The sequence below is a fragment of the Engystomops pustulosus genome, chromosome 11 (genome assembly GCF_040894005.1).
Source record: "Engystomops pustulosus chromosome 11, aEngPut4.maternal, whole genome shotgun sequence".
Taxonomy (NCBI): Eukaryota; Metazoa; Chordata; class Amphibia; order Anura; family Leptodactylidae; genus Engystomops; species Engystomops pustulosus.
This window is the reverse complement of record NC_092421.1, coordinates 2323585-2467537: the sequence shown is the minus strand read 5'-3', so window position 1 is coordinate 2467537 and position 143953 is coordinate 2323585. Positions and strand designations below refer to the sequence as shown.

At 47.4% G+C, this 143953-nt stretch overlaps 6 protein-coding genes across 9 annotated transcripts in view; 3 read left to right on the top strand and 3 right to left on the bottom strand.

Moving 5' to 3' along the window:
- Positions 1 to 11994: 11994 nt before the first annotated feature.
- Positions 11995 to 24522, bottom strand: PRPF19 (pre-mRNA processing factor 19). The gene is made up of 16 exons (XM_072129383.1): positions 24321 to 24522; positions 22877 to 23026; positions 22582 to 22658; positions 22170 to 22311; positions 20517 to 20587; positions 20367 to 20429; positions 20239 to 20280; positions 19864 to 19938; positions 19638 to 19713; positions 18798 to 18907; positions 18513 to 18668; positions 17723 to 17792; positions 17562 to 17647; positions 14706 to 14876; positions 13982 to 14087; positions 11995 to 13103 (listed from the first exon to the last, which is right to left on the bottom strand). The coding sequence occupies exons 1-16, from the start codon at positions 24337 to 24339 to the stop codon at positions 13006 to 13008; spliced, it is 1512 nt and encodes a 503-aa protein (XP_071985484.1). The 5' UTR covers positions 24340 to 24522; the 3' UTR covers positions 11995 to 13005.
- Positions 24523 to 37787: 13265 nt separating this feature from the next.
- SERPING1 (serpin family G member 1) lies at positions 37788 to 58795 on the bottom strand. Its single transcript, XM_072129779.1, has 8 exons — positions 58636 to 58795; positions 58415 to 58542; positions 52123 to 52639; positions 50586 to 50726; positions 45673 to 45873; positions 40625 to 40767; positions 39633 to 39855; positions 37788 to 38137 (listed from the first exon to the last, which is right to left on the bottom strand). Exons 1-8 carry the CDS (start codon positions 58640 to 58642, stop codon positions 37881 to 37883), a joined length of 1617 nt encoding a protein of 538 aa, XP_071985880.1. The 5' UTR covers positions 58643 to 58795; the 3' UTR covers positions 37788 to 37880.
- Positions 58796 to 66006: 7211 nt separating this feature from the next.
- On the top strand, positions 66007 to 73783 carry LOC140106693 (uncharacterized). The gene is made up of 5 exons (XM_072131267.1): positions 66007 to 66151; positions 66967 to 67110; positions 67617 to 67772; positions 67904 to 67976; positions 69245 to 73783. Exons 2-5 carry the CDS (start codon positions 67033 to 67035, stop codon positions 71422 to 71424), a joined length of 2487 nt encoding a protein of 828 aa, XP_071987368.1. The 5' UTR covers positions 66007 to 66151; positions 66967 to 67032; the 3' UTR covers positions 71425 to 73783.
- Positions 73784 to 76163: 2380 nt separating this feature from the next.
- On the bottom strand, positions 76164 to 91903 carry LOC140106694 (gastrula zinc finger protein XlCGF66.1-like). The gene is made up of 5 exons (XM_072131268.1): positions 91757 to 91903; positions 85428 to 85545; positions 80937 to 81101; positions 80729 to 80852; positions 76164 to 79504 (listed from the first exon to the last, which is right to left on the bottom strand). Coding segments are annotated over exons 1-5 (1230 nt in total). The 5' UTR covers positions 91759 to 91903; the 3' UTR covers positions 76164 to 78683.
- A 6238-nt stretch (positions 91904 to 98141) lies between these two features.
- On the top strand, positions 98142 to 128661 carry LOC140106692 (uncharacterized). 3 transcript variants are annotated; one of them, XM_072131265.1, is made up of 5 exons: positions 98142 to 98270; positions 107103 to 107266; positions 110550 to 110676; positions 122487 to 122600; positions 125047 to 128661. In XM_072131265.1, the coding sequence occupies exons 2-5, from the start codon at positions 107198 to 107200 to the stop codon at positions 128469 to 128471; spliced, it is 3735 nt and encodes a 1244-aa protein (XP_071987366.1). In that variant the 5' UTR covers positions 98142 to 98270; positions 107103 to 107197; the 3' UTR covers positions 128472 to 128661. The 3 variants fall into 3 exon arrangements, with proteins under 3 accessions (XP_071987366.1, XP_071987365.1, XP_071987367.1); XM_072131264.1 differs by lacking the exon at positions 98142 to 98270 and adding an exon at positions 98286 to 98406; XM_072131266.1 differs by lacking the exons at positions 98142 to 98270; positions 110550 to 110676 and having other exon boundaries at positions 107105 to 107266.
- A 6436-nt stretch (positions 128662 to 135097) lies between these two features.
- The window catches only part of LOC140106302 (uncharacterized), a 24746-nt gene continuing 15890 nt past the window's right edge, over positions 135098 to 143953 (top strand). The window contains exon 1 of one of the 2 annotated variants that reach the window (XM_072130682.1): positions 135098 to 135252. The gene's annotated coding sequence lies outside the window, so the exon portion shown is untranslated. Of the gene's footprint in view, positions 135305 to 143953 lie in introns of both variants that reach the window. The other variant, XM_072130683.1, reaches the window with a different exon arrangement.

Here is a 143953-nt window from a genome sequence, read left to right as displayed (position 1 = left end):
GGCTGATGGGGACAGGGCTGGGGACAATGTGTCATGTGTAAGTAACAATCACCACTGGGCAGTATAATAGGAGCAGGTAACATGGTGTCAGTGATGTCTCCAGTAACACAGGTGCGGGGGCTGATGGGGACAGGGCTGGGGACAATGTGTCATGTGTAAGTAACAATCACCACTGGGCAGTATAATAGGAGCAGGTAACATGGTGTCAGTGATGTCTCCAGTAACACAGGTGCGGGGGCTGATGGGGACAGGGCTGGGGACAATGTGTCATGTGTAAGTAACAATCACCACTGGGCAGTATAATAGGAGCAGGTAACATGGTGTCAGTGATGTCCCCAGTAACACAGGTGCGGGGGCTGATGGGGACAGGGCTGGGGACAATGTGTCATGTGTAAGTAACAATCACCACTGGGCAGTATAATAGGAGCAGGTAACATGGTGTCAGTGATGTCCCCAGTAACACAGGTGCGGGGGCTGATGGGGACAGGGCTGGGGACAATGTGTCATGTGTAAGTAACAATCACCACTGGGCAGTATAATAGGAGCAGGTAACATGGTGTCAGTGATGTCCCCAGTAACACAGGTGCAGGGGCTGATGAGGACAGGGCTGGGGACAATGTGTCATGTGTAAGTAACAATCACCACTGGGCAGTATAATAGGAGCAGGTAACATGGTGTCAGTGATGTCTCCAGTAACACAGGTGCGGGGGCTGATGGGGACAGGGCTGGGGGACAATGTGTCATGTGTAAGTAACAATCACCACTGGGCAGTATAATAGGAGCAGGTAACATGGTGTCAGTGATGTCTCCAGTAACACAGGTGCGGGGGCTGATGGGGACAGGGCTGGGGACAATGTGTCATGTGTAAGTAACAATCACCACTGGGCAGTATAATAGGAGCAGGTAACATGGTGTCAGTGATGTCTCCAGTAACACAGGTGCGGGGGCTGATGGGGACAGGGCTGGGGACAATGTGTCATGTGTAAGTAACAATCACCACTGGGCAGTATAATAGGAGCAGGTAACATGGTGTCAGTGATGTCTCCAGTAACACAGGTGCGGGGGCTGATGGGGACAGGGCTGGGGACAATGTGTCATGTGTAAGTAACAATCACCACTGGGCAGTATAATAGGAGCAGGTAACATGGTGTCAGTGATGTCTCCAGTAACACAGGTGCGGGGGCTGATGGGGACAGGGCTGGGGACAATGTGTCATGTGTAAGTAACAATCACCACTGGGCAGTATAATAGGAGCAGGTAACATGGTGTCAGTGATGTCTCCAGTAACACAGGTGCGGGGGCTGATGGGGACAGGGCTGGGGACAATGTGTCATGTGTAAGTAACAATCACCACTGGGCAGTATAATAGGAGCAGGTAACATGGTGTCAGTGATGTCTCCAGTAACACAGGTGCGGGGGCTGATGGGGACAGGGCTGGGGACAATGTGTCATGTGTAAGTAACAATCACCACTGGGCAGTATAATAGGAGCAGGTAACATGGTGTTAGTGATTTCCCCAGTAACACAGGTGCGGGGGCTGATGGGGACAGGGCTTTACACAATGTGTCATGTGTAAGTAACAATCACCACTGGACAGTATAATAGGAGCAGGTAACATGGTGTCAGTGATGTCCCCAGCCCTGTCCCCATCAGCCCCCGCACCTGTGTTACTGGAGACATCACTGACACCATGTTACCTGCTCCTATTATACTGTCCAGTGGTGATTGTTACTTACACATGACACATTGTCCCCAGCCCTGTCCCCATCAGCCCCCGCACCTGTGTTACTGGAGACATCACTGACACCATGTTACCTGCTCCTATTATACTGTCCAGTGGTGATTGTTACTTACACATGACACATTGTCCCCAGCCCTGTCCCCATCAGCCCCCGCACCTGTGTTACTGGAGACAATGTGTCATGTGTAAGTAACAATCACCACTGGACAGTATAATAGGAGCAGGTAACATGGTGTCAGTGATGTCTCCAGTAACACAGGTGCGGGGGCTGATGGGGACAGGGCTGGGGACAATGTGTCATGTGTAAGTAACAATCACCACTGGGCAGTATAATAGGAGCAGGTAACATGGTGTCAGTGATGTCTCCAGTAACACAGGTGCGGGGGCTGATGAGGACAGGGCTGGGGACAATGTGTCATGTGTAAGTAACAATCACCACTGGGCAGTATAATAGGAGCAGGTAACATGGTGTCAGTGATGTCTCCAGTAACACAGGTGCGGGGGCTGATGGGGACAGGGCTGGGGACAATGTGTCATGTGTAAGTAACAATCACCACTGGGCAGTATAATAGGAGCAGGTAACATGGTGTCAGTGATGTCCCCAGTAACACAGGTGCGGGGGCTGATGGGGACAGGGCTGGGGACAATGTGTCATGTGTAAGTAACAATCACCACTGGACAGTATAATAGGAGCAGGTAACATGGTGTCAGTGATGTCTCCAGTAACACAGGTGCGGGGGCTGATGGGGACAGGGCTGGGGACAATGTGTCATGTGTAAGTAACAATCACCACTGGGCAGTATAATAGGAGCAGGTAACATGGTGTCAGTGATGTCTCCAGTAACACAGGTGCAGGGGCTGATGGGGACAGGGCTGGGGACAATGTGTCATGTGTAAGTAACAATTACCACTGGGCAGTATAATAGGAGCAGGTAACATGGTGTCAGTGATGTCCCCAGTAACACAGGTGCGGGGGCTGATGGGGACAGGGCTGGGGACAATGTGTCATGTGTAAGTAACAATCACCACTGGGCAGTATAATAGGAGCAGGTAACATGGTGTCAATGATGTCTCCAGTAACACAGGTGCGGGGGCTGATGGGGACAGGGCTGGGGACAATGTGTCATGTGTAAGTAACAATCACCACTGGGCAGTATAATAGGAGCAGGTAACATGGTGTCAGTGATGTCTCCAGTAACACAGGTGCAGGGGCTGATGGGGACAGGGCTGGGGACAATGTGTCATGTGTAAGTAACAATCACCACTGGGCAGTATAATAGGAGCAGGTAACATGGTGTCAGTGATGTCTCCAGTAACACAGGTGCAGGGGCTGATGGGGACAGGGCTGGGGACAATGTGTCATGTGTAAGTAACAATCACCACTGGGCAGTATAATAGGAGCAGGTAACATGGTGTCAGTGATGTCTCCAGTAACACAGGTGCAGGGGCTGATGGGGACAGGGCTGGGGACAATGTGTCATGTGTAAGTAACAATCACCACTGGGCAGTATAATAGGAGCAGGTAACATGGTGTCAGTGATGTCCCCAGTAACACAGGTGCGGGGGCTGATGGGGACAGGGCTGGGGACAATGTGTCATGTGTAAGTAACAATCACCACTGGGCAGTATAATAGGAGCAGGTAACATGGTGTCAATGATGTCTCCAGTAACACAGGTGCGGGGGCTGATGGGGACAGGGCTGGGGACAATGTGTCATGTGTAAGTAACAATCACCACTGGGCAGTATAATAGGAGCAGGTAACATGGTGTCAGTGATGTCTCCAGTAACACAGGTGCAGGGGCTGATGGGGACAGGGCTGGGGACAATGTGTCATGTGTAAGTAACAATCACCACTGGGCAGTATAATAGGAGCAGGTAACATGGTGTCAGTGATGTCTCCAGTAACACAGGTGCGGGGGCTGATGGGGACAGGGCTGGGGACAATGTGTCATGTGTAAGTAACAATCACCACTGGGCAGTATAATAGGAGCAGGTAACATGGTGTCAGTGATGTCTCCAGTAACACAGGTGCAGGGGCTGATGGGGACAGGACTGGGGACAATGTGTCATGTGTAAGTAACAATCACCACTGGGCAGTATAATAGGAGCAGGTAACATGGTGTCAGTGATGTCTCCAGTAACACAGGTGCAGGGGCTGATGGGGACAGGGCTGGGGACAATGTGTCATGTGTAAGTAACAATCACCACTGGGCAGTATAATAGGAGCAGGTAACATGGTGTCAGTGATGTCTCCAGTAACACAGGTGCGGGGGCTGATGGGGACAGGGCTGGGGACAATGTGTCATGTGTAAGTAACAATCACCACTGGGCAGTATAATAGGAGCAGGTAACATGGTGTCAGTGATGTCCCCAGTAACACAGGTGCGGGGGCTGATGGGGACAGGGCTGGGGACAATGTGTCATGTGTAAGTAACAATCACCACTGGGCAGTATAATAGGAGCAGGTAACATGGTGTCAGTGATGTCCCCAGTAACACAGGTGCAGGGGCTGATGAGGACAGGGCTGGGGACAATGTGTCATGTGTAAGTAACAATCACCACTGGGCAGTATAATAGGAGCAGGTAACATGGTGTCAGTGATGTCTCCAGTAACACAGGTGCGGGGGCTGATGGGGACAGGGCTGGGGGACAATGTGTCATGTGTAAGTAACAATCACCACTGGGCAGTATAATAGGAGCAGGTAACATGGTGTCAATGATGTCTCCAGTAACACAGGTGCAGGGGCTGATGGGGACAGGACTGGGGACAATGTGTCATGTGTAAGTAACAATCACCACTGGGCAGTATAATAGGAGCAGGTAACATGGTGTCAGTGATGTCCCCAGTAACACAGGTGCAGGGGCTGATGAGGACAGGGCTGGGGACAATGTGTCATGTGTAAGTAACAATCACCACTGGGCAGTATAATAGGAGCAGGTAACATGGTGTCAGTGATGTCTCCAGTAACACAGGTGCGGGGGCTGATGGGGACAGGGCTGGGGACAATGTGTCATGTGTAAGTAACAATCACCACTGGGCAGTATAATAGGAGCAGGTAACATGGTGTCAGTGATGTCCCCAGTAACACAGGTGCGGGGGCTGATGGGGACAGGGCTGGGGACAATGTGTCATGTGTAAGTAACAATCACCACTGGACAGTATAATAGGAGCAGGTAACATGGTGTCAGTGATGTCCCCAGCCCTGTCCCCATCAGCCCCCGCACCTGTGTTACTGGAGACATCACTGACACCATGTTACCTGCTCCTATTATACTGTCCAGTGGTGATTGTTACTTACACATGACACATTGTCCCCAGCCCTGTCCCCATCAGCCCCCGCACCTGTGTTACTGGAGACATCACTGACACCATGTTACCTGCTCCTATTATACTGTCCAGTGGTGATTGTTACTTACACATGACACATTGTCCCCAGCCCTGTCCCCATCAGCCCCCGCACCTGTGTTACTGGAGACAATGTGTCATGTGTAAGTAACAATCACCACTGGACAGTATAATAGGAGCAGGTAACATGGTGTCAGTGATGTCTCCAGTAACACAGGTGCGGGGGCTGATGGGGACAGGGCTGGGGACAATGTGTCATGTGTAAGTAACAATCACCACTGGGCAGTATAATAGGAGCAGGTAACATGGTGTCAGTGATGTCTCCAGTAACACAGGTGCAGGGGCTAATGGGGACAGAGCTGGGGACAATGTGTCATGTGTAAGTAACAATCACCACTGGGCAGTATAATAGGAGCAGGTAACATGGTGTCAATGATGTCTCCAGTAACACAGGTGCGGGGGCTGATGGGGACAGGGCTGGGGACAATGTGTCATGTGTAAGTAACAATCACCACTGGGCAGTATAATAGGAGCAGGTAACATGGTGTCAGTGATGTCCCCAGTAACACAGGTGCGGGGGCTGATGGGGACAGGGCTGGGGACAATGTGTCATGTGTAAGTAACAATCACCACTGGACAGTATAATAGGAGCAGGTAACATGGTGTCAGTGATGTCTCCAGTAACACAGGTGCGGGGGCTGATGGGGACAGGGCTGGGGACAATGTGTCATGTGTAAGTAACAATCACCACTGGGCAGTATAATAGGAGCAGGTAACATGGTGTCAGTGATGTCTCCAGTAACACAGGTGCAGGGGCTGATGGGGACAGGGCTGGGGACAATGTGTCATGTGTAAGTAACAATCACCACTGGGCAGTATAATAGGAGCAGGTAACATGGTGTCAGTGATGTCCCCAGTAACACAGGTGCGGGGGCTGATGGGGACAGGGCTGGGGACAATGTGTCATGTGTAAGTAACAATCACCACTGGGCAGTATAATAGGAGCAGGTAACATGGTGTCAATGATGTCTCCAGTAACACAGGTGCGGGGGCTGATGGGGACAGGGCTGGGGACAATGTGTCATGTGTAAGTAACAATCACCACTGGGCAGTATAATAGGAGCAGGTAACATGGTGTCAGTGATGTCTCCAGTAACACAGGTGCAGGGGCTGATGGGGACAGGGCTGGGGACAATGTGTCATGTGTAAGTAACAATCACCACTGGGCAGTATAATAGGAGCAAGTAACATGGTGTCAGTGATGTCCCCAGTAACACAGGTGCGGGGGCTGATGGGGACAGGGCTGGGGACAATGTGTCATGTGTAAGTAACAATCACCACTGGGCAGTATAATAGGAGCAGGTAACATGGTGTCAGTGATGTCCCCAGTAACACAGGTGCGGGGGCTGATGGGGACAGGGCTGGGGACAATGTGTCATGTGTAAGTAACAATCACCACTGGACAGTATAATAGGAGCAGGTAACATGGTGTCAGTGATGTCTCCAGTAACACAGGTGCAGGGGCTGATGGGGACAGGGCTGGGGACAATGTGTCATGTGTAAGTAACAATCACCACTGGGCAGTATAATAGGAGCAGGTAACATGGTGTCAGTGATGTCTCCAGTAACACAGGTGCAGGGGCTGATGGGGACAGGGCTGGGGACAATGTGTCATGTGTAAGTAACAATCACCACTGGGCAGTATAATAGGAGCAGGTAACATGGTGTCAGTGATGTCCCCAGTAACACAGGTGCGGGGGCTGATGGGGACAGGGCTGGGGACAATGTGTCATGTGTAAGTAACAATCACCACTGGGCAGTATAATAGGAGCAGGTAACATGGTGTCAATGATGTCTCCAGTAACACAGGTGCGGGGGCTGATGGGGACAGGGCTGGGGACAATGTGTCATGTGTAAGTAACAATCACCACTGGGCAGTATAATAGGAGCAGGTAACATGGTGTCAGTGATGTCTCCAGTAACACAGGTGCAGGGGCTGATGGGGACAGGGCTGGGGACAATGTGTCATGTGTAAGTAACAATCACCACTGGGCAGTATAATAGGAGCAGGTAACATGGTGTCAGTGATGTCTCCAGTAACACAGGTGCGGGGGCTGATGGGGACAGGGCTGGGGACAATGTGTCATGTGTAAGTAACAATCACCACTGGGCAGTATAATAGGAGCAGGTAACATGGTGTCAGTGATGTCTCCAGTAACACAGGTGCAGGGGCTGATGGGGACAGGACTGGGGACAATGTGTCATGTGTAAGTAACAATCACCACTGGGCAGTATAATAGGAGCAGGTAACATGGTGTCAGTGATGTCTCCAGTAACACAGGTGCAGGGGCTGATGGGGACAGGGCTGGGGACAATGTGTCATGTGTAAGTAACAATCACCACTGGGCAGTATAATAGGAGCAGGTAACATGGTGTCAGTGATGTCTCCAGTAACACAGGTGCGGGGGCTGATGGGGACAGGGCTGGGGACAATGTGTCATGTGTAAGTAACAATCACCACTGGGCAGTATAATAGGAGCAGGTAACATGGTGTCAGTGATGTCTCCAGTAACACAGGTGCGGGGGCTGATGGGGACAGGGCTGGGGACAATGTGTCATGTGTAAGTAACAATCACCACTGGGCAGTATAATAGGAGCAGGTAACATGGTGTCAGTGATGTCCCCAGTAACACAGGTGCGGGGGCTGATGGGGACAGGGCTGGGGACAATGTGTCATGTGTAAGTAACAATCACCACTGGGCAGTATAATAGGAGCAGGTAACATGGTGTCAGTGATGTCTCCAGTAACACAGGTGCAGGGGCTGATGGGGACAGGGCTGGGGACAATGTGTCATGTGTAAGTAACAATCACCACTGGGCAGTATAATAGGAGCAGGTAACATGGTGTCAGTGATGTCTCCAGTAACACAGGTGCAGGGGCTGATGGGGACAGGGCTGGGGACAATGTGTCATGTGTAAGTAACAATCACCACTGGGCAGTATAATAGGAGCAGGTAACATGGTGTCAGTGATGTCTCCAGTAACACAGGTGCAGGGGCTGATGGGGACAGGGCTGGGGACAATGTGTCATGTGTAAGTAACAATCACCACTGGGCAGTATAATAGGAGCAGGTAACATAGTGTCAGTGATGTCCCCAGTAACACCGGTGCGTGAGCTAGTGAGGACAGGGCTGGGGACAATGTGTCATGTGTAAGTAACAATCACCACTGGGCAGTATAATAGGAGCAGGTAACATGGTGTCAGTGATGTCCCCAGTAACACAGGTGCGGGGGCTGATGGGGACAGGGCTGGGGACAATGTGTCATGTGTAAGTAACAATCACCACTGGGCAGTATAATAGGAGCAGGTAACATGGTGTCAGTGATGTCCCCAGTAACACAGGTGCGGGGGCTGATGGGGACAGGGCTGGGGACAATGTGTCATGTGTAAGTAACAATCACCACTGGGCAGTATAATAGGAGCAGGTAACATGGTGTCAGTGATGTCCCCAGTAACACAGGTGCGGGGGCTGATGGGGACAGGGCTGGGGACAATGTGTCATGTGTAAGTAACAATCACCACTGGGCAGTATAATAGGAGCAGGTAACATGGTGTCAGTGATGTCCCCAGTAACACAGGTGCGGGGGCTAGTGAGGACAGGGCTGGGGACAATGTGTCCGGATTAGGTAACAATCACACCCCTGGACACTTTACAAGGAGGCTGGTGCTTGGCATCATTGTTTCTCTTCTGTTACCCATGGTTATCTCTAAAGAAACACGTGCAGTCATCATTGCACTGCAAAAAACTGTCCACAGGGAAGAGTATCGCAGCGAGAAAGATGTCACCTCAGTCACCGATCTATCGCATCATCAAGGAATCCAAGGAGAGAGGCTCCATTGTTACCAAAAAGGTTCCAGGAGCCAAAGAAGGAGCAGCAAGCGCCAGGAGCGTCTCTTACAAGTGTCTCAGCTTGGGGATGGGGCTCCCAGCATCGCAGAGCTCAGGAATGGCAGCAGCAGGTGTGAGGCATCTGCACGCACTGTGACACTGCGGAGACTCCTGGAGCAAGGCCTGGTGTCCAGGAGGGCAGCACAGAAGCCGCTTCTCTCCAGGAACCATCAGGGACAGACGGATATCCTGCAGGAGGTGCAGGGAGTGGACGCTGAGGACTGGGGGACAGACGGATATTCTGCAGGAGGTGCAGGGAGTGGACGCTAAGGACTGGGGGACAGACGGATATTCTGCAGGAGGTGCAGGGAGTGGACGCTGAGGACTGGGGGACAGACTGATATTCTGCAGGAGGTGCAGGGAGTGGACGCTGAGGACTGGGGGACAGACTGATATTCTGCAGGAGGTGCAGGGAGTGGACGCTGAGGACTGGGGGACAGACGGATATTCTGCAGGAGGTGCAGAGAGTGGACGCTGAGGACTGGGGGACAGACGGATATTCTGCAGGAGGTGCAGGGAGTGGACGCTGAGGACTGGGGGACAGACGGATATTCTGCAGGAGGTGCAGGGAGTGGACGCTGAGGACTGGGGGACAGACGGATATTCTGCAGGAGGTGAAGGGAGTGGACGCTGAGGACTGGGGGACAGACGGATATTCTGCAGGAGGTGCAGGGAGTGGACGCTGAGGACTGGGGGACAGACTGATATTCTGCAGGAGGTGCAGGGAGTGGACGCTGAGGACTGGGGGACAGACGGATATTCTGCAGGAGGTGCAGGGAGTGGACGCTGAGGACTGGGGGACAGAAGGATATTCTGCAGGAGGTGCAGGGAGCGGACGCTGAGGACTGGGGGACAGACAGATATTCTGCAGGAGGTGAAGGGAGTGGACGCTGAGGACTGGGGGAAAGGCATTGTCTCTGATGAATCCCCTTTCCGATTGTTGGGAGAAGACAAGGTGAGCGATGCCCCCAGTCCTGTCTCCTGCACCTGTAAAGCTCCTGCAGCCATTCATGTGGGGAGGGGTGGGGGCGGCTTCTCAGCCAAGGGAATCGCCTAAAAACACCTCCATGAATAAGGAATGGAGCAGAATGTCCTCCAGTAGCCGCTTCTCCCAACCCTCCAGGAGCAGATGGTGATGAGCAGAGCCTCCTCCAGCATGATGGAGCACCGGCCATAAAGGGGAGAACTAAATGGTGCAGGGAACAGAACACAGAGATTCTGGGTCCATGGCCCGGGAACAGAACATAGAGATTCTGGGTCCATGGCCCGGGAACAGAACACAGAGATTCTGGGTCCATGGCCCGGGAACAGAACGCAGAGATTCTGGGTCCATGGCCCGGGAACAGAACACAGAGATTCTGGGTCCATGGTCCGGGAACTCCCCAGATCTTATCCCATTGAGAACTTGTGGTCAATCATCAGGAGACGGGGGACAAACAAAAACCAACACATTGTGACAGAATGCAGCAGTGATAGTGCAGGAATGGACGGCGATCAGTCAGGATCTGGTGCAGGAGGTGAGTGAGAGCTGCCAGGGAGAATTGCAGAGGTCCTGAAGAAGAAGGAGAGGTCCTGCAGATACTGACTGGCTGCAGTAACTCCTCCCACCTGACAATAAAAGCTTCTGCTCCCCATAATATGATTGCACTTGTATCTCTGTATGTGATAAACATCTGACAGACCAGAGGGACACATCATGTGACAGGAGGAGATTTGTGTCATTCTCAAGACTTATGGCCAGGACTGTATATACTGTACCCTCCGTATCCAGGGCTGTATATAGTGTACCCTCCGTATCCAGGGCTGTATATACTGTACCCTCCGTATCCAGGGCTGTATATACTGTACCCTCCGTATCCAGGGCTGTATCCTCTGTATACAGGGCTGTATATACTGTACCCTCCGTATCCAGGGCTGTATATACTGTACCCTCCGTATCCAGGGCTGTATATACTGTACCCTCCGTATCCAGGGCTGTATATACTGTACCCTCCGTATCCAGGGCTGTATCCAGGGCTGCATATACTGTACCCTCTGTATCCTCTGTATACAGGGCTGCATCCTCTGTATACAGGGCTGCATATACTGTACCCTCTGTATACAGGGCTGCATATACTGTATCCTCTGTATACATGACTGTTCCATTTTTAAACATATTTTACTTTCTGCCTTTCCTGCACTTACATAGGTCTTGAGCAGACCGCGATCCCAAGCGCACGCGCCGTGCAGTAAGGAACTCAATATTACCGACTCATCAGGTAATCAGGAGAATAGTAATAAGAGAAAGCTCTTCATGATGGCAGGAGAACAACTTCCCCACTGCCTTCCTCTATGCACGATCTGAGACGCCATCGTAGTTTGTCACGTGTTATCCATAGATATTGATACTCCCTCACACGTTCCATTTCTACCCCATCTACAACTAACGGCGCCATCTGATCTCTCATATTTCTCGTGACCATTTCTTTCCTTTATGAGATTTAACTTCAAGCCATTTATCGAATACCAATCCCAAATCTCTGCCACAGAAGTCCTGGACTACATGTCTCCTCCACCTTTCATCAGTCCCACAAATATCATATTTTTGTAAAAAACACTGTCATTTCTGCGAAAGTCTTTGTATACCGAGAGCAAAAATGGTGAAAGTGCCCCCTGTGGGACTCCAACGCTGGACAAGACTTTGCCTGACCAGTGGGTCTAGAAGCGTGGAGACATAGTAACAGTGTCCGGATCTAGGAGTAAGGGCCCCGGGCTGATTTTCTCCCTTTACATATTCTTTGAATTGCAGATAAATTAATAATTGACCCGATTCCCCACTTTCTTATTACATTGATTTTTGCATTGAACCAAGGCAATAACTTAAGACCTCCGGGTTACAATCACCGCGCCCCCCCCCCAAAATAGTTTGTCAAGTGGTTAAATTAAAGAACAAAAAATTTTTTAAACGTTTTTATTACTAACTTAATAAAACATTACCAAACGCAGGAGAAAATAAATCCAGATGCCGCGTACGATCGCACAATGAAAGAACAATCAGCTCAGGAGAAGCTGCACACATGGATTAGGGTACAAGGGTGGGGGGGACAAATACCTATAAAAATAACTCCATTTAAAGTACATTCCCAGAAAGGACACGAGGACTATACACATCTGTTCCCAATGTTTGAGCTGTGAGAAGGGAGAATCCTAATCTGTTTTGTTTCTCTGTTCGGCCTATGGAGGCTCTAGAAACAAAGACTATGGCAAATCTGCCGCATGATAACGGTCATGGAGGTTCTAGAGGAAATATCAGAAGATTATTGTAACTAAATATTGTTAAATAGTTGATATTGATGGAGGGAGTTATTCTGGGAATAACTATGAAATACTATGATACATCGGCCAGAGCATCAGCCTTGCAGGGTTTTTACCCCCCAAGTGGCCCAAGCAAAATCAGATTCTGTGAATGGAGGGCCTGCCAATCACAAGCACTATATATATATATATATATATATATATATATATAAACGCCATCTGCCATGTGAACGCACTCTTAGCGCTCACACACCGTATAGGTGGCAATTCCAGAAAAACATTTTAAAGGAAATTCAAAATAAAAAATCCAGCAAATTGGGCGCAGCTACTCCTAGATCCAGGCATCGTGACAATCTTATATTTGTTATCCACCCCCCGAAGCCCTTCAGGTTTAATAGCATAATTTTAAAAGTTAATTTTAGAAGGAAGGAAGAAATGGTCACAGTGCCTGGATCTATGAGTAAATGCCCCTGTGCTGGATTTAGATGGTAGGAGAAGCCGGATCCAAACTGCAGCAGATACAATGTTACTAGAGAATCTTACAAGTCATGAGTTACACCTTCTGCAGAACATCACTCTATTGGCGTAGTTGGCAAATACACAGATGTTACAAATCATAAGCACGTTCAGAGATGTGGTTACAACAGAATTAGCAGATGTCCACACTGTCCAATCAAAGGCTGTAAAAGCGAAGACTCCTGTCCATCCCTGTAGACGCCAGAAACTTAGCATTTTGGCCAAAGGCCAGACCTGTGGTGAGAGCGCTGTGATCTGCGGAGCAGGAAAACATGAGGGGAAAGAAATGAGTATACGAGGAACCTACATGACATTCCTAACAGCTGCTAATGTTCCCATCAACGGTGTAACCCAAGACGGCAAGGACATTTATACCCATCACTTGTTACAACCAATAAGGGAACCTGAAGAGCCTCTCCCTCTACACTGGAGCCCTCCTACATTAGGCGGAAAGGAGATTGAAATGTTCTGCGGGGGTCAAAGTAATCAATAAATACAACTAGTGACAGGTTCCCCTAGAGCCGGATTAAAGGGGTTTTTCCCATAAACAAAAGTTAGGCCCTAACCACGGGATGGGGCCCAACTAGCTGAACACTGGGGTGATGACACCCCCCCCCCCACCACCACACAGATCACAAAAACGAGGGTCCCACATACCTCCACTGGACCCCTCGTCACTTGCTCGGACTAATGGAGCAGATGACCGTGCTGCTCCATTAATCTCTATGGAGCTGATGGAGATCGGTAAGTGCCGGAGATCACCGGACCCCTTGTTTTGGTGATCTGTGGTGGTCTCATCACTGAGACCCCCACTGTTCAGCAAGTTAGGCCCCGGTTATTTTTATAAACTGCTTATGCTCAGCACACTCTGCCGCCCAGCACTGCCAATCTCGGTAGGCCAAGGCCGACATTGATTGCAGCCAGAAAATCCTGCTGTAGGGAGGCTCTGGCCGGGCCTGGATATCAGCGCTGGTCTCCGTATACAGATGCCAGCAGTGACAGACGCTGCCCCGGCTGAAGGGGATTGTAATTAGTTAATACATTCTTAGAGCCCTCCAAAGCTATATTTATATCTATACATACACACAGATACATATTTTAACCTCTTTCCTTTTTAGCATCAAGATACAGACCTGTAAAGTGTAAGACCTCAGCCCACTGCTTGCAGATAAAGACCTGGATGTCAGTACCTCCCACTGCTAGGTATGTACCACTTTGATCAAATACCAAGGATCGCACCTGTAGATAAAGAGGATTGACATTTTTTAATTAATATTTTGCACAGACACTGGAGGCGTAATGAGGGGTAGAAGGTCATGGAGTGAATTCATGTGATCAGATACAAACATGGATAGATTTTGCAAAGGTAGAGGACCTTGGATACGATCACCCTGGTCACATGACATAAAGGTAAGGAATGGGGAGGAGCAAAAGTGAGCAAAGACAGGAAAGGCTGCTGGACCTGGCTGTATGCAAGGTAAGACAACAAAGTTGATTTTATGGGGATGAGGGAAAAATTCCTAACTAAAAGTAACAATTAATATGGCTCTATGGGTGTTGGTCTGTAGCCGGTCTCTGTCGGTACTTTGTTATCCTGAGTATATTTAAAAATCTTGTCTTTGTGGTAATACCCCTCTTACCCTTTAGTTATGTGGCCCTTCTCAGAGCTGTGTAACCAAACACTGTACAGGCTGCAATACACATCTCTATGGGAGGGAGGAGCTTTTTTTATTTTTTTAAAACGAAGCAGAATTTGTAACGGCGGTATATTAGAAAAATGTTCACCACATCCTCCGATACACACAATTTTGGGACCATATAAAACATCTTTTACCAGAATTCTTATAAGATTCTTACCTGGTATCCTTCCTCTAGTTGCAGGGTCTTAAAGTTCTTCAGTTTACGCAGATCCCACAGTTTGACACTAGAATCATCAGCGGCGGTCGCCAAGTAATAACCATTTTCTGAAAACGCCACACAGGATACAGGACCGGTGTGTCCCGGGAAATTCGCCACATTTGATCTTTCCTGATAAAAGTTAAGAATATTTCATTTTAATCTCACAACAGGATAAACAAAACATTCGAGATTTGGACTAAAACAGCAACATGTACTATAGCAGCATTGTAACTAGAGCAAAAATAAACTGCCCTACTACAAAACAAGTGTAATTTTAAGGTGTAGCTAAAATATGATCAAAAATTTGTCTTTTAGATGTGGTTCCATTTGAAGTAAACCGCTTGTTCCGGTAAATAAAGGTGTGGAGGTGTGAGCCGAATACACTGCGTCCATGAGAGGATGCACCGGAGATCTGTAAAATGTTCCTCTATACGGTAAGTGCACAGTAGCACTTGGGCCATTAAAGAGTTAACCACAACATAACTCACTAAGATTATGTGTGATCCATGTTTGTAGCGGATCACATTAAATCTGAGCCCGGCCCCCCAGGGACTTCTAATGCCCCACGCCCCCCAGGGACTTCTAATGCCCCACGCCCCCCAGGGACTTCTAATGCCCCACGCCCCCCAGGGACTTCTAATGCCCCACGCCCCCCAGGGACTTCTAATGCCCCACGCCCCCATGGAGTCACTGTGATTTTATGTGGTCAGCTACTTACACGAGGTAGAATTTTCAAAAACCTTAGGCGAGGAGGCGGCACTGATCAAAACAGGCAGGACGTGCCCCCTCGGACTCACAGCCGTATGCCAGGTAGCAAAGCAGATTTTATGGGGATGTGACAAAAACAACTTTTAGCTAAAATAAGGGAGTCATTTAATTAATAGAAATTGCAACAAGTTTATCGGCACTATGTATGGATATAATACTGAATGCAATAAATATATAAAAAATAAAGATACAAGTTTATTTACAATATCAATTTGTATCTAAATAAATCCCCTATTGCTCGGGCTCTGCGCATGCTGTCACACAGGTGGCCGAGTGGTCTGATATTATCCTGATTATGCACACCTCCAGCGCGCATGTCATAGCACGGCACGCCCCCCCGCTTCCCGAGCGCCGCGCTCCCCTCCCCCTTCCCGAGCGCCGCGCTCCCCTCCCCCTTCCCGAGCGCCGCGCTCCCCTCCCCCTTCCCGAGCGCCGCGCTCCCCTCCCCCTTCCCGAGCGCCGCGCTCCCCTCCCCCTTCCCGAGCGCCGCGCTCCCCTCCCCCTTCCCGAGCGCCGCGCTCCCCTCCCCCTTCCCGAGCGCCGCGCTCCCCTCCCCCTTCCCGAGCGCCGCGCTCCCCTCCCCCTTCCCGAGCGCCGCGCTCCCCTCCCCCTTCCCGAGCGCCGCGCTCCCCTCCCCCTTCCCGAGCGCCGCGCTCCCCTCCCCCTTCCCGAGCGCCGCGCTCCCCTCCCCCTTCCCGAGCGCCGCGCTCCCCTCCCCCTTCCCGAGCGCCGCGCTCCCCTCCCCCTTCCCGAGCGCCGCGCTCCCCTCCCCCTTCCCGAGCGCCGCGCTCCCCTCCCCCTTCCCGAGCGCCGCGCTCCCCTCCCCCTTCCCGAGCGCCGCGCTCCCCTCCCCCTTCCCGAGCGCCGCGCTCCCCTCCCCCTTCCCGAGCGCCGCGCTCCCCTCCCCCTTCCCGAGCGCCGCGCTCCCCTCCCCCTTCCCGAGCGCCGCGCTCCCCTCCCCCTTCCCGAGCGCCGCGCTCCCCTCCCCCTTCCCGAGCGCCGCGCTCCCCTCCCCCTTCCCGAGCGCCGCGCTCCCCTCCCCCTTCCCGAGCGCCGCGCTCCCCTCCCCCTTCCCGAGCGCCGCGCTCCCCTCCCCCTCCCCGAGCGCCGCGCTCCCCTCCCCCTCCCCGAGCGCCGCGCTCCCCTCCCCCTCCCCGAGCGCCGCGCTCCCCTCCCCCTCCCCGAGCGCCGCGCTCCCCTCCCCCTCCCCGAGCGCCGCGCTCCCCTCCCCCTTCCCGAGCGCCGCGCTCCCCTCCCCCTTCCCGAGCGCCGCGCTCCCCTCCCCCTTCCCGAGCGCCGCGCTCCCCTCCCCCTTCCCGAGAGCCGCGCTCCCCTCCCCCTTCCCGAGAGCCGCGCTCCCCTCCCCCTTCCCGAGAGCCGCGCTCCCCTCCCCCTTCCCGAGAGCCGCGCTCCCCTCCCCCTTCCCGAGAGCCGCGCTCCCCTCCCCCTTCCCGAGAGCCGCGCTCCCCTCCCCCTTCCCGAGAGCCGCGCTCCCCTCCCCCTTCCCGAGAGCCGCGCTCCCCTCCCCCTTCCCGAGAGCCGCGCTCCCCTCTAGCTCTTCCCCCCTTCCCGAGAGCCGCGCTCCCCTCTAGCTCTCTGCTCGCTCGGTTACAGCTGGGTGAGTGTAGATTTGGTGTAAGAGGGGCCTCACTCTGTTCCGCAGACACACGCTCCGGTCTATAATCTTGCAACCGTCACATTTGTAAAACCCTTTTTCATGCTTAAGTTTAACATGTATAGGACCCCATATGTTGGGAAATAATTTGAGAATACACAAGGGTTAAGTTAAGTTTTTTTTTGTATTCAGTATTCTATCTTTAGCCTTCGTGTACTTGTTGCAATTTTTACTTCCTATTTTTTGATAACAACCAGGAAGATCTCAGTAGAGCCATTTATTGTTAGTCAGATTTTGTGCTGCCCCCCCTATGCTTTGCTTTTTGCGATTAATTGAGCTCAATGGGAAACCATCACTAGCTGTGAATTTGTGAATCTTGTGAGGAGATTTATACAATCGTGTGTATCCGCTGAATGTGACCAATAAAATACCTTTAAATCCCAGATCTTAATTTGAGAATCCATGGTGCCGGTACCAAAAATGAGTCCATCAGGATGAAATTGAGCACAGGTTAGAGCTGGAGAGACAAACAGCAGAATTAGGCAAAAAGTTTACAAGATTCCTTGGACATTAGTCATGAAAATGACCTTACCGCAGCCAGAACTCTCGTCTGTCACTTTGGTCAGTACACGCCCTGCATGGATGTCAGAGAAGGCCCAGTACTAAGAGTACAGATGGAAAAGGTGGTCAGTAATGCTAAATATTATCTTATCACCATGAATGTCATTTATAACTGGTGACAAGTTCAAATAACCCATGAAATGCTAATCTAATTTTTTTTGCATTTCAGTACTTTATAAGTTGTAATTAACATTACCAGGCTCCCTGCCAGCAACATGTGTTGAGTCCCTGTGTTAGAACAAAGTCATATACAATGTATCAGGACGCGTTTCGGCTTACATCAAATCCTTTGTGAACTGTTGACAAAATCTTTGATGTAAGCCAAAACGTGTCCCGATACATTGTATATGGCTTTGTGCTAATATATTTCTTTTCAAGCAAGAAGACCTTGTTGTGTACCGGGATGTTTTATATTTGGATTCGTTTAGCGTTCACTTGCTCGTCCACGTGCCCCACGCCATCGGAGTGCTGTCCGTACAATTACAGTAAATGGTGTAAAGTAGACGAAAAATGCATAAAGAGTCACACACAGGCTGCAGATGCCCCTCCCCCAGGACTCACCGCATGCTGCTGGCAGGGAGCCCGATAATATAAGTGAAACTTTTACTAACTACTGCAATTATTCAGAATGCAGACAGGCATTTTTAAATCAGCATAACAGGGACCGTATAGGGACCAGTCACCAGCTAAAGTGATATCCCTGGTGACAGATTAACTTTTTTTTTTCTTTAAAAAAAAAAAGCATAATTTCAAGACATCACCTGGTCATCTGAGCAACTCAAAAGGTAGTCACCAGTTGCATGTAAACTTAAGCCGGTCACAGCTCCTTCATGAGCTCTTAAAACTTGCACACAAGAGGCTTCCGGCACAGACCAGACGCGTATAGTAGAATCAGGCGAGGCCGAGAACACCAACTCCTAAGAAATACAAAATGTTATGCACAACAATAACTTAGTAAATCAGTGAAAAGCTTTGAAATGTACAAGAAAATATTGTGAAAGCGAAATGAAAAAGTGATCCAGAGGAATCCAGAGGAAGCGCAGTACCTGGGACGGATGAAATACAACGTTGGTGACCTTCTTTGTGTGACCTTTAAGGGTTGCAAGGATCTGCTGAGACATCGCGTCAAACACCACAACGCTCTTGTCTGCCCCTCCTATGGAAAAAAAAAAAGCAAAAAAAAAAAAAGTAACCAACCCTTTTCTTTTTGAATAGCACAATATGATTTCTGGAAACCTCATAGTATTTACACTATTCTTTTAAAATCGTCGTTACAGAGTTATAAATAGTTACAATGTAGTTTCTTATTTAACCACACAGACTGCAAATGGCATCCACCACCAGGATGAAGCACTGTATGCAAATGAGCGTGAGGGGCTCCATAGGTGTTAATGGAGCCTGGAGTCCTTCAGGCTCATTTGCATACACAGTCTTTCATCCTGGTAGTAGCTGTCCTTCAAAAAAAAAAAATAAAAAAAAAAATTAAAACCTAAAAAACATTAAAAATGTTTTGGACCCATTAGAATTAAGAGGTTGAGTGCATGTACAGTATTGCCGTTTTTTGCCTATAGGGTGGATTAGACGTCCTTTACAGTCAACCTAAACATTGGACTTAAAAAGTCAACGCACCACCCATGACTGGTGCCAGTGACGTGAGTTCGTTCAATAAAACAGCTGCCATGCCCAATATAATACTACTATAACGATGCTCAATGTTAAAGGGATCCTGTCACTAGGATTGCTATTTTGGAACCTGTCAGCAGCTGAATAGCCTCTGCATTGAGGGGAAAAAAAAAACACTACAGTCAATAAAGCTTGATGTTGAACCATAAAAAACAACATTGGTCAGTGTCATGGTGCATGAAGGGGTTAAAAGGATTTTTCACCTGTAAGAGTTTTGTTGGTGTCTGTAGGACACAAGTCCAAAGCCAAGATGCCAGGAACACTTGCACTGTGCAATCCCTGAAAACAAAGCAAAAGGTTGTCTTTATTCTGCATATCACCGTCAGATTTACTGCACTTTATTGATTTTTAATGAATCTTTGGACGGTTTTCTTTCTTTTTTAAGCAGAAGCAGTGGCTGCAAACACCTAGATGAACAATGGCACTTACCACATGTGAAGACACTTGATGGTATTTGCTGAGCTCTTCAGGCTTGACCAGATCCTCTGGAACCGTCTTTCCTCGCTGCAAAGCAGAAAAAACAGCAAAGCAGTTAAAATACTCAGTAAAAACTGAAGGAGCAGCGTGACCTTAGTATAGAATCAGTGGATTTCTGCTTTTTATTTTTTTACGCCCCACCTTCACAGCTCCACAAGGCAGTTTGCTGCAGATCATGGCTTGGGCATTTGTGCCATCGCTCCCCCTCAATACACATATATATTTAATCAAAGTTAATCCAAACCCCACAGGTAAATATATAAAATAAAAGGCTATTTTGGAGGCAGCCACTAATTCATGTCACCCTCCGGTACACGCTCCCCTTACCTTCTTACGCTCCGTGGTGAGCACAGTTGCCTTGTCTTGAAGCTGTAGAAAAATAATGAAAAAAAAAAAAAATTAAAAACCAACAAACTTCGGAGAAAAGTCATTTTCAGAAAATGTTAGTAATTTACCTTCTGTATAATTTCTGATGACATTCCCAACAATTCTCCCAGATCCATGGCCTCGCCAGAACCCTGTAATAGAAAAGATACAAGCATCACTCACAGCCCAATCTACGAGATGCTGGAGAGAATCTGACAGAAGATCAGTGGGACACTTACTGCTGCCCCCGCTTGAGGGGTCGGGTTGGTCTGGACGGAAATACCAGCTTGGGGCTTCAATGTAGCCAGAGCTAAAAGGCAATAGAAAACACAAGAATTACCACAAAGCTGCACAATACGGGAATTTAAGCAAATACATCGTCTCCTCTAAACATCAGAATCTATAAACTATCTCCCTACCCAGCACATTCAAGAATAGATCGTTTTACATCTGAGCTGCAGATACAACAAGCTCCCAAAACAGGAAAGATGCCAAACACCGAGGACGTGTTCACACGCAGCGTTTTGTGAACACATTAACAAATGAAATACAAAACCCTGGATTCTTGTTGTCACCGGACAGGCAGATAAGATTGGGACCGAGCAGCACCCCCGGAGGTTTTGCATTTCTTTTGTAAACCCAATCCAGTGCACATTAATGGAAGAAAGAGATTGGAGTCAGACACCAACAATTCTTTAAAGGAAACCTACTACTTGTAGTGGCAGGTTTCCGATGGCAATACCGAGCACCAGCTCAGGGTGAGCTCAGGGTGCGCTGGTGCCGGAGCTTATTTTAGTTAGTGTTTTAAATCGCGGTATAAAACACTTTTTAAACTTTATAGCCGGCGCAGGCAGGTACGCGCGGCTACATAGGAAGTGAATGAGAGCCTCCATGCGCTGAGCGCGTACCTCCATGCGCCGGCTATAAAGTTTAAAAAGTGTTTTATACCGCGATTTAAAACACTAACTAAAATAAGCTCCGGCACCAGCGCACCCTGAGCTCACCCTGAGCTGGTGCTCGGTATTGCCATCGGAAACCTGCCACTTCAAGTGGTAGGTTTCCTTTAACAATCTTTATGTTACTATAAGGCTTTAAAGGGAATTAGTCAGCACATTTTCACAAATACAGCTAGTGACAGGTTCCCATAAAACCCTATTAGCTGATATCCTTTTAGCTGAAAACGGTTTCCCTCAAATCCCCATAAATCAGCCTTATCTTATTCTACCTGGCATCAGAAATGGCATGTCCTGCTCGCCCAACACCCCCGATCTACTCCACCCCCCATGTCGCATGCCTCTTCTCAGCATGTCATAACCAGGGTGATGTCATCTAAGGTCCGGTTACATTTGCATCATCTACCCCATGCATGCATCTGATCACATGAAATCACAGCATGACTCCTTGGACGATTTCTCCCCATCCTCAATGGCAGCAAGTAGACATTTCAAATTAATAAACGGGGTAGACGCTGCAAGTGTAACAGGACATTAGATGACATCAATCTGGTCAAATGGCATGAGGTGCCCAAAGATGTAGCAGAGCTCTCAATGTTTCATACAGCAGTGACACCTGTCAATCAGGAACACTGCAGGAAGTACTGAATATGCAGGGTGTCATTGGACTCGCATTAGGGGATTTGTATATAACTTTTTTAATATTGCAGCCAGGGGCGCATCAGTGACAACACAATTATTTCTCTGCCCCCTCCCCAGCTTCTGGCTGTGATCTGTGTATGCTTAGGCTGCCTTTGCTATATTGTATATTGTTTACATAAACGTAGTGTTAATGTGGTGGTAATACAATGTAAACAATATAAAAATGTAAATTCAACATTAACGGAACGTAAACACAACTCAAACACCGCGATTGAATGCGGTCACACAGGTAATTACCTTCACGTGCAGCTGTTACTTCTTTAGTGAGACGGGCGATGACACGACAAGCAGCATCGTGCTGGTAGAGAGCGTGGGACAGCTCCTGGCGGGTGGTCTGTAGCTGCTGCCGCAGAGTAAAGCTGTGAAGCATTACTGCATCCTAAAAAATATATAAATGCACACGGAAGGTTAAATTAATTACAAACATCACTTTTCCCAAGGGAAAACAAAAGACAATTGACCTTTTTCGCGCAGACTACAAACTTTTTCCCTCTGCATTGGTGGGTTTTACATATCAAACAAAAAACAAAACCACACGTGCAGATACAATAATGAACAACCACTAAACAACTGAAAATAGAGATAAAGTGACCCGAGGGCGATGGGGAAGTAAAGGGACTGAACCGTGGAGCGCCAGGATAACACTTACCCATTCATCCTGCAGAGACTTGAGGATGGCCGGGATACTCGTAGCTGAAGGGGGTTTTGGACGAATTGGGTGAGCGACTAGAAGAGGAACAATATGCAAGAGCCAGTCAGTTAAAGGATTCTGACAGAACGACCAAATGGTGAATCAATCTGCACTTATTTAGCTTCTATTCACATGCAGCAATAGCAGTCGCTCTCGTACAGTTTCCCTCAGTAGCAAAACAAGACAATTTACACAATGACATTTTTGAAACATTTCCAATTTACACAGAATTTTCAGGACACAGAAAACGGACCTTTAATGTCAATCAACTGTTCCTCACTCAGCGGTTGATTAGTTACTGGATCCGTCCCATTTTCAGCCAGATATTTTTCAATAAGGCGTCTATCAAATACGTGACCGGATACCGGAGACACACAGGGCCTGTCTGTGACCTCATTACTGACTGGAGAGAAAAGGAAAAAATTCAACAAAACAATGGTTTTTTTTGTATTCTCATTTTAAAAAAATAATATGTATTCTTATCTTGGCATTAACATATGATTTAATTAATGATATTTTTTAAAATTGCAGGTTATTAAAAAATGTGAAGATAATATCTCATAAATGTACCCATTTTATCCCTTAGGACGACAGCTGTACTTGGATACGACCACCACTGCTGGGGTGATCGCACAAAGAAATTGTTTTTTTAATATGAAATGTCTGGGAGTTACTGCACATCCCCCACCCATCCTGTGGTAACGATCTCAGAATCCAGTTAGTTGTGCAACTAACTAATGCGCCTCTAACAACTGCTGGAAGAGTGCAGTGGTGGTCATATCTAAGGATAACTGGCATGCTTCTAAGAGACAACATGACTATTTATACCCCTTTAGAGAGCCATAGGGGCCAGTGATTTAAAGGGGTTTTCCCACGAACCTCAGTAACAAGACCCTCACAGATCACAAAAGCGATGGGTACGATGGGGTCCCACACACCTCCATCGGACCCCTCAACACTCCATGAGTGTAATTAAGCAGCTGGACGTGCATGGCCGTTCTGCTCCATTCATGTCTATGGAGCTGACAGATCACTGAGCGCACCGCTTGGCAATTTCCATGGTGTGATGGGTGGTCCTGAGATCCCATCGGGCCCCTCGTTTTTTGTGATCTGTGGGGGTCTCATCACAGTCCCCCACTGATCAGCTACAGTAGAGACCTCTCACTCTTAGCCACAACAAATTATTCCAACGCCAACACGTCTTTTAAAAATTAATTCTATGAAAATTGTGTAACCACGGTAAAGGCTCTGCACACTATATGCGTGCACGACACTTGGGATGTATATACCGAGACTCTTTATTCTGTACATATCCAGCAGGTCAAGTAAAACTAAAAAAGGCTGAAGAAATAGGAGCGGGGGGCCCCCTGCATCTCCCAGCGGGGGGCCCCCTGCATCTCCCAGCGGGGGGCCCCCTGCATCTCCCAGCGGGGGGCCCCCTGCATCTCCCAGCCGGGGCGTTCCTCCGCCATGACAGCAGGGATTTGTGTTACGGACGTCGGGTGCATCACGGATCTACACGGAGGCCTATTCACACAACTACTGTTTCTACTAACGGCCTGCACATAGACAGCGCGCGCCCTTAGAAGCTGCAGGGCTCCGTGTCAGCCGCTGCGCAGGGCGCTGGTAAAACTAAGGACGAGGTCCTTGAACCGGCAATGACGCCGCAGCTACACGCAGACAGCAATGCGACTTACTGAAGCACGTGAGAGACATGCTGCGGTCCTGGCCCCCTTCCCGCTTGCAGTAGCGCGCTCCTTACGACGGTCGGAAAGAATAGGTAAACGTGCCGCCAAGTAGCGCGACGTGACCGTAGCCCGGGCTTCCGCTTCCGGTTACTTGTTTCTCCTCGTGGAGCGCAGTGACAGAGCGCATGCGCAATCCCTGGCTACCGCCGTGTGATTGGCTGGTAGACAGGAAGGGGCGGGAGCCGCGCAATTAAACGCTTCGATTCGATTGGACGAAGTTCTTAGACGTAGAACTTTCTGCAATCCCGGTTTTTCATACGAGAATCAGTAGTAGCGCATCAAAATGATAATATGTATTCAAATAAATATGTGTGGAAGATTTTAAAGGGAACCTGTCAGCAGGGACCTCATTTTTCACTAAAGACATATTGTAAAAGCCCATGACACCTGCAGTGCAAATCTGCCTCTCTGCCTTTTCTAAGCATTTGCATTACAATAATTGTGTGTTATAACTTACCTTGCATCCTGACAAAATCCTGGGGTAGTCACAGGGGTTGGGCTTTGGTTTGGATGCATTTCAAAAAACAACATGTGACTTGTCTGTGTTACTCACTCCTCAGAGCTTGGCCCCCACCTTTGTGCTCCTGTACAGCTCCTCCTCCTGCTCCTTCTCAGAGGTCACAGCCTGGTGAGATGACATCAGTGGGGGAGGGGCAAGCTATACAGAGCACAAACATGGAGACAGCCTGCAGCTCAGACAAGTCACATGTTGTTTTTTGAAATGCATCCAAACCAAAGCCCAGCCCCTGTGACTACCCCAGGATTCTGTCAGGGAGCAAGGTAAGTTATAACACACAATTATATTGTAATGCAAATGCTTAGGAAAGGCAGAGAGGCCGATGTGCACTGCAGGTGTGATGGGCTTCTGCAACCTGTCTGTAGTGAAAAATGAGGTCCCTGGTGACAGGTTCCCTTTAAGCCTCAGGGTGCGTTCACACCATGCGTTGCATTGCGTTTTTTGCTGCATTTTTGACGCACTCCAAAGGCTTCAGCCTTGATCACCTGATAAGGTTACACTGTTTCTACTACATAAAGCGCAATGTAACCTGAGCATGTGATTACCGCATGTGCTTCAAGCCACACCAGAAAACGTGACGCGACTCTCCGTGCGCGTTCACACGTTGCGTTTTGTCCTGCGTTTTCATTGCGTTTGAAATGCATTGCAACTGCTGAGGAGAGGTGATTTGCCTGCATTAACATCGCATTTACAACGGAAGCGTTAACAGTTAACAGAAAATCACCTCATCTCAGCTGTTGCAATGGGTTTCAAACGCAATGAAAACGCAGGACAAAGCGCAACGTGTCAATGCGCCCGCACGATCTATTCTATAAAGCGAACCTGTCAGCAGGAATGTCAATTTCAGCTGGTGGCGGGTTATAATAGCCTTTACTTTGCTGGTTTTATGCTGGTTTGGCTTTGCAGAGCCTGTGCCCAGGACCGCCACTAGGTATTTTGGGGCCCCTGACTGGAAAATTTTTGTGCCCCCTCCTGGCATTCGTTAACACCCTACTCTACTGCACGCCCACTCAGTATATGGACGGCCCCTGCACACCCCCAATCAGTATATGGACGGCCCCTGCACCTGCCCCCTCACTATATAGACAGCCCCTGCACACCCCCACTCAGTATATAGATGGCCCCTGCACACACCCCCCTCACTATATAGACAGCCCCTGCACACCCCCACTCAGTATATAGATGGCCCCTGCACACCCCCCCCTCACTATATAGACAGCCCCTGCACACCCCCACTCAGTATATGGACGGCCCCTGCACCTGCCCCCTCACTATATAGACAGCCCCTGCACACCCCCACTCAGTATATAGATGGCCCCTGCACACACCCCCCTCACTATATAGACAGCCCCTGCACACCCCCACTCAGTATATGGACGGCCCCTGCACCTGCCCCCTCACTATATAGACAGCCCCTGCACACCCCCACTCAGTATATGGACGGCCCCTGCACACCCCCACTCAGTATATGGACGGCCCCTGCACCTGCCCCCTCACTATATAGACAGCCCCTGCACACCCCCACTCAGTATATGGACGGCCCCTGCACACCCCCACTCAGTATATGGACGGCCCCTGCACCTGCCCCCTCACTATATAGACAGCCCCTGCACACCCCCACTCAGTATATGGACGGCCCCTGCACCTGCCCCCTCACTATATAGACAGCCCCTGCATGTCCAGAAGGAATCCCTCTGGCTCATCTTTTTGGCTAGATCTTCACCCCTCTAGTGTGGAGACACTTGTTCTAAACTAAAGAAAATAGTCCCCTTAGGGTTTTTTGGTGGTAAAGTGCAGAATGTGCAGAAAATGAATAACTTCCCTTTTATAATATTTCTGAAGTGTTCGCAAGTGGCAAAATGTTCATGTAGATAACGCGGCTTCTGTGGTGCGGTGCTGGTGGGGGCTCGGAGCCATGGGGGGCTGTGCCTTACAGTATGGGTGCTGGGGGACACCTTGTCCCTGCCGGTGCTGTGCTGCAGCAGCAGTGTATCGCTATGGAGGGGGGGGGACCCGGGCGGGCATATGTTCATGTAAATGTAGCCTTACCCTAAAACAATTAGAAAGATACATTGTATAAATATATTAACATAAATATGTATGTACAGTATATAAATAGTGTGTACAGATAAATCATATGTGTATGCTAATAAGCATTGGGCTTCTAAAATAATTTTAGGGTTATGGCATACATATATAAACCATATACAGAGCCATCTCATATAATGTATGGATGTATCATAATCTTCCTAGGTAATCTCATTCAAGCACCCTAATGTGGCTTTTACAATGGAAATTAGGTCATGACCTAATGACCTGTAGGTCTGCTGTGACGAATGATAGATGAGTCACATGACATGACTGTCACATGACCTGCAGGTCTGTAAGCCATCTGGCGGGGCCGGGCACCAGGAACATAGGTCACTGATGATGATGTCTCCACTGCTCTAGCGGAGGTCAGCTGGAGTAGGCGGGGCATCACTAAATGTCCCCGTATCATTGGCTCATGGATTTATAATACCCACCTCCTGACTGGAGGAATTAAAGGGTTTGTTTAGAACGGGCACAATATAAGAAAAGCTGCCCTGAGCGTGGCGGTGACAGATAGACACAGAGAGGGAGATTTATAATTCGGCAGGATTGTGAGCAGTTGTCTATGGGGCAGATTTACTTACCCGGTCCATTCGCGATCCAGAGGCGCATTCTCTGCGTTGGATTCGGGTCCGGCCGGGATTCACTAAGGCAGTTCCTCCGGCGTCCATCAGGTGGCGCTGCTGCAATGATGAGTATCGGAACCTGCTCAAGTTCACCGGCCTATTCCTAGTGAAGGTAAGTGCAAGCTCCGTGACATTTTTTATTTTAAATGCGGCGGTTTTTCCGAATCCGTCGGGTTTTCGTTAGGCCACGCCCCCTGATTTCCGTTGCATGCATGCCAGCGCCGATGCGTCACAATCCGATCGCGCGCGCCAAAATCCCGGGGCAATTCAGGGGAAATCGGCGCAAATCGGAAATATTCGGGTAACACGTCGGGAAAACACGAATCGGGCCCTTAGTAAATGACCCCCAATGTGTTAGACTGGTAGATTTCCAGCAGTCTGATTTATAGTCGGGTGTATGTGCAGTGTTACAGCTGTGTGTGCTCTATGCCAATAGACTGCACCAGTCGCACGTATGTGTAACATCTGCTCAATTTCTGCCTTAAAATTGAGCAAAAACTTTGAAATTGAGCAATTTTTGTTCCAAGAGCTTGGTTTCCTCCATTGCGCTGCATCTATCTTCCCGTCCGTTTTTTTCTTCCTTGTGTTCGCCGGATTTATTTTCAGCGTTTTTTTAAACTTGCGCTTATGCCGCCGCTAAAATCCACCTACTCTAAGAAGCTTAGAGAGCATGGGCTGCTGTCCGAGGCAGCAATTCTACCTGCATGCTGTTTGTGTTTGGGGGATGTGCAGGACGAGTCTGGAGACCTGGGCACACATTGGGGCACATTTACTAAGAAGAGTGCCCCTTACCTGCCGCAGACATGACCTACCGTAAGTAGGAACAGATACATTTGAGTGTACACACTTGTGGACTCGGAGATGAGCGGAGAGCGCAGGAGGAAGATTTAATGGAGGACGGATGAGGGGACAGGAAGCAGGAGATTACAGAGACAGATGATAAAAAACTCAACAACATGGCAGCCAGCGCCCAAAGATTCATGCAGAACGTGCGCCAGAAATCCTGAATCTGACGCCCTCTGCACACTACACAAGGCACTGCACCTAGTGCGAACTGCACGGTTCTTATTAAATGTTCCCCAATGGGGCTCATTTACTAAGGGTCTGCGGAGCGCATTTTCGTCGGGTTTCCTGACGATTTCATTTTTGTGCTGAATTGCCCGGGATTTTGGCGCACGCGATCGGATTTGGGCACATCGGCGCCGGCTTGTACGCAACAGAAATCGGGGGGCGGGGCCGTCGGACAACGCGCGGAATTTAAGAATTGTGTTGCAAGACACGCACTTACATGCACCGGGAAGAAGAAGGTGAACTCCGGCGGACCTTGGCGCAGAGGCGACACCTGCAGGAACTCGGGTGCACAATCTTAGTGAATCCCAGCAGACCCGAATCCTCGTCGGTCAGCGCACCGCGGGATCGCGACTGGACCGGGTAAGTAAATCTGCCCCTATGTGTGCACAGTTCTCCAGACTACACATCCCCCGCAACACACGGCATTAGCCAAAGAAAAACAGCGTGCAAGTAGAATTCAAGCTTGCGGCGGAACAACAACAGCGCCAAAAAACTTAATGTGCAATAAAGTAAAAATGTGCAATAAAAAAATGCTCCCTGTGGCTGCCGGTTCCACTGTACGTCAGGTTCTACATCCTGGCAGGACCCAGCTGTAACTAAAATGATACAAAATTATAAAGGTGAAAATAAAGAAAAAATTATTTTATAATAAAAAATAAATAAATACATAAAGTCCCCTAATCACCACATTTACATATAAAAGCCAAACAAAGTAAATAAAACACAAAAACAACAAAAAAAATACCTATTTGGTATCACTGTGTCTGGATTAATTCAAAATCAATAGTGAACCCGCACAGTGCAAAAAAACATGAAAAACTTCCAGTAATATATATAATTTTTCTTCAAATAACCTCACAAAAATGTCCTAAAAAGCGATCAAAAAAAGTCACGCGCTGTTAAATGATAAGAACAACTGTTTTCACAAAAAATAAGCAGAAAAATACAGAAGTTCTGCCTCTGAAAAGTTGTCGATACTAACATTCGATTTTCTCCAATTTTGGTTTTGATCAGTAAAATTGAGTAAAGATAAGAAAAACTCTATAAATGAGGAATCACCGGAATCATAAAGAACCAGAGAATAAAGATAAAATAAAAGGGCTACTTTTGCCTTTCAGTTCCTAAGTTTTGTTCTATGTCTAAGAGTAAGAATCTGCTTAGTTGCCCATGGCAACCAATTACTTTAGTAAGCAGCTCCTCGCCATACCCCAGGTGTAGCAGTGTTACCCTGCCAGCTTTATCCCAACCTTCCTTTAGTAAGCAGCTCCTAGAGCGTTTTTTAGGGTGACAGGTCCTCTTTAAATCCACGTGACACTTTCATCCCTCTTCTGAGAGTGTCAAATTTTTTTTGTAATGCGAACATATGAGGGCTTATCATTAACGTATTTAAAATATACACTGGGGCTTATTTACTAAGGGTCAGCGGAAGGCACTTTAGTCGGATTTAGGAAATTTTGGGGATTTGCGCTGCTGTGACAGCTATTTAGACGGGGATTGTGTCGCATGCAATTGGATTTTGGCGCATCGGCGGCGGCTATCATGCGACAGAAATCGAGGGTTGGTTCCGACGGATTCAGACTGAGCGCGGAAGAAGAAGGTGAACTCCGGGGACCTGAGCGGGGAAGCGACACATGCAGGATATTGGGTGCAGGATCTTAGTGACTCCCCGCACAGCGCATTATACAAGGACAATGCACTTTCATGCACCAGGAAGAAGAAGGTGAACTCCAGGGACCTGAGCGGGGAAGCGAGACATGCAGGATATTGGGTGCAGGATCTTAGTGACTCCCCGCACAGCGCATTATACAAGGACAATGCACTTTCATGCACCAGGAAGAAGAAGGTGAACTCCAGGGACATGAGCGCGGAAGATACACATGCAGGATATCAGGCGCAGGATCTTAGTGACTCCCCGCACAGCGCACTATACACGGACAATGCACTTACATGCACCAGGAAGAAGAAGGTGAACTCCAGGGACTTGAGCGGGGAAGCGACACATGCAGGATATCGGGGGCGCAGGATCTTAGTGACTCCTCGCACAGCGCATTATACACGGACAATGCACTTACATGCACCAGGAAGAAGAAGGTGAACTCCGGGGACCTGAGCGGGGAAGCGACACATGCAGGATATCGGGTGCACGATCTTAGTGACTCCTCGCACAGCGCATTATACACGGACAATGCACTTGCATGCACCAGGAAGAAGAAGGTGAACTCCAGGGACCTGAGCGGGGAAGATACAGATCCAGGATATCGGGTGCACGATCTTAGTGACTCCCTGCACAGCACATTATACACGGACAATGCACTTACATGCACCAGGAAGAAGAAGGTGAACTCCAGGGACCTGAGCAGGTAAGTGACACCTGCAGGATATCGGGTGCAGGATCTTAGTGACTCCCCGCACAGCGCAGTATACACGGACAATGCACTTACATGCACCAGGAAGAAGGTGAACTCCGGGGACCTGAGCGGGGAAGCGACACATGCAGGATATCGGGCGCACGATCTTAGTGACTCCCCGCACAGCACATTATACACGGACAATGCACTTACATGCACCAGGAAGAAGAAGGTGAACTCCGGGGACCTGAGCGGGGAAGCGATACATGCAGGATATCAGGCGCATGATCTTAGTGACTCCCCGCACAGCGCATTATACACGGACAATGCACTTACATGCACCAGGAAGAAGAAGGTGAACTCCAGGGACCTGAGCGGGGAAGCGATACATGCAGGATATCGGGTGCACGATCTTAGTGACTCCCCGCACAGCGCATTATACACGGACAATGCATTTACATGCACCAGGAAGAAGAAGGTGAACTCCAGGGACCTGAGCGGGGAAGATACACATGCAGGATATCGGGCACACAATCTTAGTGACTCCCCGCACAGCACATTATACATGGACAATGCACTTACATGCACCAGGAAGAAGGTGAACTCCGGGGACCTGAGCGGGGAAGCGACACATGCAGGATATCGGGCGCACGATCTTAGTGACTCCCCGCACAGCACATTATACACGGACAATGCACTTACATGCACCAGGAAGAAGAAGGTGAACTCCAGGGACCTGAGCGGGGAAGCGACACATGCAGGATATCAGGCGCACGATCTTAGTGACTCCCCGCACAGCGCATTATACACGGACAATGCACTTACATGCACCAGGAAGAAGAAGGTGAACTCCAGGGACCTGAGCAGGGAAGTGACACCTGCAGGATATCGGGTGCAGGATCTTAGTGACTCCCCGCACAGCGCATTATACACGGACAATGCACTTACATGCAGCAGGAAGAAGAAGGTGAACTCCGGGGTCCTGAGCGGGGAAGCGAGACATGCAGGATATTGGGTGCAAGATCTTAGTGACTCCCCGCACAGCGCATTATACACAGACAATGCACTTACATGCACCAGGAAGAAGAAGGTGAACTCCGGGGACCTGAGCGGGGAAGCGACACATGCAGGATATCGGGGGCAGGATCTTAGTGACTCCCCGCACAGCACATTATACACGGACAATGCACTTACATGCACCAGGAAGAAGAAGGTGAACTCCAGGGACCTGAGCGGGGAAGATACACATGCAGGATATCTGGTGCAGGATCTTAGTGACTCCTCGCACAGCGCATTATACACGGACAATGCACTTACATGCACCAGGAAGAAAAAGGTGAACTCCAGGGACCTGAGCGGGGAAGCGACACATGCAGGATATCGGGGGCAGGATCTTAGTGACTCCCCGCACAGCACATTATACAAGGACAATGCACTTTCATGCACCAGGAAGAAGAAGGTGAACTCCAGGGACCTGAGCGGGGAAGATACACATGCAGGATATCGGGTGCAGGATCTTAGTGACTCCTCGCACAGCGCATTATACACGGACAATGCACTTACATGCACCAGGAAGAAGAAGGTGAACTCCAGGGACCTGAGCGGGGAAGATACACATGCAGGATATCGGGTGCACGATCTTAGTGACTCCTCGCACAGCGCATTATACACGGACAATGCACTTACATGCACCAGGAAGAAGAAGGTGAACTCCAGGGACCTGTGCAGGGAAGTGACACCTGCAGGATATCGGGTGCAGGATCTTAGTGACTCCCCGCACAGCGCATTATACACGGACAATGCACTTACATGCACCAGGAAGAAGGTGAACTCCAGGGACCTGAGCAGGGAAGTGACACCTGCAGGATATCGGGTGCAGGATCTTAGTGACTCCCCGCACAGCGCATTATACACGGACAATGCACTTACATGCACCAGGAAGAAGGTGAACTCCGGGGACCTGAGCAGGGAAGCGACACATGCAGGATATCGGGCACACAATCTTAGTGACTCCCCGCACAGCACATTATACACGGACAATGCACTTACATGCACCAGGAAGAAGGTGAACTCCGGGGACCTGAGCGGGGAAGCGACACATGCAGGATATCGGGCGCACGATCTTAGTGACTCCCCGCACAGCGCATTATACACGGACAATGCACTTACATGCAGCAGGAAGAAGAAGGTGAACTCCGGGGACCTGAGCGGGGAAGCGACACATGCAGGATATTGGGTGCAGGATCTTAGTGACTCCCCGCACAGCGCATTATACAAGGACAATGCACTTTCATGCACCAGGAAGAAGAAGGTGAACTCCAGGGACCTGAGCGGGGAAGCGAGACATGCAGGATATTGGGTGCAGGATCTTAGTGACTCCCCGCACAGCGCATTATACAAGGACAATGCACTTTCATGCACCAGGAAGAAGAAGGTGAACTCCAGGGACATGAGCGCGGAAGATACACATGCAGGATATCAGGCGCAGGATCTTAGTGACTCCCCGCACAGCGCACTATACACGGACAATGCACTTACATGCACCAGGAAGAAGAAGGTGAACTCCAGGGACCTGAGCGGGGAAGCGACACATGCAGGATATCGGGGGCGCAGGATCTTAGTGACTCCTCGCACAGCGCATTATACACGGACAATGCACTTACATGCACCAGGAAGAAGAAGGTGAACTCCGGGGACCTGAGCGGGGAAGCGACACATGCAGGATATCGGGTGCACGATCTTAGTGACTCCTCGCACAGCGCATTATACACGGACAATGCACTTGCATGCACCAGGAAGAAGAAGGTGAACTCCAGGGACCTGAGCGGGGAAGATACAGATCCAGGATATCGGGTGCACGATCTTAGTGACTCCTCGCACAGCGCATTATACACGGACAATGCACTTACATGCACCAGGAAGAAGAAGGTGAACTCCAGGGACCTGAGCAGGTAAGTGACACCTGCAGGATATCGGGTGCAGGATCTTAGTGACTCCCCGCACAGCGCAGTATACACGGACAATGCACTTACATGCACCAGGAAGAAGGTGAACTCCGGGGACCTGAGCGGGGAAGCGACACATGCAGGATATCGGGCGCACGATCTTAGTGACTCCCCGCACAGCACATTATACACGGACAATGCACTTACATGCACCAGGAAGAAGAAGGTGAACTCCGGGGACCTGAGCGGGGAAGCGATACATGCAGGATATCAGGCGCATGATCTTAGTGACTCCCCGCACAGCGCATTATACACGGACAATGCACTTACATGCACCAGGAAGAAGAAGGTGAACTCCAGGGACCTGAGCGGGGAAGCGATACATGCAGGATATCGGGTGCACGATCTTAGTGACTCCCCGCACAGCGCATTATACACGGACAATGCATTTACATGCACCAGGAAGAAGAAGGTGAACTCCAGGGACCTGAGCGGGGAAGATACACATGCAGGATATCGGGCACACAATCTTAGTGACTCCCCGCACAGCACATTATACATGGACAATGCACTTACATGCACCAGGAAGAAGGTGAACTCCGGGGACCTGAGCGGGGAAGCGACACATGCAGGATATCGGGCGCACGATCTTAGTGACTCCCCGCACAGCACATTATACACGGACAATGCACTTACATGCACCAGGAAGAAGAAGGTGAACTCCAGGGACCTGAGCGGGGAAGCGACACATGCAGGATATCAGGCGCACGATCTTAGTGACTCCCCGCACAGCGCATTATACACGGACAATGCACTTACATGCACCAGGAAGAAGAAGGTGAACTCCAGGGACCTGAGCAGGGAAGTGACACCTGCAGGATATCGGGTGCAGGATCTTAGTGACTCCCCGCACAGCGCATTATACACGGACAATGCACTTACATGCAGCAGGAAGAAGAAGGTGAACTCCGGGGTCCTGAGCGGGGAAGCGAGACATGCAGGATATTGGGTGCAAGATCTTAGTGACTCCCCGCACAGCGCATTATACACAGACAATGCACTTACATGCACCAGGAAGAAGAAGGTGAACTCCGGGGACCTGAGCGGGGAAGCGACACATGCAGGATATCGGGTGCAGGATCTTAGTGACTCCCCGCACAGCACATTATACAAGGACAATGCACTTTCATGCACCAGGAAGAAGAAGGTGAACTCCAGGGACCTGAGCGGGGAAGATACACATGCAGGATATCGGGTGCAGGATCTTAGTGACTCCTCGCACAGCGCATTATACACGGACAATGCACTTACATGCACCAGGAAGAAGAAGGTGAACTCCAGGGACCTGAGCGGGGAAGATACACATGCAGGATATCGGGTGCACGATCTTAGTGACTCCTCGCACAGCGCATTATACACGGACAATGCACTTACATGCACCAGGAAGAAGAAGGTGAACTCCAGGGACCTGTGCAGGGAAGTGACACCTGCAGGATATCGGGTGCAGGATCTTAGTGACTCCCCGCACAGCGCATTATACACGGACAATGCACTTACATGCACCAGGAAGAAGGTGAACTCCAGGGACCTGAGCAGGGAAGTGACACCTGCAGGATATCGGGTGCAGGATCTTAGTGACTCCCCGCACAGCGCATTATACACGGACAATGCACTTACATGCACCAGGAAGAAGGTGAACTCCGGGGACCTGAGCAGGGAAGCGACACATGCAGGATATCGGGCACACAATCTTAGTGACTCCCCGCACAGCACATTATACACGGACAATGCACTTACATGCACCAGGAAGAAGGTGAACTCCGGGGACCTGAGCGGGGAAGCGACACATGCAGGATATCGGGTGCAGGATCTTAGTGACTCCCCGCACAGCGCATTATACACGGACAATGCACTTACATGCAGCAGGAAGAAGAAGGTGAACTCCGGGGACCTGAGCAGGGAAGCGACACATGCAGGATATCGGGCACACAATCTTAGTGACTCCCCGCACAGCACATTATACATGGACAATGCACTTACATGCACCAGGAAGAAGGTGAACTCCGGGGACCTGAGCGGGGAAGCGACACATGCAGGATATCGGGCACACAATCTTAGTGACTCCCCGCACAGCACATTATACATGGACAATGCACTTACATGCACCAGGAAGAAGGTGAACTCCGGGGACCTGAGCGGGGAAGCGACACATGCAGGATATCGGGCGCACGATCTTAGTGACTTCCCGCACAGCACATTATACACGGACAATGCACTTACATGCACCAGGAAGAAGAAGGTGAACTCCGGGGACCTGAGCGGGGAAGCGACACATGCAGGATATCAGGCGCACGATCTTAGTGACTCCCCGCACAGCGCATTATACACGGACAATGCATTTACATGCACCAGGAAGAAGAAGGTGAATTCTGGGGACCTGAGCGGGGAAGTGACACATACAGGATATCGGGCGCAGGATCTTAGTGACTCCCCGCACAGCGCATTATACACGGACAATGCACTTACATGCACCAGGAAGAAGAAGGTGAACTCCGGGGACCTGAGCGGGGAAGCGACACATGCAGGATATCGGGCGCATGATCTTAGTGACTCCCCGCACAGCGCATTATACACGGACAATGCACTTACATGCACCAGGAAGAAGAAGGTGAACTCTGGGGACCTGAGCGGGGAAGCGACACATGCAGGATATCAGGCGCACGATCTCAGTGAATGGCGCCAGAGTGCATGATCATCAGGTAAGGTACTTTCTGTGAACTCCGTGGAAGGATAAGTGAATGTGCCCCATTGTGCGTAAACGCAATCTTACTTTAATAGGTCTGTTCAAATCCAACAGATGGGGGAGCTAAGGATATGGGCACCAAATCCAAATGCCACTGCAAAATCCTGTGCCCCAAAATGTAAGTATCGAAAAATACAAATTGGTACTATGCTCACAAGCAATTATAAATATTAAATAAATTTTATTAGTTATGCAAAAAAGTATTAATAACAGCAAATTTACATAGCATGGTAGTTGTACATTGGGAATACATGATTAAAAACAGTGCATAGCCACATATAGAACAGTTCTTCTTTAGGCAGTTCTCATTTACCGTTTGGTGCATATTTTAGACGCCAGTGCGACTGATAGACATTTCTGGGGGCTAATCAGTCGCCAGCTATTTTATCTTCACTTCCCTTTGTGTGTTGTCATGTCTGCAGGACACCTGTATCCTAATTGCTCTCTATCTTCCTATTGGTTCAGAGTGATATATAACCCATGACTCACCTGAACTTGACACTCCCCTTGAGAAAGCCAGTGGGTGAAACACGTGTTGGGGCTACACAATGCACACCCGGTATCCTGGTATGGTAATGACTTTCTAGTATTGTTTTAGAGCCGTCCATGTTAAGCTAAGGCTTGTATATAGCTGTTTTCTACCTCTAGTTACTAGGTCTCCTACTCCATACGGATTCATTGTATTCCCTATGGTACTTTGCTTGTTCTATATGTGGCTATGCACTGTTTTTAATCATGTATTCCCATTGTACAACTACCATGCTATGTAAATTTGCTGTTATTAATAATTTTTTGCATAACTAATAAAATTTATTTAATATTTATAATTGCTTGTGAGCATAGTACCAATTTGTATTTTTTGATACTTTAATAGGTCTGTGCAATGTGAAGTGTTGCAATACAAAGGCCATGTGTGGACGCATTCTAATAAAAGAGGATGGAATAATGTAGTAGACTTCACCATTTCATCCTTTTGGCTGCTGTAACAAATGTATCGGTTCAACGGACACCATAATAGCCAATAAGAAATGTTTACTTTAAATGCAAGTGTAAAACTTTATATGAACAGAATATCAATTATAATCTCATGTTACGATGTGTTTTCAAGTCAGTTTTTACTGGGGTCTGCCACACGCCCAATAACGATAGGGATTTTTTTAATGTCATCAGCAAGAATATAAAGGAAAGGTCTATTCGCTGAGAACAGTGACATAGTGCGGCCCACAGTAACAGAAGTAGCAGCTGCAGCTTTGGCTCCGTCTTCTCTGACATCCAGAATCGCGCGGTGGCGGACATCAGTGATCGCAAGCTCAGGGCTGTCTGACAAGGCACAGAAATCCGGGGTCTCAAAAAGATCATAAAGCCCTATAAAGTAACAAAAAAAGTTGTAAGTTAAAAATGCCCTATCCAGATGTAGCTTGTACAAACTAACTACCTTCTGCTTAAAGAAAATCTACCACCAGGATGCAGCTTTGTAAACCATTGATGCTGGTGTGCGCCCCCTCTGGCAGGATCCACTATTCTTTTGCCTCTTATGCCCCAGGCTATGACCCAGGTGCTGTCACTAAAGCAATGGCAGCAGCGACAGCTTCTGGGTCGCACAAAGGTTACAGGCAGTGGTAACATCACTGCTTGCTTCCAGTGAACAGTGATTGGTGTGCGTCTTAGATTGCTATTGCAACGTCCCTGCCAATGCGCAAGGCAGAGGAGTAGTTGTGAATACGTCCCTTGTACCATTTAGTAAATATAGAGGTAATATACAGTGGTAGATACTGCCTGGACAGGCAAGGGTTAACCTTATTGAATGTTATTATCCAATGATATTCCACTATTGTAATTGGAGTGTGATATCCCCTGACCAGGGATTAACAAAACCCTTAGGCTGCATGCACACTGCCTGCTGGTGACCCGACTCCTGAGGTTCCCTCTCCAAGATCACTCCCAGTAATCCGACCATCTGTATAGAATCGTTTGGCACGTTGCCTGCTGTCGCAGTTGGTTCAAATAAAGAACTGTAAGTTATTTTATCCACAACTTTTCCTCCATCTGATCCCTGGATACGGCTGTATCCACCACAGGCTCCCCATCCATTACCCAGGAACATATATTACAGACACTCAGGGGTTGCCAACAAGAGGTACGATCGGTCGCCATGACAGCCATGTCAGGATTTGAGCCTGCATCCTTTAGTCTTACTAGTCTGTTACAGCCGGCACCCGTTCAGGAGCCGGTGCCAGAAGCATGGCGTAATAATTCTTTAAAATGCGGGAACGCACCTCCCGCCATGCAGTATTATTACGTCAAATGTCGGGAAGGGGTTAAGGCTGTGTTCACACATTGCATTTTATATACAACAAGCTGTAGCTCCCGCCATTGCCTGGGATAGTAAATAAGTCTCTGTGTGTATATCTCTCTCTGACAGTCTATGTGTGTATATCTCTCTGACAGTCTATGTGTGTATATCTCTCTGACAGTATCTGTGTGTATCTCTCTCTCTCTCTCTCTCTCTCTCTGACAGTCTCTGTGTGTATATCTCTCTCTCTCTGACAGTCTCTGTGTGTATATCTCTCTCTCTCTGGCAGTCTATGTGTGTATCTCTCTCTCTCTCTCTCTGGCAGTCTATGTGTGTATCTCTCTCTCTCTCTCTCTGGCAGTCTATGTGTGTATCTCTCTCTCTCTCTCTCTGGCAGTCTATGTGTGTATCTCTCTCTCTCTCTCTCTCTGGCAGTCTCTGTGTGTATCTCTCTCTCTCTCTGACAGTCTGTGTGTATCTATCTCTTTGTGACAATTTCCATGGCTACCAGAGGTCTCAGATGTCTAATTCCACCTGGAAGTAAAAGCGGTTCGGTAGTTCACTCACCAAGTGCACTTAATGTTTCGGATAATCCAAAGTCCGAGTCGAGTTTCAGTTTTGGCAGAGATATAGCTGTGGCCCGCGGAGCTTTTTCCTCTAGTTGTGTCATGAGTAAGTAGACAATTTCCTCTGTGAGATGATTTTCTACGGTTTTCAGTGAGTCTTTTGTATGTGACAGAGGCAAAAAAATGATGAGGCTGCAATTATCAGATAAAGGCAACCGAGCGACCTGGGGGGAACGTGCAAAGAAACGGGTCATTAGAAGCGCAAATGTACCTGACACAACATGAGCTGTGATGGTGAGTGATGATCTCACCAATAACCATGTAACAATGAAATTAAAGTTGGCAATGGATACAAATAAACTCTTAAGACTTTTACACATGAAATCATTTGTAAGACTTTTTTCAAAAGTGTAAACTTTTGCACAGTTGTAAACATATGAAAGTATACGGACAGCCCCCGGGTTACATACAAGATAGGTTCCATAGGTTTGTTGAATTTGTATGTAACTCGAAACTGTATATTTTATAATTGTGGATACAGACAAAAATGTTTTTCCCCAGTGACAATTGGAGTTTCAAAATTTTTTGCTGTAATAAATCTTCATTACAGACACCTTACAGCTGATCATTGCAGCCTGGGACATTAGTAACATCCAGAGAGGTCACCAGAGGTCACAGGGGGCAGAGGGGTCCGTCTGTAACTAGGGGTTGTCTGTAAGTTGAGTGTCCTTAAGTTTGTGTTAAATGAATTAAAATGCATTCTTCTCCGGCAGGCATGAGGAGGAGGGGTGACACTGGGGCTCCAGTAATGGGGGGGCAAATATTGCTGAATAGAATGATGATGCAGAAAGCCGCAGGTAAATGTCTACACGGGGTAAGTGTAACTCGGACGTACAGACGTGAAGTAACAAGCTCCCAGTAACCTGCTCCAGTTATCAAAATGGTTATACACCATAACTACATGGAGTTGCAGCAAAAAAGGACGTGACATACCTGAGCATCCAAATATGTATCTCGGATACTTTGTAGCGGATATTTATGATTATTCATCATGTAAACTTGGACTTTACTGGAGGGTGTTACATGGAAGGCGTCTTTCTTCGTTTGTTTTGGTTCAAAACGATTCACCCATTTCCCTGTGGACAATAGAATGGTATGAAAAGGGTTAAGAAAGTCAGAAAAGTTATGAAGCTTTTATTATTTCTAAAGCAAATATTTTTGCTATTTATTTTTTTTTAATTGAGACTAAAAGAATCAATAGGTGGCCCTAACATAGAGTGACCGAATACACACATGTAAAATGGACAGGAAGGCCGTGACATATAGTACAGGGTCAGTTCTGTAGGTTTGTACTTGAGTTGAATTTGTATGTAAGTCAGAACTGGTATTATTTTGTACGTGTAATGTTTTTCATCCATGTGACAAAAGGATTTTCAAAATTTTGGTTTGTCATAGGAACAAGGATTAACAATAAAGCTTCATTGCAAACACCTTTCATAACTCTTACAGCTCATAGTTTCAGCCTGGGGTGAAAGTTCAGTAAATGATCAACATCCAAAGAGCTTCACCAGAGTCACAGCGGACAGGGAGGTCAATTTGTAACTAGGTGTCGGCTGTAATATGGGTGTTCCTAGGTCGGGACTGTCTGTGATATCTTTCATTTAGAGAGTGGACTACGGCTACATTTATGCGGGACATTGTCTCGAGGACCATTGGGGCAGATTTACTTACCCGGTCCATTCGCGATCCAGCGGCACGTTCTCCGCGGTGGATTCGGGTCTTCCGGCGATTCACTAAGGCAGTTCCTCCGACGTCCACCAGATGTCGCTGCTGCGCTGAAGTTCCTCGAGGTCCGCCGGAATGCACCATCCTATACCTGGTGAAGGTAAGCGCGTGTCCCGCGTCACTTTTTTTTTTTTTTTAAATGCGGTGGTTTCTCCGAATCCGTCGGGTTATCGTTTGGCCACGCCCCCAATTTCCGTCGTGTGCATGCCGGCGCCGATGCGCCACAATCCAATCGCGAGTGCCAAAACCCTGGGGCAATACAGGGAAAATCGTCGCAAATCGGAAATATTCGGGTAACACGTCGGGAAAATGCGAATCGGGCCCTTAATAAATGACCCCCATTGTTTGCATCCCGTGTGTCTTTGCTCCAATGACAACAATAAAAGACTACCCGGGCCGCACAGTCGCAGTGCCTGGACCTACAATAATAATAATCTTTATTTATATAGCGCTGTGGTCAGGCACAAGGTGCACCTGCACTGGGGAGCCTCACCATTCAGCACATAGAGCCCCCACATTTACTCCACTAGCACCCAGCGCACAATTCTGCCAGGGAAAGCAAACACAACAGAATCCTTGACGCTACAAACCATACATGCAGAGCCCAGAGAGCGCACCACCACACTATGAACCCCCTAACACTTACCTGCCTACGGAACGCTACTGCACAGAGCCACGCTGCACCCGGATACAGCCACATGCTTATTCCATACACTTCGCTGCCACCACAAAGTTATGGGAATGTTTTCAAGGATAAATTATGAAATTACAATTTAATATGCAAAAAGTTTATTACCAAAAAAAACCCCCCAAAACACCAGGAAACAAGCCAAAAGCAACAAAAAAACAAAACTAGAATACCGGAAACATAAAACTGACAAGGCCCAGGGTAGAAGAGATGCCCTGCACATTTTCCAGCTTAAATTAACAAATCCAACAAGATTAAGCAGCATTATGACATTTTGGCCCAATGACTATTTTCTTGGCTCGCCAACTCCAGAACCTTCAGTGCTCAACTCCCAGGAACATCAGAGGATGCTGATCACGGATTTGTGTACTAGAAATTGAAATATTTGAGTTATACCCGGGTGGTCTTTGAAGTATCGTTTTGCCAAACTCTTAAGCAGCCGTTTTAAGGGACACATGGGAAGATGCCAGAAAGTCTGTAACTGGGACACATGGGAAGATGCCAGAAAGTCTGTAACTGGGACACATGGGAAGATGCCAGAAAGTCTGTAACTGGGACACATGGGAAGATGCCAGAAAGTCTGTAACTGGGACACATGGGAAGATGCCAGAAAGTCTGTAACTGGGACACATGGGAAGATGCCAGAAAGTCTGTAACTGGGACACATGGGAAGATGCCAGAAAGTCTGTAACTGGGACACATGGGAAGATGCCAGAAAGTCTGTAACTGGGACACATGGGAAGATGCCAGAAAGTCTGTAACTGGGACACATGGGAAGATGCCAGAAAGTCTGTAACTGGGACACATGGGAAGATGCCAGAAAGTCTGTAACTGGGACACATGGGAAGATGCCTGTAACTGAAGTCTGTAACTGGGACACATGGGAAGATGCCTGTAACTGAAGTCTGTAACTGGGACAGATGAAACACAGCGAGAAGGATGATAGAGAAAACTGTCTATGGACAAGGTGCTGATTATGTTATCTTATAAGGCAGAGGTGATTTCATCTCAACACTTATCTGGCGGAGAGGGGGGTTCACAACCAGTGCCAGCGCCAGCACTAGTAAACCTGAGCAAATGCTGGGGCCCAGAGCTGCTGGGGGGGCCCACATAAAGCTGTATATAAGGAATCAATAGAAATGAGGGGGACTGTATGTAAAATAACTAAGGGGGCTTTATGGTATGATAAAGGGGCCCACTGAGCCTCTGTGGTTCTGGAGCTGAGCCTGTTCACAACTCATAATTTATTACAAGCACCATCATATTCCGTAGCGCTTTACAAATCATGGGGGATATATACAAATAAAATGAGACATTACAGAGTACAAACATAGGCATATGGAGGGCCCTGCTTACAGTCTATGAGGATGACGTTAAGGACGCTCTGGCCGCTCGGGATCTGCCGCCTACTATTTAGATATCAGCCCCGATACCCCCTGAGGACACCATGCTCATGGCGAAACATATCGGGGGGGCTGTTTGAGCTTCTCTAAATTTTAATCAATGGTGGTAAGGTGTAGGGTTCATCCATGATCTAGGGTCGAACTGCAGCGACTGCTGGATCTATATGCCCGCAGACTTATAGAGCTAGTGCGAGATTGCGATGTGTGAATGGTGTGATATAGTATAAAATCAATGTATGCTGCTGACTGTGGCTTGTCAATTACAATTGGAATTACAGAGGTGAATAGCCAGTGACTAATAAATAGGCATTACGGAGGGAATCACTGAATACACGACTGCGAATAGATCCCTGGTAACCTGTATTCAGGGATACAGACGCACCTTAGAATTGTCAAATTATCAACTATAGGCTAAGATTTTACCTACTGCCGTGCAGGACCTCCGTGTCTCTCCGTGACCATTTACGGGGACATAGCACCCCCCTCGTGTGTATGCTTGCACCTCATTGTCTTCCTCGCCTATTATTATCTTCTGGATAAATTATATTTATTCCCAAGATTTTTTTTTTTTTTTAAGAGAGTCTCTTAAACTCACACATATATGTTATAGATCTTTTCTATTTTTAAACAGTAATTAAATAAAAGCTAATTTTTATAGGTCAAAAGCAACATCTGTAAATAGATGCTATGTTATGTTATGCGCATGTTTAGTGTATTACACTCGGGTCCTGCTAGAAGGCAGGGACCAGCTCCTGGAAGAAGATCGCCAGCCCTGGGGTACTGACAGACCCCAGGGCTTCCATCCGAGCAGCGGAACTTCCCTGGGTAAGCGCCATGGGGGAGTCCAAATCACTTGAGATGCCTCTTACATGCCATGGTCAATCGTGACCGTGGTGTGTAAGGGGTTATCCCTGTGATCGGTTGAATCTCCGATAACGGGTGTTAGAGGCGAGTGTCGGCTGTAATATACAGACAACTCCCGCAGCTTACGGTGCCGGCTCTGCTCAGGAGAAGGTCCCAGGACCTTGATGTAATAGTACTGGACAATGCGGGAACGCACCTCCCAACATGCAGCACTATGTCGGGAAGGGGTTAAGCATCTCACAAGAATTAAAACAAAACAAAGGTTCTATTTGGCATTTTTTAATTTTGACAATAAAATGATTATTTAGTCCCAGCACCTTTCCCGAGAAGACTCAGGGCTGTGAGCAAAGGGGCTGAATAATTATAAGTGATATTTGATGTTTCAATTTTTCTTGTTTAATAAATTAGCAGAAGTATCAAAATGTGCAGAGTGTCCATTAATGAGCAGAAAAAGAACTTTATTCCAGTATAAATGAACGACCCCATGGTCAGATTTGACCTTCTGATGCAGACAAATTGATGCCCTTAGCGACTAGCCATGGCTATGATTGGACAGACTAGTTGCTTGGGGGCCAATTTGCTGGATTGGGAAGTCCATGCTGACCACCCGTAGGGCCTCCACATTCTCATTTTCCTCACCGATTTCATCATGTAGGAAAGGCTTGAAACAGGATTTTACAAATAAACAAACCCCTCCCCCTTTTTATTTATAAAATCTTTTATAAAAACTAGATTGCAACCCTCTCTACTCCATTGTGCTTGCATTGTGTTTCTAAATGTACCCTAAGCCATGAGCACTTACTCAGGCACCATGACTATGACCATGGCCTAAAAGCAACTTTTAAACTTCTGCTGATGACCAGAAGGGCTCTCAGGGGTGGTACCAGAGTTCTCCTGTGCTCTGGCTTCACAGACTGTTACACTGTGCAGGAGCACTTCCTCATACTTTGTGAGATTACAGCAGGCAGAGGGTGGAAGGAGTGCTGGGGCGGTGGGGGAAGGTGAGTCAGTGCAATAGCCAGTACAGCTACAGCATGGACGGGCTCTGGTAACGCCCACATAGCTCTCCTGGCTCATTAGCATAATTCTAAAAGTGGATTTTAGAAGGGAGGAGCCCATGGACAACACATATAAGAGGATTCCAGAGTCCCGGGGCCTGGGACTATGAGTAATGCCCTTGGTTTATCAGGATGGATTTTGATGGTAGATTTCCTTTACAAACTTTACCAAAAGTAAAATGAAAACTAATTCCAGCTTTTTTTATGATTCAGTTTGTGGACGGCTCAGACCTTGGTCCTTACCTTGGTAATAGATCACATTGATCAACATCAGCTGAAAGTCCGGCAGTTCTTTGAAGAGGTTTTTGATCATGTTTTTTGTGTTTTCTGAAACCCATTTATTAATTTGGCTCAAGCTATTCTTTTTATCTTTTTGTAATTGTGTCCCTTTGGTTCCATAAAATCCTTCTGATTGGTTGGTGAATATTTCTTTTAAAGAAAAGTCTGAGAAGAGACAATATGCAACGTAGTCAGTCATAATGTGCAAAACATGTGAAGACATTTTATACAGACAGTATTTGTATACAGGGTTCATCACAGTATTGTGCACGAGTATTGAGAGCAGCTCGATTATTGTTTTCAATGTTTATTACTGGATTTGTTGTACACTTTTAATAAAAGGAATTTAAAAAATAATATATTTATTAGTATTATTATATTAATAATATTAATAATAATAATATCATTTAATTCTGTTTGCCCTTTTGGAATAGAATATTGTGAAGATGGTGTTATAATTAATGTTTTTTTTTACAGAGCACTTAACCCCTCAAAGACCCTTTTTTATTTTTTCATTTCCATTTTTGACTTTTTTATTTTTACACGTAACGAGCTGTGTGACGGCTTGTTTTCTGCACTTCATAGTGACGGTATTTATTCTTCCATGTCGTGTACTAGGAAGCGGAGATTGGTAAAAAAAAAAATGCATTTGGTCGCAGTCATGACACATTGCTACTGCATATACAGCTAAGGCATTGGGACCAGGAGGCTTTCTGATGCCTCTACACAATGCTACTTTAGCAGACTTATAGAGGTAGCTCCTCCCCTAGGCTGTCCCGCCCCCTCCTTGAGTCAGCTTCAGAGCCCCAGCATCAGAAGAGGAGGCAGGACTGCTGCAGTGGAATGAGGGAAAGGTAAGTAACGCATTTTTATTTTGTTTAATACCCAGCAACAGGGAGAGGACAGGGGCCACAAAATGAGGTGAGTGGAGGGCAGGAGGCCACAATATGAGGGGATGGAGGAAAGTAAGACACAATATGAGGGGATGGAGGACAGACAAACAAAATTGCATTATCTCGGTAAATTCCTATAAAAAGCGCGGCAGAATGAGGGATAATCCTGAAGGGAAAAATGACTCTCCCCTACAAAACATGCCCCAGTTGTATAGGTAGCTCAGAATGTGTCCCCAGTATATAGGTAGACCAGCATGTGCCCCTGTATATAGGCCATCTGTTGCCGAATTTATAGGTTAAGTAGCACTTGACCTCAATATATAGGCAAGCCAGCACATGCCCCCAGTATATAGGTAACTCAGCACATGCCCCCAGTATATAGGTAACTCAGCACATGCCCCCAGTATACAGGTAACTCAGCACAGGCCCCCAGTTTATAGGTAACTCAGCACAGGCCCCCAGTTTATAGGTAACTCAGCACAGGCCCCCAGTATATAGGTAACTCCGCACGAGCCCCCAGTTTATAGATAACTCAGCACAGGCCCCCAGTTTATAGGTAACCCAGCACGAGCCCCCAGTATATAGGTAACTCAGCACAGGCCCCCAGTTTATAGGTAACTCAGCACAGGCCCCCAGTATATAGGTAACTCAGCACAAGCCCCCAGTATATAGGTAACTCGGCACAGGCCCCCAGTTTATAGGTAACTCAGCACAGGCCCCCAGTATATAGGTAACTCAGCACAAGCCCCCAGTATATAGGTAACTCAGCACAGGCCCCCAGTTTATAGGTAACTCAGCACAGGCCCCCAGTTCATAGGTAACTCAGCATAGGCCCCCAGTTTATAGGTAACTCAGCACAGGCCCCCAGTATATAGGTAACTCAGCACAAGCCCCCAGTATATAGGTAACTCAGCACAGGCCCACAGTTTATAGGTAACTCAGCACAGGCCCCCAGTTTATAGGTAACTCAGCACAGGCCCCCAGTTTATAGGTAACTCAGCACAGGCCCCCAGTTTATAGGTAACTCAGCACAGGCCCCCAGTTTATAGGTAACTCAGCACAGGCCCCCAGTTTATAGGTAACTCAGCACAGGCCCCCAGTTTATAGGTAACTCAGCACAGGCCCCCAGTTTATAGGTAACTCAGCACAGGCCCCCAGTTTATAGGTAACTCAGCACAGGCCCCCAGTTTATAGATAACTCAGCACAGGCCCCCAGTTTATAGGTAACTCAGCACGAGCCCCCAGTATATAGGTAACTCAGCGCAGGTCCCCAGTTTATAGGTAACTCAGCACAGGCCCCCAGTATATAGGTAACTCAGCACAGGCCCCCAGTTTATAGGTAACTCAGCACAGGCCCCCAGTTCATAGGTAACTCAGCACAGGCCCCCAGTTTATAGATAACTCAGCACAGGCCCCCAGTTTATAGGTAACTCAGCACAGGCCCCCAGTTTATAGGTAACTCAGCACAGGCCCCCAGTTTATAGGTAACTCAGCACAGGCCCCCAGTTTATAGGTAACTCAGCACAGGCCCCCAGTTTATAGGTAACTCAGCACAGGCCCCCAGTTTATAGGTAACTCAGCACAGGCCCCCAGTTTATAGGTAACTCAGCACAGGCCCCCAGTTTATAGGTAACTCAGCACAGGCCCCCAGTTTATAGGTAACTCAGCACAGGCCCCCAGTTTATAGGTAACTCAGCACAGGCCCCCAGTTTATAGGTAACTCAGCACAGGCCCCCAGTTTATAGATAACTCAGCACAGGCCCCCAGTTTATAGGTAACTCAGCACGAGCCCCCAGTATATAGGTAACTCAGCACAGGCCCCCAGTATATAGGTAACTCAGCACAGGCCCCCAGTATATAGGTAACTCAGTACAGGCCCCCAGTTTATAGGTAACTCAGCACAGGCCCCCAGTATATAGGTAACTCAGCACAGGCCCCCAGTTTATAGGTAACTCAGCACAGGCCCCCAGTTTATAGGTAACTCAGCACAGGCCCCCAGTTTATAGGTAACTCAGCACAGGCCCCCAGTTTATAGGTAACTCAGCACAGGCCCCCAGTTTATAGGTAACTCAGCACAGGCCCCCAGTTTATAGGTAACTCAGCACAGGCCCCCAGTATATAGGTAACTCAGCACAGGCCCCCAGTTTATAGGTAACTCAGCACAGGCCCCCAGTTTATAGACAACTCAGCACAAGCCCCCAGTATATAGGTAACTCAGCACAGGCCCCCAGTTTATAGGTAACTCAGCACGAGCCCCCAGTATATAGGTAACTTAGCACAGGCCCCCAGTTTATAGATAGACCAGCATGTGCTGGTCAAAGGATTTGAGACACCTTTGATCCAAAACCTGATGTACAAACAAAACCTCCCGCCAAAAATCTCAAATAATCCATAGGGGCCAAACACCATCTTGTGAATCCCCATAGTGGAGTTATATTTAGATACTCTGTATTTTAACTTTAATCATATCCTTTACCCATTGCATTGGTGTAAACATTGGATAACAAGCCTTGTAATCAAACTCCGTTTCTAAGTTCCATAGATCATACCCATTCAAAATTCTTTTCTAGACTATAACTAACCATTACTTGTGCGACAATCAATATTTTGCCATTGTGTTGCTAAAAAATAACTAAAAAGGTCAGTGAGATCTAATCCTCCCGTATCTACTGGAGCATTTACCCAGAACAATCCATGCCTTTATCCCATTCCATAGATCCTGGATGAAAACCTCTAGCAGATGCTCTGGACCTCAGACTGGGCCGAACCCTAAACACACAACTAAAATAACACAGCAGAGGCTTCAGAACATCTCTGTGGCCATTCGTGACGGGCCCAGCCAGAGACCGGACCTAAACCCAATGGAGCATCTCTGGAGAGACTGGGAAATGGCTTCCACCAACGTCACCATCCAACCTGAGGGAACCGGAGGGGATCTGCCAGGAAGAGGCCGAGGATCCCCAAATCCAGGGGTGAATGGATTCCCAAGAATGGTCTGCACTGGCTCAAAAGCTGCTTTTACTCAACACTGAGCATAGGGTCTGAAGACTTATGACCATGTGATATTTCAGTTTTTCTTGTTTAATATATTAGCAAAAACATTAACAATTATTTTTTTTAAGATGGGGGAAGAGTGTACATTAATGGGCAAAAAAACTGAACTTTTTTGATCTTACCAATTTGATGCAATGAAACAAAGATTTCAAAATGTAAAGGGGTCTGAATACTTCCCTTATGCACTGTATTCACTGTATTCAAGTACATAAATATAAAGGTGGATGGTTATAGAGGGAATTCCCACGAAGACAAGATTCTTAAATATTCTCCGGATAACAAAATAACTAATTCTCGAATTCACTGTTATTAACAATAATAAAGCATCTCACAACGTGTCTGTCTCATTCCTGGTGTATACAACTTCGATTGCTTAGGGATCCGACCATAAATCAGAAGTCTAGGGTCGGGCAGGACAGATTGTTCTCCTGTCTGACACTGCACTGAGCTCCTCTCTGCATCGACCCCTCACACACACACAGACTTCCTGCCGGCAAACAGCAACATGCAGAGACTTACTCTACAGGCAAAATAAGGTCTTTACCCAGGGCAGGGAGACACACCAGAACTGCCAGAGGTAATGTGTAATATGCATCTCATGGATCTAATCATCTCTGATCCGTCTTATCTCTCTTTCTATCTGTCAGATACTCGTGAATGTTCAGCAGCCAAATGAAAGTGAATATGGACCTGGACCCTGATGTCACGGGTGCTCCTGCGACCCATGTTTATTATAGGACTACTATGATCACCCCTGCTGTTTGCTCATTGTCTAAGATCACGAGTGTCGAAAAGAAGCTAAATTTACAAGGTTTTTCCCAATCAGGGTGTCACAACCAAAGTTACAGAAAATCTGTTTCAAATAACAAGAAAAGGTTTTAATCTTTTCACGTTTTTTGAGTAAATTAAGAAGAAAGTGATAATTCTCACCTTTACTATAGAAAATGTTATTAGCAGTAAGAAATGATTGCGATGCGGTCAGGTTCTGTATTGCGGCGTGCACACACTGAGGCTCACGCAAACCACCAAACAGTATGTTCAGCAAATTCTCTCTTGTTTTTCCACTTGATCCTAAATGTAAGAGAATTAGACTGTAATAAAATCATTGCTAATAGAAGTAAGTCAATAAAAGCAAGAAAAGAAAACCATATAGAAAGGTTAAAAACAAAGGAGACAAAAAGGTTTGGTAAGGAGCATACTTAGATTTCTAATCAAGACAATTGGGCAATTCATGCAAAAATGCCAAAAAATTCATGCCGTCATTTCCAATAATAAAATGCCAATATGTTTTTTAGGATGGGATAAAGAAAACATTGGGGAAGATTTATTAAGCTTTCTAAAAGTCAGAATATTCTTAGTTGACCATAGCAACCAATCACAGCTCAGCTTTCATTTTACCAGCGCTCATGAATATTTTAAAGGGGAGCTGTGATTGAAGAATAAGAATATTCTGACTTTCAGACGCTTGATAAATCTGCCCCATTGTCTCTTTGTTACCTAGTAAGGAAGCCCCCTTAATATGAAGCATGACTTTCAAGAGGCCGAATGACATGATGAGGGATTTAAGCAAAACCAGTTTTACCAATTCCAAAAGAAATAGATTCCCAACTCTAGATAGCGATTCCTCCGCATCTCGTCAGACTGTAGCAAACTGGTTCGGCTGAATGAGAGGCTATTGATTAGGGTCAGAAAGTAAGAGCTCTCCTTATGGAGACTTTGCCAATTAAGGTGCCTTACAGGCGTGGGGAGACTTATAGCCATTGATATTCCACTGGGGGATTCTGGGAAAATATGCAAATATGCTTTCCAGGATAGGAACAGAAAAACATTGCCTCCAGAAGGAGAGCTCTTACTCCATGACCATTGTAGTTTAAAAAATCCCAAAAATCTAATTTTTTAGTACAGTATAACAATAAACTGCAATAGTTTCCCGTACAGCTGGGCGGTCTTCTGGCAACTGCTGCTGGGTTACAGAAAGAATCTTTATAGTTGTAGAGTAACAGGAATCTTGGATATTTAAGGGGTTGGCCCCAATAACAAACTTTACCAGGGTAATTGCAAGACACTCATAGGGTCTCCCATATTTTACTTCAGTTTGTTTGTAGTATGTGGAAGAAGTGGGTCACGTGATCCATTGTGATGTCTGCTGTCCTGCTGGTTTCTGGGGGAAGGGGTGTGCAGATGTCCCAGGTGTGCGCCTCCAACTACTCATCATGGAGGAGGTATACGAACAGTGATGACTTCACAACCCCCTTAACCGCCTGGAAGCCAGCAGGACATGGGATGTAGCAGGAAGTTCCAAGTCCTGCTGCAGGAGGGTCATGTGACCCACTTCCCTCAAAAACTACAGACGAACAGTACATTATGGAGAACCTATTAGTTGCCTATTAATCCACTCCTGGTATTTGGCTTTTAAAAGTGTGTCCCTAATTTTGTAACATATTCTCCAGCGTAATAGACACCTCACCCAACATTATCTGCGCCAGTCCCAGAGCGACGCTGACCGGAGAAATCACAATGTTTGAGTTTTCCTCATGGGATGAAAGCTTTTTGTAGAGATTTATTGTGAATCTGCTCAGTTCTCTTGGAACCTCCTCAATGGCGTTACGTGGATCGGTGCACTGTGGCCACGTATCGGAGCACTTCGGAGCTGATGATTTTCCCTCCTGATTATTTTCTAGATTTTCCCCTTTGTCTGGGGTTTGTTCACTTTTGTCATTTTGGTTTTCGGTTTTGACCACATTCTTTTCTTCCATTTCAGTTGTTTTACTTTCTTCCAATCTCCTTTCACGGTTCATATTTGGAAATTCGAGAGAAGATTCTGACGTTTCATTTATTCTTTCCATTGGAGATTTATTTCCATTCACTGGGACTTCGTTTTTGCTGTCTCCCCATTGCTGGAAGCTTTCGACATGTATCACGGCTGATGGCTCTTGATTAATTGCGGTTTCCTTCAGCGTTTGCTTTGGATCAGCAACAGGTTCCTGATTAATAAACAGAAGAATTCATTAGATCGGTAACATGTGCATCGGAAGGAGCTGCAGCCAGTGGCGTGACTAGGAGAGACAGGGCCCCCTGACACTGAGGGCCCCATAGCAGCTGCTATGGCTGCTACCGCTGTAGTTACGCCCCTGGCTGCAGTTTCACTTTTTATTGCTCAGTTCTTTGCACTCACTCTTGGCTAGAAAAAAAACTGCTGAAAAAATTGTACAACAAAAAATATCTATCAAAATACAAACTGTGTGTTATAGCTCCATGTATAACAGGGACATCTAGAAAAGGGGATTTTGAATTCTAATCTGAAGATAAGAGGGGGGTTATCAGATGTGTCTGATCTGCAGGTTGTTTTCCACTCAAAAAGTTGCATGTCTGTAATTGCACTGCTATTGGGCGCAAAACACCCAAAAATATTACTTTTATTTGTATGCAAATTGGATGTGGCCACAAAGTCAGGCACACCTAGGGGCGTAACTACAGGGGTAGCAGCCAAAGCAGCTATTGGGTCCACAGTGCCAGGGAGCCCCAGCATTGGACCTGACACAATAAAGAATGGAGGATGTGCACTATTAAATACATATTATGCTGCACATTGTACTGCATTATATGTATATATAAGTAAACATCTTCCACTGTACACACCAGGTACAAAATGTCAGAGGAGGGGACAGCAGAACAGCAGGACTAGGAATCTCTCATCTCCACCTCCTGCTATTTCCTATGGGTGCGGGTGCTAGCAATGTGTGTTTGCTGCAATATGCAGCAAACCCCATGTCTGACCTATAGGACAAATATAGGCCTCCTGCCCGAATCTCCCACTCCCTTCCCCCAAGTACCCGGAAAGATTTGACACTTACAACTGCGTGACGATGGATAACTAAGGCCACAGCAGCCTGTTTATTTAAAATAACATATAACATATACAAGCCAGTATATATTAACTTTATTAACATGTACAAATAAAGTGCAATTTTAACAAACCGAAATGAAAAGGCCTAAGAGGGGTGAATTGCAAAGCTCACGCTAAACGTTACCTGCTTACTCCCGCCGCACTGCGCCGGCTCGCGAGCTGACAAATATGTCGCAGGTAACCATTCCCTCTGTACCCACCTCCGGGTGTGCCAGCAACCATACCCATCATTCTCCATTTCCACTTTGTGTTTAGCGCACAGCGACATCTTTGTGGGAATTATTTTTCCCCCGAGACACCCCCCAAAGGCCTTATCCCGCTGCTGCGTGACAAGAAAACAATTTATATATCTATATTTCTTTCCAAGAAAAGAAAAAGAAAAAAGGGGTAAAACAAAAACAAAAGGGAGGGCGGGCGGGCGGGCATCTCGATCCAGCGCCCGGGGGTCAAGAGGAAGTCGCCACCGGTGAGCCCTAGTTTTATCCCACACTCCCCTCCCCTATCCTGACCTCACTTCCTCACTCTCTCCCAACCCCTAACCCATCCCTAACTTTAAACCCGGCCCAAATTCCCTCAGGTCAAGGCGGGCATTCAGTTACGGCTCCGCCTGACCTCCTGCCCTTTTCTGTATTATGAAGATGACGCACTTCATACACTCTTCATAGCAATAAATACATTTTTAACACTGGTAAACGAATATTAGAATATTAGTATTATCAGAACCACAATAAGCTTTTGAAACAGACATCCTATTGGTTAAAAAAATTGGGAGGGCGGAGCAAAGCTGTCATGATAACAGGCAGAGGAACTGACAACTTGCCTACTAAAAAGAGGATATCCTCGTCCTACAAAAAGCACAGGAAAAAGCTCCCAATACAGATCCAATGTCATAAAAACTGACATATGATCAACAAATATCCAATCCTCAGCTGAAAGAGACGGCGGAGAAGCAACACAATACAAGACGCCACAGTACGGAGCAGATTGTAATCTACCCAGAAAGAGAAGAATTCCAAAAATAAACCTTAGGTCTGGGAGCTGTAACCCAATAAAAAAAGTTCAATGAACCAGACGAACTGCATGTACCGTAACTTTATTAGAAATATAGGTGGTCCCTACTTAAGAACACCCGACTTACAGACCACCCCTAGTTACAGACAGACCTCCGGATGTACTAAAGCATAATAGAGCTAGTGTTATTAACCACAATAAGAGAACAATAACATACATCTTCCCTCCTCACTTCATATGATAAGTGAGAAGACCTCCCCCCAGCTCCCTAAAAATGGGGTCTAGTACAAGCATGGGATCCTAAAGTGCAGATAAAGCTGTGGCACAGGAGTCCATGCAGGTGAGGAGGTTCCTCAGGGGGATAAGTATATCCTATTCAGGATCAAGCTTTTATCTGTTCCCTGTCGGTCTGGTGTCTGACGTCACATCCCATCTCTGTGTACAGCTCCGAGACCCCCGCCCTCTGCCCCTGGAGGTGCGCCCCGTGCATGCGCAGTGCCCGCGCCCCCACCTCCATTGCCCATCCTGACCTTGTGTCACCTATTGATGATGGGGATAGACACAAAAAGAGAAACATGGTGGATTACGGAAAACGGAAGTCGAGAGGCAGAAGGGTGGTCGGGAACAGGCAGAAGGTCGGGACAGGCAGAACAGGATTGGAATGGGGGACTTAGAAGACGATCAGGACAGGCAGCACAGGATTGGAGTGGGGGACGTAGAAGACGATCAGGACAGGCAGCACAGGATTGGAGTGGGGGACGTAGAAGACGATCAGGACAGGCAGCACAGGATTGGAGTGGGGGACGTAGAAGACGATCAGGACAGGCAGCACAGAAGTCAGGAATGGAATTGAGGTCACAACAGGAAATCAGTCTAAATGCACCAGGCCAGGAATACAGCTTTCTCTCAGGCGTTGAGCTCAAAGATCCGGCAGCGGCACAGGAAAGGGCTGGCTCAGAACTGGCAGCCGGGAGACGTTGGTGGAACCCGGAGAGGTGAAGAAGGCAGAGGGGCACATGGAGGCGCACGGGTGCTCCTGCGACCCTAGACATGTGTCACAGGGCCACCCGTGACAGCGACTATGGAAAGCTGCAGTGCTGGTCTGAGTATATGACAACATATCTATGTTGTCTATAACTTCAGATAGTTGGGTTTTATCTGTAACATGTAAATGACTTTCTTCGTGTCACACGTGCTCCCACGATCCCTGTCTCGGATCGCGGGCGCACCTGTGCTCCTCCATGCACCTCCGCTGGTTTGGCAGCACAGAACTTACTCGCCCTGCCTCAGGCTGCCATCCGCGCACGTCCCCGCCTCCTTCGCATGCGCTGGCTTTCTGATATTTAAAGGGCCAGTGCACCACTGATTGGTGTGCCGGCTGAAAACCTCCACCTTATAATCCGGCACCTCCCTTCCTGCCCTGCTGGATCTTTGTGCCTCACAGCCTTAGAAAGAGCTCCCCAGTGATATTCCTACTCCTGAGTCCTGTGTTGCCGTGTTACCAGAGTCCCGGTGGCTCCGGTGGCTCCGTGGTTAGCACTACAGCCTTGCAGCGCTGGTCAACATCTGCAAAAAGTTTTTATGTTCTCTTGGTGTTTGTGTGGATTTCCTCCGGGTCCTCCAGTTTCCTCCCACACTCCAAAAACATACTGGTAGGTGATTAGATTGTGAGCCCCATGGGGACAGGGACTGATATGACAAGCTCAGTGCAGATTATGTAGACAGGAGATGGATATGTGAGATAAATACAGTAGAAGAGAAATAGAAGATTGATTAATAAATAGATGATAACCATCTCCCCCCGGTCATAAAATCAAGGGGTATTAACCCTTCCACTGCCTGGCATTTTTGTATATTTTGTCGTGTTATTGACCAGAGCAATTTTTAGAATTTTGACATTTACAGATCAAATCAAAATTACAGCAAAAAGAATTAAAGTAAAAACCACATATTTTCTGAAAGCAGAAACTTGCCAAATTTTCAAAATTGCATTGAAGAGTTTATAGACAGCGGCGCCTTCATGCAATTTTGATTCAAACTGAAACATTTTATCAAAAATACTTAAAATTTTACTGACGTCATACTAGGCGCCGCACGGGAGAAGAACAATGTCGGCGCCCAGCACGCTGTTAAAGAAGACAGAAGATGGCGCGGAAGCAAGAAGAGGAGCCGCGATGCCAGAAGAGGAGCAGCGCTGCGCATTGGGGCCACCGGAGGGTGACTTTTTTTTTTTAGTCCATTTTTAATTCTTTTTTTACAAGTATTGACTCGTGTATAAGCCGAGGGGACGTTTTTCAGCACATTTTTTGTGCTGAAAAACTCGGCTTATACACGAGTATTATGGTATATAAATAAAACATACTTAGACAGCAGGATGTGAGGAGATCATACAGACCCCACACCAATATATTCAGCAAATGGAATGTTAAATCTACAGGAGAAAATTGCACTGCGCGTCACACAGATCTATCATTGTCTGCTCCTTACACAATGGTGACCCAAATAATAACTATATATCAACAAACCAAGCTCATGGGATAGCAAAAAATAAAAACTATCATGGAATAAAAGGCAATAAGAGAGAAAGTGTGTTCTTAGATGGTTCTGGATAGGAGAGGGTTAAAACATGAATATTAGTTGATTTTATTCCTTATCAGGATGTAGTAACATATAAAGTGAATATTTCCATTATCTGTGAGGTGCAGCAGCTCCCGTGTGCAGCAAATTCTCCCTGCAGCCTGATGACTAAGAATCTGGAGGGGGGACACGTCAGGGGGCTGTATCTCTGGCTCTGTGACACATAGAACCTCACTTCTTTTTCCTGTGAAAGAAGAGATTCTCCTCTATCAGGGGACATACATATAGCGCTGGCCCTGGCTGCAGCCAGATACTGAGCCCATGGAGAATATGAGAAGCAGCTAGTAGAAGAGTCTGAGGACTTAATGGTCTGGGAGCCGAGTTGAGGCTTTCCTTGTATGACAAATAAAGAAACTGAGCCGCATCTGGATTGTCTGGCTATTAAATCAAGAACCTTTGAAGTGCCCCATTTACATTAAGATGTAAATTGCTTTTATAAAGTCATAGAGACGGGGATCTTAGAAGTGTTTGACAGTCTGTGTACAAGTGACTTCAAAGTTCAATTTCTGGAAAATGCCACCACACCATGAAACATATTGGGGCACATTTACTTACCCGTCCGGATGAGTTCCCAAAAGTGCATCGTTCGGTGATAATGCACTGTGCCGCGATTCAGGTCCGCCAGAGTTCACCTACTACTTCCTGGTGCATGTAAGTGCGTTGGTTGAGACACAATTTTTGATCTTAAATTCTGCGCTCAGTCCGAATCAGTCGGATCATCCCCGGCACACCCCACAAATTTCTGTCGCATGAAAGCCAACGCCGCTGCGCCAAAATCCGATCACGTGCAACACAATCCCATTTTAAATACCGGAAAAAATCCCGAAAACATTGGGAAGTCCAACGGAAATCCGATCCGCGGACCCTTAGTAAATAAGCCCCATTATCTGGAAGGTGCTGTAGATTATTATGTCAGTTTCTGCTGACAGGTTCCCTTGAAGGCAGCATAAACCTGATATCAATTTTTCATTTAAAGCGATTGATTTGTAGTTTGATCCCATGAACAAACCAGGTCCAATACTGTTTTTCTATTTAATTGTTCACATTGTAACATTGACTCCGCTATTATGTGTCAAAGAGATCCCAGTATTTGCTAAAACGAAAAATCAAATATTTAACATCAAAACTGTGGTTTAGAAATAAATCTACTGCAGGACAGATTACAGTGAATGAACATGTGATATGGGTCTTCAATAGTTCTGACCTGTTCTGCTGGTTCTGTTATGAAGTCCGGCCCATTTGGAAATGGATAAGTCCCATTGTTCATGCATGTCGCAGTCACAAAAAAGAAAGTCACCGGGATAATGAGCTGCATTGTAGATAGAGGATTGTCTGGAATTAAACACGAAATGGATGAAGCTCATGCAACGTCTTTCAGATTAGCAGTTGTATCGTTCGTGGTTACTTTGTTGAGTGTTGACTTACCTCTCATGTTCAGCGTGGTGATCTTCAGCAGTGCTCCTCTTGTTTAATGTCTTTTGCACAGTGTTTGTATCTGTCAGATTTACAAAACAACATTCGGTGGGAAGAAGATGTTAATAGTTAACCATAATCTCAAATTCCTGTAAATGCACTGACTTCCTAAAAAGTTCCTCCCCTGGTGATAGCCCAAAAAAACAAAGTCTGTCTGTGTCGAAATTCTTTCACGTGGTTTGGGGCATAGTGTAGAAATTTTCCAAACTTATATCTTAACCAATGCTTTGTTTACTTGCCAATTTGATAAGATTCATAAATACAATTATTTACAAGAGTTTCATTCTATATACAGCAGCTGCATAAAAGACAAAGGACAATAGTAGTAACACGAGAACAAAGTAAACCTGTGAGTGATTGTTAGTGTTTTACATGTGCAACACCCCTGCCAATGTATAATAATAATAATCATCTTTATTTATATAGCGCCATCATATTCCGTAGCGCTTTACAAATCATAGGGGAAAAATACAAATATAATAAAACATGACAGAGCACAAACATTCGTATGGAACAAGAGGAGTGAGGTCCCTGCTCCCAAGAGCTTACAGTTTATGAGGAGGAGTGGGGAGACACAAGAGGTAAAAGAATATATAAAGGTCAAGCCATTCTTCTTAAGGGAATAGAACAAAATATAATAAATGGAATTGCTGTCGCTTGAACCACTCAGCCGTCATCTTATATACCAGGTCCAGGGTGAATGGGACTGCAGAGAAGTCTGGTGCCTGTTGGTTGCTGGATAACAGATGGGAGGACGACACAGGACGGGTTAGTAGAAGAGTTAAAACTTCATGCAGTTAATGAGTGTGATAGGCTTGCCTAAAGAAATGGGTTTTAAGAGCACGTTTGAAACTTTGGAGGTTACGTATTAGTCTGATAGTCCGGGGCAGAGCATTCCATAGAATGGGTGCAGCTCTACTCACCTAAGGGATAGTACAGTAAGTCTGGGGTAATTAGCAGCTGTAGATTCTTCCTGAACAGGCAATTGGGCGTGAGTTCCAACCAGTTGTGTTTCATCATGTACACTGGAGTGTGATTGGAGAGTTAGTCACCACCTGACCAGGATAATTAAACCCCCTTGGCAGGGAGGGGTAGGCCTCTTACCAGTAAGCTCTTAGGTCTTAGCTCTCTCTAGAGAGCAGATCCCATTGCCAGAATAGAGAGTGAAGAGAGAGACAATGTCATCCACCATCAGGGCTGACACTTAGCTAATCCCAGGACAAGAGTCAGGATACTCAGAGCTGCAGCTTCCACAACTGGACACAGCTCCATCCCAGCCCGGTGAACCATTCCAGAGGACTCCATGACCACTCCAGTAATCTGGCATCTGTTCTGAGACCGTTGCCTGCAGTTGTTCTAATAAAGAACTGTGAGTCATTTTGCACAACTTTGCCTCTGATCCCTGGATACGGCTGTCACCACCATGGGCTCCCCATCCATTACCCAGGGACCTATGTTACAGACACTGAGGGGTTGCCCCACGAAGAACCAGTACATGAGGGATGATCATAAGCCTGCCGTCCCAGTTTTGCATGGTGTAATGCCTAGAACTTTGGCAGAGTCCTGGGGCCCTGGAAGAGTGTGCAGGAGATCAAAGCCTGGATCTCTCTCTCCCAACCAGAGACTCTCATACTTATCCCGGTTGGTCTTGGACTCAGAAGCCTCTGAGTAGCAGTCAACCTCCGACATCACCCATTGCGCCTCCCCTCGCCAGGACACAAAAACAGTGACATCATCGGCATATGCTACCACTACCACTCTAAGAGTGGCTTTCAGTGCTGCCTGGTCCATCCCGACTCCCACCAACGGGCCATCATCAACCCTACACCAACACCAGACCCAACCTTAAACCTCACAAGTCAGCTTGTCTCTGGAACCTCCCCTATCTTGGGGCCTTGTGACAGCATTAAAGTCCCCTCCAAAGACCACCTGCCAAGTTCTTGTCCCTTCATGAGGACATCCAGGATCAGGCACCTCCCCATTTCTAACTCAATAACTCGTCGGCATTCTACCGGTGCGGTAAAAAGGACCGCCACTCCGCTATACGTCTCGGCCGCAAGAGACCAATAGGAAGGCCCGTGTCTCCATTCCCTCTGAGCTTTATACACGGCCGCCAAATCTGGCAGCTTGGTCTCCTGCAAAAATAAAATGTCGGCTTCAACACGGCCGAGAAAATCAATGGCCGCAAATCTAGCCGCATCAGACTTAATGCTGGCGACATTAATGGACGCCAGCGGAGTGGCTGTTGCCATCATTAATGATTAAGTTAGATGGCTTTCTTTTTCCCACCGCCCTTCTCCTCAGTTTCAGAAGAAGACCCTTTCCCTCTCTTTTACACTGTATTGTCCATATCAGCTCTTTCATCCTCGTCTCGACACTCCAGGTCAGTCTCCCATTCTGAAGATAAAGCATCTCCAGCAGGCTCTCCCACTATCTCTGGAACCTCACCTTAAACCTCTGAAGCAGAGATGTTGTTAAGGGCTTGGAACCGGTTGGAAAGGCCAACCAGAGGGGAGAGTGTCAGAGTGGGAGAAGATTGTGAATCCTTGGCGTCTACCTCATCTGGCTCCAGCATTCCAAAAGCCGCTCCAGCTTCTGGCCGCATCGTCTGCGGAGGAGCCTATGCAGGTGGACAGAGCCAGACTCTCCCCCAGGAACGCTTCAGACATTGTCATGAGAATCTCTGTCTGTTCTGTGCCAGTCCTAAACACTTCATTGGGGATTGTCCGGTGCATCGCCAGCATCCGGGAAATGCCAGTACCTAGGGTTATTGGGAGAAGTGTCCCTAGGTGTGTCTCTCGAGAAGCCTCTCGTCATTTCCTCATTCAGTGGATAAATCCTGTCCGATCCTCTCCAGTATCGCACTGAGCCTGTCTCTCTGCGTGCTGCCACGCTCCACCTCATCTCTTCTGATGGGTCTCCTGTGGCTGCAACTCCACGCACCAGTCCTTAACTGAAAGACGGGGGAAATCCTTCATTCGGGACCAGAGTGCTAGTCTCGCTGCATGGTGGCGTCTCTTCCTGTCCTGGCTTCCTCCTTGACTTCCAAGCCCTTGAAGGGCTTACCTGCTTGTTACCAGGACTATGCCGATGTTTTTTCCAAAAAACAAGCAGAGACTTTGCCACTGCACTGTCCCTATGATTGTCCTGTGGATCTCCTGCGAGGTGCCTCACCTTCCCGAGGTCATGTGTATCCTCCAGAGACTGATGCTCTGTCAGAGTATATTAAAGAGAACCTGCAGAGAGGCTTCATACGCAAATCCTCTCCTCCGGCTGGAACAGGCTTCTTTTTCGTGACCTAGAAGGACAGCTCCCTCCATCCTTACAGAGACTATCGCAGGCTTAACAAGGTGATGGTTACCCTTGCCTTTCATCACAGAGCTCTTTGACTATCTGTTCCAATGTGTTCTCGTAGAATTCTGGGCATGGCCACTGTAGAACTGCAGACATTTTAGCAGCATCCATCTGGAGACCTCTGTCGGAGATTATATAGCCAAGGAAAGGAAGGCTGCGTTGGTGAAACTGACATTTCTCCAGCTTGGCGTAGAGACGATTAGCCCGGAGGTGGCAAAGAACTTGCAGTATGTGGGACTGATGGCGCTCGAGGTCTGGGGAGAACACCAAGATGTCGTCTAAGTAGACCACGACACGTGTACAGCAGATCTCTGAAGATGTCATTCACGAATTCCTGGAAGACTGCGGGAACATTACATAGTCCAAATGGCATCACAAGGTACTCAAAATGTCCATAACGAGCGTTAAACGCCATTTTCCACTCGTCACCCATACGAATCCGAACGAGATTGTAGGCCCCATGAAGATCCCTCATAAAATAAAAGTCTTTCAGAGATACATAGATGAATTGTTCATCATCTCGGAGGGCACAGAGAGTGCGGCCATCAACTTCCTGCATAACTTACACAATAACACATGGGGCATTTACCATCTACACATCCCAAACCCAGATTGAGTTTTTGGACCTGCTCATTTACATAAAATAGGAATCTGGCTACGACTCACTTTAAACCCTTGGACATTAATAGTTTCTTGGATTTCTCAAGCTCACATTACAAAAAGTGGCTAAAGAATGAACCTTACAGTCAATATAAATGCATTCAACACAACTGCACAGACCCCGGTATATTCAGGCAACAATCAAAAATAGATTTCTGGAAAAAGAATATCCTAGCCATCTGCTGAAAGATGTGAACAAGAAAACAAACAGAACTCGGAGAGATTGTCTATTACCATCCCGGAAATCACAAGCAACTACAAGACCGACTCGCTTCATCAGAACTTTCCGTGCAGACCATCGTCTGATTAGGTCCATCATCTGCAGAAACTGAAACATCCTTATGAGAAACCCATTTATTGCTAAGACCTTACCCTCTTACAAGGGCACCCAGACTGGGTGACATTGGGGGTCATTTACTAAGGGCCCAATTCGCATTTTCCCGACGTGTTACCCGAATATTTCCGATTTACGCCGATTTCCCCTGAATTGCCCCGGGATTTTGGCGCACGCGATCGGATTGTGGCGCATCGGCGCTGGCATGTACGCGACAGAAATGGGGGGCGTGGCCGAACGAAAACCCGACGGATTCGGAAAAACCGCCGCATTTTTAAAAAAAAATGTGTTGCGGAGCTTGCACTTACCTTCACTAGGAATAGGCCGGTGAATTTGAGTGCGTTCCGATGCTCTTCAGCGCAGCAGCGCCACCTGGTGGACGCCGGAGGAACTGCCTAAATGAATCCCGGCCGGACCCGAATTCACCGCAGAGAACGCACCGGGTAAGTAAATCTGCCCCAAAGTCTTTGCCACCATGAGAAGGACTACAACAAGTTAAAACTTGTCTCAATAGAGCAAATTCTGAAAACTCACACGGAACGTTTGGAACAACTCACAGAAAGGGAGAATGTTTGGATTTTCAAATTGAATACTATGTTCCCGATTGGCCTCAATGAGTGAGGGTCTAATGATGCTACCACAAATCACAAGAAGTATGGACATCCATCAAAAAACTACCAGATTTTTTTTTAATTATGTTCATATATATTTATTTTTATCCTATGATAGCCTGAAAGCTCAGAGCTCATACTAATGACCTGTGGCAACAGCAGCCAATCACAGCTCAGCTTCTAATGGCTACAGCAGCAGCGGCAGACAATGGCTCCTGTATATGGTGGATTTTTAAACGTGTGGGATTAAAATTTTTGCTCAAAACCGAGTCTATGATGTTCCCCGAGTCACAAAGAGCGGCTGTGCAAAAATTCGTGATTGTAAACGCGACGGTGGAGATTACTTTAGAACACACGCTCCTTTATATATTAGATTGTCACGATAGAGCCACCATCTCAGTGTCCACTGATTTATATAACTTTTCATTAAAATATTTATTATATATATATATATATATATATACATGCTACAGGATAGGAGTAGTAGTTCTGTGCTGTACCCTTATATACAGGATAGGAGTAGTAGTACTGTGCTGTGCCCATATATACAGGATAGGAGTAGTAGTACTGTGCTGTGCCCATATATACGGGATAGGAGTAGTAGTACTATGCTGTGCTCATATATACAGGATAGGAGTAGTAGTACTGTGCTGTGCCCATATATACAGGATAGGAGTAGTAGTACTGTGCTGTGCCCATATATACAGGATAGGAGTAGTAGTGCTGTGCCCATATATACAGGATAGGAGTAGTAGTACTGTGCTGTGCCCATATATACAGGATAGGAGTAGTAGTACTGTGCTGTGCCCATATATACAGGATAGGAGTAGTAGTACTGTGCTGTGTACATATATACAGGATAGGAGTAGTAGTACTGTGCTGTGCTCGTATATACAGGATAGGAGTAGTAGTACTGTGCTGTGCATATATATACAGGATAGGAGTAGTAGTACTGTGCTGTGCATATATATACCGGATAGGAGTAGTAGTACTGTGCTGTGCCCATATATACAGGATAGGAGAAGTAGTACTGTGCTGTGCTCATATATACAGGATAGGAGTAGTAGTACTGTGCTGTGCCCATATATACAGGATAGGAGTAGTAGTACTGTGCTGTGCCCATATATACAGGATAGGAGTAGTAGTACTGTGCCCATATATACAGGATAGGAGTAGTAGTACTCTGCTGTGCCCATAGATACAGGATAGGATTAGTAGTATCGTGATGTGCCCATATATACAGGATAGGAGTAGTAGTACTGTGCTGTACCCATATATACAGGATAGGAGTAGTAGTACTGTGCTGTGTACATATATACAGGATAAGAGTAGAAGTACTGTGCTATGTATATACAGGATAGGAGTAGTAGTACTGTGCTGTGTCCATATATACAGGATAGGAGTAGTAGTACTGTGCTGTGTACATATATACAGGATAGGAGTAGTAGTACTGTGCTGTGTCCATACATACAGGATAGGAGTCGTAGTACTCTGCTGTGTCCATATATACAGGATAGGAGTAGTAGTACTGTGCTGTGCCTATATATACAGGATAGGAGTAGTAGTACTCTGCTGTGTCCATATATACAGGATAGGAGTAGTAGTACTGTGCTGTGCCCGTATTTACAGGACAGGAGTAGTAGTACTGTGCTGTGCCCATATATACAGGATAGGAGTAGTAGTACTGTGCTGTGTCCATATATACAGGACAGGAGTAGTAGTACTGTGCTGTGCCCATATATACAGGATAGGAGTAGTAGTACTGTGCTGTGCCCATATATACATGATAGGAGTAGTAGTACTGTGCTGTGCCCATATATACAGGATAGGAGTAGTAGTACTGTACTGTGCCCATATATACAGGATAGGAGTAGTAGTACTGTGCTGTGCCTATATATACAGGATATGAGTAGTAGTACTGTGCTGTGCCTATATATACAGGATAGGAGTAGTAGTACTGTGCTGTGCCCATATATACAGGATAGGAGTAGTAGTACTGTGCTGTGTATATACAGGATAGGAGTAGTAGTATTGTGCTGTGTATATACAGGATAGGAGTAGTAGTATTGTGCTGTGTATATACAGGATAGGAGTAGTAGTATCGTGTTGTGCCCATAGATACAGGATAGGAGTAGTAGTATTGCGCTGTGCCTATATATACAGAAAAGGAGTAGTAGTACTGTGCTGTGTATATACAGGATAGGAGTAGTAGTACTGTGCTGTGTATATGCAGGATAGGCGTAGTAGTGCCTGGTCTATTGTGTCTATACAGACAAGTAACCGCGCCTGCGCATTGCTGCTTCCGGTCTGTAGCGGCGCATGCTCGTTCTGTAGCCCGCGTCCGGTTACTATAGGTACGAGGATGTGACGTCACTGGCTGTAGATTGCCTGGAACTACATTTCCCATGATGCTCCGCGGAGCCCGGAGCCAGTGTCGGGCCTTTGTCCGGAGCGGAGAGGATCGGGGGCTGCGCGGAGTGTGACCGGGGCGGGAGGAGCAGCGCTGCCGGTACGGGCGAGTAGAGGCTGCAGGCGGCCGCCGGGGGGCGCCACCTGTGACCTGTCAGTGTATTATATGCGGATATCCTGATACATTGCACCGCACCCGCAGCTGCTGCAGACCCCGAGCAGAGAACGGAGGGCCCTGGGATGGTTATTATTGTATCGTGGCTCTAATTAGTGGTGACCTCGTGTAACCTCTTGTGTGCCGGACCCGCCGCCTCCTGGGGGGCTGTGATGTCATCAGTCACATGACCTCCTGCCCTGGTGGGGGGCAGTAAATGGCGACCTCCCAGCCCCTGACTACGTTTTGTCACCCCTCCCTGCCCAGATTTCTATATGGTAATCACCCCACCATCCAGGGGCACATTGATGGGGGTAGTAGTCACGAAGGGGCTGTGATGTTATTAGTCACATTACCTCCTGCCCCTGGTGTCCTGCCCTGGTGGGGGGCAGTAAGTGGGGATCTGTCCCACTGGGCTCATACCCTCCATATGATGAGTGTGATCTGCCCGCCACCATCCCGGGGCAAATTGATGGGGGTAGTAGTCACGAAGGGGCTGTGATGTTATTAGTCACATGACCTCTTGCCCTGGTGGGGGGCAGTAAGTGGGGAGCTGCCCCTCTGCGCTCATACCCTCCATATGACATGTGTGATCTGCCCGCCACCATCCCGGGGCACATTGATGGGGGTAGTAGTCACGTAAGGGTCGGCTGTACTTCTGTCTAAACATAAGAAGGATCCGTGTAAGAGAGGAATCAGACAAATACGGAAACAATGTTTTTCCCTGATTTATGTTAATTTTTTCCCCCCAATATTTTAAGGCATTTGGTGAATCTCGGAGACCTGGGAGCGAGAACTTCTCCGGAGACCCGGGTGATTAATGGAAGATGGAGATGGAACAGAATCACATGATGGAGCGGATCCTGAGCCTCGTCCTGGAGATCGTCTATCTGCTAATTGAAGAGGTGAGCGCGAAGCAGCACCGGGACTGTGGTATCTCCTTATATTTGTTATCGATGGCCTCCTTCCATCTAAAATCAATGTTTAAAATTATGCTAATGAATCAGAAGGCCCCTCCCTGTTGCAGCTTCACAGGATGTTACACTGTCTTACCCCCCTGACATAATCTCGCGTTGTTGGAGGTGGAAGTGCACAGTGCAAGGGCTTGCAGGGCTCTGATGACAGCCCTTCTGGCTCATTAGCATAATGATAGAGGTTGATTTTAGAAGGAAGGACATGGATATCAGATATAAGCAGATATCACAGTCCTGGTCCTGGATCTATGAGTAATGTCCCTGGTTTATCAGGATTGTGATGGGAAATTTCCTTTAATAAATTTTACTGCAATTTACTGTTATTCCCTCTACCAAAAACTTTCTTATGTGGATATATGTTCAGTATGTGAGATCCATAGTCACCATGTCATTATTTCTGTGGTGGCTTTTAAACGTTTAATTTATTTTTTTTGTAGGATTACATAATCGTGAAGAAGTCTGGTGACAACGTGGTGTATAAGAGCAGCAGCCAGGATTCTCCTATAGAGCATGAAGAACACTCGGAGAAAAGCAAGAAGAACAATCGGGTGGTGGATCTCACCCACAAGATGTTGCAGCTCCTGACCGGAGAGGTGAGGCCATGGACAATGCAATAGGCTCACATACATCATACCTGTGCTCGGGGCCAGGCTCCCCGGGGTGCTGGGGCTTTCTAGGAAAGGTTATCCTTTTTAATGATTGTGTATATTCTGCCTTATTACAGATAAACAATGACACCGGCTGCAGAGAAATCAAGAAGGAAGATGAAGAGAGGACGAAGCCCGGCGGCCATGAACGTAAGGAAAGATTAGATGTTACTTCTCTCTAGATGTCAGGCCCCCCCCCACATCAGTTATAATACATCAGCGCAGGGCCCCACAACTATGCCCCCCCCCACTGATCACTATAAACGCCCCATTTCTTAAAGTGTAACCGTCATTCTGAGCAAAAAAACCTAAAATACACAATTCTGCTCCGGGTGTCCCTGGGAATCAGTCCTCACAGTATTTTGCCTCTCGGTCCTCATTTAGTATCTTTTTTGGCCCATAGCCCATAGCAACCAGGGTTTCCATCTCTCAAAAAAAAACTACAATCAGCAAGATGGAGGGGCGGGGCCTGACCCCTGTGACCTCATCACAAGCGCCTGATGCTGACCAATGACACCACAGCTAATATCTATCTTTCCATCTATATCATATCTATTTATCCCATATCTATCTATGTATATTCTATCTATATCTATCGATTTCTCTATGTATCTATCTATACCTTCAGCACATGATGGGGCAGCTTGAAGACTTGCAGAGTCTCTCCTGCCATTTCCTGCTGTGGAGTGTGAGGTGATGGGGGAGGGGGATGTGATGGATCTGCAGCTTGTGTCTGTGTGGATTATTTGTGTATATACAGGTGTAGGGGAAGCTGAGGGAGAGATAAGTGTAGGTGTTTGGTCACTACAGTAGTTGTAGCAACAGCCATATGAGAGATGACTGCCATCTAGGGGAAGTCTGCAGAATACAAGAGGAAGGAGCAAGATTCCGGTAACTAATCTAATGGCAAAAGGGCTTAAAATTACCGGCCCTACAACATATCAAAAGTTTTTTTTCTAAATGGCGGTTACACTTTAAATACACTCATTGGGGGCTATTTATCACAATTGTCTAAGGTAAAACTTCTAGTTGCCCTTGGAAACCAATCAGAGCTCTGCTTTATTTTTATAACCAGCTGTGGGAGAATGAAAGCTGAGCTCTGATTGGTTCCCATTAGCAACTAGAGCAGTTCTGTTCTCAGATACTTATGATAAATCTCCCCCCATGACAGAAAAAGAGGACCCACTGGACAACCAGCCATGGGCCTGTGTCTTCCCCGTGTCCGGTCCAGGGGGGTCTTACAGCCGCCTTTTCTTTTTCTACAGTTTTTCCCAATAAAATTGGAACCCTCTGTATCCTCATTCACTTGAATTTCACAGGAGGTTTCTTTATTCGCTTAAAACCAGGCGCCTCTCAGCAGTTTGATTTCTGTACTTTCCCATCTATTTCTTGTCATTCTGGCACTTTCTTTCCATTAGGGTCATCCTCCATCGCGCATGAAATCCAACTTCCATCCGGTTTCTTGTGTCTCACGAAGAACGGTCCTGATGCCAACATTCCCTACAAAGTCTCCGAGGCCTTGTGCCAAGATAACTCAACGCAAACTGATTACACCAGAGACGACGAAAGTGGACCCCTCCCCGAAATCTACATACACGTTCCCATTGATCAGGCAGAATATTTATCGGTCTGTAAGAAGGAAGGCCTAGAACCGGGTGACTCGGCGTTCATAACTAGTGACATCTGTAAACCCTTGGTACACACAGTGGTTCATGCCCCTGACGAGGAGAACTTGGTCACCAGTAAAGGATACATAGCTGATGTTCCCAAACCCACAGCTAATGAATATACAGTTATTAAAATCAAAGAGGAACCTGTCGAGTGGGAGGAAGAGGTTTCCAGATCCGCCGAACTTCCGATACAAATTGAGCAGATACATTCTCAGCCTAGAAGCAGTGTTTCCATATATCACGAAGGTCTCATGAACCAAGCGCCATCTCCATATACAACCATGCAGATTAAGCAAGAACAAGGAGCCTCAGACGAAGAAGGGTCCCTCATAGAGACCGGCATCTCGGTTTCAGTCGAACAATCGCAAAGTCACTACGTTGTAGCCGAAAGTGCGGAAGGAAGTTTCAGGGACACAGACTTCAATACAGGCTCCGACAATTCCCAAATCGATTATGGCTCGGCCTTCATAAAGGGGCAGTACTATGAGGATGACATGCAAACGAGTTCTGAGGAGTTACCCCCTGCACAGGTCTACCAGGAGCCGTACATGGAGGAGATTACATATGAATACTATTCAGCTCATTCCAGCAACTTACAGCAGGAGACGGACAATCGCGACAAACCTTTCTCCTGCCTAGAATGTGGGAAGTGTTTTAAGTATAAAAGTCTTCTCCTCCATCACTCTAAATCCCATCAGAAGAAGCCGCTTATCTGTTGTGAATGTGGTAAACAATATTCTTGTAAGACCGAGTTTGATATTCATCAGAGAATTCACACTGGCGAAAAGCCTTTTGTATGTTCCGACTGTGGAAAGGGCTTCCGAAGGAAAAGTCACATGCTCCGACATAAGAGAATCCACGGAGACAAGGAGGTGTACCCTTGTCCAGAATGTGGCAGGTCTTTCCATCGTCAGGATGTCTTAAACCAACATAGGAAAATACACAAAACAAACCAAGGGGAGTCCTACACACCCACCAAACGGGTGCAGTCTCCTTATGCATCCGCTGACCAAACTGAAAAGGTTCACTGCTCGGAATGCGGGCAAAGCTTTGACGATGTCTCTCAGCTGGAGGAACACCAAGTCGTTCACGCGGGAGAGAAACCTTTCTCGTGCACGGAGTGCGGTAAATCGTTTCGTTTCGAAGCCCTTCTAGAGTTGCACTGGGGAAGCCACATTGCTGCGGTTTCGTGTCCCGAATGCGGTAACACTTTCGCAAGTCAGAGTCTTCTGAACCATCACATGAAGACTCACGCAGGACCGAATGATTGCGTTTGTTCGGAATGTGGCAAAGAATTCCCCAGTCGGTCCCAGCTGGCCGACCACTACAGAACACACACAGGGGAGAAGCCGTACATGTGCCCCGATTGTGGGAAATACTTCCGTAGGAAAGCGCATGTCGTTAGGCATCGTAAAATCCACAAAGGCAACAGACCCTTTTCTTGCCTGGAATGCGGGAAATGCTTTGAGAATCAAGATTTCCTGGAACGCCATGCGAAAATGCACAAGAAGAAGCGGCCATACGTGTGCGGACAGTGCGGGAAGAACTACACCAAAAAGTCTCATCTTGCCCGACACCAGAGGACACACACGAAGCACCGGTGTCCGCGCTGCGGGGAAAGCTTCCAGTACGCTCCTCTCCTGAGCCAACACATGAAACTTCACACTGGGAAAATAGACTATGAATGTCCGTGCTGCGAGAAGACCTTCAGTTCAGACCTGGCTCTACAGAAACATCAGAAAATCCACGAGAAAGAAAAATCCTTCATCTGCGCAGATTGCGGCAAAAGTTTCACCTTCTTTTCTCACTTTATCAGGCACCAGACCACACACACGGGAGACAAGCCCTACGAGTGCGCCGATTGTGATAAACGCTTCAAGCGAGACACGCATCTGCTCCGACACCGGCGAGTACACGACCAATCGTAAGCTGCAACACCCTAGATCCATCGCCATGACAAAAAAAAACTAAAAAACCTTGTATTATTTATTTTGTGATTATTTTTGTTATAAATGTTTCTGGAATGTGCATGGTCCGCTCTGTGTTCTATTTGTTTCATATTTTATATTGTCCTTGTAAAAAAAAAAAAAAAAAATATTAAAAGATCTGCTTTTACATAAATTTGACAAGCAGCGTGGGGAGGATTGGGCTTTTATGTTATGGAGCTGGGTTCAGACGGCTGTGATACGGCTGCTTTTATAGATTTCGGGCGGGCTCCCATATTTCCAGGACTGTTTTCTTTCGCAGTTATATGGACACATGGATGTTACTGTACAAAAAGTTTTATTCGGCCTCTGTCTTGCCCTGAGCTGGAGTCTGAGAATGCCTGTGGAGGTATAGAAATGAGCTGGAAAGGTAGTGAAATTGCACAAAAAGAGGGAGCGGGAGGTGCAAATCAGAGAAAACATCTGTAAAGTTTAGGAACACTGCAAAAATGCAAATACTCCCAAAAATGTACCGAAAAAAAAGTGAAAATAAAGACATCGCCCCAGGGATTCCAAGATTGAGCAATACCAAATTTAAAGGCTTGGGGAATTTTATTTTTTTTTTTTTGTGTTGCACCACGATAAACCTCTAGTGGAGCATCTATTCCAGCATCTGGAAGACTCGTGAAATGTTTTTACCGTATATATATATTTTTTAGGAATTTCCCATAATGATTTTTGGATCAACTCTATTGGTGGGGGTCTCGGTCATGGGGCCCCCCCATGGTTCATGAGAATGGGGGTCCTTTTGTACCCCAAACGAATAGAGTGGCTGCTCGCACATGCCTGCTACTTATCTGTATAGCGCTGATGGAGATGGCCAAGCGCCATAGTCTGTTATCTGCGCCGGCTCTATAGACCAGGAGTGGAGCAGCGTGTATGTGTGACCGGCCTTTCTCATGGATCTCATCATCTCTGACCTGTCTCTTCTCTCTTTCTATGCCTCAGATACTAAGGTAAATGAAAGTGTAGATGTGTCCTGATAATCTAAGCACATTGTCTGCTCACAGCACTAGAGGGATCATGAAGTGTCTGCTCAGAGAGTCCCCGCCCACACTACACTGACCATCACTGAGTGATAGGAGCTAAAACGGCAATACAACTGAGTAAATTGTAAAGTAAAGGGTAAAAATGATCTTTATTGTGAACATCACAAGGAGAATTGAGAACTTCCTTTCATGAGAAACCCCTTTAATGTTATAATGTGTGGAGGGGGAAAGGTCCCTACTTGTTTCTGGTCCACATTACAGGGAGAGATCCAATAAATGGCGACTCCAACCACATTTACATCTCGACCTCTTATGGTTTTCCTGAAGCGGCATTGTTACGGCAGTCTGAAACCAAAGCCTCAGGGGCTCCATCGCTGTGCAAGCAAGAGACAGATCATAACCAATAACTGTTTTTTTAGTTTTGTTTTTTTTAGGGATTCCTTAAAGGGACCTGTCACCATGTTTTGCCCCACTAAACCCCTCAGGTAGGGGATGACTTGTCCTTTCTAGAATTTCTTCTTTTATGTGAAATCATCAGGCAGATATTTTTTCGCATGAGATGAGTCGGGTTTAGTGGTTGGAGGGATTTTTCTTCAGATGGACTGTTCTATAGCACCCAGAATCCTGCTTTTTGTATCATTTTAAAGATAAGGATCTCATCTTTCAGGTCCGGCTTATGGCTTTTGTGAGCTACAGAACCAGAGATGACGGCAGCGAAAGACACACAGCAGATAAAGATTCGGCTTCTGATTATTTTTGAGCTGCTTGTGTCAGCAGTTCTGTAGCTCGCAGAACCACAAACCTGATGACATCTGCAAGTGACATTCTTATCGTTCATGTGACACAAGCATATAAAACCATAGATCGGGGCTTCTCAAGTGACACTACTCCTGCAGCCACAAAACTTGACTCATCTCATGTGGAAATGCAGAGAGAAGAGTCATATTTTCCTGACTTTGGGGATATTTTCTATAGGAAAACAGGTGAGACTTCACATAAGAGGGCATTTCATAAATCCTGGTGACAGGTTCTCTTTAAGACATCCATCAAAAGGGCAGCCTGCCTGTAGGTGGTATCACCTGATATGAGGAATGGGATGTTTTAGGTTTTTTTGCAGCACAATTGGGACCCCGGTGGCCTATGGTGAGGGAGCAGATGTGACCGATGACTGATTGATTCTTTGTGTTGTACAAAAATATACAGTTATTATTATTAGCGGAGAATTGTGAATTCTGCACATTTTTTTCCAGCTGAATAATTGTACCGAGTGACCTGTAAAAACATCAAAAAATAAACCCAGTTTTCTACATGGAGATTGTGCAGAACTCTTTCTATGAATCACAATCAGTTTGAAGCTTCCGCCTCTGGTGTTTGCGCAGCTACATTCGTGTCACATTGGGGGTCCACGCTTGTTGTAGACCTCGTGGCTGAAGTTTTCAAGAAAATCAAGTATTTACCCAATTACACTTGTTTATTTCCTTTGTGTGTATGGAAAAAACAAACAAAAATGTAAAAAAGCCAAAGATGATCGGTGCTGGGCAGAGACCGGCGCTGGGGAGAGATCGTGCTGGGCAGAGATTGGCGCTGGGGAGAGACCGGCGCTGGGGAGAGAGCGGCGCTGGGGAGAGATCGTGCTGGGCAGAGAGCGGCGCTGGGGAGAGATCGGCGCTGGGGAGAGATCGTGCTGGGCAGAGAGCGGCGCTGGGCAGAGAGCGGCGCTGGGCAGAGAGCGGCGCTGGGCAGAGAGCGGCGCTGGGGAGAGATCGTGCTGGGCAGAGATCGGCGCTGGGGAGAGATCGGCGCTGGGCAGAGAGCGGCGCTGGGGAGAGACCGGCGCTGGGCAGAGATCGTGCTGGGCAGAGAGCGGCGCTGGGGAGAGAGCGGCGCTGGGCAGAGAGCGGCGCTGGGCAGAGATCGTGCTGGGCAGAGATCGTGCTGGGCAGAGAGCGGCGCTGGGGAGAGAGCGGCGCTGGGCAGAGAGTGGCGCTGGGGAGAGATCGGCGCTGGGCAGAGAGCGGCGCTGGGCAGAGAGCGGCGCTGGGGAGAGATCGTGCTGGGCAGAGAGCGGCGCTGGGGAGAGACCGGCGCTGGGCAGAGATCGTGCTGGGCAGAGAGCGGCGCTGGGGAGAGAGCGGCGCTGGGCAGAGAGCGGCGCTGGGGAGAGATCGGCGCTGGGCAGAGAGCGGCGCTGGGCAGAGATCGGTGCTGGGGAGAGATCGTGCTGGGCAGAGATCGGTGCTGGGGAGAGATCGGGGCTGGGGAGAGATCGTACAAAGAATTCCATTGGGATAATTAAAGGGGTTTCCCCACAAACATAAGTTAGGCCCGATCCCCAAGCTCAGTGTTGAGACCCCCGCAGATCACAAAAATGAGGGGTCTGATCGGGTCACACGTGACTGTTCTGTTACATTAATCCCTATGGAGCTGATGGAAATTACCGAGCGCAGCGCTCACAGATCTCTGTCAGCTCCATAGGGATTAATGGAGCAGAGAAGTCACATGCGGTGGCAGGAATATCACTACCAGAATTGTGGGGGGTTTAGAACTATTCCTTTGAAGTAGGGTTTTGCCGACTCCTTTGAGGGAAGCAATAGTGATTGTTGTGGTAAGTGCCTGGAGGAAATGGAATCGACTCGACCGTTCTCCCTGATGAATACTGAATCTTCAGAAAGTAATTGTGCAAGAGAATCGGGGGTTCATCCTGAGGAGATCCGTCCTATACAATATTTCTCTTAGGCTGCAATTACACGGCCGTATGGGGGGGCGGGGGGTGTATATACACATCGGATACACGTCCCCCATAGACGGCTATGGGCGCCCTACGGGAGCGGTACGGTGCAGCACACGTGGATTAACGGGATTACATTGGGGATTGTGGTTTCATGTTGTTTGAGGAGTTTTGTGGGGCGCGTGTTGCAGCGCTAGGGGTTGGTTATATTGGATGAGCTCAGATGGATTTAAAGAAGAAAGTCCTCTAATATTTCCACATGACTGGACGGACTGTAATATCCCAAATCTTTATAATACACACTGTACATTATACTCCTAAAGCTTTCAATGGGTTTAGATCCAATAAAACAGAAATGTCCGAGATGCGATGTGTTCGATGCAGATTTAATTCATATTTTATGGAGATGCCCAAAATGCCCCAGATTCCGGGCTCTTGTAGTTTATATATTACAATTAACTTCATTGGGGCAGATTTACTTACCCGGTCCAGTCGCGATCCAGTTCTCCGATGCCGATTCGGGTTCTGCCGGGATTCACTGAGGTCGTGCGCCCGATGTCCACCAGGTGTCGCTGCTGCGCTGAGGTCCGCCGGAGTTCACCTCCTACGTCTCGGTCTATGTGAGTGCTATTCTCGCGACACAATTTTGTTTTTAATTCCGCTGCTTTTCCGAATCCCTCGGGTTTTCCGAGGACCACTCCCCCCAGGTATCTGTCACGTGAAAGCCTGCGCCGATGCCACAATCCGATCACGTGCACCAAAATCCAGGGGCAATTCAGGGCAAATCGTAAAAATCTTCCCTGACAGGCGCTTCTGGGGTGTGAGATTGTTTTGGCAATAATGGCCGTGAAGTATGTATTATGTATACAGGCGGACCCCTACTTAAGGACACCTGACTTACACACAACCCTTAGTTACAGACGGACCCCTGTGACCTCTGGATGTTACTGTAGTCCCCGGCTGCAATGATCGGCTGTAAGGTGTCTGTAATGGAGCTTTATTCATAATCCTTGGTCCAATTACAGCAAAAAAATTTTGAAACTCTGAAATACTCAGACCAGCCCTTCTGGCACCAACAACCATGCCACGTTCACAGGCCACAAATCACCTTTCTTCCCCATACTGATGCTCGGGAGAACTGCAGGAGATTGTCCTGACCATGTCTACATGCCTAAATGCACTGCCGCCATGTGATTGGCTGATTAGAAATGAAGTGTTAACGAGCAGTTGGACAGGTGTACCTAATAAAGTGGCCGGTGAGTGTATATTTCACTGAAGTTTCTGAAAATCCAGGTGTCAGGTTTTCAGACCAATGTTAAAAACGGAGACAAAACTGATCTGATGTCAACGTGCGCAGCACCAATGCAAATGTGAAAAAGCCCAAAGACACAGCCGGTAAAGATCCAGGTCCTGACTATTTGTGACCTTTTGTATGTCCAGTTCTGTGTCTCCTAGAACCAAGCGAAAGCCAAAGAGTAACAATGCCGTTCCATGAGAAGAATCCGCCTGAGCGTAAGCGAAGTATTCGCAAGTCACAGTTATGTAGACGATGTCCCAGAGGAAGGTCTATGAGATGAGATCTGGAGCCTATACAGTCACCTGGTTACAGCCCGGGAATGGTGCGGCTTTGATAAATCGGGTGCACACACGGACTGACCGCACTCACTTTCTCATCCCATACATTAATTTTGATGCAAATGATCTCAACAGGTTGCAAACTCTTCTTTGCAATTTCCTTGAAGGATGTCTACCAGCAGGATGAAGGGCTGTATGCAAATGAGCCTGAGGGGCTCCAGGCTCTACGAACACATATGGCGCCTGGAGCTCCTCAGGCTCATTTGCATACAATCCTTCATCCTGGTGGTACATGCCCTTTAAGCGTCTGTATGTGAGCGAGTGATCTTCATGTCTTTGGTTGGGTGAGGGGTGGTCTGCTCACAGGGAAACTTCCATAGAGTATAATGGGTGATTGGTCACTGAATAATTCTGTATTTTGGGAGGGGCTCCCAAAGGGCATAAATCTCATGAGCTGCAGAAACAAAATACAATTTATTACATTATACACCTTTATACACCGACTCATTTCTCCCGACCTTCCAATCAGACTCATCAGTCATACATGGACTCATCCACTCCGTTCATTAGTCACATGACGAGCTCTGATACTCATGGTGACCGGCAGCCAAGGTGGTTCTGGGTTTTCCGGGACTTGGGTCCTTACAGATAGCAGCAGGACAGCGGTAAGAGGGGGATAGGTATCACCAGGAGGAAGTAAATGTTCTAGACTTTGACGTGGGGCATTTATGAACTTAAAGAACATCTACCGTCAGATTTACGCCTCCTCCGTGTTCATGGCCCCGCCCACCAAACAGCTGACGTTACGATCAGAGGACGGGGCCAGGAGCCATGAACACTAAGGGGGCGTGCATATATTAGCAGGAGGCGGTGCCTAGAGGCTCTCGGGTGACACAGTCCTGGGCGCCTCCGGCTCATTGAAGAACAAAGCCGATGTCCTAGGACTTCCTAAAAGCAAGATCATCCCCTGACAGACGGGACATCTGCCCGCAGTAAGTCTGATGGTAATGTCCTTTACACTTTGTGGAAGATCCCTCTGCTGTAGGTGGATTACACCTCCGATGAATGCCCTAAGCGAGGGAAATTGCGACAAACTCTGCCGTCATGTGACTGGGGACAAGTTGTCTGTTCTCATCTAGATGGAGACAAATCAGAAGACTGGAGGCTACGGAGAACAGGGTCAGCAGAGCGACTCTTATGCCAAGACGCACGGAGGAGATAGTGATGTGCAGAGCAGCCGACATATTACCTTCAGAGGTGTTTCCCATCAATCTAATTGTTTACTAAGTGTAGTGGGCGGCCAATGTGATTTTCAGCCCCAGTTTTAGTCCTTGAAGCTTCCCACTCAGACTCAGGCGTAAAATCTCATGAATTCCCTCATGTCTGAGGATGATACAGAGACCTTCCTAATACACTAACACCACAGTATACAAACCCTATGACTCTATATACTATGATCATGTCTGCACAAACCCCTAAAAAGACCGGTATGATCTTACAGCCAACCAAAGGACTCTGAGAACTGTGAATCTGTGGAATAGCCGAGCTCAAGAGCTGGTCACAGCAGGGAGAGGAGAGAACATCAAGAGGTCTAGATGCCTTTTTACATCAAAATAACATTGCTGGTTACATAACGATATAGAATTGTGTTCCCTTACATCCCTTTCCCTTCCAATCCCTTGTCTGAACTTGCTAGACAAATGTCTTTTTTCAACCGTATTAACTATTTATGTAACATGTCTCATTTCTCTGAGATCATTCTCTTCAGGTTGCAGGGATGGATTAGGACCCAAATTATTGAAGATTAGACCTGCTTGATGTTACAGAACCCACTCTCCATTTATACATTCGGAGCAGAGACTGGGGGTGAGAGAAATCCTAGGATGAGTAATGCTGTAGCGTAGGAATCTCTATCGTCTGTGGATCCTCTGATGTCGGAAAAGGTTTGTTTTGTAGATAAAACATTTACCACATTCTCGACACGACAAGGACCTTTCCTTGCGGTGACCCCTCTGATGGTCCAGGAGGCTACTTTTATACCCAAAGCTTTTGCCGCACTCGGAGCACATGTATGGCCTCTCTCCTGTGTGGCTTCTCAGATGTATGACCATGCTGGAATTCAGTGAAAAGCATTTACCACACTCCGGACAAGAATATGGTTTCTCCCCGGTATGAGTCCGTAGGTGGTTGGTCAAGGCTGTCGGCTGCTTAAAGGATTTGCCACACTCAGGACAGGTGAAGGGCTTCTCGTTGGTGTGAATCCTCCCGTGCATCAGGAGACCAGAGCGGCGAGCAAAACATTTACCGCAGTCTGAACACTGGAATGGCTTCTCCCCCGTGTGGGTTCTCTGGTGGACACAAAGTCTGTACTGATTACTGAACGTCTTTCCACAATAAGGACAAATGACTTGTGGCTTCAGTCCGACAACCTGGTTTCCCATTGGTTCTCCAAAACCATTCTCCAGAGGTAAGTGCGGATTCCCGTTAAGAAGACTGAGCTGAGCTGCAACCTCTAAGGGGTGGGAAGGAAACATGAAGAGGTCTTCTGAAATCCCTTGCTCATGTAAAATGGATTCCTCTTTGATTTGGTAGTCAGACAATCCCCAAGCTCCTCCGATTTCATTCATACTGACACACATCTCAAGAGTGTCACAAGGAGCGTTAAAATCGCTGTCCTTTGAGACGTAGCTGCAGGATAAGTCGGTGCAATTGAAGCCATCGTGTGCCCCACCTGTTCAGAGATGAAGTGACACGACATTATCAGACGTGACTGGTGTGGCTTTATTGTAATAATATAAATGACATAGCGCATGTCCGTGGCCGTGGCTGCTGCATTAATATGTGATTGGTGGGACCCTAAGCCACATCCGATCAGCAGGATAAAGGGTTAACAGCTTCTATGGGATCTCAGACACCAGATCTGCATTAAAGGAAATCTACCCTCAGATTTTTGGAATGGTAGACTGCCATAACTTACTTCCTCATCTTGGCTCTTGGCTTCCCCGTGTAATAATCTATGCACAACCCCCACTTTCAGTATTCTCCTAGTCCAGCCTGATGATCCGCAGACGACCAAGGACATCACCCAACTGTCTGCAAGTCTGATGCATGCGCAATCATACCTGGAAGCGGCTTCATTGTAGCAGGACCGGTATCCAGCCGGCTACACAGGGAAAGTATGATCGTACATGGGCCAGACTTGCAGAGTGGGGGCATGCATACATAATGAGATGGCAGAGCCAGGAGGCGCCCCAGTGATGCAGGTCGGAGTGCCTCCCGCTCATTTGCATATTTGTATAAAATCATTTTTCTACAAAAACGGTGCCCAGTTAGTGCAGTCATCCATTAGTAAATCTGATGGTAGATGATGTCCTAGAATCACAGATGATGAGAGTTTATCTTAACGACTCAACTTTAAAAGAGGTTTCCACATAAAGGACATTCACAGGGAAACTCAAAACCCACAAGACAATTTTCTGAGGAGCTTATTTTACACAGATTTTCTTAAAGTGGTAACATATTTATTTGGGATACGGAATATAACCCCATTCGATGAAATGATTGCATGCTGTGGCTGAAGAACTTGGGACAGGACTCAGCTACCTTCCTATTTTTTATCCATTTAGGCTTTATCACCTGTGGATACATCCATAGGATGGCTCACTATACAGATGCACACATGGCTTAGCAGTGAGTTTATGTGTATGGGTAGATTGAAAATCCTTCCCAATAAAGAAACTCTTATCCAATACGTTGTAATCCAACAACCCTATCCTTATTTAACCCGCCATCTGCTAGGAGGCCCCATTATAGATAAAGACAGGTAACGGGTCACGCGGAAGTCAGCTCCGACATCCATTTAATAAGTAGGGCAGCTTTGAAGACCAAAATAGATGACCATTTGTGGACAGCTTCCCCCAAGCAGTATGAACACTTGCTTAAAACAGGAACTTACCTTGTAAGCTCAATGTCTGGTGGTCCTCCATCAGGACGTGTTTGTAGAGGTCCTTGTGTCCTTCTACATACTCCCACTCCTCCATGGAGAAACAGACGGTGATGTCCTCATATCTTACAGGAACCTGACACACACAATGATACAATCATCATACAGACACATCGTCCCTGTGTTACTGCAATGTCCCAGCGTTCCCTGCAGCGCTCACCTCTCCGCTCAGTAGCTCTATGATTTTGCTGGCGAGCCCCAGGATCTTCTCATCCTTCTTCCTCCCATTGACAGGTGACAACAATGGAGGATCCGTGATGAAACTCATGTTCCTTTTGCACTCAGGTTGTATAATCTCGCTGGCCTTCTTCACCATCGTATACTCCTGCATTATAAAATACAATGTTAAAAACAATCACAAGAGCAGGAGGGGTGCAGAATGAATTTAGGTTCCAGCTACAGACCCTACAATCCTTGTTTCACCAGTATCGGTGTCCATTGTTGGACTGGCCCACCGGAGTACCAGGGGATCCTCCAGTGGGCCCTAGCTGTAGGTCCAGCAGAAAACAGCTCAATTTGGAAGCTTTGGAGTCTTGATGTCAATCAGGAGTGGGGTCCCTGATTAATTTTCTCTGCTGGGCCCAAGAAACGTCAGTCCAACACTGTGGGTGCCCATAGGATGACAAATACCATTGAGAGCTGCGGCAGGGGAGGGTGCAATAAGTTAGCACATAACACAGCCACCCGTATCTCACCACAGTATCTTCACTACAGAGGCTGATCTCCTGACCCACCCGGGGAAAGAAAGGCAAGTATTCTTTTTTATATATTGGAATGCACAGAAATTGGCAAGAGGGGGCGGAAAAATACGAGGGGGATAACATTCTATGAGGAGGGCACAAATCATAAGAGGGAGGGCACGGAAACCGGAGGTGGCAGGACAAGAGCATTTAACTTAAAAGGGACCTAATCCTATTGGGGGCTGATACGCAAAACCCTGGGGGAAGAACAGAAACTGGGGGAAGTTCAGATGTGGCCCGAAAACTATTGTAGAGGGAAGGCACCAATTTATGAGTGATTATTAAACTACTAATTACTGTGAGGTCGGCACCCTGGGCTTATTCTCGAGTCAATAACTTTTATGCAGTAAAGTCAGGTGCCTCGGCTTATATTTGAGCACATACAGTATAATTTTGTGTCCGATTGGCTGGTCCTACTCAGTGACGGAGAAAATAATAATCTGACCATCTTCTGATGCTCTATAATCTGTTTGTGAACACAAGACAAGGGGGCAAATTTACTTACCTGTCCGACGAAGTTCCCCGGAAAGTGCATTGTCCAGCGAGAATGCACAGTGCCGCCATTCACTAAGATCGTGCGCCCGATATCCTGCATGTGTCGCTTCCCCGCTCAGGTCCCGGGAGTTCACCTTCTTCTTCCTGGTGCATGTAAGTGCATTGTCCGTGTATAATGCGCTGTGCGGGGAGTCACTAAGATCCTGCACCCGATATCCTGCATGTGTCCCTTCCCCGCTCAGGTCCCGGGAGTTCACCTTCTTCTTCCTGGTGCATGTAAGTGCATTGTCCATGTATAATGCTCTGTGCGGGGAGTCACTAAGATCCTGCGCCTGATATCCTGCATGTGTCACTTCCCCGCTCAGGTCCCCGGAGTTCACCTTCTTCTTCCTGGTGCATGTAAGTGCATTGTCCGTGTATAATGTGCTGTGCGGGGAGTCACTAAGATTCTGCGCCCGATATCCTGCATGTGTCGCTTCCCCGCTCAGGTCCCTGGAGTTCACCTTCTTCTTCCTGGTGCATGTAAGTGCATTGTCCGTGTATAATGTGCTGTGCGGGGAGTCACTAAGATTCTGCGCCCGATATCCTGCATGTGTCGCTTCCCCGCTCAGGTCCCCGGAGTTCACCTTCTTCTTCCTGGTGCATGTAAGTGCATTGTCCGTGTATAATGTGCTGTGCGGGGAGTCACTAAGATTCTGCGCCCGATATCCTGCATGTGTCGCTTCCCCGCTCAGGTCCCCGGAGTTCACCTTCTTCTTCCTGGTGCATGTAAGTGCATTGCCCGTGTATAATGCGCTGTGCGGGGAGTCACTAAGATCCTGCACCCGATATCCTGCATGTGTCGCTTCCCCGCTCAGGTCCCCGGAGTTCACCTTCTTCTTCCTGGTGCATGTAAGTGCATTGTCCGTGTATAATGCGCTGTGCGGGGAGTCACTAAGATCCTGCACCCGATATTCTGCATGTGTCGCTTCCTCGCTCAGGTCCCCGGAGTTCACCTTCTTCTTCCTGGTGCATGTAAGTGCATTGTCCGTGTATAATGCGCTGAGCGGGGAGTCACTAAGATCCTGCACCCGATATCCTGCATGTGTCACTTCCCCGCTCAGGTCCCTGGAGTTCACCTTCTTCTTCCTGGTGCATGTAAGTGCATTGTCCATGTATAATGCTCTGTGCGGGGAGTCACTAAGATCCTGCGCCTGATATCCTGCATGTGTCACTTCCCCGCTCAGGTCCCCGGAGTTCACCTTCTTCTTCCTGGTGCATGTAAGTGCATTGTCCGTGTATAATGCACTGTGCGGGGAATCACTAAGATCCTGCGCCTGATATCCTGCATGTGTCACTTCCCCGCTCAGGTCCCCGGAGTTCACCTTCCTCTTCCTGGTGCATGTAAGTGCATTGTCTGTGTATAATGCGCTGTGCGGGGAGTCACTAAGATCATGCCCCGATATCCTGCATGTGTCGCTTCCCCGCTCAGGTCCCTGGAGTTCACCTTCTTCGTCCTGGTGCATGTAAGTGCATTGTCCGTGTATAATGTGCTGTGCGGGGCGTCACTAAGATCCTGCACCCGATATCCTGCATGTGTCACTTCCCCGCTCAGGTCCCTGGAGTTCTCCTTCTTCTTCCTGGTGCATGTAAGTGCATTGTCTGTGTATAATGCGCTGTGCGGGGAGTCACTAAGATCCTGCACCCGATATCCTGCATGTGTCACTTCCCCGCTCAGGTCCCTGGAGTTCACCTTCCTCTTCCTGGTGCATGTAAGTGCATTGTCTGTGTATAATACGCTGTGCGGGGAGTCACTAAGATCCTGCACCCGATATCCTGCATGTGTCGCTTCCCCGCTCAGGTCCCCGGAGTTCACCTTCTTCTTCCTGGTGCATGTAAGTGCATTGTCCGTGTATAATGCGCTGTGCGGGGAGTCACTAAGATCCTGCACCCGATATTCTGCATGTGTCGCTTCCTCGCTCAGGTCCCCGGAGTTCACCTTCTTCTTCCTGGTGCATGTAAGTGCATTGTCCGTGTATAATGCGCTGAGCGGGGAGTCACTAAGATCCTGCACCCGATATCCTGCATGTGTCACTTCCCCGCTCAGGTCCCTGGAGTTCACCTTCTTCTTCCTGGTGCATGTAAGTGCATTGTCCGTGTATAATGCGCTGTGTGGGGAGTCACTAAGATCCTGCACCCGATATCCTGCATGTGTCGCTTCCCTGCTCAGGTCCCCGGAGTTCACCTTCTTCTTCCTTGTGCATGTATGTGCATTGTCCGTGTATAATGCGCTGTGCGGGGAGTCACTAAGCTCGTGCTGACCCGTTTGATAGCAGTATTTAAGAGGTTGCCAGCACTGATTGTGTGTGTCAGCTGTTGGTGTTAGCTGCATAGTGCAGTTAATACCCGCTGTATATGGAGCGAGCTCAGCCCCTGAGCCTGGGGTTTAATGGGTTAATCTTATAGGTTGGACTTGATGTTGGACTGTGTCTTTTTCCAACCTTATATGCTATGAGATTGTCAGGTTAGCAGGGGAGGGCGCTGGACCTTCCTCCGATGCTTCTGGTGCTAGCAGCGTTCTCCGACCTCCTGCGCGTCTCTGCGCAGACTCCACCTCTCATCCACTACCAGCAGTCTCTGGCGCGCGCTTCGGGCAGCTGCTGCTAAGACCTTGCGCTGTTTAGGGGTTGTGTTCTGGACTGCTGGGAGTTGTGGTACCTCTGCATGATGTCTGCGATTGTGCCTTGTTGTTCTGCACCATGAGGGGTTGACTCCCAGAAGTTGTCCAGCTCCAATCAGGTTCTGGAGGTGGAGGTTCTGGCTGCATAAATTGCAGCCTCACTAGTCACCTGGGCCAGTGTGTGAGATCCCTTCATCGCTTGCTCCAGGTTTAACTTGCTCTGTGTCTGAATTATTGTGATTGTTGTTTTTGATGTTGACCCTTTTGCTTACTGATTTTGCTCTTGGCGTTCCCTCTCGTTGTGACTTCAGCTAGGTTACTTCTCTTTTGTTTGTCAGTCTATTCGTGTTGTTCCCTTCCCACACTTATCTTGTGTATTCTGAGTCTTCAAGTAGTCGCCCCAGGGTTTAGCGTGGGGGGGCTATAGGAAGGGACAGAGGTTGGGGCGAGCGCAGGGCACACTATCCCCTGTCCTTTGTGTTACCCAACCCTAACAGTGATGTTTTAGTAATCTAAATATAAGTCACGTGACTAATAACCCATCTGACGAATAACATTTCCACACTGCGCCCCTAAAAATGCCACAGTCACTTGTGTTGTAATGTCACCTGGATCACCACACATTGCTCCAAAATACAATAACCCCTTAAAGCAAAACTACCTATTAACTATTCATGACTAAGTATCATTATATAAATGTCATGTGACATAAGTGAACCAATAGTAATACAAATATAGAATTCCTTTGACCCCTCACCTCTCCTGTCAACAAGTAGATGATCTCCAGAGTGACCTGTAATATGGTGGCCCTTACAGGACTCTCTTCACTGTCCATACTCGTGGATGATGACGGATCGTGGTGGAGGTCAGAAAACCTGCAATATATTCCATGAATGTAAATCCCAAGATAAGAAGTCGTACAAAATATCAACAATAAAAGATGATAGTATAGAAAATGATATATATTATAGCGGGAGATGATTGGAGTGTGGATAACATGTATCCTGAGAGGAGGAGATGATGCGAGTAGTTACATTGGAAGGATGTGTATTGATTATACAGACGCAGGGAATGATGGGAGTAAAGATGAGCGAACGCAATGTTCCTGCTCGGCTGCCAGCGAACCAGATGTATTGCCGGCCGAACAGTCAGTCCAGCAATCCAACACCCCGAGCAGCGGCTCACGGCTGTGATTGGCCAGGTGATGATGGCAGTATATATAGTATACAGGGAGGGGATGAGGGCGGTGTGTGTGTATATGTATAGTATAGAGGGAGGGGATGAGGGCTGTGTGTGTATATATATAGTATACAGGGAGGGGATGAGGGCGGTGTGTATATATATAGTATACAGGGAGGGGATGAGGGCAGTGTGTGTATATATATAGTATACAGGGAGGGGATGAGGGTGGTGTGTATATATATAGTATACAGGGAGGGGATGAGGGCGGTGTGTGTATATATATAGTATACAGGGAGGGGATGAGGGCGGTGTGTGTATATATATAGTATACAGGGAGGGGATGAGGGCGGTGTGTATATATAGTATACAGGGAGGAGATGAGGGCGGTGTGTATATATATAGTATACAGGGAGGAGATGAGGGCGGTGTGTATATATATAGTATACAGGGAGGAGATGAGGGCGGTGTGTATATATATATAGTATACAGGGAGGGGATGAGGGCTGTGTGTATATATATAGTATACAGGGAGGGGATGAGGGCGGTGTTTATATATATATAGTATACAGGGAGGGGATGAGGGCGGTGTGTATATATATATAGTATACAGGGAGGGGATGAGGGTGTGTGTGTATATATATATAGTATACAGGGAGGGGATGAGGGCGGTGTGTATATATATAGTATACAGGGAGGGGATGAGGGCGGTGTATATATATAGTATACAGGGAGGGGATGAGGGCGGTGTATATATATAGTATACAGGGAGGGGATGAGGGCGGTGTGTATATATATAGTATACAGTGAGGAGATGAGGGCGGTGTATATATATATATAGTATACAGGGAGGGGATGAGGGCGGTGTGTATATATATAGTATACAGGGAGGGGATGAGGGCGGTGTGTATATATATAGTATACAGGGAGGGGATGAGGGCGGTGTGTATATATATAGTATACAGTGAGGAGATGAGGGCGGTGTATATATATATATAGTATACAGGGAGGGGATGAGGGCGGTGTGTATATATATAGTATACAGGGAGGGGATGAGGGCGGTGTGTATATATATAGTATACAGGGAGGGGATGAGGGCGGTGTGTGTATATATATATATATATAGTATACAGGGAGGAGATGAGGGCGGTGTGTATATATATATATAGTATACAGGGAGGGGATGAGGGCGGTGTGTGTATATATATAGTATACAGGGAGGGGATGAGGGCGGTGTGTGTATATATATATAGTATACAGGGAGGGGATGAGGGCGGTGTGTGTGTATATGTATAGTATACAGGGAGGGGATGAGGGCGGTGTATATATATAGTATACAGGGAGGGGATGAGGGCGGTGTGTGTGTATATATATATATTATACAGGGAGGGGATGAGGGCGGTGTATATATATAGTATACAGGGAGGGGATGAGGGCGGTGTGTGTGTATATATATATATTATACAGGGAGGGGATGAGGGCGGTGTATATATATAGTATACAGGGAGGAGATGAGAGCGGTGTGTATATGTATAGTATACAGGGAGGGGATGAGGGCGGTGTATATATATAGTATACAGGGAGGGGATGAGGGCGGTGTATATATATATAGTATACAGGGAGGGGATGAGGGCGGTGTATATATATAGTATACAGGGAGGGGATGAGGGCAGTGTGTGTATATATATAGTATACAGGGAGGGGATAAGGGCAGTGTGTGTATATATATAGTATACAGGGAGGGGATGAGGGCAGTGTGTGTATATATATAGTATAGAGGGAGGGGATGAGGGCGGTGTGTATATATATATAGTATACAGGGAGGAGATGAGGGCGGTGTGTATATATATATAGTATACAGGGAGGGGATGAGGGTGGTGTGTGTATATATATAGTATACAGTGAGGAGATGAGGGCGGTGTGTATATATATAGTATACAGGGAGGGGATGAGGGCAGTGTGTATATATATATATAGTATACAGGGAGGAGATGAGAGCGGTGTGTATATATATATATAGTATACAGGGAGGGGATGAGGGCAGTGTGTGTATATATATAGTATACAGTGAGGAGATGAGGGCGGTGTGTATATATATATAGTATACAGGGAGGGGATGAGGGCGGTGTGTATATATATAGTATACAGGGAGGGGATGAGGGCGGTGTATATATATAGTATACAGGGAGGGGATGAGGGCGGTGTGTATATATATAGTATACAGGGAGGGGATGAGGGCGGTGTGTATATATATATAGTATACAGGGAGGGGATGAGGGCTGTGTGTATATATATAGTATACAGGGAGGGGATGAGGGCGGTGTGTGTATATATATAGTATACAGGGAGGGGATGAGGGCGGTGTACATATATATAGTATACAGGGAGGGGATGAGGGCGGTGTATATATATATAGTATACAGGGAGGGGATGAGGGCGGTGTGTATATATATAGTATACAGGGAGGGGATGAGGGCGGTGTGTGTATATATATATAGTATACAGGGAGGGGATGAGGGCAGTGTGTGTATATATATAGTATACAGGGAGGGGATGAGGGCGGTGTGTATATATATATATAGTATACAGGGAGGGGATGAGGGCAGTGTGTGTATATATATAGTATACAGGGAGGGGATGAGGGCAGTGTGTGTATATATATATAGTATACAGGGAGGGGATGAGGGCGGTGTGTGTGTATATGTATAGTATACAGGGAGGGGATGAGGGCAGTGTGTATATATATAGTATACAGGGAGGGGATGAGGGCGGTGTGTGTATATATATAGTATACAGGGAGGGGATGAGGGCGGTGTATATATATAGTATACAGGGAGGGGATGAGGGCGGTGTGTGTGTATATATATATATTATACAGGGAGGGGATGAGGGCGGTGTGTATATATATATATAGTATACAGGGAGGGGATGAGGGCGGTGTGTATATATAGTATACAGGGAGGAGATGAGGGCGGTGTGTATATATATAGTATACAGGGAGGGGATGAGGGCTGTGTATATATATATAGTATACAGGGAGGGGATGAGGGCTGTGTATATATATAGTATACAGGGAGGGGATGAGGGCGGTGTATATATATAGTATACAGGGAGGGGATGAGGGCGGTGTGTATATATATATTGTATACAGGGAGGGGATGAGGGCGGTGTGTATATATATATATAGTATACAGGGAGGGGATGAGGGCGGTGTGTATATATATAGTATACAGGGAGGGGATGAGGGCGGTGTGTATATATATTGTATACAGGGAGGGGATGAGGGCGGTGTGTATATATATATATAGTATACAGGGAGGGGATGAGGGCGGTGTGTATATATATAGTATACAGGGAGGGGATGAGGGCGGTGTGTATATATATATATAGTATACAGGGAGGGGATGAGGGCGGTGTGTATATATATATATAGTATACAGGGAGGAGATGAGAGCGGTGTGTATATATATATATATAGTATACAGGGAGGGGATGAGGGCGGTGTGTATATATATAGTATACAGGGAGGAGATGAGAGCGGTGTGTATATATATAGTATACAGGGAGGGGATGAGGGCGGTGTGTGTGTATATATATAGTATACAGGGAGGGGATGAGGGCGGTGTGTGTATATATATAGTATACAGGGAGGAGATGAGGGCGGTGTGTATATATATAGTATACAGGGAGGGGATGAGGGCGGTGTATATATATATAGTATACAGGGAGGGGATGAGGGCTGTGTATATATATATAGTATACAGGGAGGGGATGAGGGCGGTGTATATATATATAGTATACAGGGAGGGGATGAGGGCGGTGTATATATATATAGTATACAGGGAGGGGATGAGGGCGGTGTGTATATATATATAGTATACAGGGAGGGGATGAGGGCGGTGTATATATATATATAGTATACAGGGAGGGGATGAGGGCGGTGTGTGTATATATATAGTATACAGGGAGGGGATGAGGGCGGTGTGTATATATATAGTATACAGGGAGGGGATGAGGGCTGTGTATATATATATAGTATACAGGGAGGGGATGAGGGCTGTGTATATATATAGTATACAGGGAGGAGATGAGGGCGGTGTGTATATATATAGTATACAGGGAGGGGATGAGGGCGGTGTGTATATATATATTGTATACAGGGAGGGGATGAGGGCGGTGTGTATATATATATATAGTATACAGGGAGGGGATGAGGGCGGTGTGTATATATATATATAGTATACAGGGAGGGGATGAGGGCGGTGTGTATATATTTAGTATACAGGGAGGGGATGAGGGCGGTGTGTATATATATTGTATACAGGGAGGGGATGAGGGCGGTGTGTATATATATATATAGTATACAGGGAGGAGATGAGAGCGGTGTGTATATATATATATAGTATACAGGGAGGGGATGAGGGCGGTGTGTATATATTTAGTATACAGGGAGGGGATGAGGGCGGTGTGTATATATATAGTATACAGGGAGGGGATGAGGGCGGTGTGTATATATATATATAGTATACAGGGAGGAGATGAGAGCGGTGTGTATATATATATATAGTATACAGGGAGGGGATGAGGGCGGTGTGTATATATATATATAGTATACAGGGAGGGGATGAGGGCGGTGTGTATATATATATATAGTATACAGGGAGGGGATGAGGGCGGTGTGTATATATATATATAGTATACAGGGAGGGGATGAGGGCGGTGTGTATATATATATATAGTATACAGGGAGGAGATGAGAGCGGTGTGTATATATATATATATAGTATACAGGGAGGGGATGAGGGCGGTGTGTATATATATAGTATACAGGGAGGAGATGAGAGCGGTGTGTATATATATAGTATACAGGGAGGGGATGAGGGCTGTGTATATATATATAGTATACAGGGAGGGGATGAGGGCGGTGTGTATATATATATAGTATACAGGGAGGGGATGAGGGCTGTGTGTATATATATAGTATACAGGGAGGGGATGAGGGCGGTGTGTATATATATAGTATACAGGGAGGGGATGAGGGCGGTGTGTATATATATAGTATACAGGGAGGGGATGAGGGCGGTGTGTATATATATAGTATACAGGGAGGGGATGAGGGCGGTGTGTATATATATATAGTATACAGGGAGGGGATGAGGGCTGTGTGTATATATATAGTATACAGGGAGGGGATGAGGGCTGTGTGTATATATATATAGTATACAGGGAGGAGATGAGGGCGGTGTATATATATATAGTATACAGGGAGGGGATGAGGGCGGTGTGTATATATATATAGTATACAGGGAGGGGATGAGGGCTGTGTATATATATATATAGTATACAGGGAGGGGATGAGGGCGGTGTGTATATATATATATAGTATACAGGGAGGGGATGAGGGCGGTGTGTATATATATATAGTATACAGGGAGGGGATGAGGGCTGTGTGTATATATATAGTATACAGGGAGGGGATGAGGGCGGTGTGTATATATATAGTATACAGGGAGGGGATGAGGGCGGTGTGTGTGTATATGTATAGTATACAGGGAGGGGATGAGGGCGGTGTGTATATATATATAGTATACAGGGAGGGGATGAGGGCTGTGTGTATATATATAGTATACAGGGAGGGGATGAGGGCTGTGTGTATATATATATAGTATACAGGGAGGAGATGAGGGCGGTGTATATATATATAGTATACAGGGAGGGGATGAGGGCGGTGTATATAGTATATAATAGGAGATATATATTGTATATAATAGGGATGATGAATGATGTGACATATAGGATGCTGTTGTCAGTGTATTGGCGGCTCTTGCAGTGTGCGCACGGCATGCTGGGAGTTGTAGTTCTCCGGGTATAAGTGATGCGGGGGATGACGGGAGGAGGAGCACTCACATCCGCTCCGCTGTCCCCAGGTCTCGGTCCTCGTAAAGGATCGCAGTGCCTTGCAGTAGTGCGCATGCGCGGGAGCTGGCCGGAAGTCGCCCGCGGCATCTCGGGAGATGTAGTTCTGCTTGCGGTTTGTCTTGTGAATGCGGCCGTGCTGCGCTCAGGAGTAACGACGTCTGTTCCTACCGTCACCAGAATGAACGCAGTACGAATGCGCTTCCTCATGGGGAATTTGTATATTCATGTCCCAGTCCACTGAAGGCAATGAGGGAGTAGTCGGGGCGGAGGGAGGGAGTTGTGTATTTTTATGTACGAGATTCTGTAATTAAAATAAAATGACCTTTGTTAGGTTTGCAAAGTGGTGGAGCATTGCTGCTGCTTCTCCAAAACTGTGATGCCGCCGCCCCCAGGTTACTTAGAGTGGAATTGTCAACACATGAATCTGTGTCATTGTTATTTATTTATGAACTTTTGATTTGGAGAAAAAAGCGGGAATTTTATTTAAAATTTTTGCCGTTTTCACACATATGGACAGCCAGTAGGTTGTTTATTGGGTCGGATAAATGGCAGAACTAAGGATCCCTGAGGGCGTGGTCACAGGTGGCGTTTACACTGCGCTTCTCTGGAGAGATTTACCTTAACACAATGGGGAACATTCACCTGTCGCGATCCCCGATTCTGACTGTCCGACGAAGATGAAGTCCGGCGCGATTCACCAAGATCGTGCGCCTGATATCCTGCATGTGTCGCTTCCCCGCTCAGGTCCCTGGAGTTCACCTTCTTCTTCCTGGTGCATGTAAGTACATTGTCCGTGTATAATGCTCTGTGCGGGGAGTCACTAAGATCGTGCGTCCGATATCCTGCATGTGTCGCTTCCCCGCTCAGGTCCCTGGAGTTCACCTTCTTCTTCCTGGTGCATGTAAGTGCATTGTCCGTGTATAATGCGCTGTGCGGGGAGTCACTAAGATCCTGCACCCGATATCCTGCATGTGTCACTTCCTCGCTCAGGTCCCCGGAGTTCACCTTCTTCCTGGTGCATGGCGCACAGCCAACAGGAGCCGGGACTGGTGAGCTGCGGGGGCAGAGGAGCATGGGTGAGCCCGCGACCCATATCGCCACTCGGGTTGGAGGACCACCCATAATCTCCCCCCCCCCCCCCTTCGGCCTTCCTCTCTTTCTGGGTTGGTAGAATCTCTGCAGGAGATCTTGGTCCAGGATTTTGTCCTCTGGCTTCCAAGACCTCTCTTCCGGCTTGAACCCCTTCCAGTGAACCAAGAACCGCTTCCCCCTTACCGTCTTCATGTCAAGGATCTCCTCCGTCTCTTGTCGGCCTGGGTTTTGGTTTCGCGGAGATGCCTGAAGTAGAGATTGGCGAGTTTGTTCCTAGACAGAACACCGCTTCTTCCACCACAGGAACATCCAAGGGAACAGACAGAGGAAGGAGTGCGAGGAAGGGCGAGGCTGCTCAGAGTCCAGAGAGTTAAAGGAGAACTCTGCCCATGGCGACTGGACAAATCATCCGGACGAGCAGAGACAAAATGGCGGAGATAGCAGCCCAGAGTCTGGTTGGCCCCCGCCACTGACTGAGGGTGGTAGGCAGTGGAGAAGTCCAAAGCCACTTGCAACTGATTGCACAAGGATCGCCAGGACTTGGACAGAAACTGAACCCCACGGTCAGACACAATGTGCTGAGGAAGACCATGAAGCCAAAGATATGCTGAAAGAACAAGTCGGCAAGACGTGGAGCAGACGGAAGACCTTGAAGGGGAACAAAATGCGACATCTTAGAAAACCGTCCCGTCACCACCCAGATGACAGTATTGCCAGAGGAAGGTCCGTGACAAAGTCCATAGCCACGTGTGACCAACGGCGACTGGGTATCGGCAACGGAAGCAAGAGACCAGTCGGTTTCAGACGGAAGGCTTATTACGGGCACAGGAAGTGCAGGATCCCATGAAGTCCCAAACATCTGTCACCCAGTGCGACATTTTGTAGCGACTAATTCTGGATCGACCTTCGTGTCCAAGGTCACTGAATGTGAGAGGATATGTAGAAAGTGCACCTTGGTATAGTTCCTTTTACCCACAATGCATCAGACCTGCTCCCATGGAGGCTCCTCTGCCCACTCCATATAATGGGAGACTGCTCTTAAAGGGGTTGTCCGATACTTTACAAAAAACAAAGGTTGCCGGGAGGAGCTGCTTAAAAAAAATAAACATGTACTTCCCTCACCGCGCCCTCCGGGTGTCCCGCACTGCTGTCACTCTGGTCCGTGCCCCATGTAAACAAACATGGCCGCAGATTCATCGCTGCTTTCAGCTTCTGGCCGGCCGCGCCCGCCCGTTCCTATTCACAGGATTGTAGATGCAGGACGGATGGTCTGGCCAGAAGCTGAACGCAGCGCTGCGTCTACGGTGGGGTAATAACATGATAGGTTTGTCTGGGAGAACTGGAGTAATAAGATGATGAGTGTGTCTGGGGGGGTTAATAAGATGATGAGTGTGTCTGGGGGGGTTAATAAGATGATGAGTGTGTCTGGGGGGGTTAATAAGATGATGAGTGTGTCGGGGGGGGGGGGTAATAAGATGATGAGTGTGTCTGGGGGGGTAATAAGATGATGAGTGTGTCTGGGGGGGGTAATAAGATGATGAGTGTGTCTGGGGGGGGTAATAAGATGATGAGTGTGTCTGGGGGGTTAATAAGATGATGAGTGTGTCTGGGGGGGTTAATAAGATGATGAGTGTGTCGGGGGGGGGGGTAATAAGATGATGAGTGTGTCTGGGGGGGTAATAAGATGATGAGTGTGTCTGGGGGGGGGGTAATAAGATGATGAGTGTGTCTGGGGGGGGTAATAAGATGATGAGTGTGTCTGGGGGGGGGGGGGTAATAAGATGATAGGTTTGTCTGGGGGGGGTAATAAGATGATGAGTGTGTCTGGGGGGGGTAATAAGATGATGAGTGTGTCTGGGGGGGGGTAATAAGATGATGAGTGTGTCTGGGGGGGTAATAAGATGATGAGTGTGTCTGGGGGGGGGGTAATAAGATGATGAGTGTGTCTGGGGGGGTAATAAGATGATGAGTGTGTCTGGGGGGTTAATAAGATGATGAGTGTGTCTGGGGGGGTAATAAGATGATGAGTGTGTCTGGGGGGGTTAATAAGATGATGAGTGTGTCTGGGGGGGGTAATAAGATGATGAGTGTCTCTGGGGGGGTAATAAGATGATGAGTGTCTCTGGGGGGGGTAATAAGATGATGAGTGTGTCTGGGGGGGGGTAATAAGATGATGAGTGTGTCTGGGGGGGGTAATAAGATGATGAGTGTGTCTGGGGGGGGTAATAAGATGATGAGTGTGTCTGGGGGGGTAATAAGATGATGAGTGTGTCTGGGGGGGTAATAAGATGATGAGTGTGTCTGGGGGGGGTAATAAGATGATGAGTGTGTCGGGGGGGGGGTAATAAGATGATGAGTGTGTCTGGGGGGGGTAATAAGATGATGAGTGTGTCTGGGGGGGGTAATAAGATGATGAGTGTGTCTGGGGGGGGGGGTAATAAGATGAGTGTGTCTGGGGGAGGTTAATAAGATGAGTATGTTGGGGGGTAATAAGATGATGAGTGTGTCTGGGGGGGGTAATAAGATGATGAGTGTGTCTGGGGGGGTAATAAGATGATGAGTGTGTCTGGGGGGGGGGGGTAATAAGATGATGAGTGTGTCTGGGGGGGGTAATAAGATGATGAGTGTGTCTGGGGGGTAATAAGATGATGAGTGTGTCTGGGGGGGGGGTAATAAGATGATGAGTGTGTCTGGGGGGGGTAATAAGATGATGAGTGTGTCTGGGGGGGGGTAATAAGATGATGAGTGTGTCTGGGGGGGGTAATAAGATGATGAGTGTGTCTGGGGGGGGTAATAAGATGATGAGTGTGTCTGGGGGGGTAATAAGATGATGAGTGTGTCTGGGGGGGGGGTAATAAGATGATGAGTGTGTCTGGGGGGGGTTAATAAGATGATGAGTGTGTCTGGGGGGGGGTAATAAGATGATGAGTGTGTCTGGGGGGGGTTAATAAGATGATGAGTGTGTCTGGGGGGGTAATAAGATGATGAGTGTGTCTGGGGGGGGGTAATAAGATGATGAGTATGTATGGGGGGGTAATAAGATGATGAGTGTGTCTGGGGGGGGTAATAAGATGAGTGTGTCTGGGGGAGGTTAATAAGATGAGTATGTTGGGGGGTAATAAGATGAGTGTGTCTGGGGGGGTAATAAGATGATGAGTGTGTCTGGGGGGGGGGTAATAAGATGATGAGTGTGTCTGGGGGGGTAATAAGATGATGAGTGTGTCTGGGGGGGGGGTAATAAGATGATGAGTGTGTCTGGGGGGGGGGATAAGATGATGAGTGTGTCTGGGGGGGGGTAATAAGATGATGAGTGTGTCTGGGGGGGGGGTAATAAGATGATAGGTTTGTCTGGGGGGGGTAATAAGATGATGAGTGTGTCTGGGGGGGGTAATAAGATGATGAGTGTGTCTGGGGGGGGGTAATAAGATGATGAGTGTGTCTGGGGGGGTAATAAGATGATGAGTGTGTCTGGGGGGGGGTAATAAGATGATGAGTGTGTCTGGGGGGGGTAATAAGATGATGAGTGTGTCTGGGGGGGGGGGTTAATAAGATGATGAGTGTGTCTGGGGGGGGTAATAAGATGATGAGTGTGTCTGGGGGGGGTAATAAGATGATGAGTGTGTCTGGGGGGGGTAATAAGATGATGAGTGTGTCTGGGGGGGGGTAATAAGATGATGAGTGTGTCTGGGGGGGGTAATAAGATGATGAGTGTGTCTGGGGGGGGTAATAAGATGATGAGTGTGTCTGGGGGGGGGTAATAAGATGATGAGTGTGTCTGGGGGGGGGGTAATAAGATGATAGGTTTGTCTGGGGGGGGTAATAAGATGATGAGTGTGTCTGGGGGAGGGGTAATAAGATGATGAGTGTGTCTGGGCGGGTAATAAGATGATGAGTGTGTCTGGGGGGGTAATAAGATGATGAGTGTGTCTGGGGGGGGTAATAAGATGATGAGTGTGTCTGGGGGGGGTTAATAAGATGATGAGTGTGTCTGGGGGGGGGTAATAAGATGATGAGTGTGTCTGGGGGGGGGTAATAAGATGATGAGTGTGTCTGGGGGGGTAATAAGATGATGAGTGTGTCTGGGGGGGGTAATAAGATGATGAGTGTGTCTGGGGGGGTAATAAGATGATGAGTGTGTCTGGGGGGGGTAATAAGATGATGAGTGTGTCTGGGGGGGGTAATAAGATGATGAGTGTGTCTGGGGGGGGTAATAAGATGATGAGTGTGTCTGGGGGGGGGGGTAATAAGATGATGAGTATGTATGGGGGGGTAATAAGATGATGAGTGTGTCTGGGGGGGGTAATAAGATGATGAGTGTGTCTGGGGGGGGTAATAAGATGATGAGTGTGTCTGGGGGGGTAATAAGATGATGAGTGTGTCTGGGGGGGGGTAATAAGATGATGAGTGTGTCTGGGGGGGGTTAATAAGATGATGAGTGTGTCTGGGGGGGGGGGGTAATAAGATGATGAGTGTGTCTGGGGGGGGGGGTAATAAGATGATGAGTGTGTCTGGGGGGGTAATAAGATGATGAGTGTGTCTGGGGGGGGGGGGGTAATAAGATGATGAGTGTGTCTGGGGGGGGGGGTAATAAGATGAGTGTGTCTGGGGGAGGTTAATAAGATGAGTATGTTGGGGGGTAATAAGATGATGAGTGTGTCTGGGGGGGGGGGTAATAAGATGATGAGTGTGTCTGGGGGGGGTAATAAGATGATGAGTGTCTGGGGGGGTAATAAGATGATGAGTGTGTCTGGGGGGGGGGTAATAAGATGATGAGTGTGTCTGGGGGGGGTAATAAGATGATGAGTGTGTCTGGGGGGGTAATAAGATGATGAGTGTGTCTGGGGGGGGGGGTAATAAGATGATGAGTGTGTCTGGGGGGGGTAATAAGATGATGAGTGTCTGGGGGGGTAATAAGATGATGAGTGTGTCTGGGGGGGGTAATAAGATGATGAGTGTCTGGGGGAGGGTAATAAGATGAGTATGTTGGGGGGTAATAAGATGAGTGTGTCTGGGGGGGGTACTAAGATGATGAGTGTGTCTGGGGGGGGGTAATAAGATGATGAGTATGTTGGGGGGTAATAAGATGATGAGTATGTTGGGGGGTAATAAGATGATGAGTGTGTCTGGGGGGGGGGTAATAAGATGATGAGTGTGTCTGGGGGGGCAGGGGGTAATAAGATGATGAGTGTGTCTGGGGGGGGGCAGGGGGTACTAAGATGAGTGGGTCTGGGGGGGGGCAGGGGGTAATTAGTCTGGGGGGGGGGGATGTCACATGATCTCCTCTGGTTTCTCTCTGCTGGAGGTGACTTGAATCCCGCTATGACCGGTGAGGAGGCAGCGCATCGCTTCCCGGTACAATGGCCGCTCCCGCCGTTACACGTCAGGCCATAAAGCATCCCCGGTTGCCCAGGTAACCGCCAGGACCGTGAGCGGTACGCAGCGCGCTCACTGTGTGGTCCTTCGCGCATGCGCACTGCCGCCTCCGCGTCTTTCGGGAGGGAGGAGATGGCGGGGACCGGGAGCGGGACCGGGCCGCACTCAGGCAGGTATGTGCGGGTGTGGAGGCCCCGGGACCCTGTCAGTACAATACAAGCCGCGACCTGCGGGGCCTACACCTACACAGAGAGAGGAGACTTACCTGACAGGAGCGGTGCATGCCGGGAGAGACTCCTATATATACACCTATATACATGCAGGGTGTATATATAGGTGTGTGTGTGTATACATGCAGGGTGTATATATATATATAGGTGTGTGTATATACATGCAGGGTCTATATATAGGTGTGTGTATACATGCAGGGTGTGTATATATATATAGGGGTGTGTGTATACATGCAGGGTGTATATATAGGTGTGTATACATGCAGGGTGTGTTTATATATAGGGGTGTGTGTATACATGCAGGGTGTGTATATATAGGTTGTGTGTGTGTGTGTATACATGCAGGGTGTATATATATAGGTGTGTGTGTGTGTATACATGCAGGGTGTATATATAGAGGTGTGTGTGTGTATACATGCAGGGTGTATATATAGGTGTGTGTGTGTATACATGCAGGATGTGTATATATAGGTGTGTGTGTGTGTGTATACATGCAGGATGTGTATATATAGGGGTGTGTGTGTGTGTGTATACATGCAGGATGTGTATATATAGGTGTGTGTGTGTGTGTGTGTGTGTGTATACATGCAGGATGTGTATATATAGGTGTGTGTGTGTGTGTGTATACATGCAGGATGTGTATATATAGGTGTGTGTGTGTGTGTGTATACATGCAGGATGTGTATATATAGGTGTGTGTGTGTGTGTATACATGCAGGATGTGTATATATAGGTGTGTGTGTGTGTGTGTATACATGCAGGATGTGTATATATAGGTGTGTGTGTGTGTGTGTATACATGCAGGATGTGTATATATAGGTGTGTGTGTGTGTATACATGCAGGATGTGTATATATAGGTGTGTGTGTGTGTATACATGCAGGATGTGTATATATAGGTGTGTGTGTGTGTATACATGCAGGATGTGTATATATAGGTGTGTGTGTGTGTATACATGCAGGATGTGTATATATAGGTGTGTGTGTGTATACATGCAGGATGTGTATATATAGGTGTGTGTATGTATACATGCAGGATGTGTATATATAGGTGTGTGTGTGTGTGTGTGTGTGTGTGTGTATACATGCAGGATGTGTATATATAGGTGTGTGTGTGTGTGTATACATGCAGGATGTGTATATATAGGGGTGTGTGTGTGTGTATACATGCAGGATGTGTATATATAGGGGTGTGTGTGTGTGTGTGTATACATGCAGGATGTGTATATATAGGTGTGTGTGTGTGTGTATACATGCAGGATGTGTATATATAGGTGTGTGTGTGTGTGTATACATGCAGGATGTGTATATATAGGTGTGTGTGTGTGTGTATACATGCAGGATGTGTATATATAGGTGTGTGTGTGTGTGTGTGTGTATACATGCAGGATGTGTATATATAGGTGTGTGTGTGTGTGTATACATGCAGGATGTGTATATATAGGTGTGTGTGTGTGTGTATACATGCAGGATGTGTATATATAGGTGTGTGTGTGTGTGTATACATGCAGGATGTGTATATATAGGTGTGTGTGTGTGTGTATACATGCAGGATGTGTATATATAGGTGTGTGTGTGTATACATGCAGGGTGTATATATAGGTGTGTGTGTGTGTGTATACATGCAGGGTGTATATATAGGTGTGTGTGTGTATACATGCAGGGTGTATATATAGGTGTGTGTGTGTGTATACATGCAGGATGTGTATATATAGGTGTGTGTGTGTGTGTGTGTATACATGCAGGATGTGTATATATAGGTGTGTGTGTGTGTATACATGCAGGATGTGTATATATAGGTGTGTGTGTGTGTATACATGCAGGATGTGTATATATAGGTGTGTGTGTGTATACATGCAGGATGTGTATATATAGGTGTGTGTGTGTGTGTGTATACATGCAGGATGTGTATATATAGGTGTGTGTGTGTGTATACATGCAGGATGTGTATATATAGGTGTGTGTGTGTGTGTGTGTGTATACAGGCAGGATGTGTATATATAGGTGTGTGTGTGTGTGTGTGTATACATGCAGGATGTGTATATATAGGTGTGTGTGTGTGTGTGTATACATGCAGGATGTGTATATATAGGTGTGTGTGTGTGTATACATGCAGGGTGTATATATAGGTGTGTGTGTGTATACATGCAGGGTGTATATATAGGTGTGTGTGTGTGTATACATGCAGGGTGTATATATAGGTGTGTGTGTGTGTATACATGCAGGATGTGTATATATAGGTGTGTGTGTGTGTGTGTGTGTATACATGCAGGATGTGTATATATAGGTGTGTGTGTGTGTGTATACATGCAGGATGTGTATATATAGGTGTGTGTGTGTATACATGCAGGATGTGTATATATAGGTGTGTGTGTGTGTATACATGCAGGATGTGTATATATAGGTGTGTGTGTGTATACATGCAGGATGTGTATATATAGGTGTGTGTGTGTGTATACATGCAGGATGTGTATATATAGGTGTGTGTGTGTGTGTGTGTGTGTATACATGCAGGATGTGTATATATAGGTGTGTGTGTGTGTGTGTGTGTGTATACATGCAGGATGTGTATATATAGGTGTGTGTGTGTGTGTATACATGCAGGATGTGTATATATAGGTGTGTGTGTGTGTGTGTGTGTATACATGCAGGATGTGTATATATAGGTGTGTGTGTGTGTGTGTATACATGCAGGATGTGTATATATAGGTGTGTGTGTGTGTGTGTATACATGCAGGATGTGTATATATAGGTGTGTGTGTGTGTATACATGCAGGATGTGTATATATAGGTGTGTGTGTGTGTATACATGCAGGATGTGTATATATAGGTGTGTGTGTGTGTATACATGCAGGATGTGTATATATAGGTGTGTGTGTGTGTATACATGCAGGATGTGTATATATAGGTGTGTGTGTGTGTATACATGCAGGATGTGTATATATAGGTGTGTGTGTGTATACATGCAGGATGTGTATATATAGGTGTGTGTATGTATACATGCAGGATGTGTATATATAGGTGTGTGTGTGTGTGTGTGTGTGTGTGTATACATGCAGGATGTGTATATATAGGTGTGTGTGTGTGTGTATACATGCAGGATGTGTATATATAGGGGTGTGTGTGTGTGTATACATGCAGGATGTGTATATATAGGGGTGTGTGTGTGTGTGTGTATACATGCAGGATGTGTATATATAGGTGTGTGTGTGTGTGTGTGTATACATGCAGGATGTGTATATATAGGTGTGTGTGTGTGTATACATGCAGGATGTGTATATATAGGTGTGTGTGTGTGTGTATACATGCAGGATGTGTATATATAGGTGTGTGTGTGTGTGTGTGTGTATACATGCAGGATGTGTATATATAGGTGTGTGTGTGTGTGTATACATGCAGGATGTGTATATATAGGTGTGTGTGTGTGTGTATACATGCAGGATGTGTATATATAGGTGTGTGTGTGTGTGTATACATGCAGGATGTGTATATATAGGTGTGTGTGTGTATACATGCAGGGTGTATATATAGGTGTGTGTGTGTGTGTATGTATACATGCAGGGTGTATATATAGGTGTGTGTGTGTATACATGCAGGGTGTATATATAGGTGTGTGTGTGTGTGTATACATGCAGGGTGTATATATAGGTGTGTGTGTGTATACATGCAGGGTGTATATATAGGTGTGTGTGTGTGTGTGTATACATGCAGGGTGTATATATAGGTGTGTGTGTGTGTATACATGCAGGATGTGTATATATAGGTGTGTGTGTGTGTGTGTGTGTGTATACATGCAGGATGTGTATATATAGGTGTGTGTGTGTGTATACATGCAGGATGTGTATATATAGGTGTGTGTGTGTGTGTGTATACATGCAGGATGTGTATATATAGGTGTGTGTGTGTGTATACATGCAGGATGTGTATATATAGGTGTGTGTGTGTGTGTGTGTGTATACAGGCAGGATGTGTATATATAGGTGTGTGTGTGTGTGTGTGTGTGTGTGTATACATGCAGGATGTGTATATATAGGTGTGTGTGTGTGTGTGTATACATGCAGGATGTGTATATATAGGTGTGTGTGTGTGTATACATGCAGGGTGTATATATAGGTGTGTGTGTGTATACATGCAGGGTGTATATATAGGTGTGTGTGTGTGTATACATGCAGGGTGTATATATAGGTGTGTGTGTGTGTATACATGCAGGATGTGTATATATAGGTGTGTGTGTGTGTGTGTGTATACATGCAGGATGTGTATATATAGGTGTGTGTGTGTGTGTATACATGCAGGATGTGTATATATAGGTGTGTGTGTGTATACATGCAGGATGTGTATATATAGGTGTGTGTGTGTGTGTGTGTGTATACATGCAGGATGTGTATATATAGGTGTGTGTGTGTGTGTGTGTGTGTATACATGCAGGATGTGTATATATAGGTGTGTGTGTGTGTGTGTATACATGCAGGATGTGTATATATAGGTGTGTGTGTGTGTGTGTGTATACATGCAGGATGTGTATATATAGGTGTGTGTGTGTGTGTATACATGCAGGATGTGTATATATAGGTGTGTGTGTGTGTATACATGCAGGATGTGTATATATAGGTGTGTGTGTGTGTATACATGCAGGATGTGTATATATAGGTGTGTGTGTGTGTATACATGCAGGATGTGTATATATAGGTGTGTGTGTGTATACATGCAGGATGTGTATATATAGGTGTGTGTGTGTATACATGCAGGATGTGTATATATAGGTGTGTGTGTGTGTGTGTGTATACATGCAGGATGTGTATATATAGGTGTGTGTGTATACATGCAGGATGTGTATATATAGGTGTGTGTGTGTGTATACATGCAGGATGTGTATATATAGGTGTGTGTGTGTGTGTGTGTATACATGCAGGATGTGTATATATAGGTGTGTGTGTATACATGCAGGATGTGTATATATAGGTGTGTGTGTGTGTGTGTATACATGCAGGATGTGTATATATAGGTGTGTGTGTGTGTGTATACATGCAGGATGTGTATATATAGGTGTGTGTGTGTGTGTATACATGCAGGATGTGTATATATAGGTGTGTGTGTGTGTGTGTGTGTGTGTGTATACATGCAGGATGTGTATATATAGGTGTGTGTGTGTGTGTGTGTGTATACATGCAGGATGTGTATATATAGGTGTGTGTGTGTGTGTGTGTGTATACATGCAGGATGTGTATATATAGGTGTGTGTGTGTGTGTGTGTGTGTATACATGCAGGATGTGTATATATAGGTGTGTGTGTGTGTGTGTATACATGCAGGATGTGTATATATAGGTGTGTGTGTGTGTGTGTGTATACATGCAGGATGTGTATATATAGGTGTGTGTGTGTGTGTATACATGCAGGATGTGTATATATAGGTGTGTGTGTGTGTATACATGCAGGATGTGTATATATAGGTGTGTGTGTGTGTATACATGCAGGATGTGTATATATAGGTGTGTGTGTGTATACATGCAGGATGTGTATATATAGGTGTGTGTGTGTATACATGCAGGATGTGTATATATAGGTGTGTGTGTGTGTGTGTGTATACATGCAGGATGTGTATATATAGGTGTGTGTGTATACATGCAGGATGTGTATATATAGGTGTGTGTGTGTGTATACATGCAGGATGTGTATATATAGGTGTGTGTGTGTGTGTGTGTATACATGCAGGATGTGTATATATAGGTGTGTGTGTATACATGCAGGATGTGTATATATAGGTGTGTGTGTGTGTGTGTATACATGCAGGATGTGTATATATAGGTGTGTGTGTGTGTGTATACATGCAGGATGTGTATATATAGGTGTGTGTGTGTGTGTATACATGCAGGATGTGTATATATAGGTGTGTGTGTGTGTGTGTGTGTGTGTGTATACATGCAGGATGTGTATATATAGGTGTGTGTGTGTGTATACATGCAGGATGTGTATATATAGGTGTGTGTGTGTGTATACATACAGGATGTGTATATATAGGTGTGTGTGTGTGTGTGTGTGTGTGTATACATGCAGGATGTGTATATATAGGTGTGTGTGTGTGTGTGTATACATGCAGGATGTGTATATATAGGTGTGTGTGTATACATGCAGGATGTGTATATATAGGTGTGTGTGTGTGTGTGTGTATACATGCAGGATGTGTGTGTATACATGCAGGATGTGTATATATAGGTGTGTGTGTGTGTGTATACATGCAGGGTGTATATATAGGTGTGTGTGTGTATACATGCAGGGTGTATATATAGGTGTGTGTATACATGCAGGGTGCATATATAGGTATGTGTGTGTGTGTGTGTATACATGCAGGATGGATGGATAGATAGGTGTGTGTATACATGCAGGGTGTATAGATAGGTGTGTGTGTGTATATACATGCAGGATGGATGGATAGATAGGGGTGTGTATATATAGGTGTGTGTGTGTGTGTGTGTATACATGCAGGATGTGTATATATAGGTGTGTGTGTGTGTGTATACATGCAGGATGTGTATATATAGGTGTGTGTGTATACATGCAGGATGTGTATATATAGGTGTGTGTGTGTGTGTGTATACATGCAGGATGTGTGTGTATACATGCAGGATGTGTATATATAGGTGTGTGTGTGTATACATGCAGGATGTGTATATATAGGTGTGTGTGTGTATACATGCAGGGTGTATATATAGGTGTGTGTATACATGCAGGGTGCATATATAGGTGTGTGTGTATACATGCAGGATGGATGGATAGATAGGTGTGTGTATACATGCAGGGTGTATAGATAGGTGTGTGTGTGTATATACATGCAGGATGGATGGATAGATAGGTGTGTGTATACATGCAGGGTGTATATATAGGTGTGTGTATACATGCAGGGTGTATATATAGGTGTGTGTATACATGCAGGATGTGTATATATAGGGGTGTGTGTGTGTATACATGCAGGATGTGTATATATAGGTGTGTGTGTGTGTGTATACATGCAGGATGTGTATATATAGGTGTGTGTGTATACATGCAGGGTGCATATATAGGTATGTATGTGTGTGTGTGTATACATGCAGGATGGATGGATAGATAGGTGTGTGTATACATGCAGGGTGTATATATAGGTTTGTGTATACATGCAGGATGTGTATATATAGGTGTGTGTGTGTGTGTATACATGCTGGATGTGTATATATAGGTGTGTGTGTGTGTATACATGCAGGATGTGTATATATAGGTGTGTGTGTATACATGCAGGATGTGTATATATAGGTGTGTGTATACATGCAGGATGTGTATATATAGGTGTGTGTGTATACATGCAGGATGTGTATATATAGGTGTGTGTGTATACATGCAGGATGTGTATATATAGGTGTGTGTGTATACATGCAGGATGTGTATATATAGGTGTGTGTGTATACATGCAGGATGTGTATATATAGGTGTGTGTGTATACATGCAGGATGTGTATATATAGGTGTGTGTGTGTGTGTATACATGCAGGATGTGTATATATAGGTGTGTGTGTATACATGCAGGATGTGTATATATAGGTGTGTGTGTGTGTGTATACATGCAGGATGTGTATATATAGGTGTGTGTGTATACATGCAGGATGTGTATATATAGGTGTGTGTGTGTGTGTGTATACATGCAGGATGTGTATATATAGGTGTGTGTGTGTGTATACATGCAGGATGTGTATATATAGGTGTGTGTGTATATATACATGCAGGGTGTATATATAGGTGTGTGTATACATGCAGGGTGTATATATAGGTGTGTGTGTGTGTATATATACATGCAGGGTGTATATATAGGTGTGTGTGTGTGTGTATACATGCAGGGTGTATATATAGGTGTGTGTGTGTATATACATGCAGGGTGGATGGAAAGATAGGTGTGTGTGTATATACATGCAGGATGTGTGTATATATAGGTGTGTGTGTATATACATGCAGGATGTGTGTGTGTGTGTATATATACATGCAGGGTGTATATAGAGATGTGTGTATACATTTTTGTTTATATATAATTTTTTTTTTTAGCTTAAAGGGGTTTTCCAGTGACAACAAGTTGGACCCTATCCACAGGACAGCAGCGTACTTGCTGATCGGTGGGGGTCTCAGTGATGGGACCCCACAGATCATGGGAAAAGAGTTTGTTGTACCCAAGATGAACAGATAGATTCTCCCTGCTGCTGTATTCATCTCTATAACCAAGATGGCTCATCCAGTGCAATAGAGATGTATAGAGCAGCCAGCGCATGCACTAATGACTGCTCTGTTCATCTCGGGTACAACGCGCCCTGTTATCGTGGTCCGTGGGGGTCCCATCACTGAACCTGTCCTGTGGATGGGGCATAACTTGTCCCTGGAGAACCTCTCTAAAGGGAACCTGTCAGCAGGTTTTAAATTAAATCCCCAGCCCCCTCAGGCAGGGGTATATGAGGTGTTTTGGGGTCTATAGCTGCTAGATACACACTTAAGGTGTCATTGTAAAGATGAGAATCTCATCTCATCAGGCGGGAGATGCCGGGGCCGTCCTCCGGTGCAGTAATAATGGAGCGTTTCGTGTGTGTCCAGCTGCATTGCTTATGCTAAGATAAAGCCTTTCCTCCCGCAGTGCAATGGACACGGCAGACATGAGACCCCACAGTCCCCCCGACAGCTAGAATGTATCCGTGTCATTGGAAAAACCAATGAGCTCACGTAGAGAAGATGAAACGCACGGATACAGTGGAGACATCCCATAACTGCTCCTCCAGGGTTTATCATCTGAACGGAGAGGTAAGTGAGAATGGACACTGCACAAAAATACAAGCAGAGCAACTTCATCTGAGAAGACCTGATATAGACACCTCAGCAGTATCTCACTCTAAGAAACAAATCACATGTGATCCATTGTGATTGTAATGAACCAGGGACACTTACCCATAGATCCAGGCACCGCGACAGTGCTAATCTGCTTATATTTGTTATCCATGGCCTCCGACCTTATAAAATCCACTGTAATAATTGTACTAATGACCCTGAAGGCTCTGGTGATGTTACCAGAGCCCCTTCATGCTGCAGCTTCACAGGCTGTTACACTGTCTCCCTTCCCTTCTGCTCCCTCACCACTTCCCCTCACAGAGTGGGAGTGAAAAGTTCTCCTGTACACTGTAACTGCATGGAAGGGCTCTAATAATGCCCCCCAGAGCCCTTAAGACTCATTATTATTTTAAAAGATTCCCACAGTCCCGGAGCCTGGATCTGAGTACATACATACCCCTAGCTTATCATGAAGGATTGTGATAATTTCCTTCAACCCTTCAACTTTTAATCAGATAAGTTACATTTCGCTCATCCCATATTTCACAATTGTGTAACACTTTATTTCAAAGCCTTTCCAGGCGACAAGCATCGGAGTTTCGTTCACCTATGGAATTTATGAAATGGATTTTGACCTTCTGCAGATCGGGCTTGACTTTAGACTTTCTTCACCTTGTGTATTTTTTTTATTTATATGATTTTTTTTTACTGCTTCCATGTGCAATAGATGGGTGTTTTTAAAAAAAAATCATATTGCTCTGTATATAACACAAACATAGCCCCCGCTCAGAGCTATTCCCCCCTCCCCCCTGTTCTGGCCTATAGTAGCGTGTTATATTCATCTAATCCTAAAACGAGTCTTGTCTGCAGATCCCAGACAGTTTTAGATATAGCATCAATGCCCCAGCGCTCAAAACAGGCAGTTCCCCGGGTTATTGACGATGGGGTCCATAGTTTTGTTCTTAAGTTGAATTTGTATGTAAGTTGAAACTATATTTTATAATTGTAGATCCAGACAAAAAATTTTTTGTCCCAGTGACAATTGGATTTTCAAAAATTTTTTGCTGTAATGGGACCAAGGATTATGAATAAAGCTTCATTACAGACACCTTACAGCTGATCATTGCAGCCTGGGGCTATAGTAACCTCCAGAGAGCTGTGAAAAATTAAAACGGAAAAAGGGCCAAGTCTTTAAGGAGTTAAGCAAGGAACTCTGACTTGGACCTCTTCCACACTTGGTTTTTCATGCGTGTGTTCTGCTCGTGCTTTTAATGTGCAGAACTTGCATTGCACTCTGACGCATTGTAATCAATGGGATTTTTCAGACTTGCATTTTTTTTCCCGCACACATGCACAATTTTTTTAACGCACGTTTAAATCTCCGCATGTTCTACTTTTGCAAGTCACGCGTGTGAAAAACGCACCATACAAGTCTATGGAGACGCATCAAATACGCATCGAACTGCGAGACACAGGCAAGTGCAATGCGTTTTTCCCGCCTCCATTGCCATAGAAAAGACAGAGCTCAGTCCTGAGTCCTTATCACGTGCGTTATCTTCACATGAAAAACGCATTGAAAATGCATTGAAAACGCGCATGAAAAACTGAGACACTGAACAAACTCTGACTGAAAACTGATTGATCTCTGGTCGAAAATGTCAGTCACTGACCAAACCCTGATCGCCCCCTGATCAGACTCTGATGTGATCTGCAACGCGAGTGTAGAAGACGCCTTAGTTGGTGACACAGGTTGGATCCAGCGACTCGCACTTGTCTTCCTCACCACCTACAGAAGACGACCCGCAGCCAGTTTACCGCACGTATTCAGCTGCACCTCCTCCACACAACCCAATGCACAGAGTGGTGTATCTCTAGGTACACCTCATCCAGGAAGTCAGGGACCCCAGACCAAAATTTAGGGCAGGACCACAGCATAAGAGACGATCCGCACTACAGACATTTATCATTGGTTGAATTCCTATATCATGAAGAAGTATGATACAATATGATTGGTGTACGATATGTAGAATATACAATTGTGACAACCTACCAGATTGAGAGAGACCTGATTTTGAACAATAGACATATATACTGCACTTCTGGATCAACAGACCTGTCCTCATATTCCAACGATCTACTGACCCATTCATAGCAATCTACTTAGAATCATTCTAGAAACACATACCAGCCACAATCATCCATCGACTCAAAATCCACTCGCTATCCCCCCAGAGTATAACTGGTCCCACCCCCTACGTCCTTTCCCAACAATACCCCAACAAGTCTAACAAGAATGGACCCATACAGATTGTATGTAAGTATGAATCATTCTGTGGACGGGGCATATTTCCACTATATACAGACATCGCACACAATAGTACATTGATGGTCCAGCAGTAAGGTAGCAGACTAGCCGCCAACCCTCCTCCCCCGACACAACAGTAGACGGGAACCAGTAGGAAAATTTTAAAAACCCTACAGATGCTCACCTGCGCTCCTCTGCATCTTGATCCCAGCTCTTATCTGCTAATCTTGACACGCTGGGATCACCTGGAAAAGATGCTTATCATTAGCAGGCTGGAGCGCGGGGATGAGGACTCTGGGCTGCTAATTATGAACCCCCCACTTGATGTCATCTCCAACATTGGCGAGGGAGGCATCTATCACGCAGGAGGCGTGCATTATTAGCAGCCCAGAGTGCCGGACATCTTGTCCCTATGCTCCGGCCTGCTAACTATAAGTTTCTCTTCTAGGTGATCCCGTCGTTAGAAGCACTGGGATCAAAATGAAGAGAAGCGTAGGTGAGTATCTGTAGTGTTTTTTTATTTTTGCCTACTGGTTGATTTCCTTTGATATTAATAGTTGCAGGCCCAATGATCACAGCTCCAGTCATGAAGAACAGCCTTATAATTTGTTGGCTTTTGTCCATTTTTGGGCTGCGGTCTCGCATGTCTACAGTGATTTGTGATTGGTACCGGACTGTTAACCCAGGGAAAGTGTTTTTATTGAACCATAGTGCAGTCCAAAGTTTTGTCACTTACATAACTATCCCCATGTTTGGCCTCCAGCATAACCCCCACATTCAGTAAGTCCTCGTTGTGGCCGTCATCGCAGTGATACACATGTTGCTACTTTTATGCTAGTTTTGAAGAACCCACAAAGCGGTAAGTCCCTTGTCCCGGGCAGTGACCTTCATTCTCACCAGTTTTCTGTTGTCCATGAAGGCAATCCCCTTCATCAGAAACCTTTCCTTTTCCAGGTACACTCTGCATTTGAGGATGTTGCGATTTACTTCTCCAAAGAGGAGTGGGACTGTTTAAATGATGATGAAAAAACCCTCTATAGGGAGGTGATGGTGGAGAACTATCAGATCCTCCAGTCTCTAGGTAAGACACATACTTATTAAATCTCCTTTGTGGCATCGGATTGTTCTTGTTTCTATTATTCTCTCGACCCTTCTTGAGGTTGTAGGATTTTCTCTCATTATTCATCTAAGTGCATGACCCAACAACAGGGATGTCACAATGGATGGATGTTCATCATTGTCCCTCGTGACCACACAGAGTGTTTCGTTGCTACTGGTTTTTATAGCCGGTTAGTGTCTTCATTTATATTCCCTTCTTATTTTGGTGTAAATTAACCGATGCAGGGCCAGTTTTTAGGAAGCAGGAAATTTCAATTACTTTAGGATCCAGGTTTCCACGTCATGAGGACATCTACAAGGAGAAGGCAAGAAGACTCGGACTATTTGTATATATTTTGTGATTTGATAAGCCCCTGGTAAATCCTAAAAGTGTGAGCCGATATTTGGCGCCCTCCTCGGTATGTACAGTATGTGTCCAGTAGGATTCAGCAGGTGCCCCTCTCCGCTAGACCTGTAACTCCTCAGATATACTCACCCGTTAACCCAACCTTCTTCAACTTTGTTTTCCAGGTTTAGTTGAAATAAAGGGCTTTTTTCAAAAACTCTTTCGCTTTTTTTTTTTTCTTTTAAAGAAGAAGCAACAACCATTTTGTGTGACTGACGTGGCGACGTGTTTGGCGAGATTGGTGTGGTACCTGCTGTGACAAAATTTTAATAAATGCATTTTTCATCGCATCTTTTTTTTTTTTTTGTTTTTTTTTCTTAAGTGTTACATATCTTTATATTTTAGTTGTACAAGTAACTGTAAGTGAAATGGATGTAACCAAGTTTCAAACCATATAAAGATCAAAGTCTGTGAGCTCATTGCGCCTGCCCCCCCAGATTATGGCCTGCCAGCCCCTGCACCCCCGGTATATGGCCTGCGGCCCCTGCAGTATATAGCCAGACTCTCATCACAATCGCAACGCATACTGCTCGGATTGCACGGCCCGAACACTGCACACCGGGAGTCAGCTGACCTGACATGCTGAGGCCACTCCCGGTGTGCAGTGTTCGGGCCGTGCAATCCGAGCAGTATGCGTTGCGATTGTGATGCGAGTTTATCGCATCATACTCGCAAGTGTGGAACCGGCCTTAGTGTTTATGGTATTTCTTCGACTCCAGGCCAACTATTTGACGCATTCATTGATTTAGTTTAAGATTTTTGGGAGAGCGTTAGTGTAATTTTCCTTTTAGAAGCTGATACCAATTTGGTACAATATTCATTTTTCTGCAAGTTGATTGCATTAGTGAAGTGCTCTTTCTGTATTGCAACTAATTAAAAGTTAATGTGACAGAATGAGCAACCTGCAAAGTGCCAGGAGCTGAGCAGCTATTACTGTCCTTGGCATTGTGTTCACTTGTGGCTGAATGCTCCAGTTTAGTAAAATGCAAAACTTCTGCATTATAGAAGTGGTCACACTAACTGATAAACAATTATAGAATAGCCGCACCTGCATGCTACTTACCCTCGTATGGGTGTACTTCATTTTTACACTCGACAAGGAATTTATCATTAGGTGAAAGTTCCAAAAGTTTTCAGACTGTGTTAGAAGCTCTGCTGCCCATCCTCCTCTCCCTGGTGCCACTGTGTGCCCGACGTGCTACGACAGTGATGGCGATCCTTTTAGAGCCCAAGTGCCCAAACTTTAACCTAAAGCCACTTATTTATTGCAAAAGGCCAGCGCAGCAATTTAAGCAGTAATGTATTTCTCCTTGTTCAATGACAACTTTCAATCGTTCAGCCTCCTAAAGACACCAACGCAGTTGAAAGGAAGAGGGAAAATTCATCTATCATTGTAGGAAGATTCTTTGAGTCCTGTCTGGTGAACTTCATGCTGGGGCGATGGCCTGGGTGCCCACAGAGAGGGCTCCGAGTGCTGCCTCTGGCACCAGTGCCATAGGTTCACCACCCCTGTGCTACCATATGGCAGTGTGAATGTAGCCATAAACCTTGTAGGTTTCATACATTACATAATATACATTAGGTCAAATACCGATATACATAAGTAAAGAGCAGTGATGGCTAGACCAAGTGCCCAAATTACAACCAAACCCACTTATTTAAATGCAAAGTGCCAACTGGGCAATGTAAGCAGGAACATGTTTCTACCTGTTTTGTCACTGCTTTTAATTGTATCTGGGTCCTGAGGACACCATTGCAGTTGAAAGAAAGAGGAGGAATTCAGATTATCATTGTAGATTCCTTCCAGGGTCCCCTGTAAAGGAACAATTGCGGGGCCCATAGCAGGAGCTCCAGTAATAACACAGCCTTGTCTGCACCTCCCTGCTCCTCCTGTAGTTATAGACAGCTAAGGATGTGTAGCTTCAAAAACTGCACAACCTGGGTGGCCAGGGTCTGCAGGAGGAGGTTTCCAGAGTCCTGTCTGGAAACTCTGCTGGAGGGATAGCCTGGGTGCCCACAGAGAGTGCTGCGAGTGCCACCTCTGGCATCCGTGCCATAGGTTCGCCACCTGGTATAGAGCAAACAGTAATGGTATAGCATCAATAAGAGAGTCCTAGATCTGTATCTACGTTATCTGCCATGTTTTAGTAGGATGGTGACAATCATCTTACATCACCACTAATGATTCTGTCTCTAATAAGGGTTAGAGGAGCTCAGCCTGGGGTATCAAGCCAGGGGCCCTGTATCTAATTTTTTCATTGAACTTCGTTTTTGGTAGCCTATTCCCCATCTTCAGATGACAGGGGGTGCATGTACTGAGTCTGCAGCAATGTATTTCAGCATCGATATAGTTTCTCCTGTTCCTCCAACTGACATCATATATAAATACAAATTCATATTTCCCAAAAAATTTGTAAAAAATTACCCAATGCTATATATATATAAAATATTGAAATGACTGCCGCACATGAAGGAATTCATATTAATTTTGAGTTCATTTGGGAAAAAAAAATTACTATAGCTAACAAAAAGCCTTTTTAAACTTTGACCCCAAATAAAACCAGAAATAAATATTAACCCCTTAACGACATGTGAGTTCATGTGCTGTTGGCTGCATTACACTGCTCCGATCGTGGGTGTTGACTTCAATGTCAACACTTAATTGAAAGCGCCTTATGGGTACCACTATCTTAGATCCAGCTGGCGCCCTGCCCCCTTTGCCCACTGATGTCTTCGGTAGGCATCGGCTGGTTGCTATAGTGACCACGACCCTGACACGAGGTTCAGTGACAATTAAAGCAGGATCTGTAGAGCAGCCTACTGCCAGGACGGTCTTTTACAGATCCAGTGAATTTATAATATACTCTAGTGTTGCATAATCTTGCATAAGTGATCAGACCCCCTAGGGCTAAAGTACCCTAGGGAGTCTAAAAGTCTAGAAATACAGTTAAAAAAATAAAACCTGAAAGGTCAAATCTCCTCCCTTTCATAAACATGTTAGGTATCACTGCATCCCAAAATCTATCAATCTATAAAAACAGTTATTCCCTGGGGGGGGGGGACCCCATAACGCAAAATAGCGTCCGAATGTCTGAAACTGCACTTTTTTTGTCATTTTGCAAAACATAAAAAAAAATTTATAGAAAAATTGATCAAAAATTTGTACAAAATGGTAGCAATAAAAACGTCATGTCCCGCAAAAAAATAACCCCTTACGCAGGTTCATGCACCGAAGTATGAAAAAGTTATTAGCAGAATATGGAAAAATTAAGAGATTTACTTTTGTACATTTATTTTTTTAAAACCTATTTGAAGCTGTAAAAACAGAGCTCGCAGGAAAGTGCTGCATAAGAGTTTTATCCTCCATCTCACTGCATCTGGAATTTTTTTTTCCTGCTTCCCAGTACGTGGCATGAAAAATTAAATACTGGCACTAGGAAGTAAGCAGAAAACAAGCCCTCGCTCCACACATGGAAAAGCAGAAAGTTAAATGGAGCAAAAAATGGAAACGTAAATGAAAAAGGGCATCGGAGGGAAGTGGTTAAAAAATAAAGATCTGGCTATTAAACCGCTGCGTCTGCCAAGTCTCTAAATGCCTGGTCGTTAAAGGTTTTTTATTTTTATTTTTTAGGCCTCATCATTACCCATAACCCACATACTTTCTCTTCCTTATGACTGTATATAGTCCAGACTGAATAAGATGATTATTGGTGGTCTTGGCTTAACCCCTTAACGACCTGGCCCCTTTTTTGTTGTTTTGTTTTATTTTTACACGTAAAGAGCTCTGTGACGGCTTGTTTTCTGTGTAACACATTGCTCTTCATAGTGATGGTATTGAATATTCCCTGCCGTGTACTGGGAAGCTGGAAAAAAATTACAAATACAGTGAAATTTTTGAAAACCGCATTTGCACCGTTTTCTTGTGGGTTTGGATTTTACATTTTTTCCTGTGCGCCACAAATGACAGGTCTACTTTATTTCTTGGTTCGTTACGATCATGGGGCTAACAAACTTATACAGGTTTATGTTTTCTTACATTTATAAAAATTAAAACCTCCTGTACAAAAATTTTTGGGAGGATTTTGCTATCTTCTAACAACTTTTTTATATTTTCCATTACGGGGTTAAATGCCTTGAAAAACCATTTTTATATTTTGATCGGGCATTTTCGGACGCGTCGATACCTAATGTGTTTATGATTTTTACTGTTTATTTATATGACTTCTAGGGAAAAGGGGGGATTAGAACTTTTAGGTTTTTTTAATATAATTTTTTTTACATTTCTTTTTATTTTTACTATTTTTCAAACCCCCTAGGGTACTTTAACCCTAGGTTGTCTGATTGATCCTACCATATACTGCCATATATGGCAGGAGATGGTAATTTTCCTCCTCTTCAATACCATGTGCGAATCACACATTGTAATCAATAGGTTAAAACTAGACAGCCTTGGGTCTTCGGAAGACCCAAGGCTGTCATGGCAACCAATCAATCCCCCCCCCCCTCTCTCCGCTAACGTCACAGGGAGCAACAATCTTTACCAAGTTATCGGCGCCCATGCACCGCCATCTTTTTGAAGCCACTGGCGATGGACGGGATAACACCCGCGATCAGTGCTAGCAATATGCAGCCAAGCCTTACCAGCTATGGAGAGGGCTCGGCCCATTAACCCTCTCCAAGCACCAGCAGCCAACGAGCACGTAAGGGGTTAAAGGAAATCTATCATCAAAATTCATCATGACCAACCAGGGAGACTAGCTTATAGATCCAGGCACTGTGACTGTGGTATCTTATTATATTTGTTAACTGTGACCTCCTGCCTTCTAAAATGAACTTTTAACATTACGCTAATCATCCTGAAGGGATCCTAAGGGGGTTTCCAGAACCCCTCCATGCTGCAGCTTCACAGGCTGTTGCACCCCCCCCACCCCTTCCCCCCCCCCCACTCCCTCCTGTACCTTACTTTTTTTTAAAAAAAATATCTGTATTTAAATGAATGACCTGCTCTCTTGCCTCGGGGCTCAAGGGTCTCTGGTGCCTTGTGACTTTTTTGTAAAAAGTGATCAAAACGTTGTACAGTCCCTGAAGGAGCGAAAACATCATCATGTCCGGCAAAAAATGACACATCACACAGCTCCATACACTCAGGTATAGAATGGGGCCAAATGAAGACATTTGTTTTTTTTTACAAAAGTTTTTAATTTTTTTTAATAAATTTATTTAAACACAAAATTTACCGTGCATAAATTTGGTATTCCTGCGATCGCACCAACCCAAAGAATAAAGAAGAGGCCTCATTCGGAGCGCACATTGAAAGACGTTAAAACTTTGTCCAGAAGAAATTGACGAAAATCTTTTTTTCTACAATTTTATCACATTCCAGCTTCCCAGTACACGGCATGAAATATGAAATGCTGCCACTAGGAAGTGCTGTAAAGTGCTGTAAAATTTATTTAACTTATATCACACCATACCTGCAACTGAACAGATGGCGCCATTTTAGCTTTTAGTTGTTACTTTCATTTTTAATATTCTCAACTATTATTTATCCCCAAACTACATCGCGGGTTATTTATCATTAGAGGGTCTCCTTGGGTCAGTTCTATGTCTACTTTTGGAGCTGTGCTTTCTTTTAGATCATTAAACCCTTCCTGACTTGCGCCGTACTAGTACGACGCGCGCTGGGTCCCGTTGCATGGAGAGGGCTGGCGGTCATATTGCAGCAAAGGCTCACTGGTAACACCCGCGATCAATGCTAGCACCGATCGCGGGTGTTTTCCCGACAATCTCCTCCGACAATGCTGCCGGCGGCTTTAAAAAGATGGCGGTACATGGGCGCCACCATCTTGCCGCGGATCGTCGATCCCCGTGACGTCATCGAGAAGCAGCAACCCGTCGCCATGACAGCCACGGGTCTTCCAAAGACCCGAGGCTTCTTCGTTTTAACCCGTTGATTACAGCACATTGTAATGAATGAGGAGTAAAATCCCCATATACTGCCATAATGTAGTATGGCAGTATATGATGGGATGAATCAGACTACTTAGGGTTAAAGTGCACTAGGGAGTCTTAAAAATAGTAAAAGTAAAAATTCAAAAAAAGTTTAAAAAAAATTAAAGTAAAAAACCCTAAAAATTCTAATCTCCCCCCCCCCTTTCCCTAGAACTGATATAAATATAAATAAACAGTGAAAATCCTAAACACATCAGGTGTCACCGCATCCGAAATTTCCCGATCTATCAAAATATAGTAACGGTTTTTCACTGCGTTTTACCCCGTAGCGGAAAATAGCACACTAGGTCGAAAATGGCACTTTTTTTGCCATTTTGAAAAATATTTATAAAATCTATAAAAAGTGATCAAAAGGTCGTACAGTCCTAAAAATTATAGCAATGAAAACGCCATCAAAAGTCGCACAAAATGACACCACCCACAGGTCCATGCCCCAAAGTATGAAAAAGTTATTGGCGCCATTGGCAAAATTAAAAAAAAAAATTGTACAGGAGGTTTTAATTTTTGTAAATGTAAGAAAACATTATAAAACCTATAAATGTGTTATCCCTGTCATCGCACCGACCCGGAGAATAAAGTAGACCTGTCATTTGGGGCGCTCAGTGAAATCCGTAAAATCCAAGCCCACAAGAAAACGGTGCAAATGCGTTTTTTCACCATTTTAATTGCATTTGGAATTTTTTTCCCGCTTCCCAGTACATGGCAGGAATATTCAATACCGTCACTATGAAGTGTAATTTGTTACGCAGAAAATGAGCTGTCACAGAGATCTTTATGTGGAAAAGTAAAAGTTAGAGATTTTTGAAGGTGGGGAGTGAAAAATGGAAATGAAAAAACTAAAAAGGGCCAAGTCGTTAAGGGGTTAAAGTGGCTTGGGCCATTAACTAGATGTTCTTATGGTCTACTTTCTTTCAAAAAGTCCCAAAAAAGTCTTAAAATTAATAAAAAGTCCCACCACAAACACCTGCGTGGGGACTGGAGTAACTGAGACATTCTATGGGACTTTTTTGTACAAGTCTCTGGCTTTGCTCGCTGTTGTACTATCAATACTTTAGTTCCATCTTTACACCAGGAAAACCAATGATAAATACCCCCCATTGTGTGCTGTTAAATAATATTTAGCACAACTTCTAATTTGTCACAAAATAAGTCTCCTAATGTTACTAATCGTTCCCTAATAACCACATATATAATGTACACTGCCTTCACATTGCATGACTTGTATCTTACCCCAATATAATCTCTTAATCCCATAACAATTGGCAGGGACCTGTTGTTTAAAGATCTGTTATTTCTGCATATATAATGATGCCCCACATATAGTATTCATTGTGTATCACTTATTGTGTAACAGAAAATGTGGTCTGTATTTATCTAATTCTCTAAAAACATAATAAAAATAAAGAAATTAAAAAAAACACATTTGCATGTTATAATTTATTTGCATTACATTGAATGAAATACGTATTTGATAAAAAAAAAAAGCAATACTTCTGTCTCAGACCTCATTTTCTTCACGTCGGGAAAAGGCGAATCGGGCCCTTAGTAAATTACCCCCAATGTGCGTCAGAAACCAAGAATCTGGCGCCCCCTGCACACCACACAGGACACTGCATTTAGTACAGTTTGTCCTGTTGTTCGTACAGGCAGTCCCCGGGTTACATACAAGATAGGGTCTGTAGGTTTGTTCTTAAGTTGAGTTTGTATGTAAGTTGGAACCATATACTTTATTATTGTAACCCCAGTCAAAATTTTTTGGTGTCTGTGACAATTGGATTTTAAAAATGTTGGGTTGTCATAAGAACCAGGAATAACACTAAATCTTCATTACAGACGCCTGTGATACCTGTTATAGCTGATTATTGTAGTCTAAGGCTAAAGCACAATAAATTACCAACATCCAGAGGTCCGTCTGTAACTAGGGGTCGTCTGTAAGTCAGGTGTTCTCAAGTAGGGGACCGCCTGTAAATGTGCCTCTGTGAATATTTTGAATAAAACTGATTAAGCAAGAATATTTTCTACAGTTTTTACTACAAGACTCTGTCTCTCACACCTACAATAACAATTACAGCCCATTGTTTCGAGGTTGGACAAAATGAAAAATCAGCAGTTTATGAAGTACATAAACTTGTGTCTGAAAAGAGTCTATAAAAAAGATATACAGTATATCCCAAACATTGTATAATGAAAATATAAGAATATAAGAATGCTGTGTTCCCCAAATTGTTATCAGTCACATCAGCATTAATCATTGCTGTGACCACGGCCACCACTGTGACCACAGACAAGTGACCACCAACACTTGTAGCCCAGACGGAGATGTCAACAGGACAGCGGACGAGTTTCTTTCATCATTACTGGAAAACCCCTTTAAGATTTCACACAATGTCCCTCAGTAGATAACTTGTTCTTTATGCATTAGAAAAATGTAAAATCTCTTGAGCTTTTTATCATTTGTAAATGGTTGCGATCATTTTGGAGATTGAATAGACTCCACAGACTCTGATTCATATTGTGCACCAGATAAATGATTCTGGATTGTGTATCTGGACTAGTTTAGAGCTGTGGATTGGACTATGGACGAGCTGTTATTTGTTCTAGTTTTTTGGCTGCAGAGACTGAATTTTCTCTTGGGTTCTCGCGGCCACAATGTGACAATTCAGACGGAAGTAACACCAGGATTCTGCCGTAGATTGATACATTGATGCCACCTAATGAGGAGAAAGGAAACCTCTGTATTTGTATTTCTTCTTGGTATAACTACAGCTGTTTTCTGATGGGGTTATTGGAGAACATTTGTGAACTAACAGCATCATGAAAACCAAGGAGCACAGCAGATAGTTCAGGGATATGGCAAAGCATAAAAGCTCCGAACATCTCGGGGATCACTGCATCAGCCATAAATGGAAGTGACATAGCGCTGCTGCTAACTACAAAGACGTGAGCATCCACCTCCACTGACACCCCAGGCTGGAGGCAGCGGAAAAGACATCAACAACCTTCATGTTTGACATATGACCCTCCGATTGTTCCTACCTCTGTGCGCCAGGCCCTGTTACATTCAAGTCCTTGTAGATGTTCCTCTTCTACGTATGGAGACCCACGTCCTCTCCTCTAAGTATTGTGATATCTGGTCAGCACACAGTCTCATGATTCCTGCACTGACCCGGGACGTGTCCCACAAGCCTAACAGTTCTTTGTGTAGTTCCACCGTATAACCTACAATACCAATAAGATACATTCAACTTTATGGCCTTCATTTAAACATTAGGAAATGGATACTTTTGTAACACACTGAAAGTGATTTTATAGAGAAAGTAGAAGTTCATTTGGGAGATCTGCACACCGGAAAAGAGGCTCTTGGATCCAGGAAGGTTTGAGGTTATCTCCAAGATACGTCTTTACTCAAATCATCTGTCACCGGGTCTTAGCCAAAACCTGGAAATGTACAATACCGGTTCAGTCCATTGCAGTCCAGGGTGCTCATACTACACCAAGTGGTTGGTTGTCAATAGCAGAACATCAAACCAAATTACCTTCAAAACAGCTGGAAATGGTTCAGGAGGAGACCAGAAGGAGCCGGCTGTGTCTGTCTGGAGTTACTTGTTCTTGTCAATGGACCAAGCAATTAGCTCTACCGTCCGGCCTGTCAGAGACCTGTCTAGTGTGTGTGGGTGACCTTCTTCCCACACCTCTACCTGCTGGGTTACAACACCCTGGAGGACAAGCACATTGGCACCTCTCACAGTCCTGTCATGTGCCCTATTATCATTACTGCCTAATTGTGCAACAAAGTATTCAGTGATCTCTCATGTACTCTACCCAGAATTAGTCTCTGAGAACAATCTAGTAGTAGTGTAGACTTGTACAGGCGGCCCCCGACCGAAGGACACCCGACTTATAACACTTGTAACCAAGTATTTCATAATAATAATGAAAGATTTAAAGGGAACCTACCACCACAGATCTATCTATTAAGGTAGATCAGGTGGTAGGTGCCTCTATTTTACGTGAGGAGAGACTCACGTCCCATGTATCTTTCTAAAACTTTAATTGTGGTAATATGCAAATTTTCAAAAGAAGCTCCTGGGGCGTGGACGAGCCGGAGCGGAGGCTACACGACACAACTACTCCACGCCCCAGCAGCCTCTTGCGTTCCGCCTACCCGGACATCTTCAGCGCGCAGCTCCTGGTAACTGCGTGCACTCGTCTGCGAACCTGGGTTCTGCGCAGAATGCAGGCAGCCGTCTGTGCGGTCTCGCCTCTGAAGCCGGAACTACTGTGCATGCGCAGAGCCCTGGTTTGCAGATGAATGCGCGCAGCTACCAGGAGCTGTTCGCTGGAGATGTCAGGGCAGAACACAAGAATCTACTGGGACGTAGAGTCGCTGCGCCGTCTAGCCTTAGCTCCAGCTACTCCACACCCTAGTAGCCTCTTAAGGAAATGTACATATTACCACAAGGGCTATCCTCACATACAATAGAGGCACCTACCACCCGTTCTACCTTAATAGGTAGATCCATGGTGGTAGGTTTCCTTTAACACAATCAGTTAGACAATAGATGGTAAAATTAGATCCCAGGAGTCCCAACCACTGCATGACCTTATTAATGGGATCAGTCCGGGTGCAGAGCACACCGCGCTGTAGAGACTGGCTTATACCACATTTCTCGCTGATGGGGCTTTCAGTACTAAGATCTATAAAAGGACTATGCAGGGAAATACTATGCATACAGAAAGATGGCTAGATCCTAATGGTGTAAGAGAAGCTTCGCATGGGGAGGGGTGTCGAACATGACTAAACCTTCTTCTTCCTGGTGCATGTAAGTGCATTGGTTGCAACACAATTTGATTATTAAATCCCGCACTCAGTCCGAATCAGTTGGATCGTCCGATGGCACCCCCCCTCCATTTCTGTCGCATGAAAGCCAGCACCGCTGCGCCAAAATACCTGTACCAGCGGCGCAGATCCCGAAAATTTCGAAAATCCGACAAAAGTGCGTTAGTAAATAGGCCCCACAGTATATAAACCAAAAGGTACAAAAGGTCAACCCGGCTTCACCACTGTGACCTCTGGTGATCTCTCTGGATGCCTGCAATGATCAGCTGGAAGGCGCCTGCTATGAATCTTTATTGTTCTTCCAAAATTATTAAAATCCATTTTTCACAGGGAATAAAAAAATAATTTGCCTTGAGCTACAATAAATAAATATAGAAGTTCTGACTTAGTTTTAATAGGTAAAGGCACAGTATTCAGAGTATACCTGCTTCTCATATTGACTAGTTGCAAGTTATATTCCAGAATTAATCTGACATTTTTGCATAATTTTGGGCTTAGAAACAACTCATTTTAAACTATATGTATATATTTGTAGGTTTGGACCACGTGAAGCCTCTCATTGTTTCTGTTATTGAGCAAGGAGAGGAACCATATGTGAAGAGCCCTGGTGAGCCGGCAGAGAAGGAGCCTTTACAAGATAAATGTACAAGTAAGTGACCATCATAAGAGACAAATTAGCTGATCCCAGAATAGAATGAGCTGCAAAATCCTCTGCAGGGGCCTTTGTCTGTAAAATAGACCTGCAGCCCAGTTTTCGGTTATTCCTGGCACTCTTAAGGAAGATGAATGAGATTTCTCAGCCTGTGGGAGCGTGGGAATCTGACTTGTCTGTTACAACGATTGGGAAAAGTCATTCCTTTTCGCCTATAAGATGCCCATGCCCTGCAGTGCACAAGAGAAAAGTTACAAACCACTGCCCTACTGGTACAGGTGTCCCCTCATGCTCAATAGGATATACCCAGAGGTCCCGGAGACTTTTTGGAGGTGCGGGGCGGAGGTGGGCTCGATCCTGCACATTTGGTGGAGCTGTTCTGTGCTCCAACCTTTCTGGACCACGGTATTGGACACCTACAGGTCAGTCACCGGTAAGTCGGTTCCGGTTTCTCCCCAGCTGGTGCTCCTCTCGGTTCTGCCGGGCACCATCTCCTCGGTTAAGAAAGATCCGCTTTGCCACTTTTTGGCGTCTGCACAAACTGTAATACCAAGAAACTGGAAGAGGCCCCCCCCGGTGGTTGAATGTCTACAGGAAACGCAAAATGATTACTGTCTGGGCCCCATGGGAGGCCGATCAAAACTGTATTCTTATAATGTGTATATACCATTGAACCCTGCTGGGGTGGCACTGGGTGCTCTGGGTGGCCATGCCAAGCATAGGACTTTCCTTTCCCCTCCCCACCCTATTGCCTCTAACGACGTATGGCTCTTGGTCAGTCACTAAGATGCTTGTCTTTATTATGCATTAATGTTGCTGAACGTGAACTGTACCTTCCATGGCTCTCTCAATCAGGTCCTGCGTGACCGATACATTGGGTGAATTTGTTTGTTATGTTTGTCTTTGTACCACTCAATAAATGTTGATTATACATAAAATTCCGTCTGCGAGTGGGCACCGCCATCTTGGTTGGGATTGTCGTTCCCCATGACATCATCAGGGAGCAACAATCCATCACCACCATCTGTATGAGACCTCAGGGCTTGTCATTTATGAAGATCTGTTACTGTTTCAGCAGCACACTGTAACAGATCTTCAGATACCATGTGGTATAAGTACCCGAGGGGATCTACATATACAGTAAAAAAAAAAAGTTTACATCACCCCCCCCCCCTAAAACCGATAAAAAGGTAAACAAAAAACTCATAAACATGTTAGGTATTGCTGTGTCCCAAAAGTTCCAATCTCTTACAATATAAAAACGGTTATTCCCGTGAAAAATAGCACCCAAATGAAAATGCCATATTTTCACCATTTTGAAATTCATAAAAATGTAAATAATAAGTTACCAAAGGGTTGTAAGCTCCAAACAATGGCAGCAATAAAAATGTCACCAAGTTCTGTGAACAATGACACCTTACATGCTCCTTATGCCCAAGTATGAAAAAGTTATTAGTGTCTGAATATGACAAATCTAAGAAATGTTTTTTGTTCGCCAGGTATAAAAGGAATTTGTCACCATTTTCACTACAGACAGGTTACAGAAGCCCATGACACCTGCAGTGCACATCTGCCTTCTCTAGGCATTTGGATTACAATATAATTGTGTGTTAGGCCTTGCTCCGTGACAAAATCCTCTTGGCTTTGGTTGACATGCATTACAAAAAAACAACACGTGACTCGTGTGTCCTTCTCACTCCTCGGCTCTCAGCCCCCACCTTTGTGCTCCCGTACAGCTCCTCCCTTCCACACTGATATCCACTCACCAGGCTGTGAGCTCTGTGAAGGAGCAGGAGGAGGAGCTGTATAGAAGCACAAAGGTGGTGGCCCAGAGCTGAGGAGTCTGCAGCACAGACAAGTCACATGTTGCCCAACCCCTGGGGCTACACAGAGGATTCTGAGGAAGCCAAGTAAGTTATAACACACAATTATATTGTAATGCAAATGCTTAAAGAAAGCAGAAAGCACTGCAGCTGTAATGTCTTTAGTGAAAATGAAGTCCCTGGTGACAGGTTCCCTTTTTAATTTTTCATTATCACCAGGGAGTGACGATGTCCTGGTGTCTGTACGAGACCGAACAAACACATATAAAAAAGCGTTTTTCATGTAAAATCACGTTAAACAATAGCCAGCTGACGTCATGCCCCGACCCCAGGTTTCTCTGTATATCAGGGGCATGAGCCCACAAGGTCAATTTCACGCTTTCCAGTACATGGCACGGACCATTAAGTATTGTCACTAGGAAGTTTAATTTGTTATGCAGAAAATAAGCCCTTAGAAAGCTCCATAGACAGAAAAATAAAAGACGGGGAATGAAAAATAGAAACGCAAAAGCGAAAAAGGGAACTGGCAGGAAGGGGTTAAATAAGTTAAAATTTTGCATGGGGTGCAGTAGAAACTCTCTATAGAATAGATTTCAATATCTGTCTTTTTATTCTTTCAGCAGACGACGTCGTCATTGAAACCGTTCCTGAGATCCGATCCATATCACTACTGGACTGGTCCACAGAATCCTCCATGGTTCCAGAAGAGTATCCCACCAGGATCACCCGAAGCAAAGCCTCAATCGTCTCTATAAGGATAAAGTCAGAGGAACAGAACGGATTCCATCCTATAAATCTGCCTCCGCGTGAGTTCAGTCCATGGACCAATTATTCTGCAACTCGTTACAACCAAAGACGCGACCAAGAAGAGAAACCTCGTAACCGACCCGTATTGAGCTCTGACCTCTTTCACAAAGCCAACGTATTCACTTGTTACGACGCCGCTAAGACCTTGACTTACGACTCGGATCTCTTTGACCCCGAGGGATTTTGTAAAAACCAGAAGCAGTTTGTGTGTCCGGTGTGTGGAAACCTCTATACTTCTAAGCTGGGCTTCATCAAACATCAGAGAGTCCACCGCGGCGAGAGCAACTTCTCCTGTGCCGAATGCGGGAAATCGTTTCTAAGTGCCTCAGATCTCGTCCTGCATCGGAAAACTCACACAGACACAAAGCCCTATGTATGTCCTGAATGTGGAAAGTGTTTCATGTCTGGCCTCTACCTTGATAGACACATGAGGATCCATGAAATCGATAAGCCATTTCCATGCCCGGACTGCGGAAAATGTTTCAGCAGTGCCGGTAACCGTTTAGTGCACCAGAGGATCCACACTGGGGAGAAACCCTTTGTGTGTTCTCACTGCGGAAAATGTTTTACCCAAAAATCTAGTTACCTAGCACATCAAAGGATACACACAGGCGAGAAGCCATTTGTGTGCTTTCATTGCGGCAAACGCTTTACACAGAAAGCCAGCTGCATAGTTCACCAGAGAATCCACACGGGAGAGAAGCCCTACGTTTGCTTTGAGTGTGGCAAATGCTTCAGTTCCAAGGTCTATCTGATGAGACACCGCATGGTCCACACCGGGGAGAAGCCATTTGCCTGTTCTCAGTGTGGGAAATGCTTCACCCAGAAGGCCACTTACCTGGCGCATCGTAGGATCCACACAGGCGAAAAGCCCTTTATCTGTTCTCACTGCGGCAAGTGCTTTTCTCAGAAGGCAAGTTGCATTGTGCACCAGCGGATTCACACCGGGGAGAAACCATTCCAGTGTTCTGACTGCGGAAAGTGTTTCAGCTCCAAGATCTATTTAGTGCGGCACAGAATGACCCACACCGGAGAGAAGCCCTTTGCTTGTTTCGACTGTGGGAAATGCTTCAGTCAGAAAGCCAGCTACAATGCCCATCAAAGGATACACACTGAAGAGAAGCCCTTTAAGTGTAAAGAGTGTGGCAAATGCTTTACCCAGAAGGCAAGTTATATCGCCCATCAGCGGGTACACACCGGAGAAAAGCCTTTCATATGTGCCCTTTGTGGTAAGTGCTTCACTCAGAAAGCCAGTTACCTGACGCACCAGAGAATTCACACGGGCGAGAAGCCATTTATGTGCACGCTGTGCGGAAAGTGTTTCACGCAAAAGGCAAGCTACCTAGCGCACGAGCGGATCCACACCGGGGAGAAACCATTTGTTTGTTTGCATTGCGGAAAATGTTTCGCCCAAAAGGCAACTTGTCTCGTGCACCAGAGAATTCACACAGGTGAGAAACCGTTTGTATGTTCCCAGTGTGGCAAGTGCTTTGCCCAGAAAGCGAGCTGCATTGTGCATCAGAGAATTCACACAGGCGAGAAGCCCTTTGAGTGTTTGGAGTGTGGAAAGTGCTTCAGTTCTAAAATCTACCTTGTGCGCCATCAGTTAATCCACCGAGGAGAAAAGCCTTTTCAGTGTACACAGTGTGGCAAGCGATTCTCTCAAAAAGCCGGTTACATGGCACACGTGCGGATTCATGCAGATGAGAAACCTTTCAGGTGTGATGAATGCGGCAAGTGCTTTGTCCAGAAAGCAAATTATGTGGCACATCAGAGAATTCACACTGGGGAGAAGCCCTTTGTGTGCACTGAATGTGGCAAATGTTTTTCACAAAAAGCCAGTTATATAACCCACCAGAGAATCCACACGGGAGAGAAGCCTTTTGTGTGTGCTCAGTGTGGTAAGTGCTTCTCACAAAAAGCTAGCTACCTCGCCCACGAACGCATACACACAGGGGAGAAGCCGTTCGTGTGCACCCAGTGTGGGAAGTGTTTTACTCAGAAGGCGAGTTGTGTGGTACATCAAAGGATCCATACAGGTGAGAGGCCCTTCGAGTGTTCATCTTGCGGTAAGTGTTTCCGACTAAAGAAGAGCTTCGATGAGCATCAGAGAACACACACAGGAGAGAAACCTTTTCCGTGCTCGGACTGTGGCAAATGCTTTACTAATGCGGCAAACCGTATCATACATCAAAGGATTCATACGGGGGAGAAGCCCTACGCCTGCTCTGTGTGCGGGAAATGTTTTACGCAGAAAGCTAGCTATGTCTCACATCAGAGAACACACACAGGGGAAAAACCCTTTACCTGTTCTCATTGTGGAAAGTGCTTCACTAGTGCCTCAAACCTCATTGTCCATCGGAGAATCCACACAGACCAGAAGCCGTTTGTCTGTACAGAATGCGGGAAGTGTTTTACATCTAAAATCTACCTGGTCCGACACCAGATTATCCATACGGGACAGAAGCCTTTTGAGTGTTCAGAATGTGGCAAGCGGTTCACGCAGAAAGCAGGTTACGTGGCGCACCGGAGAATCCACACAGGAGAGAAACCCTTTGTGTGCAGTCACTGTGGGAAATGTTTTACCCAGAAGGCGAGTTGTATTGTGCATCAGCGGATTCACACGGGGGAGAAACCATTCGAGTGCAGTCAGTGCGGCAAACGGTTTAGCTCTAAGGTTTATCTGGTCAGGCACCAGCTCATTCACACGGACGTCAAACCCTTCAAGTGTCCACAATGCGGCAAGTGTTTCACCCAGAAGGCAAGTTACAATGCACATCAGAGAATCCACACCGATGAGAAACCATTCAAATGCCCCGAGTGCGGGAAGTGCTTCACACAGAAAGCCAGTTTTGTGGCCCATCAAAGAGTTCATACCGGGGAAAAGCCATTTGTGTGTTCTCACTGCGGCAAGTGTTTTACTCAGAAGGCAAGTTGTGTTGTCCACCAGAGGATCCACACCGGGGAGAAGCCCTTCGGCTGTTCTGAATGCGGTAAATGCTTTAGTGCTAAGGTCTATTTGGTCAGACATCAGTTAATTCACGCAGAGGAAAAGCCCTTTAAGTGCACGGAGTGCGGGAAATGCTTCACCCAGAAGGCCACGTATGTCGCCCATCAGAAACTTCATGTAGACGAGAAGCCTTTCATATGTTCCACGTGTGGCATGTGCTTCACCCAGAGAGACAGTTACGCTGCACATAAGCATGTGGGTGGCAAAGCTTGTGCATGTACTCAATGACTGCATGTATTGGGCATATAACCTCAGTGTATGTTTCTTGGGTTACCACAATATGTCGCAATTTGTAGTAGAAAAGAAGAATAAAATAGTAGGAGAGACGAGATCTTCTGCTGTAGACCTTGTAACTCTTCAGTGTTAAAGTAACTTATGTTTATTTCTTTAAATAAACCAAACTTTCAGCAATATAAAATGAGTGATGTTCTTTATCCATTGAAGGATTCGGCTCATTTGCCACGTGTCACTATAGTCTCCTTACAAAGACTTTGCCAATTAATGTCGCCTTGCAGGTATTTAGAGCCATTGATGCTCCACTAGGAGCTCCACTTCCTTAATAAGATCAGGAAAACATTGCCTCTTAGCTACACGGTAAGGCAGCCTCCTTACCATCACGTCATTAGTCTTCCTGAAAGGGTTGAAGTAAGGGGCGGCCTTACAATGTGGCTACAATTAAATTTAGGTGAAGTTATTAAAAAATGTTTAAATATTTGCGATGTCCATGAAACAGAACCACCGAAAATAATGACTAACATTTACCATATGTCTCCTTTATGTTTTATTAGTACATTAAGAGTCTTACAAATCAAACTGCAATTATCCACATTGTCAGGGAAACTTCTGCATCAGTTACCTTAGAGGGCGATTCATTTTTATAGGTGTTTTAAAAGTCATATTTATTAGAAACTCCCCACAAATATCCCCCTTTATAACACCCAAATTATTTACAGCAGTTACCGTACATACTCGAGTATAAGCCAAGTTTTTCAGTACAAAAAATGTGTTGAAAAAACCTCACCTCGGCTTATACTCGAGTCAAGAAAACAAACCGTGCCCTCACCTTCCGACGCCCCCGGCAGCTCCTCTTCTATACAGCGATGCTCCGGCATCGGCTCCGTGTCCCCGCTCTGTGTGTCCCTGCTGTGACCGGCGCCTGAGCTCTCTGCTGTCCCTGCCGCGCCTTCACCTTCTGACGCCCCCGGCAGCTCCTCTTCTATACAGCGATGCTCCGGCATGGGCTCCGTGTCCCCGCTCTGTGTGTCCCTGCCGTGCCCTCACCTTCTGACGCCCCCGGCAGCTCCTCTTCTATACAGCGATGCTCCGGCATCGGCTCCGTGTCCCTGCTGTGACCAGCGCCTGAGCTCTCTGCTGTCCCTGCCGTGCCCTCACCTTCCCACGCCCCCGGCAGCTCCTCTTCTATACAGCGATGCTCCGGCATCGGCTCCGTGTCCGCGCTCTGTGTGTCCCTGCTGTGACCGGCGCCTGAGCTCTCTGCTGTCCCTGCCGTGCCCTCACCTTCCGACGCCCCCGGCAGCTCCTCTTCTATACAGCGATGCTCCGGCATCGGCTCCGTGTCCCCGCTCTGTGTGTCCCTGCTGTGACCGGCGCCTGAGCTCTCTGCTGTCCCTGCCGTGCCCTCACCTTCCGACGCCCCCGGCAGCTCCTCTTCTATACAGCGATGCTCCGGCATCGGCTCCGTGTCCCCGCTCTGTGTGTCCCTGCTGTGACCGGCGCCTGAGCTCTCTGCTGTCCCTGCCGCGCCTTCACCTTCTGACGCCCCCGGCAGCTCCTCTTCTATACAGCGATGCTCCGGCATCGGCTCCGTGTCCCCGCTCTGTGTGTTGCAGGGATCGTGACGTCCTACTATGTGCACCGGCATTGGCACACACTATGATGTCAGCGAGCGGCTGAATGTGAGGGGACACGGAGCCGATGCCGGGGAATGGACCTGACGGGGGGCGTCGCAGGGGGCTGGGGGGGCTATACACTACTGGACTATTATGGCACAGAGCGCTAAGAGGTTAATTAGTTTTGCATAAATTACATTTCCTGGAATTCGGTCACATGGAGCTGGCGGTGGATTTCAGTTGATGACAAACTTCAAACTTTACCCGAAGAACTTCTTCCTGACCAAGGTCGATGGCCTCTCACCTACCCAAACCTGCCCGAAACCAGCTCTTTATACTGAACAAGCAGCAGAATGCAGCACCACGTGGTATAAGCCCATGAGAGGGGCAACATGGTTCGACCTGACTCAGAAGGGTCTTTGTTCATAAATGCAGCTACTAACAGGTTCCCATAGAGAGCTTTTATCTAACAAGCTAAATATTACTTCCCTCACATCCCCATAAAATTAACCGGCACAAATCTAGCAGGAGGTGTCCTGCCCTTGTACAGGTACAAGCTTGAAACACCATGGTGATAGTATGAAAAACCACCCTCTGCAGATAGTATATACACCCATCCCCTGCAGATAGTATATACAGCCACCCCCTGCAGATAGTATATACAGCCATCCCCTGCAGATAGTATATACAGCCACCCCCTGCAGATAGTATATACAGCCATCCCCTGCAGATAGTATATACCGCCATCCCCTGCAGATAGTATATATATCCACCCCCTGCAGAAAGTATATACCGCCATCCCCTGCAGATAGTATATACCGCCACCCCCTGCAGAAAGTATATACAGCCACCCCCTGCAGATAGTATATACCTCCACCCCCTGCAGAAAGTATATACAGCCACCCCCTGCAGATAGTGTATATACAGCCATCCCCTGGAGATAGTGTATATATAGCCACCCCTTGCAGATAGTATATACAGCCACCCCCTGCAGATAGTATATACAGCCATCCCCTGCAGATAGTGTATATATAGCCACCGCTTGCAGATAGTATATACAGCCACCCCTTGCAGATAGTATATACAGCCACCCCTTGCAGATAGTATATACAGCCACCCCCTGCAGAAAGTATATACAGCCACCCCCTGTAGATAGTATATACAGCCATCCGTTGCAGGTAGTATATACAGCCATCCCTTGCAGATAGTATATACAGCCACCCCTTGCAGATAGTATATACAGCCACCCCTTGCAGATAGTATATACAGCCACCCCTTGCAGATAGTATATACAGCCACCCCCTGCAGATAGTATATATCCACCCCCTGCAGATAGTATATATATCCAGCCACAACTTGCAGATAGTATATATATCCACCCCCTGCAGATAGTATATAAAGCCATCCGTTGCAAATAGTATATACAGCCACCCCTTGCAGATAGTATATACAGCCACCCCCTGCAGATAGTATATACAGCCACCCCCTGCAGATAGTATATATATACAGCCACAACTTGCAGATAGTATATATATCCACCCCCTGCAGATAGTATATAAAGCCATCCGTTGCAAATAGTATATACAGCCACCCCTTGCAGATAGTATATACAGCCACCCCCTGCAGATAGTATATACAGCCACCCCCTGCAGATAGTATATACAGCCACCCCCTGCAGATAGTATATACAGCCACCCCCTGCAGATAGTATATACCGCCATCCCCTGCAGATAGTATATATATCCACCCCCTGCAGAAAGTATATACCGCCATCCCCTGCAGATAGTATATACCGCCACCCCCTGCAGAAAGTATATACAGCCACCCCCTGCAGATAGTATATACAGCCATCCCCTGCAGAAAGTATATACAGCCACCCCCTGCAGATAGTATATACAGCCATCCCCTGCAGATAGTGTATATATAGCCACCGCTTGCAGATAGTATATACAGCCACCCCTTGCAGATAGTATATACAGCCACCCCTTGCAGATAGTATATACAGCCACCCCTTGCAGATAGTATATACAGCCACCCCCTGCAGAAAGTATATACAGCCACCCCCTGTAGATAGTATATACAGCCATCCATTGCAGATAGTATATACAGCCACCCCTTGCAGATAGTATATACAGCCACCCCCTGCAGATAGTATATATCCACCCCCTGCAGATAGTATATACAGCCATCCCCTGGAGATAGTATATATAGCCACCCCTTGCAGATAGTATATACAGCCACCCCCTGCAGATAGTATATACAGCCACCCCCTGCAGATAGTATATACAGCCACCCCCTGCAGATAGTATATACAGCCACCCCCTGCAGATAGTATATACAGCCACCCCCTGCAGATAGTATATACAGCCACCCCCTGCAGATAGTATATACAGCCACCCCTTGCAGATAGTATAACCAACCACCCCCTGCAGATAGTATAACCAACCACCCCCTGCAGATAGTATAACCAACCACCCCCTGCAGATAGTATATACAGCCATCCCCTGCAGATGGTATATACAGCCACCCCTTGCAGATGGTATATACAGCCACCCCTTGCAGATGGTATATACAGCCACCCCCTGCAGATGGTATATACAGCCACCCCCTGCAGATGGTATATACAGCCACCCCCTGCAGATGGTATATACAGACACCCCCTGCAGATAGTATATACAGACACCCCCTGCAGATAGTATATACAGACACCCCTTGCAGATAGTATATACAGACACCCCTTGCAGATAGTATATACAGACACCCCCTTCAGATAGTGTATATACAGACACCCCTTGCAGATAGTATATACAGCCACCCCCTGCAGATAGTATATACAGCCACCCCCTGCAGATAGTATAAACAGACACCCCCTGCAGATAGTATATATATCCACCCCCTGCAGACAGTATACACAGCCACCCCCTGCAGATAGTATACACAGCCGCCCCCTGCAGATAGTATACACAGCTACCCCCTGCAGATAGTATACACAGCTACCCCCTGCAGATAGTATACACAGCTACCCCCTGCAGATAGTATATACAGCCACCCCTTGCAGATAGTATATACAGCCACCCCTTGCAGGCAGTATATATCCACCCCCTGCAGATAGTATATGTATCCAGCCACAACTTGCAGATAGTATATATATCCACCCCCTGCAGATAGTATATAAAGCCATCCGTTGCAGATAGTATATACAGCCACCCCTTGCAGATAGTATATACAGCCACCCCCTGCAGATAGTATATACAGCCACCCCCTGCAGATAGTATATACAGCCACCCCTTGCAGATAGTATATACAGCCACCCCTTGCAGATAGTATACACAACCACCCCTTGCAGATAGTATACACAACCACCCCTTGCAGATAGTATACACAACCACCCCTTGCAGATAGTATGCACAGCCATCCCCTACAGATAGTATACACAGCCACCCCCTGCAGATGGTATATACAGCCACCCCTTGCTGATGGTATATACAGCCACCCCTTGCAGATAGTATATACAGCCACCCATTGCATATAGTGTATACAGCCATCCCCTGCAGATAGTATATACAGCCATCCCCTGCAGATAGTATATACAGCCATCCCCTGCAGATAGTATATACAGCCACCCCCTGCAGATAGTATATACAGCCACCCCTTGCATATAGTGTATACAGCCATACATTGCAAATAGTGTATACAGCCACCCATTGCATATAGTATATACAGCCAGTTTTGATTCCGTTTTGAGTCAAAATGCACTGGTGTCAAGTTCTGCCCTTGTTCACACAACCTCAGGTTCTCTAATGACTGATAACATTTGCAGATTGAGCTCAGGAGAAATCAAACCAAAAATAACGTGTGGTATAAAATCTCAGTCTCTGCGAAGTAAAGCAGATGCTTTATGTGAGTCACACAGTATTACACAGGGAGGACCTGGGCTTGATTACTTAGGGATAAAGAAGTAACGTCCATAGTCCATTGGTTGGTAAAATATTACATCGGAGACACTTCCCTGAAATGGATATAGAATCGTAAATCCCTCGATAAACATTGACAGAGAGATGCAAACAGCGGCTGTGGGGTCGTTCACTCCTTTGTTGGAGAGGAATGGACGTTGATCAGCTTCAGCCATAGTCCAACGTCTTCTTAGTTTCAACACTCGTGTGGCACCGCCCTAAGGGTCCATATTATACATTAAACAATCCATTCAGGAGCCAGAAGAGCCGGCTCTTTGTAAACAGAGCCTAATGAGCCAGCTCAACAAGAAGAGCCGGATTTCCCATCACTAGAGTGTATCTAAGCTTACATGTGATCCTCTCAGAGAGAGCAACACAGAAGTATGGTCTCCATTATGTGTATCTAAGCTCATGTGATATATATGTATCTAAGATCATGTGATATATATGTATCTAAGCTCATGTGATATATGTATCTAAGCTCATATAATATATGTATCTAAGCTCATATAATATTTGTATCTAAGCTCATATAATATATGTATCTAAGCTCATATAATATATGTATCTAAGCTCATGTGATATATATGTATCTAAGCTCATGTGATATATATGTATCTAAGCTCATGTGATATATATGTATCTAAGCTCATGTGATATATATGTATCTAAGCTCATGTGATATCTAAGCTCATGTGATACCTAAGCTCATGTGATATATGCATCTAATCTCATGTAATATATGTATCTAAGCTCATGTGATATATGTATCTAAGCTCATGTGATATATCTATCTAAGCTCATGTGATATATGTATCTAAGCTCATGTAATATATATGTATCTAAGCTCATGTGATATATGTATCTAAGCTCATGTGATATATATATATTAGATACAGCCCCATGCTTATTATGTGCTACACTCATAGAGAACCACTAAGCAGCAGATTTCTCGCCATAATCTAATCTTCAGCTGTTCTTTGCTCCTGTGTGGTAACAGTCACATCAGCTACTAATAAATGTTCTCTATATCTCACAAGGTGCTTTTTTTCTCTATTGATAAACCTACAACTCCCAGAATCACACGCGTAAACCCGCGAAAGAGGCGTGGAACGCAGAGCCAGGAAGCGTCAGTGACACGCAAGCTCTGTATTTCCGGTTTTCGGCTTCCGGTTTGCGAGCTGATGAGGATCCAGGCAGTAGCAGGTCAGTGACGGTTCACACAGAGGCCGGTACCGCATCGTGATTCCTGTTTACTGTATGAACTCTAACATTTCTAGAGATAAGTGTGAACGGTGTTCTAGTAGCTCTCCTCACCCATTACCGCTGCCAGTACTTGTCATGTGTGATGCGGTATATAGTTCAGCTGATGCCCAGAGCTGTATACTGTGTATATATACTGCTTACCTTACCACACCTGCTCAGGTGTATGTGACCCCCTTTTATGGCAGAATATTGTTACAGAGTTTATACTGCACCCGTCCATCAGGTTCAGCCAAGAAAGGGAAACAATTCTATATAACAGAACGATCAGTGTGATTCAGGTGTAAAAAGGCATCTAGACCCTTCCTGAAGCTCTCTGCTGTCCCTGCTGTGACCAGCGCCTGAGCTCTCTGCAGTCCCTGCTGTGACCAGCGCCTGAGCTCTCTGCTGTCCCTGCTGTGACCAGCGCCTGAGCTCTCTGCTCCCCCTGCTGTGCTCTGCTCCTGAGCCCTCTGCTGTCCCTGCTGTGACCAGCGCCTGAGCTCTCTGCTGTCCCTGCTGTGACCAGCGCCTGAGCTCTCTGCTTTCCCTGCTGTGACCAGCGCCTGAGCTCTCTGCTGTCCCTGCTGTGACCAGCGCCTGAGCTCTCTGCTGTCCCTGCTGTGACCAGCGCCTGAGCTCTCTGCTGTCCCTGCTGTGACCAGCGCCTGAGCTCTCTGCTGTCCCTGCTGTGACCAGCGCCTGAGCTCTCTGCTGTCCCTGCTGTGACCAGCGCCTGAGCTCTCTGCTGTCCCTGCTGTGACCAGCGCCTGAGCTCTCTGCTGTCCCTGCTGTGACCAGCGCCTGAGCTCTCTGCTGTCCCTGCTGTGACCAGCGCCTGAGCTCTCTGCAGTCCCTGCTGTGACCAGCGCCTGAGCTCTCTGCAGTCCCTGCTGTGACCAGCGCCTGAGCTCTCTGCAGTCCCTGCTGTGACCAGCGCCTGAGCTCTCTGCTGTCCCTGCTGTGACCAGCGCCTGAGCTCTCTGCTGTCCCTGCTGTGACCAGCGCCTGAGCTCTCTGCTGTCCCTGCTGTGCTCTGCTCCTGAGCTCTCTGCTGTCCCTGCTGTGACCAGCGCCTGAGCTCTCTGCTGTCCCTGCTGTGCTCTGCTCCTGAGCTCTCTGCTGTCCCTGCTGTGCTCTGCTCCTGAGCTCTCTGCTGTCCCTGCTGTGCTCTGCTCCTGAGCTCTCTGCTGTCCCTGCTGTGACCAGCGCCTGAGCTCTCTGCTGTCCCTGCTGTGACCAGCGCCTGAGCTCTCTGTTGTCCCTGCTGTGACCAGCGCCTGAGCTCTCTGCTGTCCCTGCTGTGACCAGCGCCTGAGCTCTCTGCTGTCCCTGCTGTGACCAGCGCCTGAGCTCTCTGCTGTCCCTGCTGTGACCAGCGCCTGAGCTCTCTGCTGTCCCTGCTGTGACCAGCGCCTGAGCTCTCTGCTGTCCCTGCTGTGACCAGCGCCTGAGCTCTCTGCTGTCCCTGCTGTGACCAGCGCCTGAGCTCTCTGCTGTCCCTGCTGTGACCAGCGCCTGAGCTCTCTGCTGTCCCTGCTGTGACCAGCGCCTGAGCTCTCTGCTGTCCCTGCTGTGACCAGCGCCTGAGCTCTCTGCAGTCACTGCTGTGACCAGCGCCTGAGCTCTCTGCTGTCCCTGCTGTGCTCTGCTCCTGAGCTCTCTGCTGTCCCTGCTGTGACCAGCGCCTGAGCTCTCTGCTGTCCCTGCTGTGCTCTGCTCCTGAGCTCTCTGCTGTCCCTGCTGTGACCAGCGCCTGAGCTCTCTGCTGTCCCTGCTGTGCTCTGCTCCTGAGCTCTCTGCTGTCCCTGCTGTGCTCTGCTCCTGAGCTCTCTGCTGTCCCTGCTGTGCTCTGCTCCTGAGCTCTCTGCTGTCCCTGCTGTGACCAGCGCCTGAGCTCTCTGCTGTCCCTGCTGTGACCAGCGCCTGAGCTCTCTGTTGTCCCTGCTGTGACCAGCGCCTGAGCTCTCTGCTGTCCCTGCTGTGACCAGCGCCTGAGCTCTCTGCTGTCCCTGCTGTGACCAGCGCCTGAGCTCTCTGCTGTCCCTGCTGTGACCAGCGCCTGAGCTCTCTGCTGTCCCTGCTGTGACCAGCGCCTGAGCTCTCTGCTGTCCCTGCTGTGACCAGCGCCTGAGCTCTCTGCTGTCCCTGCTGTGACCAGCGCCTGAGCTCTCTGCTGTCCCTGCTGTGACCAGCGCCTGAGCTCTCTGCTGTCCCTGCTGTCCCTGCTCGCCTGAGCTCTCTGCTGTCCCTGCTGTGACCAGCGCCTGAGCTCTCTGCTGTCCCTGCTGTGACCAGCGCCTGAACTCTCTGCTGTCCCTGCTGTGACCAGCGCCTGAGCTCTCTGCTGTCCCTGCTGTGACCAGCGCCTGAGCTCTCTGCTGTGCTCTGCTCCTGAGCTCTCTGCAGTCCCTGCTGTGCTCTGCTCCTGAGCTCTCTGCTGTCCCTGCTGTGCTCTGCTCCTGAGCTCTCTGCTGTCCCTGCTGTGCTCTGCTCCTGAGCTCTCTGTCCCTGCTGTGACCAGCACCTGAGCTCTCTGCTGTCCCTGCTGTGACCAGCACCTGAGCTCTCTGCTGTCCCTGCTGTGACCAGCGCCTGAGCTCTCTGCTGCCCCTGCTGTGACCAGCGCCTGAGCTCTCTGCTGTCCCTGCTGTGACCAGCGCCTGAGCTCTCTGCTGTCCCTGCTGTGACCAGCGCCTGAGCTCTCTGCTGTCCCTGCTGTGACCAGCGCCTGAGCTCTCTGCTGTCCCTGCTGTGACCAGCGCCTGAGCTCTCTGCTGTCCCTGCTGTGACCAGCGCCTGAGCTCTCTGCTGTCCCTGCTGTCCCTGCTCGCCTGAGCTCTCTGCTGTCCCTGCTGTGACCAGCGCCTGAGCTCTCTGCTGTCCCTGCTGTGACCAGCGCCTGAGCTCTCTGCTGTCCCTGCTGTGACCAGCGCCTGAGCTCTCTGCTGTCCCTGCTGCGACCAGCGCCTGAGCTCTCTGCTGTCCCTGCTGTCCCTGCTCGCCTGAGCTCTCTGCTGTCCCTGCTGTGACCAGCGCCTGAGCTCTCTGCTGTCCCTGCTGTGACCAGCGCCTGAGCTCTCTGCTGTCCCTGCTGTGACCAGCGCCTGAGCTCTCTGCTGTCCCTGCTGTGACCAGCGCCTGAGCTCTCTGCTGTCCCTGCTGTGACCAGCGCCTGAGCTCTCTGCTGTGCTCTGCTCCTGAGCTCTCTGCAGTCCCTGCTGTGACCAGCGCCTGAGCTCTCTGCTGTCCCTGCTGTGACCAGCGCCTGAGCTCTCTGCTGTCCCTGGTGTGCTCTGCTCCTGAGCTCTCTGCTGTCCCTGCTGTGCTCTGCTCCTGAGCTCTCTGCTGTCCCTGCTGTGCTCTGCTCCTGAGCTCTCTGCAGTCCCTGCTGTGACCAGCGCCTGAGCACTCTGCTGTCCCTGCTGTGCTCTGCTCCTGAGCTCTCTGCTGTCCCTGGTGTGCTCTGCTCCTGAGCTCTCTGCTGTCCCTGGTGTGCTCTGCTCCTGAGCTCTCTGCTGTCCCTGGTGTGCTCTGCTCCTGAGCTCTCTGCTGTCCCTGGTGTGCTCTGCTCCTGAGCTCTCTGCTGTCCCTGCTGTGCTCTGCTCCTGAGCTCTCTGCTGTCCCTGCTGTGCTCTGCTCCTGAGCTCTCTGCTGTCCCTGCTGTGCTCTGCTCCTGAGCTCTCTGCTGTCCCTGCTGTGCTCTGCTCCTGAGCTCTCTGCTGTCGCTGCTGTGACCAGCGCCTGAGCTCTCTGCTGTCCCTGCTGTGACCAGCGCCTGAGCTCTCTGCTGTCCCTGCTGTGACCAGCGCCTGAGCTCTCTGCTGTCCCTGCTGTGACCAGCGCCTGAGCTCTCTGCTGTCCCTGCTGTGACCAGCGCCTGAGCTCTCTGCTGTCCCTGCTGTGACCAGCGCCTGAGCTCTCTGCTGTCCCTGCTGTGACCAGCGCCTGAGCTCTCTGCTGTCCCTGCTGTCCCTGCTCGCCTGAGCTCTCTGCTGTCCCTGCTGTGACCAGCGCCTGAACTCTCTGCTGTCCCTGCTGTGACCAGCGCCTGAGCTCTCTGCTGTCCCTGCTGTGACCAGCGCCCGAGCTCTCTGCTGTGCTCTGCTCCTGAGCTCTCTGCAGTCCCTGCTGTGCTCTGCTCCTGAGCTCTCTGCTGTCCCTGCTGTGCTCTGCTCCTGAGCTCTCTGCTGTCCCTGCTGTGCTCTGCTCCTGAGCTCTCTGTCCCTGCTGTGACCAGCACCTGAGCTCTCTGCTGTCCCTGCTGTGACCAGCACCTGAGCTCTCTGCTGTCCCTGCTGTGACCAGCGCCTGAGCTCTCTGCTGCCCCTGCTGTGACCAGCGCCTGAGCTCTCTGCTGTCCCTGCTGTGACCAGCGCCTGAGCTCTCTGCTGTCCCTGCTGTGACCAGCGCCTGAGCTCTCTGCTGTCCCTGCTGTGACCAGCGCCTGAGCTCTCTGCTGTCCCTGCTGTGACCAGCGCCTGAGCTCTCTGCTGTCCCTGCTGTGACCAGCGCCTGAGCTCTCTGCTGTCCCTGCTGTCCCTGCTCGCCTGAGCTCTCTGCTGTCCCTGCTGTGACCAGCGCCTGAGCTCTCTGCTGTCCCTGCTGTGACCAGCGCCTGAGCTCTCTGCTGTCCCTGCTGTGACCAGCGCCTGAGCTCTCTGCTGTCCCTGCTGTCCCTGCTCGCCTGAGCTCTCTGCTGTCCCTGCTGTGACCAGCGCCTGAGCTCTCTGCTGTCCCTGCTGTGACCAGCGCCTGAGCTCTCTGCTGTCCCTGCTGTGACCAGCGCCTGAGCTCTCTGCTGTCCCTGCTGTGACCAGCGCCTGAGCTCTCTGCTGTCCCTGCTGTGACCAGCGCCTGAGCTCTCTGCTGTCCCTGCTGTGACCAGCGCCTGAGCTCTCTGCTGTGCTCTGCTCCTGAGCTCTCTGCAGTCCCTGCTGTGACCAGCGCCTGAGCTCTCTGCTGTCCCTGCTGTGACCAGCGCCTGAGCTCTCTGCTGTCCCTGGTGTGCTCTGCTCCTGAGCTCTCTGCTGTCCCTGCTGTGCTCTGCTCCTGAGCTCTCTGCTGTCCCTGCTGTGCTCTGCTCCTGAGCTCTCTGCAGTCCCTGCTGTGACCAGCGCCTGAGCACTCTGCTGTCCCTGCTGTGCTCTGCTCCTGAGCTCTCTGCTGTCCCTGGTGTGCTCTGCTCCTGAGCTCTCTGCTGTCCCTGGTGTGCTCTGCTCCTGAGCTCTCTGCTGTCCCTGGTGTGCTCTGCTCCTGAGCTCTCTGCTGTCCCTGGTGTGCTCTGCTCCTGAGCTCTCTGCTGTCCCTGGTGTGCTCTGCTCCTGAGCTCTCTGCTGTCCCTGCTGTGCTCTGCTCCTGAGCTCTCTGCTGTCCCTGCTGTGCTCTGCTCCTGAGCTCTCTGCTGTCCCTGCTGTGCTCTGCTCCTGAGCTCTCTGCTGTCCCTGCTGTGCTCTGCTCCTGAGCTCTCTGCTGTCCCTGCTGTGCTCTGCTCCTGAGCTCTCTGCTGTCCCTGCTGTGCTCTGCTCCTGAGCTCTCTGCTGTCGCTGCTGTGACCAGCGCCTGAGCTCTCTGCTGTCCCTGCTGTGACCAGCGCCTGAGCTCTCTGCTGTCCCTGCTGTGACCAGCGCCTGAGCTCTCTGCTGTCCCTGCTGTGACCAGCGCCTGAGCTCTCTGCTGTCCCTGCTGTGACCAGCGCCTGAGCTCTCTGCTGTCCCTGCTGTGACCAGCGCCTGAGCTCTCTGCTGTCCCTGCTGTGACCAGCGCCTGAGCTCTCTGCTGTCCCTGCTGTGACCAGCGCCTGAGCTCTCTGCTGTCCCTGCTGTGACCAGCGCCCGAGCGCTCTGCTGTGACCAGCGCCTGAGCTCTCTGCTGTCCCTGCTGTGCTCTGCTCCTGAGCTCTCTGCAGTCCCTGCTGTGCTCTGCTCCTGAGCTCTCTGCTGTCCCTGCTGTGCTCTGCTCCTGAGCTCTCTGCAGTCCCTGCTGTGCTCTGCTCCTGAGCTCTCTGCTGTCCCTGCTGTGCTCTGCTCCTGAGCTCTCTGTCCCTGCTGTGACCAGCACCTGAGCTCTCTGCTGTCCCTGCTGTGACCAGCGCCTGAGCTCTCTGCTGTCCCTGCTGTGACCAGCGCCTGAGCCCTCTGCTGCCCCTGCTGTGACCAGCGCCTGAGCCCTCTGCTGCCCCTGCTGTGACCAGCGCCTGAGCTCTCTGCTGTCCCTGCTGTGACCAGCGCCTGAGCTCTCTGCTGTCCCTGCTGTGACCAGCGCCTGAGCTCTCTGCTGTCCCTGCTGTGACCAGCGCCTGAGCTCTCTGCTGTCCCTGCTGTGACCAGCGCCTGAGCTCTCTGCTGTCCCTGCTGTGACCAGCGCCTGAGCTCTCTGCTGTCCCTGCTCGCCTGAGCTCTCTGCTGTCCCTGCTGTGACCAGCGCCTGAGCTCTCTGCTGTCCCTGCTGTGACCAGCGCCTGAGCTCTCTGCTGTCCCTGCTGTGACCAGCGCCTGAGCTCTCTGCTGTGCTTTGCTCCTGAGCTCTCTGCTGTCCCTGCTGTGACCAGCGCCTGAGCTCTCTGCTGTCCCTGGTGTGCTCTGCTCCTGAGCTCTCTGCTGTCCCTGCTGTGCTCTGCTCCTGAGCTCTCTGCTGTCCCTGCTGTGCTCTGCTCCTGAGCTCTCTGCTGTCCCTGGTGTGCTCTGCTCCTGAGCTCTCTGCTGTCCCTGGTGTGCTCTGCTCCTGAGCTCTCTGCTGTCCCTGCTGTGCTCTGCTCCTGAGCTCTCTGCTGTCCCTGGTGTGCTCTGCTCCTGAGCTCTCTGCTGTCCCTGGTGTGCTCTGCTCCTGAGCTCTCTGCTGTCCCTGGTGTGCTCTGCTCCTGAGCTCTCTGCTGTCCCTGGTGTGCTCTGCTCCTGAGCTCTCTGCTGTCCCTGGTGTGCTCTGCTCCTGAGCTCTCTGCTGTCCCTGGTGTGCTCTGCTCCTGAGCTCTCTGCTGTCCCTGCTGTGCTCTGCTCCTGAGCTCTCTGCTGTCCCTGCTGTGCTCTGCTCCTGAGCTCTCTGCTGTCCCTGCTGTGCTCTGCTCCTGAGCTCTCTGCTGTCCCTGCTGTGACCAGTGCCTGAGCTCTCTGCTGTCCCTGCTGTGACCAGCGCCTGAGCTCTCTGCTGTCCCTGCTGTGACCAGCACCTGAGCTCTCTGCTGTCCCTGCTGTGCTCTGCTCCTGAGCTCTCTGCTGTCCCTGCTGTGACCAGCGCCCGAGCTCTCTGCTGTCCCTGCTGTGACCAGCGCCCGAGCTCTCTGCTGTCCCTGCTGTGACCAGCGCCCGAGCTCTCTGCTGTCCCTGCTGTGACCAGCGCCCGAGCTCTCTGCTGTCCCTGCTGTGACCAGCGCCCGAGCTCTCTGCTGTCCCTGGTGTGCTCTGCTCCTGAGCTCTCTGCTGTCCCTGCTGTGACCAGCGCCCGAGCTCTCTGCTGTCCCTGCTGTGACCAGCGCCCGAGCTCTCTGCTGTCCCTGCTGTGACCAGCGCCCGAGCTCTCTGCTGTCCCTGCTGTGACCAGCGCCTGAGCTCTCTGCTGTCCCTGGTGTGCTCTGCTCCTGAGCTCTCTGCTGTCCCTGCTGTGCTCTGCTCCTGAGCTCTCTGCTGTCCCTGGTGTGCTCTGCTCCTGAGCTCTCTGCTGTCCCTGGTGTGCTCTGCTCCTGAGCTCTCTGCTGTCCCTGCTGTGCTCTGCTCCTGAGCTCTCTGCTGTCCCTGCTGTGACCAGCGCCCGAGCTCTCTGCTGTCCCTGCTGTGACCAGCGCCCAAGCTCTCTGCTGTCCCTGCTGTGACCAGCGCCTGAGCTCTCTGCTGTCCCTGCTGTGACCAGCGCCTGAGCTCTCTGCTGTCCCTGCTGTGACCAGCGCCTGAGCTCTCTGCTGCCCCTGCTGTGACCAGCGCCTGAGCTCTCTGTTTTCCCTGCTGTGACCAGCGCCTGAGCTCTCTGCTGTCCCTGCTGTGACCAGCGCCCGAGCTCTCTGCTGTCCCTGCTGTGCTCTGCTCCTGAGCTCTCTGCTGTCCCTGCTGTGACCAGCGCCTGAGCTCTCTGCTGTCCCTGCTGTGACCAGTGCCTGAGCTCTCTGCTTTCCCTGCTGTGACCAGTGCCTGAGCTCTCTGCTTTCCCTGCTGTGACCAGCGCCTGAGCTCTCTGCTGTCCCTGCTGTGACCAGCGCCTGAGCTCTCTGCTGTTGCTGCTGTGACCAGCGCCTGAGCTCTCTGCTGTCGCTGCTGTGACCAGCGCCTGAGCTCTCTGCTGTCCCTGCTGTGACCAGCGCCTGAGCTCTCTGCTGTTGCTGCTGTGACCAGCGCCTGAGCTCTCTGCTGTCCCTGCTTTGACCAGCGCCTGAGCTCTCTGCTGTCCCTGCTGTGACCAGCGCCTGAGCTCTCTGCTGTCCCTGCTGTGACCAGCGCCTGAGCTCTCTGCTGTCCCTGCTGTGACCAGCGCCTGAGCTCTCTGCTGTCCCTGCTGTGACCAGCGCCTGATCTCTCTGCTGCCCCTGCTGTGACCAGCGCCTGAGCTCTCTGTTTTCCCTGCTGTGACCAGCGCCTGAGCTCTCTGCTGTCCCTGCTGTGACCAGCGCCCGAGCTCTCTGCTGTCCCTGCTGTGCTCTGCTCCTGAGCTCTCTGCTGTCCCTGCTGTGCTCTGCTCCTGA

What these genes read in the sequence shown, in the direction of transcription:
- PRPF19 (XM_072129383.1), bottom strand. An exon ending in TTGTATTTCATCCGTCCCAG is followed by an intron (nt 18,669 to 18,797) that starts GTACTGCGCTTC and finishes TGTATTTCTTAG; the next exon opens with GAGTTGGTGTTCTCGGCCTC. An exon ending in AACTAGAGGAAGGATACCAG is followed by an intron (nt 14,088 to 14,705) that starts GTAAGAATCTTA and finishes CTTTATCTACAG; the next exon opens with GTGCGATCCTTGGTATTTGA.
- SERPING1 (XM_072129779.1), bottom strand. An exon ending in ACTGGCGCAGATAATGTTGG is followed by an intron (nt 50,727 to 52,122) that starts GTGAGGTGTCTA and finishes TCTTACATTTAG; the next exon opens with GATCAAGTGGAAAAACAAGA. An exon ending in CAATGTGATCTATTACCAAG is followed by an intron (nt 40,768 to 45,672) that starts GTAAGGACCAAG and finishes TATTGTCCACAG; the next exon opens with GGAAATGGGTGAATCGTTTT.
- LOC140106693 (XM_072131267.1), top strand. Translation starts at nt 67,033, where the DNA reads ATGGAGATGGAACAGAATCACATGATGGAGCGGATCCTGAGCCTCGTC. An exon ending in TCTATCTGCTAATTGAAGAG is followed by an intron (nt 67,111 to 67,616) that starts GTGAGCGCGAAG and finishes TTTTTTTTGTAG; the next exon opens with GATTACATAATCGTGAAGAA. An exon ending in GAAGCCCGGCGGCCATGAAC is followed by an intron (nt 67,977 to 69,244) that starts GTAAGGAAAGAT and finishes TCTTTCCATTAG; the next exon opens with GGTCATCCTCCATCGCGCAT.
- LOC140106694 (XM_072131268.1), bottom strand. An exon ending in TAGAGCTACTGAGCGGAGAG is followed by an intron (nt 80,853 to 80,936) that starts GTGAGCGCTGCA and finishes TGTGTGTGTCAG; the next exon opens with GTTCCTGTAAGATATGAGGA. An exon ending in CCAGACATTGAGCTTACAAG is followed by an intron (nt 79,505 to 80,728) that starts GTAAGTTCCTGT and finishes ATCTCTGAACAG; the next exon opens with GTGGGGCACACGATGGCTTC.
- LOC140106692 (XM_072131265.1), top strand. Translation starts at nt 107,198, where the DNA reads ATGAAACGCACGGATACAGTGGAGACATCCCATAACTGCTCCTCCAGG. An exon ending in TCAGATCCTCCAGTCTCTAG is followed by an intron (nt 110,677 to 122,486) that starts GTAAGACACATA and finishes ATATATTTGTAG; the next exon opens with GTTTGGACCACGTGAAGCCT. An exon ending in TTTACAAGATAAATGTACAA is followed by an intron (nt 122,601 to 125,046) that starts GTAAGTGACCAT and finishes TTATTCTTTCAG; the next exon opens with CAGACGACGTCGTCATTGAA.